This window comes from Brachyhypopomus gauderio, chromosome 3 (assembly GCF_052324685.1).
Source record: "Brachyhypopomus gauderio isolate BG-103 chromosome 3, BGAUD_0.2, whole genome shotgun sequence".
In the NCBI taxonomy this organism is placed as follows: domain Eukaryota; kingdom Metazoa; phylum Chordata; class Actinopteri; order Gymnotiformes; family Hypopomidae; genus Brachyhypopomus; species Brachyhypopomus gauderio.
Genome location: NC_135213.1, coordinates 22,362,887 through 22,505,558, shown reverse-complemented (window position 1 = coordinate 22,505,558; position 142,672 = coordinate 22,362,887). Strand labels below are relative to the sequence as shown.

General features: G+C 41.9%; 11 protein-coding genes and 1 long non-coding RNA gene across 17 annotated transcripts; 2 read left to right on the top strand and 10 right to left on the bottom strand.

Moving 5' to 3' along the window:
* Window positions 1-16,304: 16,304 nt before the first annotated feature.
* Window positions 16,305-21,197, bottom strand: sost (sclerostin). Its single transcript, XM_077000469.1, has 2 exons — window positions 20,855-21,197; window positions 16,305-18,809 (listed from the first exon to the last, which is right to left on the bottom strand). Exons 1-2 carry the CDS (start codon window positions 21,084-21,086, stop codon window positions 18,391-18,393), a joined length of 651 nt encoding a protein of 216 aa, XP_076856584.1. The 5' UTR covers window positions 21,087-21,197; the 3' UTR covers window positions 16,305-18,390.
* A 7,154-nt stretch (window positions 21,198-28,351) lies between these two features.
* dusp3a (dual specificity phosphatase 3a) lies at window positions 28,352-43,073 on the bottom strand. The gene is made up of 3 exons (XM_077000468.1): window positions 42,714-43,073; window positions 34,084-34,316; window positions 28,352-32,631 (listed from the first exon to the last, which is right to left on the bottom strand). The coding sequence occupies exons 1-3, from the start codon at window positions 42,878-42,880 to the stop codon at window positions 32,423-32,425; spliced, it is 609 nt and encodes a 202-aa protein (XP_076856583.1). The 5' UTR covers window positions 42,881-43,073; the 3' UTR covers window positions 28,352-32,422.
* A 15,005-nt stretch (window positions 43,074-58,078) lies between these two features.
* arl4d (ADP-ribosylation factor-like 4D) lies at window positions 58,079-60,539 on the bottom strand. Its single transcript, XM_077000466.1, has 2 exons — window positions 60,328-60,539; window positions 58,079-59,407 (listed from the first exon to the last, which is right to left on the bottom strand). Exon 2 carries the CDS (start codon window positions 59,270-59,272, stop codon window positions 58,670-58,672), a length of 603 nt encoding a protein of 200 aa, XP_076856581.1. The 5' UTR covers window positions 59,273-59,407; window positions 60,328-60,539; the 3' UTR covers window positions 58,079-58,669.
* A 46-nt stretch (window positions 60,540-60,585) lies between these two features.
* On the top strand, window positions 60,586-62,835 carry LOC143510773 (uncharacterized). The gene is made up of 6 exons (XR_013130080.1): window positions 60,586-60,604; window positions 60,812-60,887; window positions 61,342-61,447; window positions 61,619-61,694; window positions 61,810-61,889; window positions 62,094-62,835. It is a non-coding gene; the product is annotated as an uncharacterized LOC143510773 (long non-coding RNA).
* Window positions 62,410-67,644, bottom strand: tmem106a (transmembrane protein 106A). 2 transcript variants are annotated; one of them, XM_077000465.1, is made up of 8 exons: window positions 67,490-67,644; window positions 66,424-66,602; window positions 65,986-66,049; window positions 64,582-64,735; window positions 63,949-64,089; window positions 63,753-63,796; window positions 63,053-63,106; window positions 62,410-62,835 (listed from the first exon to the last, which is right to left on the bottom strand). In XM_077000465.1, the coding sequence occupies exons 2-8, from the start codon at window positions 66,542-66,544 to the stop codon at window positions 62,718-62,720; spliced, it is 696 nt and encodes a 231-aa protein (XP_076856580.1). In that variant the 5' UTR covers window positions 66,545-66,602; window positions 67,490-67,644; the 3' UTR covers window positions 62,410-62,717. The 2 variants fall into 2 exon arrangements, with proteins under 2 accessions (XP_076856580.1, XP_076856579.1); XM_077000464.1 differs by having other exon boundaries at window positions 67,390-67,553.
* Window positions 67,645-68,591: 947 nt separating this feature from the next.
* Window positions 68,592-77,206, bottom strand: nbr1a (NBR1 autophagy cargo receptor a). 2 transcript variants are annotated; one of them, XM_077000463.1, is made up of 21 exons: window positions 76,978-77,206; window positions 76,514-76,576; window positions 76,361-76,379; window positions 76,201-76,223; window positions 75,842-76,024; window positions 75,614-75,691; window positions 75,236-75,450; window positions 75,007-75,126; window positions 74,559-74,810; window positions 74,125-74,284; window positions 73,701-73,949; window positions 73,108-73,233; window positions 72,923-72,998; window positions 72,691-72,795; window positions 72,318-72,494; window positions 72,038-72,166; window positions 71,459-71,894; window positions 70,968-71,050; window positions 70,683-70,749; window positions 69,906-70,008; window positions 68,592-69,509 (listed from the first exon to the last, which is right to left on the bottom strand). In XM_077000463.1, the coding sequence occupies exons 1-21, from the start codon at window positions 77,077-77,079 to the stop codon at window positions 69,333-69,335; spliced, it is 2,943 nt and encodes a 980-aa protein (XP_076856578.1). In that variant the 5' UTR covers window positions 77,080-77,206; the 3' UTR covers window positions 68,592-69,332. The 2 variants fall into 2 exon arrangements, with proteins under 2 accessions (XP_076856578.1, XP_076856577.1); XM_077000462.1 differs by having other exon boundaries at window positions 68,592-69,512; window positions 76,978-77,205.
* Window positions 77,207-77,432: 226 nt separating this feature from the next.
* psme3 (proteasome activator subunit 3) lies at window positions 77,433-82,707 on the top strand. 2 transcript variants are annotated; one of them, XM_077000460.1, is made up of 11 exons: window positions 77,433-77,581; window positions 78,204-78,236; window positions 78,316-78,378; window positions 78,483-78,587; window positions 79,582-79,630; window positions 79,787-79,905; window positions 80,004-80,072; window positions 80,633-80,700; window positions 80,922-80,976; window positions 81,640-81,726; window positions 81,914-82,707. In XM_077000460.1, exons 1-11 carry the CDS (start codon window positions 77,540-77,542, stop codon window positions 81,992-81,994), a joined length of 771 nt encoding a protein of 256 aa, XP_076856575.1. In that variant the 5' UTR covers window positions 77,433-77,539; the 3' UTR covers window positions 81,995-82,707. The 2 variants fall into 2 exon arrangements, with proteins under 2 accessions (XP_076856575.1, XP_076856574.1); XM_077000459.1 differs by having other exon boundaries at window positions 79,528-79,630.
* A 605-nt stretch (window positions 82,708-83,312) lies between these two features.
* On the bottom strand, window positions 83,313-135,809 carry skap1 (src kinase associated phosphoprotein 1). 3 transcript variants are annotated; one of them, XM_077000456.1, is made up of 14 exons: window positions 135,462-135,809; window positions 124,017-124,129; window positions 122,044-122,099; window positions 110,136-110,241; window positions 109,218-109,243; window positions 108,858-108,974; window positions 96,900-96,980; window positions 96,720-96,803; window positions 96,488-96,612; window positions 95,787-95,850; window positions 94,726-94,947; window positions 93,110-93,163; window positions 92,871-92,980; window positions 83,313-83,806 (listed from the first exon to the last, which is right to left on the bottom strand). In XM_077000456.1, the coding sequence occupies exons 2-14, from the start codon at window positions 124,028-124,030 to the stop codon at window positions 83,714-83,716; spliced, it is 1,152 nt and encodes a 383-aa protein (XP_076856571.1). In that variant the 5' UTR covers window positions 124,031-124,129; window positions 135,462-135,809; the 3' UTR covers window positions 83,313-83,713. The 3 variants fall into 3 exon arrangements, with proteins under 3 accessions (XP_076856571.1, XP_076856570.1, XP_076856572.1); XM_077000455.1 differs by having other exon boundaries at window positions 83,314-83,806; window positions 124,017-124,132; XM_077000457.1 differs by lacking the exons at window positions 122,044-122,099; window positions 124,017-124,129; window positions 135,462-135,809 and adding an exon at window positions 111,075-115,607 and having other exon boundaries at window positions 83,314-83,806.
* On the bottom strand, window positions 116,138-119,241 carry hoxb1b (homeobox B1b). The gene is made up of 2 exons (XM_077000458.1): window positions 117,313-119,241; window positions 116,138-117,158 (listed from the first exon to the last, which is right to left on the bottom strand). The coding sequence occupies exons 1-2, from the start codon at window positions 117,899-117,901 to the stop codon at window positions 116,824-116,826; spliced, it is 924 nt and encodes a 307-aa protein (XP_076856573.1). The 5' UTR covers window positions 117,902-119,241; the 3' UTR covers window positions 116,138-116,823.
* hoxb5b (homeobox B5b) lies at window positions 128,241-130,593 on the bottom strand. Its single transcript, XM_077000461.1, has 2 exons — window positions 129,889-130,593; window positions 128,241-129,427 (listed from the first exon to the last, which is right to left on the bottom strand). Exons 1-2 carry the CDS (start codon window positions 130,454-130,456, stop codon window positions 129,180-129,182), a joined length of 816 nt encoding a protein of 271 aa, XP_076856576.1. The 5' UTR covers window positions 130,457-130,593; the 3' UTR covers window positions 128,241-129,179.
* On the bottom strand, window positions 131,294-133,100 carry hoxb6b (homeobox B6b). Its single transcript, XM_076998597.1, has 2 exons — window positions 132,428-133,100; window positions 131,294-132,046 (listed from the first exon to the last, which is right to left on the bottom strand). Exons 1-2 carry the CDS (start codon window positions 132,846-132,848, stop codon window positions 131,793-131,795), a joined length of 675 nt encoding a protein of 224 aa, XP_076854712.1. The 5' UTR covers window positions 132,849-133,100; the 3' UTR covers window positions 131,294-131,792.
* Window positions 135,810-139,369: 3,560 nt separating the features above from the next.
* Window positions 139,370-141,596, bottom strand: hoxb8b (homeobox B8b). The gene is made up of 2 exons (XM_076998596.1): window positions 140,822-141,596; window positions 139,370-140,536 (listed from the first exon to the last, which is right to left on the bottom strand). The coding sequence occupies exons 1-2, from the start codon at window positions 141,243-141,245 to the stop codon at window positions 140,229-140,231; spliced, it is 732 nt and encodes a 243-aa protein (XP_076854711.1). The 5' UTR covers window positions 141,246-141,596; the 3' UTR covers window positions 139,370-140,228.
* Window positions 141,597-142,672: the final 1,076 nt, after the last annotated feature.

The following is a 142,672-nucleotide window of genomic DNA, read 5'->3' as shown; positions in this document are numbered from 1 at the left end:
CTCATTCTTCCCATTCAAAGCTCCACACAAGGTTGCTCATCTGCTTCAGGAATATGTTGTAGGGCTTAAGCTATACATACTGTAAACAATATACTGTTTTCCGCTCTATAGATCTTTGGTAAGACCTTGACAGAAAGGACACAGGACATCTGGACATCTGGGTACGTGATCACATGCCCCCTGTGTGACAGGAACATGAATGTTTGGAAGGAGAGGGCATATCTAAAGGCTTCCCCCTCTGCAGCAGGAAGAGCCGTGATCCCCAGACTTAAAGGACAGCCAGTGGCAGTAAAATTCAGCGGCCGTGTGTCACCCCCCTCATAATGAACCTATAAAACAGATCTGCACAGACAAGCAGCAAACCCAGCTGAGAGAACCGCCTGTTTCTAATCAAGCCAGTCAAATGCTCCGAGTCCACAGAGGGAGGGAACCCGCGGGGAGAGCCGGATAGGGTTAACAGTGAGCACGCTAACAGCGCAGGTGCAGGTGTGCATTCGGGAAGAGGGGTTGCGCACAAGCACACCAACTCACACACAGAATCCTCTGCCCCCCGGCTGCTCGAGGAAGGAAAGTGTGTGGACAGGCTCTGGGAGGTGGTCCAGGTTTGGATGGGTTCTGCATTTGTCATTGAGGAGTAGAAGGAGAGCAGACCTAGTTTGGCCAGCACCCAAAGCCTCCAGTTATGTTGCTTTCCGCTGACCACCGCTTATCATGAAGATAGAGAATGTAGATTTTTATGGGGTTTTTTTCTAAAAGTGAACAGTACAGAAAGTACATGACTCCTCTTAACCAAAGGAAAGGTTAAGTGATTTAATGTTTTGTGAGAGCATCTTGGAAAAACTGAGCTGTCTTTTGGAAAATCTAGCAACAGATGCAGAAGCACTACAAATGTTGGACGGCCAACCTCAGGTTTAATCAAATCATTCTCTTGATGGAGTTTTGTATTTGTTTTGTTTTTACATTTTTCTCTCTCTTTTATCCTGATCTTTCTCTTGGCTGCAGATGAAGCATTTGATGAAGAGGAACAACCTGCTTTTGACTTTCATCTTAATTTATGCGCCATCTGTCTGCTCAGTCAGCACCACTGGGACACAGATCTATATTTTTGTTAGATGCACCTCCAGTCAATGGATATTACAGGACTTCACAATTACATACAAGCATATCTAATAAAGAGCAGACCTATAATAGGAGGGGGGGGGGGGGGGGTGTATTGATGAGCTGAAACTGCATGTTGACCGAGAGGCATGACTTCGTACCTAGAATTAACATGGCTGGAATAACACGGCTGAGTGCAAACAGGCCTCCTGACACACTGAGCAGATTATGACGCTTTGTAAATTGAGACGTGTCTCTGCTAATCCACATCATAATGGCATTCCGTAATTTTTTGTTCAGGGAACAAATACTGTGACCTGTTGACCATGTCTTGCACAACTAAGTGTTATTATGAAATCCTTCCTGTAACTTATGAGGTGTTAAATAATGACATATTTTGACAAAAGCAAAACTGAATTATTATACTCAGAGCAACCTTTCTTATTTCAGATTCAGGAAGAACAGTCTCTTTAAACAAACACGCATGGTTATCAAAATGCATCGTGCCATGTTCAGTAACAGAGTGGGTGGAATTCAGAATAATTTCACAAGAGAGTTCTAAGGAGAGAATTAAGTTCGACAGGATGTACAATTGAAGCAAATTGTATGGCACTGTTGTGTATTTAGAGAACAAGATGTTTTTTTTCCTGCTGGAGGCAAATACCATTACTTCACTGCAGATGGTGACATTCATTTAGTTGGTAGAGTGTCCAATAATAACTTTATCTGTTGTTTCATTTATTTTTGCATAGGTCTACATGCATGATCAAGAAGGGAAAGTATTTAAAAATGTTTAAAACATCAAAATACGTTAAAGCAAAATATACTTCCTCTTGATAGTATTTGGAAATAAATGTCAGTAAAAAAAAATGTTTCAGGAAGCAACAAAACATTGTCCACCACTTGAAGAACAATGACACGTTTCTACATGAACTACAGCGTCAAAAAGCCTTTACATCCAAAGGATTTGAAGTTTTAGCCAGTCTTCAACAGATGAGACCGATCTGTTTCCCCTGGGTTTCTCAACAAAATCTTTGCTTTTCAGCAGGTGAATAGCAATTAGATATGATCTGTCTGTTTTGACTGGAGGCTGTTCTTCCTCTGACAGGAGTTCAGACACACATGCTCATGCTTTGAGGACCCTGTAGCCTGCCATGGCTTTACTGAAGAACAATGAGCAAGCAGAAAAGGCAAAGTGTTGAACCATAGCACCGGTACTTGAGTTACACTGAATTCAGCTGGATCATTCATTTACTTACCCAACACATTACAATGATCCTACTGTAAAAAAAAGTGCACTAATATTTTGATGTATTTCAACATGAGCAGACTTGGCAAAAGACTCTTGCCAAATGGTTTTTTTTTTATATTATAGTGATAGGAGTCAAAATCTTTACCCTGTAGACTTTTTTGACTTGATTCAAATTACCAGACCTGACAAAGGTAAATCACCTGCTACAACTGCTAGTCCTAATTCCAGTGTTGTACATCACACAAATGTTCTTATTGGCTGAACAGAAATACATTATAAACAAGCTTCTTCAAAGATGACTGATGAAGATGTTTGACTGGACAAGCTGAACCTTTGTCTTATATCTGTTTTTAGCTCTACTCTCCTGCTTGCTGTGAAAGTTGCTGCACTCAAACACCTTTCTCACCCAATCACACGGTCCGTGTTCTGACATACGACATGACATCAGCAGGTCTGGAGCGGGCCGGCCCCCGGGGGGGGCATCATACTAATAGTGTGTGTGCGTGGGGCGGTCAGAATCAGGAGTGGCTGATGGAGGCTGGAGCCAGAGGCACCTGCATGGGGTAATGAAACAGCCGACGGCCAGGGCGGGGGCCGGGGTCTGGGGGCCAGGCAGAGCGACTCCTCATCCCAGACTTATAGCGGCTGTCAGAGCGGCCCCCGTTACCCCCTCACGTGGCCTGATGGGCCCCAGGACGATGCCAGAATGAAGCTGTCCGTCTCCCCTGCGCTCTGGCCTGCCTGAGCCTAACCAGGTTGTGCGTCCATCATTTTTGTGCACTTCACGTGGCGTCAGCAGGACCTTCCCGTTCCGCTCGTCTCTCGCTGCTTCTCAAACGGCCTCGAAGCTCAGTGTGCCCTTGATTTCACTTCTCAATCAGTTCACTCCTTCATTCCTTTGTTCTTGACCCTGTATGGCTTCATGCACTGATGCGACAGTAAGGGCCGCCAGGTAACTGCTGTCCCTTAAGGGTGGTTAACTTGCAGCCCAGCAAGTGGCAAACGTGGCTGGATGACAGATCTAAAGCGTATAGTATAGTTTACTTTGAATCTGTGCAATGCTGTTTATTTTTCGGATATACTCAAGCACTCCCCTGCCAGACGTTAATGCCCTTCCAGTTGTGTGTGGTCAGGAAGAATGTCTGGCATGTGATCAGTGGTTTAGAGGGAGTGTTGTGAGCAGCCACTTCTGCTGCTATGGACAAGTTCCTCACACAGGCTCTCTCGAGGGGCCAACACCTGCTGCACCATTACCGCTTTATCACCATAGCAACTCTGAGTTCACAGCGTTCTTTTTTAATTAATCAGGCGAGATCAAACAGCTCTAATCGTTGATCTGGCTTGGTGGGGGGGGTGGTTCTAGTATTATGGATGCAACACACTGTGTCCATTTATGGGTAAAAAATTGTGGGGAGGATATGTGACCCCAATCAAGGTAAAGTGAGCATATGAAGTCAGGTGTTTAAGCCGAGATTTTAATAAAGTGATATGTGATTATACACGCTGAGGGTCTCTTTGAGATACAACCCTTTTGTTTGTTATTTGGCAAACACTCTGACCGTGAGTGTGCTGTGGGGTGCTGGTGAGTTTATAGTCCAGATGCAGGCACCTTTACAACGCGGGAACCTACTGAATGATAAACAGGTTTCAGCACTTGAGCTCACCCTGAAAAGCCAACTGGCCCGTTGAGAGGAGTGATTGGTGTGGGAAAGACGGAACTTTGCAGCCTTCTCAGTTGACTCCAGCCTTAAACTGACTCCAGCATTTCCAACAGTATTACAATATGCAGCTCACCTTTATATTCAGTTTATGACCATCAGTCTCAGATTACTATAATCATTTCCAATCTGAGATATTCACAGATACTCATTTTTAAGGATAAGAGTGTTTTGCAAAGTCTTATTCCAATACATTTTATTTCAAATAGTTGCATTGCTTTATATCCTAAAAGATGTTAAAATTATAATACATGCTTTATGCCAGAGTGTGATATGTTATTTTAAAACCCTTTCAGAAAATAGCCATTTAAACACACTGGTCCTAAATGGGTAGCTACTCCAGTATGGATCTTTAACAGTGTTTTAATAGAGCTCAACTTTATCAGAACATTTTACGGTGTACAGTAAAATTATCAATGGCACTCCTGTGCAATAAATGCCCATATTGGTGGTATTATCACTATACATGATCTAGAAACAGACTGTATTTAATTCTTTGGTGGACAATCCACTAAAGGAAAGAAACCAAATCCTCCCATGCATCTGGTGGAATTAAAGCCGATTTCTCCAAGGTGTTCAGTAATAAAGGGAACTTCCTACTGGGACTTCCAACAGGGAAAGACACTCCAGGGATCTCCTCCTGTTTCTACAGAGTATTTCTAATGACTGGAGCAGTCCTTAGTCTCCGAGATACAACAAATACAAGAAGAAACCAAGTCAAGTCTATTAAAGTGTGTTCCATTAGGACTAGTAGTCAAAGGAGACTCTTAGCACTGGAGTAAGTGGACCGCCAGATCTGGTCACGTCTGGACTTTGAATTATCTGCATCATCTAGAGGTTGGAAGCATGAATGAATGCTGATGGTCTAATAGTTGCTCTTGCTGGTCTTCTGTAGTTCCCAAGAATGAAGCTCTGAGGTTGGTCTTAGTGTTTTGCCTTTACTGGAGATATGAGTATACTAAATAGTGGTATAATATGGCTGCAGTGGACACAATGGACTGTTACAATGGGTTGCCATGTTTTGGTATTTAAGAAAGTATACAAAGGTATTAAATAGTCACCTTTCTTAAACTCCTAGAGTGTTCTTGATCACTATTAAACAAAACACAGTATTTTTTCCCTTTCTTACCGTCATGTTTTTAATAATTAACAGAAGATCCATAAGTAGTACAACAGTCTAAAAGGCAATCACGCAAATTGTTATGGAAAATACTATGTTGTTTATATTGGATGAGCTTTTGTTGACATTTAAAAGTTGCATGTGAAGTGTACTTCTGGTCATACCCCCACCTCCCACCCTAGACCTCTCTTTGACTTAGGACCAATTCATTTTCCTCTGGGAAGAGTTAATTACACAGTCTTTAGCCTTAATATCAAGTCTCAGCCATTGTTTTTGGAGCTAAATGTGAATTTAAGGAATACGAGAAGTGTCTTGTTGATCTTTCTTTTGTTCTGTATGGGAATACTGAATATTCTCTCTCTGATGGATGGGCTCTGGGCCATCTGTAGAGTTAGCCTGCTGAGGTGCTCCTCCACGGGGGTGTAAAATGGGCCGTTTGCCCTCCTTTCCTTCCTCCCTGCTCAAAAATGTGAATTTGGCAGACTTGGGCAATCCAAAAAAGGGGGGAGAAACGAACACAAAAACTATTCTAGTAAGAGCCCTGTGGACAGAGAGATATTTGGGGCAAAAATAATTTTTTCTACTTTTTTATAAATTTTTTGTTGTACTTTCTGTATTGTCTTTGTTCTATCATTATCTCATATATTCATTTAAATGTGACTACTGAACAAATCAGTAGTTACTGATTAATTTACCTGTGTCAGTCCCTGCGTTCAAGGGAGACACCCACTCTCAGCCACTCCCACTCCCTCATGTATACTCCCTCAACCACTCCCACTCCCTGACACACATGCCCTCAACCACTCCCACTCTCACACACACGCCCCCAGCCACTCCCACTCTCACACACACGCCCTCAGCCACTCCCACTCCCTCACGTATATGCCCTCAACCACTCCCACTTCCTCACACACACGCCCTCAGCCACTCCTACTCCCTCACACACATGCCCTCAGCCACTCCCATTCTCTTACGCACGCGCCCTCAGCCACTCCCACTCCCTCAAGCACACGCCCTCAGCCACTCCCATTCATTCACGCACACACCCTCAGCCACTCTCACTCCCTCACACACATGCCCTCAGTCACTCCCATGCTCCCAGTCACCCTCCTATTGACACTCCCTACACAACTGTACCTCCTACTGTCACTACACACCTGTTCCTCCTACTGACTCTACACACCTGTACCTCCTATTAACACTACACAACTGTACCTCCTATGGACACTACACAACTGTACCTCCTATGAACACTACACACCTGTACCTCATACTGACACTACACACCTGTACCTCCTACTGACACTACACACCTGTACCTCCTATTAACACTACACACCTGTACCTCATACTGACTCTACACACCTGTACCTCTTATTAACACTACACACCTGTTCCTCATACTGACACTACACACCTGTACCTCCTACTGACACTACACACCTGTACCTCCTACTGACACTACACACTTGTACTTCCCATTGACACTACACACCTGTGCCTCCTACTGACACTACACACCTGTACCTCCTACTGACACTATACACCAATACCTCCTATTAACACTACACACCTGTACCTCCTACTGACACTACACACCTGTACCTCCTACTGACACTACACACCTGTACCTCCTACTGACACTACACACTTGTACCTCCTACTGACACTACACACCTGTACCTCCTACTGTCACTACACACCTGTACCTCCTACTGAGACTACACACCTGTACCTCGTACTGACACTACACACCTGTACCTCCTATTAACACTACACACCTGTACCTCTTACCGACACTACCCACCTGTACCTCCTACTGACACTACACACCTGTACTTCCTATTGACACTACACACCTGTACCTCCTACTGAGACTACACACCTGTATCTCCTATTAACACTACACACCTGTACCTCCTACTGACACTACACACCTGTACCTCCTACTGGCACGACACACCTGTACCTCCTACTGACACTAGACACCTGTACCTCCTACTGAGACTACACACCTGTACCTCCTACTGACACTACACACTTGTACCTCCTACTGACACTACACACCTGTACTTCCTATTGACACTACACACCTGTACCTCCTACTGACACTATAAACATGTACCTCCTACTGAGACTACACACCTGTACCTCCTACTGACACTACACACTTGTACCTCCTACTGACACTACACACCTGTACCTCCTACTGACACTACACACCTGTATCTCCTATTAACACTACACACCTGTACCTCCTACTGACACTACACACTTATACCTCCTACTGTCACTACACACCTGTACCTCCTACTGACACTATACACCTGTACCTCCTACTGTCACTACACACCTGTACCTCCTACTGACACTACACACCTGTACCTCCTACTGACACTGCACACCTGTACCTCCTACTGTCACTACACATCTGTACCTCCTATTAACACTACACACCTGTACCTCCTACTGACACTGCACACCTGTACCTCCTCATGTCACTGCACACCTGTACCTCCTACTGTCACTACACACCTGTACCTCCTCCTGACACTATACACCTGTACCTCCTACTGACACTATACACCTGTACCTCCTACTGACACTACACACTTGTACCTCCTACTGAGACTACACACCTGTACCTCCTACTGAGACTACACACCTGTACCTCCTACTGTCACTACACACCTGTACCTCGTACTGACACTGCACACCTGTACCTCCTCATGTCACTGCACACCTGTACCTCCTACTGACACTATACACCTGTACCTCCTACTGTCACTACACACCTGTACCTCCTACTGAGACTACACACCTGTACCTCCTACTGACACTACACACCTGTACCTCCTCATGTCACTACACACCTGTACCTCCTACTGTCACTACACACCTGTACCTCCTACTGACACTGCACACCTGTACCTCCTACTGACACTACACACCTGTACCTCCTACTGTCACTACACACCTGTACCTCCTACTGTCACTGCACACCTGTACCTCCTACTGTCACTACACACCTGTACCTCCTACTGAGACTACACACCTGTACCTCCTACTGACACTACACACCTGTACCTCCTACTGACACTACACACCTGTACCTCCTACTGACACTACACATTTGTACTTCCCATTGACACTACACACCTGTACCTCCTACTGACACTACACACCTATCTCTCATTCCTTTCACTAGTCACTGTTAGCAATTAAACCCACAGGTCCAGCACCTCCAGTGTTGCACATTGAGCCACTGTGAGTGAAGAACTGTTGTCACGGACTCCTAGGTTGACGCTACAGCAAGTAAGAAAAAGAATTTAGTGCTCAACCTGCACTGCTTCACTTTACTTTGAGCACTTTGAGTTGTGATATTGTTTCACAATAAGAAACTGCTATTTAGGGTTCGTGTCTATTTGCATCTGTCTTCACTATGGAAATAAAGACACTCCAGTGGCACCCTCATCTGCTGCTTCTTCTTATATACAACCTGAACTGGAAAACTAGATCTAAAACTCAAAAATATAAGCAAGCAGTCAACATATTTATGCATCATCAGAAAATATACATTTTACAGTTTGGTAAATATACTGTATTTACATAGTAAGTACTTTGTACATGTTAAAAATAGCAAATATAAAAACTCATGTGTTAATAACCTGAAACTTGTATGGAAGGCCAACAAAACAGCATATACAAACATGTTAAATTAGTGTGTAAGTGAAAGACTAACTAATACAGTAATTAAGAACAAGCAGCCTTTGATTATACTCACACTATAATTACATGCACTGCCCATCGGGGTCACGCTACCAACAAGTTCAAATGTAAAATATGTACTTTTACATGAAGTACATGTTCTGGCTTGATATTTACTGGGTACTGTTGTACCATAATTAATGATCATTATTTACACAGTTTATTTTAATTATTTCATCATTATCTGTAAATTAAAGGTAATTGCCATGCTGTGTTAGCTTTTATAAGTGCATGTAATTGCTTTTCAAATCTGTATTCATGCTTGGTATATGTATCACAATAAGTGCTACTAGAAAACATTTAAAACTTTTTTCCTTAGAATGTGTTATATGTCCTAGAATGTAAATGGCATCATATTGGAGTGAATGATCATTCAAGTGACATTCACTGAATATATATAATATATATTTTATGCAAGCAAATTACTATGCATGCGATGTCCCAGAGGGTGTGCGCTATCTGATCATTCTAGAAAGCCAAACTGATCACGAGTTTTAAACTCTTCTGAGTTTCAGAGATCTTTGAGATATCAGCTAAGCCATTCCTGGGCCATAAACCAAGCCACACGGCTCGGAAGCAATTTCCCCTGCATTTTTACTGATTACTTTTGGTTGTTTAAAAAGAGTCACAGCAGACTGCCTGATTAATCAGAGTAACCAACATACCCTGAATCAAAACAGCTTCCATCTGGTAGATAGCTGATCTGGGCAAAATTGATATTCAGGTTTAGAGAAAGTGAAGTCTTCAAATGGGGGGGGGCTCAATGGGGGGTAGGGGGTGCTTATGGGGGGGGGGGGGGTGATCATTGGATTGCTCACAAACAGCCTGGTGGCAAGGACAGTGTTTAGCAAATGATCTTGAACCGTTGTGGTAATTACATGTGTAATGAATCTTTAATTAACGAGTATAAGTACTTAGAAATTAGGCCATTATGACATGGTAACCAATTCTGAACCATTGTATTATCTACATGTTCATTTATTGCATACACTGTCCTTGCATTGACATTAATTAGATATTAATTACCCATACATCTATTACTTTGGCTGGTCTGTATAACTACAACCTCTTCATCCCCACCAAAAATAAATAGAATAGAAGTCATGTCCTCTAGGCAATGCATGTTAATTTAGAACAAGGTCACAGCATGGAAATGACAGATTGCTTGATCAGTATCTCATGTGTGACAACATTGAAACTGTCTCTTTGGGAATCTGTTTTCAATTACTCTCTCACTAGACACCATTTAAAAATCAGTGCTGCAACAATGAAGATAAACCAATCCAGATATTGCAATTAGGGGGGAGGGGAGAACTAATACAAGATGAACATGCATCAAATTTACAATTCCCGAGAGAACAAAATAGACCTAAGTGTCCCTGCTCTGTTAATCTTCCCAAGGTACAACATCCAGAACAACAGAAGAGTGCTTAGCCCTGTTGTGCTGCTTTAAATCAGCCTTTCATTTACAAACCCACCACAATCTCAGTGATTAAATCACTCTGTTTCACTCCTAATGAAAGTTTATGTTGAGTATATACACGATGACTGTAGTTTCTGTAATTCCAAGACCTGATTACATCACGGGCAATATGCAGGACAAAGGGAGGAAGCGAACATGTGTCTCTAACTGGAGAGTTTTATGAAACGAATGAACACCAAACCAAACCTGAAAGTGCACTACTCAGAACTAAAGAAGCCAACATAACAGCAATATCAATGAATACCAGTAAAAGGCTTCAGCATAACAACACAATAACACAGGGGGCGTGGCAAATCTGTCACAGCACACACACACACACACACACACACACACACACACACACACACACACACACACACACACACACACACACACACACACACACACCACCATAGCAACCATAGCAACACCCCGGAGCAAGGTGGCCACCTTCTTCCTCCGTGAAGCCCTCTCTTATGGACTTGGTGCAGAGCTATTGCCCTCTTGCTTCCACACGACCTTTTCACCAGACAGGAAGTGAAGATATCCCCCTTTGTGTCAACGCTCCCTCTCATTGACTGTGCGCATAGCTGGCACCCTCTTAAGTCAACGGGGCCCATTCACCAGAGAAGGGCATCACCCCTCTGCACTGACGCAAATGCCTCTCATCTCAGCTCTCAACACCTCCCGCATCAGAAGGGCTCCTTAGTTGACTGCCGTCATGCTTGTGTCTGCAAAACACTCAAAGTGGAACACTGAGCCTCTGGCTGGGCCTCCTGACCAACCGGCCTGCCCACAGAGAGGTCAGCCAGCCCAGGGAGTACCACCGTCCCTGGAACCAAGAACTTGGTCTTCAGGGGTGGGCTCAGGAAAGTTTAGGCAGTGGCTCTTCTCCCTCATGCAGAACCTGGGTGTCGGCCTCCTCGCTGAGCATAACAACACGTTAAGGTGGAGCGGCAACTGAGGAACACCACCCACCACCTATTGTTTAATTCCTTACACAAAAAACACATATTAATTAAGGATACATATATGATTAAATATGATTAACTACCACAATGGTTAAGAGTAGTTACAAAATTATACTTTTATTCTACAGCATTTGAAAGCATTGCAGCTTACTTCACTGAGGCGTAATTAAGGAGTAATTTTGAGAAGAAGAGTAATTTTGTAATGTTCCTTGTGGGTTGGGAATCATCTGGTTTACAGTGAACTCAGATCAGTGAGGAACATTTGGTGAGATGGGCACTGTTTACAGTCATTGAGTCAGTAGTGAAGGAGTTTATGTAGGTGTGATTATTACCACGCGGCTGGTTAGGTCTGGAGCTAGCAGACTGCCACTTTGCCGTGTGCAGAGCAGTGAGGTAATGCTTAAGAGACTTATTAAAACTGCACAGAGAAGCTTGTCGTCATACATGTGCATGATCCAGAGCATTCTGTCATGATCAAAATCAGCTGTGGTGCCCATCTGGGTGCTGAGCAGAGGGACTGCTATGTCCCGGCCCCAAACGCACTACCCATCTCTGGCTGAAAACCTGTCAACAACTTCAGGGGTAAAGAAGAAGAACCAATTGCAATCATGTCACATTAAAATCAAATAAACTTGTTTTGAAGAAAAAATGCTGTTGCTATGATATTTTTTTTTTTTTTTTGTTTCAGACTAACCACAATGAGCCATGTAAAAGCCAGAAACCCCTGATTCAAAGAGCCTCATAAGGTTTTGTACGCTAACATGCTCAGAGTGTTTCAAATTAGGCGAGCATTAAACAATGATTTGTTCACTTTTCTGATATGAACACTCCAGCTCAGTCGCTGACCAGATCCTGATTGTGATGTACAACTGAGCAGATTCCTGCCATTGTTCCATAAGTAAAAACAGTCCTCAGTAAGCTTCCATCTGCACATGACACCACTGCTGATAGGAAGGAACGAATGACACAGGGAGACAAGGCATTTTTCAACCATGAGCTTGCAGGGAGAGATGGCAGCCATTTAGAGCCTCCCTTTTGCCGTCATACGGCAGGAACAAGGCACACTCAACAAGACACGCGAAACCAAGAAGAAACGCTGATGTTCCTTGCTGCTTTTATTAAATGGTATGAATGCTTTCATGTGAGCTGACGTGCAATTGCATTGCTGCCTCCATGGGTGACCGTTTCCTTTAGTATTACTTACGACCTGTGCCTGAGCGTGTGCTCCACCAGCCCCTGTGTGAACCAGGCTCCCAGTGGCCTGACACTGTGACGTTTTTGTGGTTGCAGTGAAGGTGACAACACGCGTGTGGTGCCCTTCAACCGGCCTGTGTCCCTCTCGGATACAGGAATGTTCAGCACATGCTCTCACACCATTCGCCATGTGTTTATTGTCAGAACAGGGTAAATGTTCAAGGTGTCTGTTTGACTTGGCCCAATTGTAATCTTTTAAACAAACAAACTGTGGTTCAGGGCCAAAACTCAATACCCTGCTGGTAAGTCTCATGGAGAGCCACGCAATGAATGTTATCTCTCTTCCCACACAAACCAGTCACATGGAGCCCCAGGGTCTCAACCATTATATTTATTTGCACAAGAGCCTGCATATTAAAATTTTCCTCTAGCATGTTTTGTCATATTGACTCCAAATAGTGACAATCTAAGGGAGACCAGCTCCTCAAGATTCCTCCACTCCTCTTTTGTTTGTGGTTAGTGCTGTTCTGAGATGTTTACTGCCTGTTCGTTCCTCCTCTCCCCCCGAGTTCCTCCACGCACGTGCTCCGCCCTCGCCCAATGCCTGCACTCTTGCTTCGGGTCGTTCTGGCTCGCCTGTCTCCACTGACCCGTGGCGCTACCGTGTCCGTCCCCGAGCACATCCGCTCCTCAGGCACTTCCTACATCTCCGGGCTGCACAGGCCATTGGCCGGTAACCTGCCAAAGCGTGGGCCCCTCTAACACACTTTTCCCCCGGAACTCCGCAAATCAAGCCATCCGCAGATACCGGGGGGACCCGTGTGTGTTGAGTCTAATGCTGGGGGACGGGCTGAGCGGATCCAGTCTCTCGGAGGTGCTGACCCAAACGTCTTCCTTCTCCCCTCCTGCACCCCACCCTCTGTTCTCTGTAACACTGCGCCTACAGCACGCTCCACCACTGAGGACTGCAAATTGTTTCAACTTCTGCTTCTCGTGTCCTTTGGTCTGAGCCAAGCGCTGCTCTGCTTTCGATTTGCTAATAGCCATTAGCAAACGTGACCCAATATGGGAGTGGCCAGCACGCGGCAAACATCCGCTGGCGGAAATGAGATCCCTGTTTCCTGCAGCGCCTTGACTCACATGTTTAGGTGCATCAGCTGGGACGCAAGGGTGTCTCAAGGACACGTAATCCCTGATAAAGGTGCAGAAAGCATGTGTAGCGGAAGCATGTGCAACGTGAAGAGTGCGCCGTGTTTGGGGAATCAGAGCGGTTAAGCTGACGTGTAAGGGACATGGGTGGAAACATTTCAAGGCTCGCGCGGCCTTTGCCAATTCGAACAAGAACATAAGCATGCACTAAACGTCTGCTTGAATTTTATTGCTACTTATTGATTGATGATCATCAAAAAAATGTTCTTTGTTTACACAGTACAGAGCACGATTTGACAAATACGTTTCCTCAGATCAAATGAGGAGGTAGCCCGTAAACATATATTTGAATGTGCTGTCCGTGTCTGCTCTGGTTCATTTGTATGTGGTGTCTGATATTTGACAGCTTGACATTTCCACCAGGCCAAGCAGAAGAGAGAGTCAGAGTAACGTGCACAGACTAAGAAGTGGAAGCTGAGATTTGCATGGAAGAACTGGACTGTGGGAATATGTTATCATATGAGAGAAGTTAAGGTGATGACTACGTAATTCCAGAGTAAATGAGATATGTTTCCTGATAAGACAATTTCATTCATCAGTGAAGTTATTTCACTTTCTTATAAATCCATTAGTAATTGACCTGCTGCAACATTTCAAACCAACCAGTAAAACCATGTTACATTAGTTATATTGTATCATAATAAATGTTATTCATATTTACACCAATCCATCTGATATTCAGATTTCCTCCATTCAACACATGAAACACAAACTTGAACCACAAACCTGAACCACAGAAGCATGTACAGAACTTTTATTCTGTACCTTTGGAGTACTCCTGCCCACCTGAAAAAACTTTTATTCTTTTATTCTCATCTGAAAGTGAGCTCAGCACAAAGCAGCTGAATTTCAAACAACGAGAAATGTATTGTATTGCATATGAAGGAAAAAAAATCTTTTCATTTAATTTGCTGACATTCTATTAAAAATTATTTGATTTCATTAAACGGAACCTCTACCACTACCTTGTCTTTAAAGGCGCTCTCTAAATAAAGATGATACATCTACTGCTTTGAAATTTACTTAAATTAGCTCACACTATCTTAGCACTAAAAAGTGTGTGAGAATGCCTAATATTTTGCAGTATGTAGTAGCTAAGGTCAAAAGTGCATGTTCAAAAGTTCAACAAAAAATTAATTGTTATTTATAAATAAATCTTTTTTAAATTGTATTTATATTTCAAAACTAGATTTTAAGATTTATACATTACACCTTTTATTTGTAAATTTAGTAACTGAAAATTTAAAAAAATAATTGCCTTTTTGCCATATTCTCTCTACTGTTTAAATCACTGTTCACACAAAATTAGTGCAGGACTTCTTTTTGTCTTATGTTCCCCTCAAATGTCCTTTGACTCATCTGCCATGCTGCATGTAAGATCACCATCTGAAGAAACATAGATGAGAAATCAGAGCACTGTAACAGTGGGAAATTGTAGTATGTAATTACACACTTGTATTTATATTTTCTTTTACATTCCCTGCACTGTAGTTATAATGGCATACTTATTAACTGCTCTGGTGAACTGGTCACCCTGTACACACCATGTACCACTCTGTGTTCGTTATGTCTGGAGGTTCAAGCATGTTCATATTCTACCATGAAGGTGTTACTCCCACCTGGCGGTCCCTCACCCCAGCCTTCCCTGTGGTGCTGTGAGCCCCTGTCTGGTCCCTGTTGAACCATGCCCCTCTACTAGTACCCTAACTCAGGGCAGATGCTTTGTCAGCATCAATTTCTTTAGGTACTGCTCACGCAATACTCTCCAACATCCGACACTTGTTCCTGAATTACATGGTAATTCCTGGATTACTTGGTTCATGCCTGCCAGCCGTTTCTTAGTAAGACACAGCATGTCGAGGGACTTTGGCTAAGTCTCGATCGGGATATTGAAAATGGCTGTAATAGATGATCCCAGGAGATTAGATCACTGCGGTCGAATATTGACGCAAGGAAACCATTTAGTCTAGAGGTCATATTTTTCCACGGTTGTTCCTCTTCTGCGTTTGATTAGCTTTACTTTCCACGGAGGCCTGCCTTGAATTATGGGTAAGTTTAGAAAATGTTCATTTGTATGATTTACGGCATAAACACCTCATTGAGTTTTGAGCGCAGCGCAGGTTGGACCTGGTTAGCTGTGTGATGGGTGTTCCTGTTCCGGGCAGCGGCATGCGGCACTTCTGCCTGTGATGGACATGACAAACACACGGGCCCTTAAGATGAAGTGGACTGTGGAAAGCTTTGCCAGCCTACGGCTCCTTTGCGGTTACTGGTCCTCAGGTTTGAAGTAATACCAATAGCTGAGTCACCGTATCCGAACGAGGCAGTGCTGTTTTGACTGACTCTTGCACGTCTTTTGCGTGCCATGACTGCTAGACATTCCAAAGTGAAACAAAAGATGAAGTTCCCAATGGCAGTGCATTCTTGGCTGAGACCGCACTGAGAGACAGCCAGGCAGGAGAAAGAGCAGATCACAGCACTCTGGGAAGGACGAAAACACACACACACTGCCTTTCACATACACTTTGCTTTACACTTTATTCACGTTCTCTTTTTTTTGTTAGGAAATTCACTATTATTTTATATAGTACAATAAGGGCTATTATTTTCTACAAAAAATGTTTGCATAAATAATTTAAATGTAGAAATTAAAAAAATAAATACACAGTCCGTTCCTTGTGGGAGTGCCCTCGCTGTTAGAGAGGGTGAGGATCCCCTCCCCCAGGTCAGCACTGAAGGGTGTTGCTTCATGAGACCACACAGGTGCAGTATGTACAGTCTGACTATACATGACACTTCTACTTACATGTTAAAAAAATAAAAAAACATCCATTCCAGATTCTATTTCAAACATACAATTGAAAAAGAAGCAAACTCTGGCAGCACTGTTTACAAAACAGCAATGGGAACGGCATTAGGGAGAAAACACTGCAGTCGAACAATGTGCGAAAATGAGTGGAATTTTCTTCATTCGATATATTGGAGGCAAGACTCAAGCAAGTTTCCACAACTCTGTTATTGTACTGCATAATATCACGATGTATTCAAGTTCAGTTTAATTTAATCTCATTTCATAGCTTAACCTTTAACAGGGCTGTTAGCTCCCATCAGGATGTTGTGGAAATAGTTTTCTTGGGAGCGTTTGAGGTGACAGATCCAGTGGCAACTGGCATGCTGTTTTCACATTTAACATTTCATTCTAATAAGTGATAATGACATTCTATCAGTCTCTGTTTCCATAATTCAGTCTCATATTTTTTCACAACAGCTGTATGCTTAAATGTAACAGTATTACTAAAATGTTTGACACTGTGTAGGCTGAGTGACATAAACTTTACATACATGTAGAGTATTTACATGTACATCAAGGACCTCGTTGGTTGTTTGGTGCACTTGCTTTTAGCCTCACTAGCATTTCATTAGATAGTCATTAATACTACCTAGTTACTGCAAACTGGCCTAGAAACTCCAGATGGTTCCCAGGCAAGTGGGGGATGCAAAAAGACTTTATTCCCAAAGATAAAAACAAGCACAAATGTTGCATATTCCTACACACATATGGGCCTTGATTTTCTCCTTTTCAAACAAACAGGAACTGGCCACACATAGAGGAAATGGCATTTTTGACTCAAATCTTAAACACAGGAACGCAACTATTTAGTAACTAGGACAAGTCAGAGGAACACAGCTTGCTGTTCTTGGCCCAAAGGGACGGAGGTCCTAGAATGCTGACACAACCGTTCCCACTCTCCGTCACACACGGCAGGCCCGGTTCCAGCTGACGGCTCTGATGAAGACTCTCGTGAAAAGGTGAAGCTGGGGGAATTGTGGCAGCTGGAGCAACTCTCGCAGCTTGTCACCGGAGCCTCAGACCTGGGGTAGTGACCAGGGTTAAGAACACCAGGTCCCAGAAACGTGTCATCATCCAGCACGCCTCATGGGTTCGGCGCCCCCGGGCTGCTGGATCCGGAGCTGCGCCACTTCCCAAAAGCAATGACTTCATTTCAGCTACACAAACATTCACCTCAGCCACACGTTCACAGCACTGCTGGTGGTGGATCTGGTCACATGCAAGATGATTGACTCTGCTGGCTACACATTTAATGAAATGCAGTTCGATTTGCTGAGTTTGCCTGAACTGGAGCACAGAGGCTCTCCACAGGAATACTATGAACACGTTAACCATTGGCTTCTCTACTCTAATCTCCCACAACAGCGTACCTCCTTTCAAGCAAGAGTCCAGTAAAGTTCTCTGGAATTGTGTAATCAAGCATTTGTGATGCTGTTGTTTTTCAGACTCACTAGGCCATGCAACCGATGAGACGTCTGAAACGAAACAGAGGCTTGCTGATTGGACGACAGCTTCAGCGAATGGTGAAGAGGATGCGCAACAGTTCAGTTCATAAAGCGTATTCCTTTTGATAAATCTCTTTAGTCTTCTTTCTCTCACTTGAGGACTGGCATTTAGGCAGTACGCGATTATGTGTGTTAGTGTTTGTATATACGTGTGTGTGTGTGTGTGTGGGTGTGTTGTGTACGCGTGTGCGTGTGTTAATGGAGTCTCTGTACAAGCTCACATGCGGCGAGAAGACTCGCGCTCAGTACGAGTTGCTGCTGAGAGCGGGCGCTCTGCCCCGGCCCTGTGTCTGCTGGGAACGCGGTGGCTTCTTGTTGCGACGTGTCTTTTGGGCCGGCACCTCCTTGGCCACAGACTGGTTGTGGTTGCGGCTGTAGCGCTTGCATCTGCAGGAGGTGACGGCGCGGATCTTGTAGGTGCGGCTGCTCCCGTTGGGGCAGTGCAGCTGCACGCGCTGGGTGCGGGAGTGGGCCGGCACGCAGCGGTAGTCGGACCCGCTGCTGCGCCACCACTTGCTCCGCAGGATGGAGTTGGGCATGAGGTGGCCGGGCAGGCACTGGCCCGAACACACCAGCTCCTTCACGGGCTTGGCACTGCGGCAGGAGCCGTCCGTGATGTAGCGGGTGGAGCGGAGTTCCCGGCAGCTCAGCTCGGAGGCTTCTGCACACACACACACACACACACACACACACACAAGAAAGAGATTTTAATGAGCTCAGGCACAATTACTATGCAAAGGCCTTTGTGCAGCCTATACTGGCATGCATCTGCTGTAAATGAATGAGCTAGTTAAATCTATACTTTGCTCCTACACATGCTTTAAATAATTAATTCTTTACTTCGTATCATCAAACACTAAATCAGTAGTGCAAGTAAACACCACTGATTGTATCTAGACAAAAAAAAATCTTGATACAGAGAGTCTAGACAGAGTACACTGCGGGAAGTGCAAATTGATTTTGATTTATTTTTTAAGAATGTTTTTTTTTCTTCTTTCTTAAACATAACACTCAGCTGAGTTCAGGCGTCGTGACAGGGCGTGAGGCCCAGCTCCACAAGCTGTTAGACATTTCTCAGTGGCTCCTCTCTGAATTACAGCACAAAGCGTTGGAAGGGTCAGCTAAAGAAGCGGTACTGGGGAGCGATCTGTCTCCTCGCAAGGTTCTCCTCAGAGAGTGCAACAAAAAGTGCACGTGTGAGAGTGCGCCGAGTTCAGGTTTTCCCTCCCCTGCTTCCCAGAGAACCTGGTGTGTTTTATGAAGGCCCAGTGATAGCGCTCCCTCACTGCGCGAGAAGGGAGGGGCTGCAGAGAAGCCAGAGATGGGTCAGCACATGCAGCGTGACCCCGTGCTGTCCTCTAGGGGCCGCTCATGTTCCCCTCAGGGATGGCCATGGAGCATGTGACGGTTCAGTTTGTTCATTTTAGCTTATACATGTTTGGATCCACTCCATACCATTTCTTTTTTGTTCATTTCTAAACAAAATCAGCTATGTATCACAAAGCCAAGTCACAAAGCCACCCCCCCACCCCCCCACACACACACACACACACACACACACAGTCCTGTTTCTCGCTGTTTGGAAAAATGCTTACTGGCACCTCATATGAATATTCCACCTTAACTCCCCAACTGAGGAGAAGTAAGAAGTTAAAAGGGTGCTGACAACAGTGACAGCCACAATTCAGGTGAAAACTCGGCTAACGCGGGGCTGAATTTACCTCACTGTTTGGTTACCCCAGGTGGGAATCATTCACTAAAGCGGCATTATAATTTTAAAATACCCTCAAGAAATTCCCCCACAGACTCTGACATTCTATTCTGCCTGGAAACATGCTGATGCAATTAGATAGTTATGTAGACCTTGACTAATTGTATAAAAGGGCGGAAATGGCACAAAACACCGAGTTATCAGTGCATCACCTGCAACACACAAGCTCAAATTCCTCGTGTTCACCACTTACAAATCCTGTAGGAGGATTAAGAAACGTAATCGGGGTGGAGGGGGGTCCAGTAGGTACATAATCTCTAAAATGCGTAGCCAACTTTACAAAATTAATTAGAAAAAGAAAAATGTTCAAAGCAGATCTGAAAAAGGACTACTAACCCGTTCTTGGTTTTAAAATATTAAATGTTCATTCAACTTGACGGAAACGATTACACAAGTTATCTTTCTTAATTTTAATATAAAAGTAAATGCAACGGTTGATTCTTTTTTATTTTTAGATTTTCCCCTGCTACAGAGAACCGACATCTTTATATTTATTACAAGCACATTTGGGATCTTCTGAGTGGCAGAACTAAATCCAAAACACCCAACATGACATTCTCGTGGCGGTACTACATCATCTTACAGGCACGTCTGGCCTAACTGTTAGTGCTAAGTCGCATTAAATAGTTTTACTCAAAAGATTTTGAAGCTTTCAACTCCCTGGTGTGTAAAAGCCCAGACTTGTTAAATTGACAGCAACTGGCTTTAAATTTAAAGCGTTCCTAACTTTCGCGGAAGATATCAAACTAAACTGGACAATTAACCAATTAGTCAAATATCAGCAAAAATGTATAGCTTTTTTATGCAAAACATTTTTATCATGTTTATTTTTTCCCAGTATTATTATATTTTCCTCTTGCCCTGACACAGTCTAACTACCTATTAAGGCCGAAATTCTAACAACAGCTTGAGGTGTATTTTTTGTAAATACTTGCCATATGTAGGAGTGTTAGCTGTTGGCCTCCTTCCTCCGTTTTTTGCTTGGTTCATTGTATTATTGGTAAACGGTGGGTTTTGCTCCTCCGGCTGCAGCGTGTCCACGGTATACTCTGGTATAATTTCTGTAGCATCGTTTTTTAAAACTCTCCATCCTTCCGCAGCGGTAAGACATCCCTGGAGCAATAACAGAACCGCGCTGGAGCACATGAGCGCCAAAGACACCTGCATACTTGCCGATCTAACGGTTTCTGACTGCCTATGAACGTCACCAGGCAAACTTTACTTATCTCTCCCATTCGTGAGTCCTTCGCTCTGTTTAAGTACCTCAGGTTCCGCAAAACCTGACAATTAAGCGGTTACACAAAGTGGGAGGGACCGACGGACCAACTCATTCAGAAAGTGATGGGAAGGAGGGGTCGGAGCAGGAGCGTTTGAAACTGAGATACAAGTGACATTTCCTTGTGGCGCTTAAGAGCACTTTCTGCCAGGAGATGGGACATCCTATGACACCTGCTAAAAGATTTTTAGCTCTGCTAAAAGCATTTTCTCTATTAATTACCACAGCTGCTCTTTAAATACGAGTTGCTTGTAGGTGAGACTACAGAACAGCATCTGTATTTTACCTAATAACGTAGCTGCCTTGAGATTAAAATCTCACATTTTAGCAAAAGTTTGGGCCTCATTTATGTAATCTCTGTAACGCTTAATAAAGGCTTACAATAGATAATTCTAATATATACACTAAATAGCCTATTATATAATAATATACTGTATAATGTATACTCATTTACAATATATATTTACCACCACTCTTAATACCATCATTATTTAATGAAGACGAGGGTTAAAGAACAGTTTATCTAAGAGCCTCTAAACAAAATCAATTTTACCAACAACAGATCGATCGTCTTTTAGCAGATCTATCATGACATAATTATTATACGCGAGAATGACACTGACTCATTTGTACAAATGCTGCCCTCTTGAGGGAATCCAAACAAATATTTCAAAAAGGAAACGTTATTTTACTGTGGAATTACCTTTGCATTCATGTCCTTTTACACGTATTTAAATGTCATTGTTTTATTCCCCTTGGTTGGCACTGTCTTAATTTTCAGGTTTCAGCCAAGCTAATCACTGCATAAATGTATAAGTCAGATGGTCTCAGGACCAGACAGGCCAGAGCAGACAAATGAAAGCGGAGGTGAAATCCCACGTCTACGTCCACATCCTGATGCACTGCATTCTCTGATCACTTTACGAGATTGAAGCCACTGACGCACTGAGTCAATGAAAGGGAAAGAGAGCGTGTTTGTAACTCCTCATCCGTCACTCCTGTCATCGCAGCAGAAGAGAAGATGTCCGCCGCGGTTCTACGCTGATTGCACCCTGCGCTTGCTCTCTGTCATTCACAGACTCTTTTTATACCTCCTCTGGTATTGTGCTGAAACCAGGCACCAGGCATGTTTGATCATGATAACAGCTTAAGGATAAATAACACACAGATGTGGTCCAGATTTGCCTAGGCAGAAAGTAAAGGATATTTTCATAGAAAAGAGGTAACACAGTAGTGGAGTGCGGCGTAAACAAGGTATTTAACTCTCCTGGACAAACAGCAAGAGACCCTCAGATGAAAGAAGCATTGTGATAAGATGAAACTGGGTCAGGTTCTGACAGATATGTAATGCTTGCAGATAGGGGTTTCGGCTCTGCTGTGACTCTTGTCTCTGTGGTGGAGATATGCATTTGGTTCAATAATACAAGGTTATAGTTTTGCAGAATAATGCTTACAGAACAGTAGTTTCTCTCTGCAGACATTTTTTAGCCTGCTATTTATAGGATGACAGCTTTGCTGGGGAATCTGTTTAAAAAATCTGGATGGTGTTAGCCAGTGTTCAAGAGAAAGAAAAATACTGCAGTCTTTTTTTAAACTGCTGATTAGACATAGCTGTGCAGGCAGTACATTAAAAAACACATTTTTATATATTAGTTTACAATAAATAAATATCAATGCTGAATGCAAAAGTGTACATTAATGTTCATTAATTTTTATTAGTGAATGGAACTGTGATCTCTAAGTGACACAGATAAAAGTCTAAGTGATACACTCTAGGAAGGCTATTTGCATTTCATATTAATATACTGTTAAAAATGCCCACATTCTTAAGGACCAAAGGCCTCTTTTTAAAAAAGTAAGAGTATAAGTACTGTCAGGACTGAACTCTGCACTGCAGCAGTGCTCATTGTGGCCTGGGATGTTTGATTTCATGTTATTTTACATTCCAAAAGTTTCTAGACTGCATTTCCAACTATGTGTGTAAAACCCACAAACCTCATTTCACACTTTACATCTGCAGGTCCTTTATAAAAGATTATGAAATGTGTTATATTTTATAGAGGTTATGCTGGTTTAGAGCAGGTTCATCCATGTGCTCTCGTTGATTTGTAACTGTTAAACTCTCTGATTTCCAAATTGAAAGTGACACGTCTGGACTTCCCATATAGCCATTAAGTCATATTCTTTGTGCTTATCCTTCTGCAATGGCAAACTGAAAAATCTTAAGCCAGTATAATGTCAGAAGAAAGATCGTCCGCTAGCCATCTTGCATTGCTTCTGCCCCTTGTTTACAGCAGTGCGTTTGAGTTTAGAAACATTGAGGACCTCAGCTCTGGTTTCTCTGAGAGCTTCAGCAAATCTCACAGACCGCTGGGTCTATGTGCTAACCACCGCGGATCCTCTACCAGCTCAGATAGATGTTCCTGCCACAGGTGCTATTCTTAGCAGCTCTGTTAATTACTCAGCAAATTATCCTCTCCAAATGTGCAGGTCTGCCAACATATATAGAGGCAAAGGCTATTTGAGTGCCTATAGCTTGCTTGTGCCTTTTGGGATATGGGGGGAAAAGACCTATAGTGGTCTTGAGAAAATAAAATGTGGTAAGAGTTGCAATGTTTTTTGATTCCATCAGTATCTTTGATTTCTTTTAGACTTTGTTAGAGTCCAGATCACATTTTTGGTACCAGTTCAAGTCAATGATTTCCAATGCCTTGAAATTATTCCCGAAATTATATTAAAATTGTTGATCCTTTGCCACAAATGTCAATGTTTACAGTTGGATGTAGTATTATCACACATACAGGCTGTAAATTATGTATTTTGTAGGTGGAAGAGAGAGGAGACACTTGTGCATATGAGCTGTCAGTGCAGTAATGGCCATATGGTTAGTACATGTTCTCGGTGCACTGCATTTGGTCTATTAACTTCAATATGAGAGTGAGATTCAGAATACCATGTGTATCAGTGGTGTCTGATTATGACACTCAACTACGAGTTAGACTTCAGATCTACAGAGTTGTACTGACTGTTCAACTTGATCAACAAAGCTTTCAACAGAAAACCAGAGTGCAGTTCTGAGGATATCTACCGCAGTGACTGATCTGTGGAGTACAGTGCTAAAGACCTAACATCGTCTCTGAGGACAAAACTTTCATTAGTTGCATTTAGAACTGAAGTCTGTGGTCACATGGCTCTTTGAAGATGAATGACATATTTGCACAATATGCATTCTGTGGGTATGATTTTTGTAGCGAATGTGTTTTCTAGCCCGGCAACTCGAGTTTGCTGGCCTGACGACATGCACTTAATCTTTTACAGACTACTTTTCATAAGATCAGTGAGCTCAGATGAAGACTCAGTGAGCACACGCTGATGTGTGTTCTTGATGATGGAAGGCGAGGCACAAACAGCATACTTGTACAGAATGTCCCAATTTCCCAGAATCCTAGAGGAAGGTGTGTTGATTAACCATGAAAGTGTTAACAGCTTCAGCTGGTGAGCATACGGAATGTACGTGGCTTCTTCAAGAAAGCCAAAAACAAAACTGTTTCAAGAACAGATTAGAAAAAGCTTCAGAAGTTTGGTTTTACTGGATTAATAAAACTACATAGCAAGCATATAAACATAATAATTGTCCCTGGAATCTAATCCTATATGGGATAATTATAAACATGGCTAATAACCAGGATTATGTAAATGTCACGTGAAGGTAGTTGATAATGGAATCAGAGGAAAGATATTCTACTTGCCATGCACACTGAAGCTTACAGAAGCCAATAGGTGGACAGAACCAGAGGCCATGCACCTTGCTGCAGAGGGACAAGCTTGCTTTAGTCTCATTTTTAATCATTTGGGTGGTGTCAATGTATTTCCTAGTTTCTTTAGCTTTCAAAGTCAGTTTGTTCATTCAGCTGTGGTTCCTATTCACGACAGTATATGTCCACAGCTAGCTTGAGGCATTCTGTACTGTAACGATGCAGGATAGACCCAGTTGTAGATATGATCAGATTTATTAATAAAGGAGTGATCCAGAACGAAAGGCGGATAACATGCCATGACCATGAGCTAGAGGACAGTAGATAAAACCTATGTGGCAGACACAAGAGTGAACAGGAGAACAGTCCAAATTTACAAAGCCAGACCAGTCTGGTTAGAATTACCTTACCAGACAAGGAACGGGCAAAAACCAAAAAGGTCCAGAGAGACAGACCCAGATAAAGCTGAATATACATGTGATAACCAAGGCAAAACTCAGCAGATGACAATAGTTCATAATCAGGAGAGGCAGACCTGATGAGAGGTACTGGGACTGTGTGGCGTGACAGAGGATCTGTTGGTGGGTTTAGGCTGCAGAGTCTGGGCTATAGGGAGCATGACATGTACATCAACCAGCTGAACACATAAATCTGTTTTCAATGCATGTCGATTGCCCTAATCTGATGGCAAATTATTTTTACTGTAAAATTTTAATAGTAAATTGCAGTACCATTCCAAGATTGGTTGAGCATACAAGGGTCATGGTGTAGGTCCTGTCCATAATGAACCCAAGTGTATTTTGTTGTCTCTTCTGACTGTATGGGCCACGGTCATACAGCACTGTCCTGTTTCATGTGGTTGTAGGATCTGTGGGCAATTTGAGGTCATTATGTTGATTCTGCCACAATAATCCAGCTGTACTTTAGACACATTCATAATGCCGTCGCAGTAATCCAACTAACTTAACATTTTGCAGTATGTATAAATCACAATACAAATCAAATGAAACATTTTTAAAGAATCATAAGGCTTCCAACCAGGCCAGGGGCCGTTCAGAGTTAAGACCTTACAAAAACAACAAACAAACAAACCAAATGCCAGCGCTCTGAGCAGTATCCGCAGCACCCCCGGGCCCGGAGGAGCCACAGAGCCATATTCAGCTGTCCCTGACATGACAGTTGCTTAATAAATAGCAGGCATACTTGGCAGGGTCCCACAGGACCAGCACAGTGCAGTAAAACAACAGAGTGCAGCGAGATGAAACGCACAACACCATCGAGGGCACAGGCTCTTGGACGAGGATCTGAAGGCCATCCGTTCCGAGCCTATTCTCTCCCATGTTTCCCAATAATTAGTGCTGCTCCGCAGATGTTCCCTGCTCTTTTTCCCCCCGGCACTTACGTTTTCACAACGGGAGTGTGGCGCGGAGCGGGACGAAGGAGTCGGTGAGGTTCGACTAATCGTGTGCTCCTCATTTGAATGGAGCCGTGTGACGTTGATGAGCAGTGGTGGAATAATCGATTTGAGTCGATTCGTTCTTAATCTGTTTCCTCTTTTGTTAAGTATTCCAAGCCGTTGGTCTGAATTACCCATTTGATATGTTGGACAGCAGACCAAACATAATCACATCAGAAGCAGATTTTTCAGTTTAAAATTATGACAAGGGTATGTATAATGATATTCATTATACTTTTCCACTTCCGCATTGAGTGGGCGTGTGAGCGCGTGCGTGCGCGTGGGTGAGCGCGTGTGTGAGCGCGTGGGTGAGCGCGTGTGTGAGCGCGTGCGTGCGCGTGGGTGAGCGCGTGTGTGAGCGCGTGCGTGCGCGTGGGTGAGCGCGTGTGTGAGCGCGTGCGTGCGCGTGGGTGGGTCTGCCTCCTGGGGTAATAGAGAGGGACTACGGCCAATTATTAAGCCCCCTCCCGTGCTGCTGCCAGCGTGTGCTCCACTTACACTGAGCCCTGCTGAGCGGCGGCCCAGACGGTTCCTCTGAGTCAACATCACTGCCACAGGCCGCTGTCATTGTGCAATGACAAAAGCTAAGTGTTCACTGGCCAAATTCATCTTAATTATATTTCACAGAAAAAGGCATAAGGAAGAGATCCTCACCCGTTGTGTTGTACGCACTGCACTTCTCCTCGCCCCCCTCTCAAACGTCTGCAGTCATTTATTTCTCCTGCAGATCTGGGTCTGCTGTCCAGTATGTCTTGTGACTGTGACAGGAAGGAGGCCCCAGGATAGTTCTCTCCCAGGATCCCGCAGCTGGGTTCGGGTAATTGCGGCTTGCGCGGGGCCACAGAGAGAGATCGGCCATAGTGTCAAGTCAATTGAATCGAGCATTTTCAATGATCCTGGTGGACGCTTGAGGCCGGGGGCCAGTCCATCCCAGGCGCCAGGTGGGCCATGCGAACGATGCAGGACCTCTAAGGCCATTTGTATCAAATCATCAGAACTGTCCTCAGCGAACGGTGACAGGAGGGTTTAAGTGTGTGCTGAATGTGAGTCTGCGATAGAGACGCGGGGTGGATGTAGACTTCACGGAACACAGTGCAGAGCAAATGCGCCAGAGCGAATCAGACTTACTGAAGCTTTTGTCGCCATCTGCTGGTTGGGACGGACATTATAATAATTTGTGTAAAATTTGTAATATTTTCAAGAGTACATATAGCATTTTAACAGGATCCTTTGCATAGCTCATTTAAAATGGCAACATTGCTTCTTTTAAGCTCTAATGAGATGACCTAAAAAGCTTTTTTGATGTTTACAAGGATACTCTTGTGGCGAGTTCATTCATTGACATTTGAGTCACATGTCAATATGAAGTTAAATCTGACTATTTAAAGATATTAAATTGAATGGGTTTAACTTAACGTGTCCCCTATGATTCCAGAGATAATTATAGGCTACTGTGAACACTAGCTCATCCATTCCAGTCTAATCAAGGACCCACAGAATGGGCTGTTCTTGTCATACGAGGAATGGCGGGCTGTACCACACAAGGAAACGTAATGCTTTAGTAACAGAGTAATGCTTTAGTAATAGAGTAATGCTTTAGTAATAGAGTAATGCTTTAGTAATAGTGTATTGTCATGCAATGCCTCTTGCACATGAGTCCTTCTCTCGTCTGCTTAACTGAAACCAAAGTGGCATTTTTCTAAGATGGATGCTGTTAGGACAGTTATTATAATGGACAAATTAAAAGCACATATTGCCATGAGGTTAAGCAACTACAGACAGTAAGCTCACTACTAATGATGCCAGTGTTTACACATGTGCTGTTTTTGAGTCTCAAACAAAACAAAGATGCAAACCTGTAAGAACTTCACATAAAGGCATAAGGGGTCTTTAGTCAAGGCCACATTAGTCAAGATTAATGCACTCAGAAAATATGCTGGACAGATTGTATTTTAGCCATTTATTTAACATTAGAACAAACAAAAAAATCCTCAAGGTAAGAAAAATAACATTGCCATTTGGAATCAAGTGCACTTCAAACAGTGTCATTAAGGAGCTGTACTCTTCACATTGTGGTGAGATTCCATAAATGAAAAGTATATAATCAGTGTTCAGAGTAAGGCTTTGTGGTGGGATGACAGGACTGCTCCTCCTTCTCTCCTACAGTGTGTTGTTTCTATTCATGAAGGGTCAGTTGATGCTTTTAGTAGTTTGTGGTCTGTGATTGAGTTAAGCACAGATCGCAGTGTGCCTCACGCTGAACTCATCAACAATCTGGCAGTGTGGAACAGTGTGCCAAACCCACCCAAAGAACTGACCAGGTGTCAGCTAGCTGGAACCTCAGGATTGAGTTGCATTACAACATACTGTTGGGGGGTTTTCATTGGATACATTAAAATCATATTACAAGCATTCTGGTGCAACAAACAGCACATGGAAAACAAATCTGTGATCTGTGATCTGTGTGTGTGTGTGTGTCCATATAAGTACTTGGGACAACACCGTTTCTAAAAAGATGCAAAAGCACAGACAAAATACTCAGAATACTTCACATTTGTGCTGATCAAATATGTATATGTATCAAACATGTATCATATCAGCCAAGATCAGAGTAGACCACAAATCAGACGATCAAGTAAATCAAGTAAGCTCTATAGCCATAGCATAACATTGCAACTTAGCAGTTTGGTTCATACACATCATCATAGGAGGTGAGTTCATGGCATCCTTAAACACTACAACATTTTCATAATGGGACAAAGATACAAAATGATCAAGCAGCATTACAATCACTGTTATAGTGCTATTGACATCATTAAGCCATACAGCAGACCATTACCAGCTTCACACATTTTAAAATACAGTTTATATTAATAATAATTACTATGCTAGCAGGGCATTTTGTACAAACCAAAGTGGTTTACCAACAGCAGGTGGCAGTGTTTCTTTCTTTGATATCTAATTTTCTAAAAGATTCCCATGTGCAGACAGGAGCTCAAAAGCATCAAGGAGCACATTTTTACAATTAGTTTCCAATGAAGAGTGGCAATTATTCTACAAAATTTATGAAATAAATGCTCATTTTAGACATTTCTTCCTTATTGTCTTCTTTTTTCTTTAAAAATGATAAGGTTTCAAGTTGTGTCTTAAAAGAGACAATCAGGATTTGCTATATTTTCAAAGTACATCAAAGTGGGAAATTTGAAGGTGAAATATTTTCATAACTGATTAGTCAGCATGGCACACAGAGGTCTCATCAGTTCAATGTATGGGCACACAGGTTTCAGTGACTACAGTAGGTTAGGTTTTATAAAGCCTAGGTCTCCAGATTACAATATAGGAATGTTTACAGTTTGAATGATTTTGATAAATATTATCTTTTTCCAAGATAGATGCTGTTAGGACAGATATTATTATGGACAAATTAAAAGCACAGAGCAGCCAAGAGTGGTGTTGTGAGGTAGCCTGTGACACTGGTAGCTGGGAAGACAGACATTGGCCCTCAAACACAATGATATACGTGCATAAAATGGAAACATTTTTAAATAAATAAAAAGCAAAGAATACATTTTATGAAAAATATAGCTCTTAAATACTAGAAGGTCTCGATGATCTGTATATAACTGCAATAACTGCAAAATAATTTAATTACATGAAATGCTTGATAATATGATGTGAATCTTGGCTACAAGTTAGAGATATTTGTTAATAAATACTGTACTTACAATACCTATACGGTTTATAATACATTCATATATGTCAACACCTAAATATGCATATACATGTACATATATTTCGGTAAGCATATAAATATATAAACTGGGAGTAACTGGAATAAATATTGTTCTATGGTTTAATGTGGTCTAGTTTTATCTTGGTATATTGGTAATATTTGAGTACCTTCAACCAAAGACAAACAGGGAAAGTGTTAGGCCTCTAGTGAGGAGTTCAGATGTGAACAGTGAGATGAGGAAACTAACCATGCTCAGATCTTATGTGCACTCTGTCAAACCAGAATCATGTAGAGAGAGTAATCCAAGCTCTTCTACAGTTTGCACTAGTGCTAATAACCTGAAGAAAGCCCATTTTAGCTCCTCCTCTTACATGCCAGGGCAGTTAACCAGTAATGAGGCCAGCATGATGTAATTCTCTAATATATCTACACGAGTCATGTCAATGGACCATACAGCCTGTTCCTCATCTCCTACCCAGAATGCTGTACGGTCAGACACATGTCAAGGATGGCTGGACATTATTCTAATTCTGCAGCAATTGCCAGAAATGGGTCATTACTTATTTAAGCAAAACACATTCATGCACACACACACGCACGCGCATGCACGCACGCACACACACACACACACACACACACACACACACACACACACACACACACACACACAGGAAGGCAGTTGTGATGACTCATACTGTTTTACTTATGGTATGGATTACACTGCGGCTTGACCATGATCATGAGTATAAAACCTTCAGGTATTACATGAGAATGAGACTGAGACTGGCAGTGAGTAACTGACATGCCAAAGCAGTGTGATTCTAGAAAAAAAACAGGACTGAGAAGTCTTACAGGGCATAGAAGTAGGTCACTGCTGCATAAAACCAACCTGGTCCTTTCTAGAGATGCTGAATGACTAATGCCTTCTCAAGCAGAGATATATGAGTGTAGCTGAAATGATGCTTCAGTAAATTGGTGGCTAGTTGTTAGCATATAGTTAAAATGACAGCGCTACTCTGAATAGCACAGAATGCCGTCCTACCCTTTTATGCCACCCTTATTAAATTAAGATTTTTTTTCTTTGCTGAAATAGCATGTTTTGTACGAATGTACGGTTTTTAATACCTTAAAATACAAGGAAAATGCGAAACAGGAAATCCTTTCAATAGTCAAAACTGCAACAATCCTTGATTACTAAAGAAAATACAAACTTTTAGAGTTTCCATATGGGTAGTGTCGTGTCTGTATTTGGCATTCTAAAAACAAGATCATTGATCCAATAGAATAAAAGTGTCATTTTTGGTGCTTTTTTCAGAGGTCAGTGTGCACTGAATGTGTGTCTAAACATTAAATTCCATACAAATTGGAATGGGATCGATAATTGTGGAATTCCCGGCAGTGGGAGACTGTGGAATGAATGTAATCTAGTCTCCACTCTCTTGACTGGGCTGAAGAGCTCCGAAACATGGAAATGCAAGTCATACAAAAGGTGACATTAGGAATGCTTCAGGTCGAGTACTGTAACAGGTCAAAAAAGTGACACTCATTACTGGGGGAGATGGTGATGACACTGAAAAAGAGAAAAAGTGAGTGGTTATGAATGACATTAACGAACACCTTTCCGTCTTGAACCCGTCCCCATGACAGCAGGTCATTCAGAATAGTGAGAGCAAGATTCATAAGTTGCTAAAAGAATACATGCACTCTTTGCATGTGTGTCAGTGAATGTGTTTTTCCTTTTCACACACCCTTGACTATAAGTGTGTGTGTGTGTGTGTGTGTGTGTGTGTGTGTGTGTGTGTGTGTGTGTGTGTGTGTGTGTGTGTGGGTGTGTGTGATAGGGTGCTGGCCTGGTAAGAATGTTGCCCCAGCCAAGACTCTGGAGTCTCATGAGGGAGGAGGTTGAGAGGAGGTTGAGAGGAGGATGTGAGGAGTTTTTAAGGAGGATGTGAGAAGGTTGAGAGGAGGTTATGAGGAGGTTGAGAGGAGGTTGTGAGGAGGTTATGAGGAGGTTGAGAGGAGGATGTGAGAAGGTTGAGAGGAGGTTATGAGGAGGTTGAGAGGAGGTTGTGAGGAGGTTATGAGGAGGTTGAGAGGAGGTTGTGAGGAGGTTATGAGGAGGTTGAGAGGAGGATGTGAGAAGGTTGAGAGGAGGTTATGAGGAGGTTGAGAGGAGGATGTGAGAAGGTTGAGAGGAGGTTATGAGGAGGTTGAGAGGAGGTTGTGAGGAGGTTATGAGGAGGTTGAGAGGAGGATGTGAGAAGGTTGAGAGGAGGTTGGCTCTCATTTGGTCTTCAGCTTGCCCTCCTTGGCCAGCTTCTCATTAAGCTGGCACAGCTGGCGTAGGAACCCGTCATTGGGGCCAATTTCTCTCTTGTGCCTGACTGTGGCCGTGGCCACCCGTACATCCATCTTGTGGCGGAGCATGAGGTAAGCGATGACCATGGTTGGGGAGCGGCTGTAGCCTTCTCGGCAGTGAACGTACACCTTCCCTACAACAGAGATGAGGAGGTGGCTGAGTCTGCAGCCCTGAGATGGTGCACATCGGCAAATAGCAAGACGGCTGTGAAAGGGTAGCAAGTCAGGCGTGGGCCGTGCAGACGTGGGCTGTCCAGACGTAGGCCGTGTCGGATCCTACCTACCCCAGCACCAGTCGCCCCAGCCCAGAGAACGCAAGAGTGCTTCTGACCTCCACAGCTGGATGTGCAATGTCAGCCAGCACTACGGCATGCCACCAGCCATGCCTGGGTCTTCTTCCCAAAACTACACGCCCAAACCCGTAAACAAAGTTATGCAACACGCATATATATACGCTGTCACTATCGAGTGATCCGTACCTTCTGAGGAATTCACCTTGCCAACTTCTGCTGCGTTTATTTTGCAGATTCTGTAGCGCATCAGAAATCTGATCTCCCCACCGTCATCCACTCCTCCCTCATCCTCTCCTTTTCTCTTATGTATGTATGCTGCATACACGACTCAGAGGTCCCCCCTTTTATCATTTCCAATAACACTTCTAGCCTACAGTTCAGTGTAAGGCAGAAAAGATCCTGACACTACACTAATTGAGATTCAATGAATTTAATGCGTGGTCATAACCAGCGTCAGAGCTCACACAGTTTGGGCTCCAAAGCCAAATCACTGGTGTTTTTGTTGTTCAGCTCAAGTTCTCACTGATGGATTTGTGTCCTCTCTCAGGCCAGGCCTATCAGCTGCTGTGCTGCCCAACAGTTTCTGCTGCCAAACTGGTCAAGAATTAGGGTGCTTTATATTGCTCTTCAAGTCTGTCAACGATGGCATAAAATCCATGTCATAAAACAGGAGGTAGAGGGCTCCAATTAAAAGCAAGAGCTATTTGGGAATAAATTTGCAGGATTTCAAGACGTCCCTTGGGACACATTATGGTGTTGGAATTAGATCCCTTGTCAATTATGCAATTAATCTAGAGGAGTGGGCCAACTGATCTTAACCATCATGATTTAATCTAGAGGAGTGGGCCAACTGATCTTAACCATCATGATTTAATCTAGAGGAGTGGGCCAACTGATCTTAACCATCATGATTTTTGTTTGTTTGTTCATTTATACACATTCAGCATTTACTGTGAAACACACAAAACACAAGTATATGAACTTTAATTGACAAAAGAAGTCAAGGAAATTTGCTATAACTGCTGTAAAAAGAGTACACTATGGATATATACTATTGTTAAGATTTCTGGGCTTAAGATTTTAAGAAATTTCAGGAATCCATAGTGCTTTAAATGCTAAAATACATTTTTCTGGAATAACTAGGAAAACAACTTAATGATCTCAAGGGACTTGAGATAATGTGTATGCAGTTAAGGTGTCAAGAATCACTTACAAAAGCATCCACTCTTACTGAGTAATATAGACAGAGTTGTACCACATAAACAAGTATAGGACACATGATCTTCAACATACCTTTTCCATTTGCATGTGCCAGACCCTTATCAATGAAGTCGGCACCCTCCTCAAAGAAGGCACTGAGGTTAAACTGTTCGGTGTCATTGGCCTTTATGCCATGGTATGTAATCCCGGTTCCGGCGTAGAACTCAGCATTGGTGTTGACGTGCATGAAGGAGTTCCCTTCGGCTGTGTTTAGTATGTGTGTCACGCCGAGCCGCTGCAGACGCATCACGTTCTGGGCCACAAAGCTGCGGAGCAGAAACAGAGCGCGCGTGAGCCTTACCTGGGTGAACACTGCCCACAGGAAATCTCACGCAGCTGACAGAATCAGTTCACAGTTTGTTAGCCTTCTCATTTGAAAAATATGAATTTCAAAGAAAGTGTTCCAGGGTCCTATGTGGCATGACTGTCTAAGGTGGACAAAGCTGTTGACAGCAAAGAACCACGTGTCCAGAAGATATTTGGCCCAGATCTTTGAGTGGGGAGGATGATGCTTACAGTGAAATTAGCCATTTGTGGGCTTATATTAGGGCATATATAAAGAACTGAGTGGTTAGTATTGTCCTCCAAGTATGACATTTCATGGGAGGCATGTGGAAAGATGTGGTGGCTGGTTTTATGTGTCTCAAAGGAAGTACACGTTAGTCTTCATTCCCCCAGGTTGTAAGTATAATGCAACAGGGCAGACCAAGCTAAAAGCTGGGTACAGGCCTGGAGTTAGTGAACCTTTCCCTGTCTCACTTAAGATCACATACACATGCACATAAACCATTCATAAACATGTGTGTAATGTAATAATGTGGCTGTTAGCATTTGTGTCAGACCACAAATGTAAACTATGCACAGGTTAAAATCTTTCCTCTGTGTAGTTGCTCTGCTATGCCTAGCTGGAGGCTGATGAAAATAAACTACAGAGCCCCTTTTAGACGGCAGGGATGTCAGTCTGTGTTAGTGGAGCTCATGGGGCAGCAGTGCTCTAACCCAGTACAGATGCACCAACCAGATCTTGGCTGCTACCCAGAGGCATACAAAGAGCCACAGGCACCCAACACAGTGCCCAAAATAGGGATGTGAGTGAGTGAGGGAGAGAGACAGAGAGAGAGAGACAGAGAGAGAGAGAGAGAGAGAGAGAGAGAGAGAGAGAGAGCGAGCAAGAGAAGAGTCCGGAGGGTTCTGTGATCGTGCAGTTCAGTCACATCAGTCCTGCTCCGGCACCTGCGATACTCTCATCTTCATAAACCCTTAGTCAGGGGTTTGTAAAGTTCTGTTTTTGTTTTGTTTCTTTCTGCAGGCTTTTACTCCTGATGTATGTGGTGTTGTATAGGTAGCAGAGGTGGAAAGAGTACTGAAAAATTGTAATTGAGTAAAAGTATCTTTACTTTGCCAAAATTCTACTCAGAGTAAAAGTAAAATTACCCATCTCAAAATTTACTCGAGTAAAAGTACAAAATTACTTAATTTTAAATGTAATTTGAGTAAAAGTTACTTAGTTACTTTCAGTTATTTAATGCAAAAAAGGATGTCATGAATCAAATTCAGCATAAGTTGTTTTAAGCGATTTCAAAGCGTATTTAAGTGCACATCCACACTTGCAAAAGATCAGCTGGGCTCAGGAACATACTTCCTCACAGCACAAGGACAATCACAACACTATGATAAGAATAAAGAAATTAAAATTACAAATTATTCAAAAAACAAAATGCACACAAAATTAAATGCCCACAAGATACCACAAATCAAACTAAAATGACACAGGATTCCACTACCCACAATAAAATGCCATAGGATCCCACATCTCAAAATAAAACAAAATGCGCACAGGATTTCACTATTTAAAACACTCACAGGATCCAACTATTCAAAATACAGTGCCCACATGATTCCACTTTTCACAATAAAATGTCCACAGGATCCCACAGAACCTGATAGATAGAAGATTTTAAGATAGAACATTCTCATCCTTTTAGAAAAAAGTGCACCAGATTACGACCTGATTATGAGACAATGGAAAGGGCGCGCGCAAGGCAAGGCAAGGCCACGCATGTAAGTACACACCTCGTCAAAACCAAGAGAGTAGTAGACCCAAGTGCTGACAAAACGCAAAGAGCAAAATGTGTGCATGCGTCCACACCCCCCCCCCCCCCCCCCCCCCCACACACACACACACACACAAACAGCAAAACCAATCACACAAGACGCAGAATAAACTCAACGCAAAACACACGGGAGAGAAATACAACAGAAAAGACGCGAGAAAACGAAACTTAGGACGCCAGGGGAACTAACTGACAGCAGGCAGATGCCGCGACGAAACAAAAACCCTTCCCAAAATAAACGAAGAACGGATAGGAAGAGATAAACCAGGGGGAAAACTTGAGGTAGGCTAGTAAGCAGCGCAGGAGATAGTTACTCAAATAAGTAGTAGAAAAGCAAGAGAGATAAGAGAGAGCATAAGGTGGCGAGACACCTAAACACAAGAAACGCAACCAGAGATCACAGAGAAAGGGCTGAGGATGTGAAGGCAAGCCAAAACGATTCAGCAGTGATCCGTTTCACTATGCTTCCTTAAGGAGCCATAGCTAAAACGAGATCACTGCTGAAGGAGCTAAAATGGATCACTGCTGATTGCCCCTGGAGAGACTAGGACTGACTCGGGTGCCTCTAGTGTTGTTAGGAGGAGCTGCAGCCGAGCCAGCCCTGACAACGCAATTGACTTTCAGTTCCGGGATTGAGAAGTTTACATTTCTGCCCGCATTTAATTTTTCACCATCAATATTTTTTACTCAGTAACGTGAGGGGGTTCAAGTGTAGTGAAGTAAAACTACTTAGGTCAAAATTTACTCGAGTTAAAGTAAAAATTACATATTTCAAAAACTACTCAGAAAATTACAAATTACTCATAAAAAAGTACTCAATTACAGTAATGTGAGTAAATGTAATTTGTTACTTTCCACCCCTGATAGGTAGACATACTAAATGGATGGATGAAAGACTATACAAATGAATGTTTTTACAATTTACCACAAAATTAAAAAAATATATTACTAATGGTTTTACGGATTGCATTTACTGGTTGAATTTTTAATTAAGAAAAAGGCAACTTGTGCATCAGGTTTTGCTATTAAAACAAAGACAAAATGTACTTTATTAATCCAAGCAAGGGATCGGTTAAATAGGTTAAAAATGACTCCACTATGGCCCAAAGCAATTACACCACCTCCATTCCAGTGACTAACTGGGTGTCAGCCCATGTGTCCATGTCTGCATAGACTGGGGCTCCTCACTGCCAATCGTGATGAACTCTGATCACATTTCCAAGACCCATAATTCAAGCCCTTATACACTGCTTGACCATCTAACCAGACCCACTAGAGATTGCAGTCATATTTCTCCACCATTATATGTGAAATGTCTCGCTAGGTATGTGTGTGTGTGTGTGTGTGTGTGTGTGTGTGTGTGTGTGTGTGTGTGTGTGTGTGTGTTTGTGTGTGTGTGTGTGTGCAGGCTTGAAGTCTGCTCCCCTGGCCTGCCATGCTCCTTCACTACAGCTTACTGCAGTCTCTACACATGCATTATTAATAGAACCCTCACAAAGGGCTAAAGCACCAAGCAGCCCTCACTGATATGAAGCAGCCATCATTGTAAAGGGCATCCTTTACATATGTGTACACTACAAAGTGTTTTTGTTACAACTTTCAAGTTAAAGGTGATTACTGTCCTACATAACAGGAAACAAGACTTTTTTTCCAAAAGCATGGGCTGAAAAACAGCAAAGCTGTCCTTTGGGAATATGTACCACTCGACTTCCAATAACCAGGCTTAACGTGCACATGTACAATACCATCAGCCAGATGAGGTAACATCACTGTGATGTATGTGGAGGGGAGGGGAGGGGAGGGGGGGGGGGGGGGGGGGAGCGGAGCGGAGGGGAGCGGAGGGGAGCGGAGGGGAGGGGAGGGGAGCGGAGGGGAGGGGAGCGGAGGGGAGGGGAGGGGAGGGGAGGGGAGCGGAGGGGAGCGGAGGGGAGGGGAGGGGAGCGGAGGGGAGGGGAGCGGAGGGGAGCGGAGGGGAGCGGAGGGGAGGGGAGGGGAGCGGAGGGGAGGGGAGCGGAGGGGAGCGGAGGGGAGCGGAGGGGAGCGGAGGGGAGGGGAGGTGTCATTGAAACATGTGGCTGCTGCTTCCGAGGGTAGTCCCACACTGATGGCATTAAATAGCTGGCAGAAGCTTAAAAATGTCATAGTACAGGCTTTAAAAAGTAGATCTTATAGCTTTCAGCTGGTGACCAAAGTTTGCTTGGTGGTATGATTTAATCAACCTAAGAGCACCACTTGATTTTTATGTGTTTCTAAATAAACCCCTGGGCCATCTATTATTAAAAGTGTGCTTTAATTATCTATTATTTGGGAATTGTATTCACATTTTTTATTTTGTATTCATAAGAGTTTTTAGGATTTCCTTTTTATTTATATATTTTTATACATGATTCAAAGATATAGACTATTCCAACATTATATGACTCATTTGTAAAGTTCATTTGTAGTATAATATGCTGAATTAGCCGTTCATTAGTCTATATTTACATACTTTCTGAAGAAAAATCAGAAATCAGGTGCTTGACGGTTAGGTAGCTGTTGTTCACATTTTATAATCGGTAATATGTACAGACTACAGATCCTGTGCTGCTTTAACAATTTGTCAGCCACCCTCTAGTATATTGATCACTAGTCAATTTCTGACCACAGGCTCCTTCCTGTTATTTTGATGAACTATTTTTAGCCAAGCACAGACACTGACTGGATGTTATTATCATGACAGTGATGTTTGTTCTGCTATAGGTATAGAACACATAGCAGTGTTAAATTTAAAAAGTATGGGTTACAGTGTCTAAAACTACAAGGTGTTTCTAATAGATCAATGTTTGCAATGAAGTGGCTGGTGAAAAGAAATGCAAAAGAAAAACAGCATCATACACCAGTAAACTGAATGTGCCTTACTTCATCTGGTCAGCCACTGCTTTTCTAGCATGTGCAGACATTTCAGGAAGCGTATGGATTGCAGATGAATTCCATCCCATTTTATTATCACAATTGCCTTTCATTAATATGTTCAAATTTTGTTTTGAACTGCCATATGGTTTCCCTGAACATGAAAAAGTGAAACCAGATGCCAGCAAGCCAGCTCTCTCACTTTTTTCAGATCTACACTGTAGAATTATTTTAAATCTCTTCTTTTAGAAATACGTTATAGCGTTGGTGCAGAAAACGAACTGCAGCATGTTTTACTCTTTCACTGCGTTCTACCTGTTCCGTATCTGCTTCCACTCTCTGGGTTCTTCTCACTCCAGACCTTCTCACTTTTGACCGCTCTTCTGAGTTTATTGTGCAACAACTAACATTTCAGACATAAAACTACATTATGTGATCTTGATCACGTGATTTTATTTTTGCGTTATCAGTTTATGCTAGCTACATTAAAATTATCATTTTAAATGGTTATATTTCACATATAACCTATAACTGGTCTATTTATACACCAGTGCCCCCTTTGGCTAACATAACCAGTGTCTTTCCTAACTAAAGTAGCTCATTTTTAATTTCACATGAGCTAATGTGTTTTTGGTGTGATAAATACAAGTGGCTAGCCTTAAAATATATGCATTATCTTCCTCTGCATCAGTTTCCACTGCTTGCTTCTTATAGTGAACAGAAAGAAACTAAAAGAAACTGGCTCTGACAAAGTGTCAGCCTCTCAAACATTTGGAAAGATATTGGGTCATTTTGGGAAATAGAGCACTTGTAGTGAATTTGTGTGACTGTCTTGTGTAGATCTGCTGAACAATACAAGTTAAAGCATAATGCATTAAGGCATCTGTATTGACTTTATACACATGATTACATTGGAGCCTGAAAATGTTTTACTGGGGCACATACCCCATTAAATAGGGTCTAGCTCCACCTCAAGCCTTCCTACCATTCTTGTGAGCATAAGCGTTGCGTTGAGAAGCAGCTCCTCCAGTGCCCACACAGGGCAGCACCCATGGAGTGATAGCATCCCAACAGTCCACTCATCCTTCTTGCCCAAATCGGTCTCCTTCACACGGCCGATATAGGACAACCGATAGTCCAAGACCCCACTGGGACCTGATACCCTCTCTCACCCTTCTTATGGCACAGGCTGTATATTCACAGCCATATCCCTGGCAAGAGCAGCACTTCCTGCCAACGTGAGTTGTTTGCTCATGTTGGGCAAGTACTGGTGTTGCCCTGGTCATTCCTAGTGCGCTGGTGCATAGCAAACCATTCCTGGGTGTTCCCATTCTGGTGCACATCCTCCTCTGTCCCTGGCAGACAGCCACACACAAGCTCATTATTCAGTTGCAAGGGTTCAGTTGCAAGCTGAGGCATTGATCTGTACCTCGAATGCCAGTTGTAGGTCTCATTGATGACCTCAAAGATACTGAACTATATTACTGGTTGTTGTTGAGATAAACTGGGAACCCATATTGTGCAGGACCACATATGGCCTCAGGCCACTTAGTGAAATAACCACATATGGCCTCAGGCCACTTAGTGAAATAATCCATGGCTACGAGGACACAGTGATTCCTGGCATTGGTCATGGGTGAGGAATCCAGGACACCCATGCTGATCCTTTCCATCAGTGTACCCGAGTTGAGAGAGCAAAGCATGTGACTGCTGTGGTGGTCTCTTATTTGCTGTGCATGGATCGCAGCACATGCAACTGTTTCTGCTACTCCGCTACACCCAGCCCACTGCACAGTGTTGTGCAAACCGTAATTTTTGTCATCAATGTCAGTTGTGTGGACATTGTGTATCTTTGATAACACAACAACGTGTGTCATCAATGCTGATAAGGATGTTGTTCATGAGCACTGCTCATAGCCTTCAGAGGCCCACTGACCAGCACTGACCTTCAGAGGCCCACTGACCAGCACTGACACTGCACGTTCAGCTCCTCCAGCACTGGTGGCTTCACCTGCAAGATTCTGACTCGAGAGTAACACTGCGCCACTCGGGACCCAACCACAGACTCTAACGCTATGTTCAGCTCCTACAGAGCTGATGGTTTCTCCTACAGAAAATCAAAGCTACACTGCCCGGGAGCCTATCCGTTCTGCCTCAGCCCTAGCTTCACATGTCTCCTCCTCAAGCCCAGCACTTCCTTCTTGAGGTCAGGTGTGAGGACTACTCAGGCTCGTGACTAGTGTGGTGTCCTCTCTGCTTAAACAGTGTGTGCTAGCACACCAGTTGCACTTCATCTTGGGGCTGCATGACACACCGTCTCATCCTCAAACTCCACCACTCTGCAGCACTGCGAAGTTAAGCCGCGATACCTTTACGTCAAGACAAACATTGCTGCCTTTCTCTCGCCCACCAGGCTCTGCAGCTAAGCCCCGCCCCGCTGCCTTCATACTCTTCCCATGCCAGCAGCCTCGCCTTTGATGGGCTGGACCTGTCCGGCAGGGACCAGGTGTAATGCTCAGTATCCACTTCCCTTGGGCTATGTCTTCTTCACCACCCACTTTCAAGTTTGTTGATCCATCGAGTGATTTCTTCCAGCTCACCAGCGGCGTTCCATCCTCTGACACCAATGTAGAGAGAGCCAGAGAATGCCATTTCTGCTCAAGAACAGCTCTTTTATTGCAAGTCTTTCAAAGTCACACACAGCAAACAACCGTAAAAATTGAGAGAAATGGGTCCCTAAATAAGAAGCACAATACGAGAAAGGTAAAACATATTCAACACATTAGTTGAAGTAAAAAGAAAGTGACAAATATAAACCAAGACATACAGACAATCCCACTATTCAAGCATGAAGCTTGATTACAAAGAACAAATAATAAATGTAATATATAACTTGATTATCTTAAATAATTAATAAATAATCAAAAAGCAGAAGGGAATCATATGGCAGATTTTTGACTGAATGTCTGTCCTCCCTGCCAACAACGTGGATTCTCAGTATTAATTTCACCATAGTGCCAATTGTATCTTGCCGATTTGCTTCTACTAAACGATCAATTTGCACTGGACAAACGTTTAAACAATGCAACACGTGACAGGGGGGTGGGGCTTAAAGATTTTTTTTTGTGTAATAAGTGATCACACAGAACAGAGATGGCACCGATGGAGGAGTCTCCGGTTGGAAAAAATAAGTTAAACTGACTCTAGAAAGGACACCGGCAGATTAACGATAATAAGAGACCTGTATTTTTGTACACTTACCAACCAATAGTTTTTTTTACAGTATTTTATATGTTAACAATGATTTTTATCTATTTTTATCCCTTATCGTTCGATTTCAACGTCTCGTAATTGAGGAGATCAAAAGAGACTATACTGAAATGTACAGTAAGAACGTGTCATTTAAAATCTCTAGATTTTTTTACTCCGGTACTAGACAATATCTCCTTCATTATATTGATTGGTGACATTTTTCTGAATGGGTTTATTTTTTCAGTTTCTTTCACCGTGGATGTCGGTTTTTAACAGAATTATGATACCGCGATAAACTGAAGGACTCGCCTACCTGTCGGTGTTATCTGCTGCAATAATTTTTAATGGTAAACATGGGTAAAGTACCACTGATAAGTGTAGAATAACAGATTGATATATACAACTTACGCATTTCCGACGTAAATCCTCGGAAACACCTCGTTGAAATGTTGTGCTGGTAAACTGTAGAAGCCGCTGCCGTTTGACAATAGCTCGTTGAGTTGTTGCACAGTAGCTTCGTTATCTGGCACGGTGACTTCCACTGGTACCTTGGCGGGGCTCTGGTGTTTCTTCATGATTCCCAGCAGTTTTGTTTTTCGAGGAGAACAAGTGTCAGATCTGGTTACTGTCGAAGACGTGTCAGTTTTTCATAGTCCTGCATTTTTATCTCCACTAGTGGTGTTGTAGTGTTTGCTGTGTTTTAGGCGTACGCGTCCTCGTGTGCAGACACACCCCGACTCGCCCACCGGCGGTCAGACGCTCCACAGAAATTGGCGGAGAACAGCGACACGCGCGCAAGGGTGGCAACCAAAAGCCGATAAACAAGTCAGCGCCATTAAAGGGGCCGCTTTGTCACGACGTTTAGTCCACAGCAACTATAGCTATCAATTCACGTCGGACTGTGCTACAGTAACGAACTGTGACATTTTTTATAAAACAAAAATGTTGGCGGGGAGACAAAAGGCGCTGTGGCCATGTTAGTAAAAAGGACTAACATCCGGAGCAGCGTCGTAGGCTATGCCTTATTTCACCAGAGGACATACAACGAGAATTTTGTCACTTATAAATATATAGGAGGTAATGTTACAGACTGGAGGGGGGATGTTAGTGGGATGGAGGATTGGGTGTTAATGATGGATGGCAGCATCCTAGTAGTGGGTTAAGCAGGTGTCTGGCTCTAAGTGTATTGCTTAGTGGTCCTTAAATGGCAGCCAACTTCATTTTCCTTGTTATTTGGGACTACCAACCAAGTAACTATACTCACAGTAATTGCATTAATATGGCAAATGTATTATTTTGTCATGTCTTATTATTATTATTTTTAAAGGTATCTTCTTTATGTTTGCCATATCCAACAAGTGGTTTCCTAAATATAACTATCTGCTTAAAGTTTCACCCTTATTTCGTATCAACCTGTGAATTCGCGAATAGATTTTTGAACCAGTAACTTTGAGCCTTAGCTGTCATTTCAGTCAAATTAAAGGTATCATGTCTGAACAGGAAGATTCTTTTCCCATTGTCTATTTTGTTGCTAGTTAATGGTTTTGAAGTTCCTGTACGTTGTTACACTAACAACACATATGGTCTCTGTTTTCTTTTTCGTTATTTCACTTCTTTCTTTTCTTTTCGTTCGTTTTCTTTAGTTTGGGTCCAACTGTTTCGCAAACATGCAATCCCTGATTTCAGCCTTAAGGGGGCGATGCTTTACCATCAAATATTTAATTCATTACTACATTGGATTGGATTATCCATAATTCATATAAATATCAGAAAGTGTTTTTCGGTTGCCCAAACCTTTACTCTTTGTTATTTCAGTTATTCTTACATATGTAGAGTTATGGTCTCTGGTCTCTTGGTGTGGAAAAAAACTATAATCTTATGTGATCCTATTATTATTATTATTTTTTTTTTTTGCGAAACAATAAAAATCAGCAAATAGAAGACAACATGGTCACTTTGTTGTCTATGACTGAGATACATCAGTGCTTAATATGATGGATTTGTTATGTAAGTTAATTATTAAGTCCACTAAAATTCACTAAATTGCTAGTTTACCTTCTCACAGTTTCTTAAACATTCTGTCTCAGTTATGTTCCCCCTACAGTTAATTTGCATCCACAAGCTTCATTGCACTGCATATGCTGATAAGGCACAGCACAGTTAATGAAAGAACACTCTAAATGTCAAGTTTGCACACTCATAAATCACTTCACTAGTCAATGAGATGTACTGTCACCACTTTTGACACATAAAAGTAGGTGCTGGTCATCATTTTCTGTTGCCATAGTGATACTAGAAGATGTCTTATAGCACCATGGCAACCGGACCATCAAGAAGTCACCTATTTCTTTTTCATTTTCTTTTACATCAGCTAGGATCTCTCTCTCCCTCTCACGCTTTCTCTCACTGACAAAGAGTTTAAAAGACATTCTGAAAAGTCAGTTTAATGCAAACTTTTGCAGTTTTGTTTTCTTGAGTAACCATCACTAAGGCTGTTTCTATTATTTTTATTATTTCTGGTATAATTATTAGAAGTAATATGAATAGGAGTACTACTAATAGTATAGAAAATATACCTTATCTATATTTAATCTGAATAAATCTCATTTGTCTTGACATTCTAGAGACGTATTCATGTCTGTGTAATTTTTCTACAGACATGCTTCACCAAATAATTCACTGACCGTGGCTGAACTCTAACAGTGCACTTCATACCACTGATTAGGCCCTTGTGTGTTTGCTCAGACTGCACATGACCTTCTCCGAAGGAGATGTTTTGGTCTAAAGAGAAAGCTATGGTGATCCACAGGAGACATGTCCCTGTAATTTTCATTCTCATTCCCTGAGCAGTACTGCATGCATGAGATCACACAGAATGGCCTGAATTGAATCAACAGGGTTGTGGAAAAAAGTTAATTGCATTCTCTCTAAGTGGGTTGCACTCTGCTGTGCACAGAGCTGAAGGGGAAATTCAAAGGATCTGAGAAGCTTGGAAAAAAATGCAAATTTTCATCAAGAATCATTGGCTTTTGTTGAACAGTAGGGGGCACCCTCACCTCTGTATTGCGTAGTGAATTTATTCAGCACGCTCTGAGGATACACCAGAGAGATGTATGATTTGGGGAGTAATCTACATTTTACTTACATAAGCCACAGTTCAACCACACTATTCACAGTCACTCAATTGCCTGTCCTTGAGTTGTTGGCCACATTTCTATCTTGTCCTCTTTAACTTGAGTCTTCTTTGCATCTCTTTGAGGTAATATTTATCTAATGACCTTCCAAGACAATAAAGCCCCCCTGAGACAGCTCCTCCACAATTGTGACTCATGCATAATATAACCATCTGCTAGCCCTAGCACCTGGAGCTGGCTCAGAGCATTAGCAGGAGGGAGCGAACCTGACTTTGCAGAGAGATATATGGTGTGTGTGTGTGTGTGTGTGTGTGTGTGTGTGTGTGTGTGCATTGTTGCCAGATTTGAAGGGTAGGGCTGAAGAGACACAAGTAAACCGATCTTGACCACTGCTGTTTTGTTGTGGGTGGCCAAAATCCAGCCGCATGAATCCTATAGTGAAGAAATGAGGTCATGACCCACCATGTCTGTCATTGAGATGAGGTCATCTGTCCTAAAGCTGCCCTTTTAGACTCTTTGTTTGCTTTCATAGAAACAGGGCTCACAGTCATAACGTGTATTACCAAACCAAGTGCTGCATAAACATGGTGCTATTTTATTAGTCACGGGCATTTGTAGCATTTGAGCTGCTCCTGTTTCAGAGGAAGCTGCTTATAAAGTTGAAAGGACAGGTACAGAGGCGTGAACAAGCTTTTCTTGTTAAAGAGCCTGTGCTGAACTATTGCAATAGTAATAGTTGTGAAAAAAGGTCAGGGTGTGGTTACACATGAGCCCATAACCTTTTCTCTTTACTATGTGTTGAATAGGTTTCTAAGGACACTTCACAAAAAATGCTACTTTTGTCCCTTTGGTCAGATCTGATATGCTGCTTGTAATGTAAGACTGTGATGTTTTTCTTCCTCCTCTAATACTATCTGCTTTCTCAGACCCTCCTTTCATTACTGGTGCGTAGCACAACAGCAGTTATAACAGAGTCCTCTAGCCACTGCTGAGCAGTGTATCATAGGAAAGCTAGAGCAGTTTTCATTGGATGCTTATTCCAACACATGTGGGGTGCGTTCGCTATAACACACCAAGGAGACTCAGTAGATCTTTATGACTTCATAGCTTTGCCTGTAATCTGAACCTCTTTTTTCCAGACACAAAGCAGTGAACCACAAAAATCAGGACTCATAATGTTACTTTAAGCAAGACTAGCTTGTTCCACCTAATCTGATATGTTAAGCTTACACAGCTTTTTCAGGTTTGTTATGTTGCAATAGATAAATAATTGGGCATTCATTCATATTAATGTTGCTACAATGTCATCTAATAGTTTAATCCAGTGGTTCCCAAACTTTTTCTGCCGTGCCCCCTTTTAGTAGATGAGAATATTTTTGCGCCCCCCTACACCCCCCCCCCCCCCCATATTGACACATGTGCACATGTTTTACTTCCAAGCTCCGCACCCCACCTAGGGGGCATGCCCCCCACTTTGGGAACCACTGGTTTAATCAGATGTGTGTAATTTGGTTGAGTTTGCTAGATTATGAAGTATTTTCTGTATATTCTATACCCCTAAGACTCGACTCACACCTTTCAGAATATTTTTGTGGTTACTCTCTTTTTGGCCCCTATAGGTTAAATCATTAACTTCATACACACAGCAGGAGAAGGCATTCATTACTGAATACCACGGTGGCCTGCAAATAGCATGTTTTTTGACTCTGTACCATTAAGGCAAGCTGGGATTCATCTCGTTTGACAACAAACAGCAAGACACAGCATCTCCCACCCAGGCTAACAAATACCTGCGAAAACCTCCAGCTCAGTGCGTGATAAGAGGCTCCGAGGTCAGTTCATGTCGTGGCTCTGCGATATGGTGCCACTCCCTATACAATCAGTCACATAAATCTCATTACCTTTACATTTGTTTGCACAAGAGATCAACTCACATAGAATTTACCATGGCTGTGTCAATGTAACCTCTCACTGGCCCCAATTTACCACTGATAATAGAGGGGTCTCCCTTTTACAAAAGGCAAGCAGCAGAGTACTGCTACCAACAAGAGTGGGCAGGCAATAAGTATACTCTTGAAAGGTTTTGTTTGAACAGTTACATCAGCCTAAACAATAATATTACATCATCTAAGTACTTTATTCCCATTAATTAAAGTACTGACAAAATACCATTCTACATGAAAGGGGAGCATAAACCTGAAAGATGCAGCTTCGTGTGGACCCCATACAATGGTGGCTGAGGGGGCGGTGCCGTTATACTCCACAGGTTGGCCTTACTGCTTACTGCAGGCCCCATACGCAGAACCACGCTTCCCACGGGTTCACTGACCCTGAGCACTCCGAGAGCTGTTCCTCGCGGCACGGTTATGTCATTTCTGTACGTAAGCATTTCTCGCTAAGGAGAGTGTGAGAGTATGTGTGCCTTTCACCTAGGCAAAACACCAGCGCAAACTTAGAAACTGATTTCCGATGATATTATAGTTCTCGTCATCCACAGTCCTTCAGCATTGCGAACAGAGCCATGCTGTTGTTCATGGGTTTAGTCTGAGGTGAGGTCTATGTTTAGCCCAAGCAGTGAAGTGGACTGTGAAGGCAGATGAGGACGTTGCCCAAAACGGGAGAAAAGTGGACCAGTGTGGAGTTTCTCCTCTACTTGTGGTCTGTGGTTGGGCAGCTTTCAAGCTGCAACTTGGCACTGGTGCTGTAGACACGTCAGTAACCTGAGCAGATGCTGAGAGCTGTGGTGGCCAGTCCACACCAGTACAGTCTTATCTACGCCTGCCACCAGGGTTACCTGGGCTTCTGATTTATTGTCACATACAAAGGTGCATGAAAAGAATAAGATTAAATAAGATGAGTCCCTCCAGTGGGGTCCAGGTGTTACTTTAGGCTATTAAAAACTACAGTGAATCTCATGGAGTTTCACTTTTTTCCACTCCGTGGAGTCAATCTGGAGTTCCCATTATAGTGAAAGAAGAAGCGCTATACTTATGTTTTGTTTTATAAATGAATAAAAAGGTTATGTTTTATAAATGAATCTCCCATTTAATTGAGCAATTTGTACATAAGCAGGCAGACCGAATGCTAATGTGCTTCCCCTGAATGTCTCATCAAGGACTAATACACTTTTATATTATAAATTCCATTTCCCAAACACTCAATATATCAAGCCTCAGGAAACTGACAATTCATCACTGATTGTCCTGTTTTGGATGCCTGATCTGATGTGAATGATTATACTTCTAATGAATAAGGAATCACATGTAGAACTGCTGAGATGATCATGCATACACTGCACACACTGCACACACTGCATACACTGCATACACTGCACACACTGCATACACTGCATACACTGCATACACTGCATGTAATATTGTGTGCATATTCCCATTCTGCCACTGGGAAGCAGAGCTCAATCTCTCCATCAGCGTCTGGTCTTGTGGGCGTGTCCTCATTCTGTCCATTCAGGGGCCTCCCCCGTCTGCACTGTGTGGAGGAGAGAGAGCCCCAGCGCGTGCTCTAACCCTGTGAGAGACCGGCCTTGGCGGGCCTAAGTGCGGGGCTATCTTTAGCTTTCGCTGGAAGTTTTTTCTAGTGGCCGCCTCCTCCTCTGCCATTGCCACGTCTCCCGGCTCTCTGCTCACTCGCCCAGAGCACTCTACTGTTACCGGGCAGATTAGGTGTGAGCCTACTTCTGAGGAACTCGTGTCACATGTTTTTGTGTGAGAGTGAATGACTCGGCACTCAGCTGGCCTTGATTCCAGCCAAAAGGGAGCTGGAGACTGGAGGCGATGTGCAGACGCCTCCTCGCACGGCTCCTGCACGTGCCTCCTTCCTGTCTGTCTGTCTGTCTCTGTGCCTGTGTGTCTGTCTGACTCACACCAGGATGCTGGTCTCACAGTGATACTGACCATCTCTGCAGAGCCGTGATTATTAGTATTATTAACTGCTAAACTTTTTTTTTTCCGTGTGTGTGTGTGTGTGTGTGTGTGTGTGTGTGTGTGTGTGTGTGTGTTTGTGGTTAGTGTATAGTAACAGTATTATGCATTCTTATTGTACATGTATACAATTTTGGAAGCTTCGATGTCTCTCTCTTCATACACAAATGGTAAAAGTCAGCTTGACTGAAGGAAAAAAGATTGATACATTTTGCTGATCATAAGTCAGTTAGCATGGTCTGGTGGGAGTAGCTCTTCCCACACAGGGCAGGCATGGGTTAGCTTAACCTTGCTCTGCATGATCAGATGAGGTTAACCTGCCAGAAAAAGCCCTGAATAGGCGTCTTAAAGGGAATCGCTGGGGTAAGCAACATTCTGGGGAAACCTGATCCCACAGGAGCTCTGGGGGAGCTCACAGGAAAGGTCAGGGTCAGGATACTGCGGTTCTGAGCATCTTCAGGGTCATATTGTAACCTCTGTGTGTGTGTGTGTGTGTGTGTGTGTGTGTGTGTGTGTGTGTGTGTGTGTGTGTGTGTGTGTGTGTGTGTGTGTGTGTGTGAGTGAGTGGGTGGGTGTGTGTGAGTGTGTGTGTGTGTGTATGTTTGAAGGTAAAGATGTTGGACCTCCTTGAGCCTATTTACTTCTATTTACAGATATTAAAAAAACCTTGGTTGAAATTGATTGCGTTTTGGTAATTAAGCCCCAAAGACTGAGAGTGTGAATAATTCAACTGCAGCATCCCCTGACTGATCCAGGGATGCAGGCAGGAGTGTGGAGGGTGTGCTGATTTTCAGAGTGTGTTTCTGGGAGCGTGTGCATGCCTCGTCCCCCTCTGCCCCCACCGCCCCTTTTCACTGCAATGCAGTAAAGTGTGTACGACTGCCAGGGGAGCCCGCGGCTTTAGTGCTGCCTCTCTTCCCCCATTCCGCCGTGCCATCCGGCCCTGTGTGTTACCCCAGTGATATCTCACGCTCCCCGGTGTCCTTTATATCTGCCTCCCTGATGGCGCTCACTCCACTGCAGAGCCTCACGTCACTCTGACACGTGTCACGTGCTCACGTGTCCTCCAACAGTTACGCCACCGCTTACTGACGGCAGCCTAACCCCCCCCCCCCCCCCTTACTTTTGCTAGTGCAGGTGCTGCATACATTACTGCTGACCTACATACTGTATGGGACTCCATGAGCAGAGGTGGTGGGATGAAGGGAGGCAGAGAGATGATCAAAATCCCACCCACACGCAGCTCAAACGTGCTCAGTATTGCCCACGGATTATGCGCCATGTGTAATCCTGAAGGTCACGATCAGAAGACTGACTGCCTTTACTAAAATATATGCAATTCTTCCCCGATAGAGAACCTATCCATGAAAACAATGTGTCATTCTTTGTTATTATCAGCAATTACCTGGAAACAAAGTGTCATATTGTTCATTTGTTAGTGTGACGCACTCTCTGCTGCCTGCAGACTTTCCACAAAGGTTAAATGAGGCTCTAATGAGGGAAGGGTACAGTGCCTCAGGCATAGGGTAGTCTGCACGTATGGGCAGTGAGCCACGGTAAGTAGATCACATCCATGGGCACACACACACACACACACACACACACACACACACACACACACACACAGAGGAGCAGAGTGATATAGTACAGCACATCATCATGGGACCGTTCTCTTTCCTTCTAGGGAACTTCCTAGAACTTCCTCACTGCCATTGTGGATTTGGAGTAAGAACTGACCTGTGCTCCTTGGTCTGACATCATCAAGGACTTCCTGCTAACGCCATGCTTTGTAGTGTTAAGAGGGATTTAAGGAGAGTCAGAGAGTACCACCTCTGTTACAAAGAGATGGGAGGGTCAAATGCCAGGCATACCCTGAATGTTTTACATATTTGTAACAAAGAACAAAATTAAAATGGCTGTGCAAATCATCTCACTGTGACAACACACTCTACCACATAAAATGAAGAAAATTTGGAACCTCCTTTGGAAGCCTTCTACCTGGCTTCTGACAGTTCACACTATTTGAATACTGGACTTGTGTAATCACCAACATTTTAAATGCACGTATATTTTTTCCCTCTTCTGTAAGTTGTATGGTTATCGAGATCACAAATGTAAAATTCAAGCCTATTTTGCACATTGGTAGCTGGTGTAAACTATAAACTTAGATAGGATACCAATTTAGCACCGTAGGGGTGAATCCAAATTAGATCGTGTTTCTATGTTGCATCCTCTTGCAGGGGATTGGAAATTTTTTTTCTTTGCCGTGTACAAAATATTCTCCTTGATGTTTAGGATTTCTTGAATAATACTTGAATAAGTATCTGAACTTTAATGATGTCTGATGCACATCTGTACCAGGCTCAATAAAACTTGAGACATTCTGCCCCACTTAAAAGAAGCCCTGAAGCTGCTCGCACAAATGGAACAATTATGTGAGTCACAGATTCACTTGTGGGATCTTGTTAAAGGAGGTTGAGATTAGTTTACCCCCTAAAATGGCAATTATCAGAGTGACAGAGAATGCACTGGTTCATGTATAATGGAGAGTGACAGAATGTACTGGTTCATGTAAATTGGAGAGTGATAGAGATACTGGTTCATGTATAATGGAGAGCAAGAATGCCAAGTGATGAGAAAATAGAACAGTAATTGCGACTTGGTTGCTTTTTGTGTGTCAATCTTTGGGCAGGACCTGGCCTGATGGAATGACTAATGAATGCATAACAGTTTTACACCTTTAATAATCTGAAATAAATAATATGATTTTCTACTGTTTCTCTACAGTGGAAGTCTTGGCCAACAAGGGACTTGTTCTCAGGTTTTCAGTTCGCAGTTCTCTGAGCGAAAGCAGGAGACTACCTCAGCACATCCTGTTTGGGATACCTCCATGATGCTGGCATAGAACAGGAAGTAAACATTACAATGCCCATGAAAGCGCAGGGCAGGGCAGAGCTGGGATCAACAAAAGGCTCCATGGGCATGTTGGTTTGGGACCTGGGAACAAATGTCAGATTCACTTCACATGGACCCCCCTCACCCCCTGCTGTCAGATGAGGTTCCCTGCCCGGTTCCCGGCCCCACGACTCAGTACAGCCCCACACAGGACATGATTAACACCTGAACATTCACCTAGAGAGCCTGCCAGCTGCTCGCGTGAAAAGGTTACTGCTGCCACACGTGAAGTGAGGATAGTTCTTTGCCATTGTTTATGGGAGGCCTTTGTAAATGATGTGAACTGTGAACTTAGCAAAACAAAAAAAATAGAGCAAAACTGCTCTATTCAGGTCAGAAAAGAATCTAGTTTATAGCCTTTAATTGAAGGTTCTGACTCATTTATTTTACAGAACCATATAGTGGATTTCTTGCAGTTAATATAATCAATGCTTAGATGCCAGTGAAAATAAATTCTGGATGTCCAGGCAAGCCCTGCTTCTGGTGTAAGAACTCCACTAAGATTGTTTGCATGTATTGCGGTAGTGTTAGAATCTGGGATGAGTGTTCCTGAGGGCCATTCTCCTAGTAAAGAAACACACAGGCCCTCTCCATACATGCTGATGGGCAGATATTCCACATGAGCTCCCACTCTCACGTGGGCTCAGCTGGACACGTGCCTTACACTCTCACCCTCTCTCTCTCACATGCACACACCCACACACACAACACGGCTCTTCTCAGCCATCTCCGATAACTGGATGAGCACTACAGGCAGATTTTGCTATGCTGCAGACTCCGCTTGCAGAGCCAGGGTCTCACCGCATGGGTGGATGGGAAGAGCTGCCCGGGCTGCCCCACCCTCCCACGGAGGCACATTCATCAGCCCGGAACGTTCCACCATGAGCAATGCAGGGGAGCGAGAGATCACCCACCCACACTCACACCTTGTTACTATCAGAGCATAACAGCAGCCAGTCAGCATATCAGCAGAGTAAAAAATGAGGCAGATCTCAGAAAAACAAACTCAAGTTCATAGTACCCTTATTTTTCATACTATGCTAAACTGATAATACTGAACATTAACATACTGTGTACTGTTTAAGTGGGCACTCATAAAGCATCTCTGAGGCACACTCCACTTAAGAGAACACTGGGAGTGAGGCTAGTGTAAAAATACACTAAGCTATAATGAGGTCACTTCATTAGGGCTTCTATAGGTCTGCTGAGTCAGAGGATCCTCAGCCAAAATTAAGTTGTCCTCATTACCTTAATGAAACCAATATTGTCCTTTGCAGAACATACACGCCATTGAAATCACACCAGGTCTAGTGAACATGCAGACTACAATGCAAAAGACAACACTTATCTATATACATTAAAACATTCAGAAGAAATGGAAGATATACATTATGCTGCCAGGATACATTCAGAAACGTTTTTGAGGACTGAACATTTTTTTTGTCTTTTAATATCATCTCTGGATACTCCCTCTCCACAACATCCGCAAAATGTTTAAATATAGTGGTGAATCAGTGGGAATCAACCAGCAGGCATTTTCAGAGCCATGCTGGGACTAGGAACAGGGATTGGGAAGCATCTAATATCAACAAGGCTGCATTAATCCCCACAGCACAAGCCCGGAGACGCCTGGGCAGATGAGCGGATGGGTAATCCTGGCATGATGAGACCCTAGAGAGGAAGGACGCACACAAAACCACAACACTCAAAGCCATTTTGCTTGTCTTGTCTTGTCAGAGAGTGGCTCTGGGTGTCCACATGTCCCACACAAACCGGAGCAGAGAAGACCTGAGGAAACCCCCCCCCCCCCCCCAACTACACTGTGAATTCATCAAAACAACTTCACCTCTCAAATGTTTTTCAGGAAGCCTAAAAGCAAGGTCCCAGTGACACAGAGTGAAATTAACATGGGAGTGAGTTTGTACATACGTAAGCAGACATATTTGACGGCCAATGCACTAACCACCCGGCCCTTGGGACTTCCATAAGCCTAGAGATGACACATCAAGGGTATGGTGAAAAAAATAATATTTTTGAATGCACCATAAATGCACACATTTAATGTCAAATTAACCGTTCAAGAGGTGTCCATTACAACATTAATGAGAAAACGCTGGCCCATTCAGATCTCCCGAGTGAATTATGTAGAACCTTTAGCACTGTGGTATTTGCGCTTTTAATCTAAGAGGTAATCGTTCTTGAAAGGCCCTCTGAATATTGAATCAGACTAAGTACAGGACTGTTTTAATAATTTTCATCTTCTTCCCAGCTGAAAGAGATTCCTAATATATTGTTCCACTCATAACTTTCAAAGAGAAACCAAAAACATCTAGCACACTCAAATACTAAAATAAACTTGTAGTGCACAATAATTAAATGGAGAACATTTGGAGCTCCACCCCATCGTTAAAGCCTCCTATTCATAGCTGGGATGTGTCGGCAGTTCGTTGGCTACAGCGGTGCTTCTGGGTGCGGGTGCTGTCCTGGGCCTCCAGGGAGAGTGAAACTGCAGTGCCGTTTGCTCCTCTGCAAAAGCCTTTGAATAAGCACACGGATTTACGACCCACGCTGCCTGGCTCCGAGACTCTCGCTGATTGCCTCTCTCTATTCGTCCCCACTCCACAGGCCAACCCCCCCATTTCAACAACCCTGGCAGCTTTATGGTCGGGAGGACATAATGGGTAGCCAGATCCCTGCCTTGTGCGATAAACACTCTGACATCACCCGCACTGAGAGGCTTTATGACAAGCGTGCACTCGCACAGGCCTGAGCACACCCGCTCGGAGCATCCTTATCTGGGTCCCTCCACATTACCATGCACACACCTTGGTACAAAACCCACACATGGCAATAGTGCTAGCAGCAGTCGGTTTACCTCGGGAGACCTCAGCAGTGCTGATGCATATATGCAGAATTGACTCACACTGCCTGTGTCCTCCTGTGGCCCCTCCGTCACCCCTCATGAAATGCATACAGGACCACAAAGGCAATTAAAAGCTCTTGGAGATCCTGCAGAGGTCACCCCTGGTTACAGGCTGGCAGTTGCTGTGGTGATAAATAAAAGCGTGTGGTCCATTTAAGTAGCCGGTTCTTCTGCAGAGAGGGGCTCTCCCAGTACCGATGCCCCCTTTGTAACATGTGGAATTGTAGCCTGAATGAAGCCTGCACTGCATCTTGGGACAGCAGCCTTTGATGCCTTTGTCCTCTAAATTGAAGGTTATGATAAAGCCCTTAACAGCTGCATATAATTTGTTTTTGTTTTGTGTGTAAATGTTATTTGTAAAAGCATTTTCCATTTAGGCTGCTTATAGTAAGAAATTGGCATTGTGAGAGACATCAATGAAAACAAACAGTTATGATATTCAGAGGCTTTACAGTCAGCAATTGAAGCAGGAATTAAGTGTATTGACGAGGGGATTGGCACGCCAGGAGACTCCCACTCTATCGTGCACGTTTGAAGAATGCACCTGGCAACCCGTGATTCCCCAGTTGTGCCTTAGGCTTTTATTTTATTCCAGTCATCATGACCATAACAGTGATCCACACAATGCTTAAGAAGACATGAAACTCAAGAGGAGATCATAATCTCTGGCATACTGCTCTGATTCTATTTCATGCAATTAAACTCATTTTGTGTGATGGGCAGGACCGTATGCGTCCACGTATTGTTTGCTCTCTGTCTGCACTGTTACCCTGCCTCCCTCTCTCCTTCCATCCAAATGCTGAGATGGAAGTGTGAACACTTCAGGGCCGTTGCAGCTCCCTTCACTAATCCACAACACCCTTACTCTAGGGCAATTAGGCAAAGTTATCAGCCATGCTGTTAAAATTCCATGCCGAATGCGTCTGGGAAGTGTTTACACAGCGTTTCTGATGGCCAGATTCTAGGGTGTTCCATGTTGGATCCTGGTCAGAGTAGGCCAGGTTAAGGGTGTGTGTGTTTGTGTGTGTAAATACCACCCCAGGCTCCGTAATTGTGTGCAAAACACATACTGCTCTACCAGCAGAACCAGTTCATTATCAGGGATCTCGCATCTCATCTCTGGGCTTCACTCAACCGAGGGGACACAAACAATTTAGAGCATTTTAGAAACTTTTTTAATTGACTCTATTGCTTTAATTTGGAAACCTGAGATCAAACTGAAATCAAAGTGTCATGAACCATGTTTTTATGACTCTTTCAGGTCAGTGTTATATCTCTCATGCTGAAAAACTAAATAGCTGCACATTTTCTATGGTAAACAATAAACTCCATCTGCAGAATTAGTGCTCAAGCTTGGCTTCCCAGCAGGTAAAAGGGTTCTTGTTTGTTTTCAGCATTACAACACAGTTCCTCTTCTTCATTAAACAGCCCATCAGGGGGCCTGTTCCTTATCCTGCATTCTTCAGATAGCACTGCAAGAACAGGATGGCTAAAATGGTGAGTCTAGCTCTGCCATTTGGCTTTACATCCCTCAACCGCCTTCTCCTCTCAGATCATATTGACAAATAGTGATTTGTTGCAGTGATTGAGGAGTATCGATGTCAAAGGCTGGATGTAGACCACAGTAATCAATATAATCATTAGTGTTTATCAGCAGACAGTGGTGTCCCTTTCAGTATTGCTGAAGAGTACTAGGAATTGACCCATGTGAGGCAGTGACAGTACAGACTGTGTTCAGCCGTTTACGTTTTTTCCTAAATTAAATTTTTTATGCAGAAAACAGAGAATACCACCACAAACCAATATAAATAAGCCATGTTTACAAGCTTAACTGACAGTAACTTGACCCAAAACCGTTTGTTTTCTTTAGAGTAATTTGTTAATGTGTATGTAATTACCTTTAGATTTTGGGTGGATAAATAAATCCAGCAGGCAAGTTACACGTCATCCACTTACTGGCCCAAGAGGGTCCCTTGACATTACACCAGCAAATGTACAGAAACCCCAGCGGAATAAACCAATCTTGCTTTATTTCCCCACTGCTGTATTCTCAACCCAGAACCAGATCACTGATTAATCTAATCAAGCCAGAAGCAGCTGCCACACCAAGACGTTAAGAGTAAATGGATTTGGTGTCCTGCTGAGGTCTAACAGGTTTTGCCTTGTTTGCTGTAATATTAACGTACAACGAACCAGTACTATTCATGTACTGTTCAAAGTGTCACTTTGAGCGGACAAATATACCATGGCCATGTTTGAAAAATAGGTTTATATATAGTATCATCTATGGTGATAACTGAATTCTAAACAAACTGCATTTAGTATTTAGCAGTGTCAAGTTTCAAAAAGGTCCTCGATGAGACATAAGGTGACACAGAACATTCTTACAGCTGGTCAGAGCTTGGAACAATCTCGCTGGCCAGCAATGACATCATCAAAGCACTGCATCTATAAATAGGCCCAAAGAGGTGTAAGATTTCATCACCCAAGGACACATTTGGGCATTTATATCTAATCTATTAACTTTGTTAAATAGAGCAAAGGTCCTAGCTGAAAGAGATTACTAGCATAGTTTTGATGCATACGATACCAAAGGCCTCTTGATTCTTTGACAGCACATGTAACATGTATGCAAGACATGTACACGTGTAAGAAGGAGGATCAGGTCTCACTGGTCTCTCTAATTACCTCCTAGTAAGAACTCCAATTCATATTTCTAGTGTTAAAAGTGTTTCCCAACATTTGTGGCAATTACTGAAAGACAAAATCACAAGCCATTTCTTATAATGAATATAACGTCTTAAAAAATATTAAGATGTCTGTTCACAAACAATTTGTGGCAAAGTCATCTATAATTTATTAGTTTCTTAGCATTACAAAAAAAAACTATTTACAGTGAATAAAAACAATCAGGTTTGCCAACATAAACTTGTCCTCAGAAGTGAGAACAAGTTCTGCGTCGTGTATCCCACAAATACTTCAGCCTATATGGTCTTTTATTATATTAGCACTGGCATCCCATCCATCAAAATTCAAGGCTTCGTCATGAAGTACCTCAAAGTAAAATCTGTGTTGCCAGCTGCGATCCTCATTTCGGTCTATTCGACTTCTGGAGGACACACGCAGGAACAAAATGAGTAGGTTTAAAATTCTGTTGATACTACAGATCAGATCTATCGCATATTAATTCCTCAGATACAAAGGGCAGCTGCACAGCAAATACTAGGCATGGAAGAAAGCAGTTCAATACTGTGTGACACATAAAGGTCAAATCCATTTTCTCCTGACCCCAGGGCCATCTGGGACAATTCCTTTGTTCAGCAAATCACTGCAAAATCCTACAATGATACAGAAACCATTGCAGGGGTTCACAGCAGACAGAACCGATTCTTAAAGGGTGCCCCGAGTTGCTCATCTCTTTTTCTTGCTGTGCCGCACCATCTTTTTCCGTCTGAGGATCATCTCGTAGAGTTTCTCCAGGCCCTGCTGCAGGCCCTGCCCGTCCACAGCGCTGCATCCTTGCACGTGGTGCAGGGTGTTGGCACTCAGTTCATGAACAGCCATAACCTTCTCCACCTCACTGGCCGCCAGCGCGGCCGGAAGATCCTGTTTGTTGGCCAGCACGAGCACGGGCACGCCCTGGTTCTCCGACGTGCGCGTGATCTTGTGCAGCTCCACCTTGGCCTCTTCCAGGCGCTCTGCCTCCGTGGAGTCCACCACGAAGACCATGCCGTCGGTGCGGCGCGTGTACGACTTCCACAGGGGCCTCAGCTTGTCGTTCCCACCCACATCCCACACCTGGAACGTGATGGCGCGGCCGTTGCCCACCGGCACTTTGATCTTCTCCGTGTTAAAGCCTTTTGTCGGAATGGTCTTGACAAATTCCTTCAGTTTGAGTCTGTAAAGGAGGGAGGTTTTGCCAGAAGAGTCCAGCCCAATAACGACCACGTGAAGAGACTGGAAGTTAGGAAGGAACGGTGTGTTGGGAGCCATGTCTGTCAGTTGGTTTCCCATGACAATTTGATTTTCTCTCTCTCCTGTGAGAGGTAGCAGAACTGTCGATGTGGCTTTAAGTGTTTGGCATTTGCACCTACTTCAAAGGAACTTGTGGCAGACAGAAGGGCAGTGAGACCACAGACACCCTTAGACCTAATCAAAGCAAACACAACAGCTGGTTACTATCAAATATGCCTGAAAGAGCTTTCCAACAGTCCTCTAAAAGAGGTGGTTGCCACTTTAATTACAATCCTCTGGTATACGAGTTTAAAGAAAGAGGAATCAGAGTATCAATGTAAAAACAAAAACAGACTCGATTCCTATTTTTTCATTTTAAAGTCCTACCTGCTCCTAGCACAAGGTTCTGTGGTAGGTTACAGTTATCAAAATGACAACCCGTGGTACCTGGAATAACTACCACGAAACTATATAGGCTACTGCACCACTCTATATTTTTCTTCGTTGGAAAAAAAGGTCACTGGTCGTGTACTTAAGATCATTTGCGGTGTACGACGGTAGTTCTCCGTGCGTATTTGCTGTGCCTAATCCTCCCAAGTCTGTTAGACTGCTAAGATGGATTTCTTACGGCAGCATACGTCTCAACTAATATATTTCCATTTAATATATTAAGTAAGCCTGGGTCCATGTTGTAAGACTTACTTTCAATATAAAACAACCTGACATTGTTTCCCCAAAGGAATAAAATCAACTGAAGCAGAACGCTAAATGTCTACTAGATGTCTAGAAATCGAAAAATTTTAGGAAAATCTTTGAATCGGTTATTTTACCAGTAACGTAGGTAAGCTATTATAAAATAGACTGCCCCATAGACTGGGCTGATGAAGTCAAGTTGAAGTTTTTTATTTGCTCATCATTACCGTATATTCCATGTAACCGTTTACACATTTAAGCTTTATGTTGCCATATATCACTCTCAAGCTGAAAAACATTCGTTTGGTAAATACAGATATAGAATCGAAATCAGAGAAAACCGCAGCGCTTGTATACGCTATAAGACGCTATAATATTTGGCGGCGACGCATTATAAATCAAAGCAGTACAAAACTACTTACCCAGAGGACTTTTATCTCAACAACGGCAAACCTGCATTGTAACCTACATAAATGTTACAATCCAGTGTACTCTTCGATTCCAAACAGTCATCATTTTATTTCTAGAGTGACTATGTTACCGCTCTGCCCAACAAGAAGCAGCAGAGACCAGCGCGCAGCTCTGGAGCTATTTGCGTGTGACGTCACCGCCATGCTTGACTTCTCCCGCCGCAGCGCCATCTAGCGGTCACTGCGTTGTGTTGCGTGGTGGTTTACTGTGTTCCGTGGTGGCGCCATCGTGAGTTTATTAGGTGCTCGTGCATCAGATCCGATTAAACTGTTTATCAGCATGGAAGTTTGTGTTATCTAGGAATTAAATATTGCTGTGTTTCTTTACGATAGAGAGAGAGAGGGAGGGAGAGAGAGAAAGATAGAGAGAGAGAGATAATGCATGACGTCACGATTTGTTTTCATTTGCTTAAGCGTCTTTTTGTTGTACGGAAAGTTGCTAGGGAACGCACGAGCGCGAGCTGTCTCCAGTGCAGACGGATGTGTGTGTAGACTGCACAGGGCTTATGTTGGTAAGTCCATAGCAGATGTAAAAATCCGTTGTTACAAGTGATTGTTGTTGTTAATGTTTTGAATTTTTGCTTGCATTTCAGTGTGATTATTTTTTTAAGTCAAGCCGACAAATTCTTACTGTCATTTTTAATAATTTTAGCTCTTCTAGAAGGTTTTATTAGTAGCCTACATCCCGCTGAGGTTGTTTTTTCCACTCTGAAATGCGTTCCTTGAAACAAATGAATACTTCAGCCAGCGTCATGTTTTAAGTGTACTTTTGCACTGTAGGCTATACCTACATTAAATGTCGATGGCTTTGTGTTTTTTTTTCTTCTTTTTCCTCTTCTTATTCTTCTATGAATGACAGTGGACACTTCTCAGCATCTGAGCTTGAATTACATTAATCAGGAAATTGAGACTCTCAAATTACTTTCCGCTGAACAGTCACATAAATCCAACCCCCCCCCCTCGTAGGCCTTTCACTGAGCGGTGTAGGATGTCCGCGATGCACTGGGAGGCCCGGCGCCGACAGAACGCATTAGACCGTAGACTGGCAACCAAAACCAGGCCAGGTGCTTCAGTAAGTATCGGTCCCTCATTCAAAGCAGCGTCGATCACTGCAGCCATCGCCCCCTTGCTTGGTGGATGGCGTGTGTTGGATACGATTAGGACTTGCTGCATGCTTGGTGTTGAGTCATTTCAGAAATGCTACACAACATGTGTTTGTTATATGACCCTGGCACTGCCATAGGATGGCCAAAAGCAAAGCACCCTGAAAGAGGGTCAAAGTGACCCTGCGGCGCAGACAGGATCCAGTGAACCTCTGGGTATGCTATGCATGCAAGCATGCAAGAATTGATGTTCGCTATTTAATTTATACAGTTACAAAATGAATCTCAGTCTGTCTGTTGACCTTGCAAATGCCATCTTTTTTAACCCCAGTGGTTGAGGAACAAATTCTCTGCCGTTGTCAGCATGTAAAAAAAGACCAATATAGTGCTAAGACTGAGAACAGATACACGGTAAGTCTTCCAGGTTTCTGTTATGTTTTCAGAACGTTTTTAGAAATACTGGAATTCTCTGTCAAGTGTTATTCAAAAGACTAAGCCATGAGATGCACATAGCAGCTAAAGCAAATGTGGTTACATAGTCATAGCAAGATTTTCAGCAGTTAACAGTTTGAAGGCCAGATCATCATCTTCAGTCTGCATGCTTTGCTTGTTCAGGCTACACAGTACTCCCAGCAGTGGTGAGGAGGCAGAGTACAGACGTCACTGCAGCCCCAGAGTTTCAGTGTAACAGGAAACATCTGATCCCTTCCTTGTTCCTTATCCTATCCCAAAGTAACACTCATGTAAACAATGTTAAAAAAAAAAAAATTAATCAAACTATTTTTGAGTTTACTTTAACAATATAAATAACACCAATGAGGACTCCGCACAGATGAAGTCTGATTGTCATTACTGCGCCATCACATTGCCAAGTGTGTTTATTTTTCACTTTCCTCAGCAGGCTAAAAAAAAGAACTAAATGAGCAGAAAATGTTTCTTAGCTAGTACTTTATTTTAAAGTGCAAATCAAAGTATGCAGCAGAATGCAGAAGTCAGAATGCATCCTATGTATGTATGCATACAGTTCACTCAGCAAATGACTACATGTTGAGAATCATGATGTGTTATAGTTCATTTCAGTTAAGGCAGAGAATACTACCATCACCTCTTAAAATTTGCTGACCATGCTACTGATAAACTCAACAGAGAAATGTGTATAGATAAGAGAATATAAGCCAAGATAATCTGAGTGAAAAGTCCCTTCTTTGGTTAGTTCTAATTTGTCTGTAACTTGGTATGTCAGTGAAGCTGTTCAAAAGCATGGGGACCTGTAGAGTTTGTTCCACAGTCAATATACTCATAGGTATCCATAGACAGCTGTTCCCCATGAGACAGGTAAGACACTCTTATAGTCATTCTGTAGAGAACAGAAGATTATATCAATTACTGCTCTATATATTACTAGCCTATTCTGTGAACTATTCCAGGTTACACCATATGACACCAAGATGAACTTTCAGAATTTATAGTGTTCATATATAAAATGGCATTGGAAAATCATCAACTGGCACCAGGATATGATTGAGCCTGTTAATTAAGTGAACTTTGACTAGGTGAACAAAAAGCATACTTACTGCAAATGCAAAAACAAAGTGTGGATCTGGATGGAACTCGACTTGCAGTAGGCACTGTAGGGATGTTCACAGTTTTAATAAACAAATAGGAATGCATCTTTTTTCAATTATTCTTCTTCACAGTATTAAAGCCATTATACTGACTCCTAGTGGTATGGTTGTTTCAGAAATTCAGTACTAAATCCATTTTAAATCGTGCATGCCTCCATGAGGGAAACCACTATGTAGCATAAGATGGTTTATTTGAGTACTACATAGCAATCCAATTCTGCATATCATGTGAGCAGCACTTTATAGCAGAAATGATAATCACTTTAATAAATATTGTTTGCTTCTTTATGGTTATAATTACTGCTCATTTCATTTCCTAGAACGTGAGATAAAAACTACCAATAGTCTGTGCTTTAGAAGACAGTTTGCTATTTCCGTGGCTGTCCCATGAACTTTAGGCAGTCAACCACAACACTACAGTTCAGCTGCAGAGTGTTTAGTGACCTTCTCCAAGCACATGGAGGCACTTGTGGGTGGAGCTGCCCTTCGCCCTCCCTAACACACTTCCTTAGTTAGTAGATATGGTTACATTTCACTCATACAGAACCACTTTCAAAAGATCTTATGTGTGTGTGGCTAAAGAAAATGAGGAGGAATAAGTGAGATATTGGATCATCAACAAAGGAAATCAGTCATAAATGGTACATACTTTAGGCCAGGATCTTCAATGGTCATGTTGGTCACAACGGTGAACTGCAGAAGGAAAGACATTTGTTCAGCAAATGCAGAATTCATTCAAGTTATTATGAAATACATCTTTATTATTCTAGTTGCCCTGATCCCAATTTTGCAAATGTAAATATATTTTTACACAAGCTCCATAATGTCTTTTAGAGAGAACTTACCACTTTCTTTGAGCGTGGGAGAAGTGTAGTTACATTCGGCATTTTAGTCTTTCCAACCACAGAGTCGTAAATCAGAACTTGCAGATCCAGGTCATGAACTTGGACAGTGACAAAGTTTTGATTGCTGAGGTTTAATTTATTCTATAGGTTGGACACAAATCACAAATCAAGTCAGCAGCAAAGATTAATAGTTTAGACATAAAGGATAAAGGAAAGGAGTGAAATGACAGCAAACAATTTTAAGAAGTCTGTTTCTAGCAGCTTCCAGATATTTCTATGAACTATGTTGTACATTTCAGAAATAAGGGTTTTATGATCATGAAGAACTCAGGATGTAACCATGATGTAATCAGATTAGATGCAGTGATGTAGACCTGCATATTACTAAGAGAATTCTGCAGCTGACACTCACAGATGAGTCACTGAGGTAATAATTTAATGTGCTGGTTTAGTGTCCCACACCCTCAGTTTTTAGAGCCACTGTGAATTGGGGCATGGTACCAAACTCTAAACCACGTTTCTTATATGGCCAGATTTAAGGGTTAGGGTGCTTTCAGTTTCCTGACAGTGATGTTGCAATACGAAAATGCTTGTATAGTGTCAAGTTGCCCGGATTGGGAAGTATGTGCTTACTGTGACCATCATCTGAACGTCACTGGCTGTGAAATAGATGAGTGAAGACTGGAGGGTGATGGCGGACACCTCGATGCTCCGAGGGAACAGGAAAAACAGGATCAGGGAACACAGGAGAAGGCACAGCAAAACAGACAGGCACACATACAGCTTCCTGTAACAACAAAAAGCACATAGAAAAGAAATACATTGACATTTTGATGACCTATAATAAATATTTTTTCTTGTTAATCTACAAACATGCACATGTCCATCCACAAAGTGAAAAAAGCATCCTCACTTCTGAAGCCCTCCCAAAATAATGTCATGACAAATCTGTGTAAAGGTACATGTCATGTGAGTGATGTACAAAGATTTACAAAGCTTTGAAGATACCCTGGAGCACTGTTAAGTCTATCATTAAGAAGAGGAAAGTGCAAGATATCACCCAAAGGCTGTCAAAATCTGGACGTCCATCAAAACTAGATGACCAGACAGAAGACACTTGGTCATGTAGGCCACCAGGAACCAATGGGAACCTTGAAAGACCTAAAGGATTTTATGGCCAGCAAAGGAAAACATGTGCCTAACAAAATATCAAAGATATAGCATACATCTGGCCTGTGCAGCAGAGGGGCATAAAGAAAGCCATTTCTCAAAAAGGCTCATCTGGAGACCCGTTTAAAGTTTCTACAAAGACACCTGAAGGATGCTGTAACAGCCTGTAAGGTCTTGTGGTCGGATAAAACTAAAGGAAAATTCTCTGGCATGAACGCCAAATGTTGCATTTAGTGGAAATTTAACATGGCTCGTTGTCAAAACACAATCATCCAGACCGTGAAGAACAGTACTGGATTTTTGTGGGCATGTTTCTCATCTGCAGAGACCAATGAACATGTCAAGACTTAGGGAAGGTAGCATGGAGATGTGTGTGGTGATTCTGCAGAAGACCTTGATAAAATATACAAAAATACCTTAATATGGGCCCAAAATTCTGATTCCAGCAGAACAATGACCCAAAGCATAAGGTCAAAGGTACATTGAAGTGGCTTGCTTGGAAAAAGACATTCTGAAATTACCTAGTCAAAGCCCTGACCTAAATCCAATATAAAATATATTGAATAACTTTAAGGTTGTTGTCAATCAGTGAAAACTAGTCAGCCAACTAACTTAAAATGGCTGAAAATGAAATCGAATTTGACATATCAGAGTTTAAACTGAAATGATCTGTTTATATAAATCAAGTGAAATTTCAAATGATTTTAGATGTTTTGGAAGACATACTTTATTTTCACCCTATAAAAGAATCACAGATGCTAAACAAAACTATATGTTTGTCTTACTGCTGTTGCCCAATGGTTATTCTACAGCTCCACGATTCAGGGTAATTAAGGTCTGTATAAGTGAGCACCACATGACACTCACGTATGGCGAGGCTTTAGCCTTTGGTCACTACATGGAATGACTGCCACCAGTTGGGCCTCCTGACCTGAACAGACAGCAAAACGTTTTTAGGACCTAAACTTTAAATCCTTAACAAAGGGAAGAAGAGCAATACATTTAACATCACATTTAACATAATGTGAGTTTCTGTAACACATATTTAAATACTTCCTATGTAGAAAACTACAGTGACCTTTAACAAAACAAAATTTTACTCACACTTCCATTATCAACTTGTGAAAAACCAAAGATTGTTAGTATTTCATACACAGCACATAAAATAAGAACGATACAATTTTGAACTTATGTTTTGAAGTTACACAGCAAATGAGGTAAACAAGGGCCTGGTGAGATTTACATATTCTACTAATAAAAACACAAAAATTATTTAAAAATAGCTTTACTGTAGGTAAAACCCACCTCTAGGTATTCGTCCTGTCCCCTGGCAAGTAGGGCATGGGTCCCACTGTCCTTCCCCATTGACGCTGCCATAGTCCAGCCATTTGGACAACCTCCGATTCTCTTTGTTGTTGATGGTCATGATGGCTGCTTTATTCAGTGAACTGGTCTAACCCCATCATAACTCAAAACGCTCCGATCTACAGAAAGGGAGAAATAACTACACTAAGAACAAATAACCTCCTGAGGTAAAATAAGTGGAACTCTGTTTTCAACGCCTATTTTCCTGAAAACATACATTTCAGGACAGGACATGTGGAATCAGAGGGTGGTAAGGGTAAAACAAAATAGCGCTACAGCCCTCAAACCCAAACTCCAAGCAGCTTTGTTGGGGTAGCCGTTAAATGTGTAGCACAGTGCAATTCATACAAGATATTCACTGTTTTGTTGTTTGTTTTTCAAGACATTGTGTTACTTAGATGCCTAAAGCCAAGTTTAATTTGTTGAACTAAAATAGGTTTTTGGCCACTTGGTGTAAACTTCTTGGAGTATAGGTATTACTATAGGCACTTTTATATACTGTAGGCTATTTTAGACCACTGAAGGTTTCAATTCTCAACAAATCAAGAAATGGAAACCAAGTTCCGGAAAGACGTTTAGCGTACTAAACTAAAATCACACAGGACCTATTTGAGTAAAATAAACAATATCATGGGAAACTATTACTGACTGGTATTTTGCACGACTTAAACAAATGTTCTCGCAGGTTCTGAGTCTCTGTCGTAGTTTAGATATTGAGTAACTCCGTTAATAATTCACAGAAGAATGCAAACAAATTATTTTTAAAGAATTAAACAAATTCTTTTTAATAGTTATTGTCGGGACAATGTTTTTGATCAGTCATTGTTTTCGCTTTACATTTCCATACCAGAAACAAAGTTCAAAATCATTTCCAACCTGCCGAACGTTTATTAATGTTCAACCTACCGTCACATCATAGGGATCCAATTACATATCTTTGATTAGCAGCAGTCACATATGTAACCTAAGTCTAATGTTACTTTGTATAAATAATAAATATCCTTGCCTTCCAAGATCGTGGATAAATCCGAGCGTGCAACCACTTCCTTCTTTTTCAGTACTTAACAGCTAGCGTGTACTGGCGCCGCCTAGCGGTCACATACAATATTACCCTCAGTCAACCCGCCATACGGACCAACAGGCCTCGGGCCCTCCGTATCTGTAATGAACTGTGAAATGCCCGTGTGTCAAAGCTCACAAAATATGTATATCTCCCTGATGTACTCATTCAAAGGTTTTTGTAACGCAAACAGAATAATTTTTGACAAGCGTAAAAACTAAATGATAAACTTGGACATCACCTTTTGCCACAGGCTGTTTAAAGCAACAAAAGCAGTTACAAACGAATCGGCTCAGTTCAGTGGGTCATAAAAAAAGCTTTTACTGTCATTTCTTGCACTCTTGCCTCATATCTGCTGCTCGCTTAAAGATATATGGTGTTCGGAATAGCCTCCCATATACTGTATATTGCATAATGTGGTCAGCTTTTATTCAGTACTCAGTACGTGGCAAACGCGAAGCACACTACGGGGTCACACGAACGTATTCCGCCCACTTATGAAAGATTTTCCGCCAACGTTCCGATACACCATGAAAACTGCTTTGGTCGCGTAATGAAATGTAGTACATCTGTCGGCTACTCGAAAATTCATGATGGTGGCAAACTGCATACGGCATTTGAAACGCAAGTAGATGCTATTTCTAATACAGAATAGAACACCTCTGTGAATCGTTCTGGACAAGGCTGTCTGGGTAAAGGTGTAAACAAATCAACAGCATATCAGAGTAACGTTGCGTGTTAAACACCGTCTACTCGAGTTTTAATTGACTACACCTTTAAATGTTTTGAATTATAAACAGCATAAGTTTCCACTTCCTGTCTTCCAAAAAGGGGAAGTGTCCAGATGGTGTTTTAAAGGGTGATGCACACAACTTTTATGTTTCTCAATAAAATACTATACATAGCCTATAATTAATTTGAGGATATGTCATGAAAACATAAAAATAGAATCACCTTTGATTTGAATCTCTAATAATTAATTAACTGATCAAAACATGTCACCTATAAATAAAAACAATGTAGCTTAAAAAAAGAATGATTCTAACAATTGATATGGAATGTTTTATTTGGACACCAAGAGCCACATAAACTCAAGCCATTAGCTCAACGATCACACTGCTAGTACACATAGGACATCCAACAACTGGTGCCTAGCAAAACCTCGACCAATCACTGGCTATGTTAAGCATGACTCAAAAGCTCATAGCACATTCCAATGGATTTGGGAAAAACCTTGTGGGACATGGTTCAACATTACAGCGATTAGTGTGATTCAGAATAAGAGATTATAGAGGTCACTGTGACAGAGAGCAGTTGACATACTGAAGGTGTTCTTACATATCCTACATCTGACTTGCAATTGTGATATTTTTCTAAAAGCAGCCTCACCTACCAAGTGATCCCCTCAAATCATTATCTATCATTAGTGCATCATTCCATCATTGCTGAGCATATTCACGCCTGGGTTGGTAAAACACTACTAAGCTTAGAGAAAAATAGATCAGATAAATAAACCCATTACTTAGCTTTGCTCTTCATAATATCCTAAAAACATATAGAATTTATACAATCGAGTAATCACTCTGCTGATTCTATGTTCAGTTGAATGTGGCCACCCTGCTCTTTAAGAGTCCGCTTTGTGCCTTCAGCACACCACAAGCCCTTGACATCACACTTGAGTCTAGTCGCCAGAGAACAACATCCCAATTAGAAAACATTACGAACGCTTCCTATGTCAGTGTTGCCGAGGTTACTGTCGTTATGGAGAAGGCTGCCGCGGTGCTCTTCTTCAGTGCCTTGTCATGTACCACTCATTGTCGGTCATCTGTACCAGCTCATTAACCACATCCAGCAGATTGTACTGGTGCTTCCTCAGCAGCCTCTGGTTCAGCAGCTTGTCGCTGAAGCCCATCTCCTGGAGCACAGCTATCAGAGAAGCTTCTTCACACGCTGGCTCCACACTGGACTGCTGTGGGTGGATTGGGGGGGAGGGGGTGTGGAATTTAGGAAAATGTGTCAAAGGTCACTCTCAAGTACGATTCGGTGTCTATGCACAACAAGTGCTGGCAAAACCACACGCTCAGGCAAAACAGGTAAACATCAGGCAAAGCTGGGTGTTTCATGACCCACTAAATGCTACATCAAGACTTTTTGGAAACGTTTTTGTCTGTTGGACCAGGCTAATGCTGCTTGTGATCAGTATTTTTCTTCAGCTTGCTTTGGTATAGAGTAGGAGGACGATGGCTTTCACATATTTGGCAGTTGGCTCTGTCTATTTCTGGACACGTGGGGGTGGTGGGAAAGATAAGGATAAAGTGAAAACCATAGCAGAAGCGTGTTGTGCTCCTGGGAGAGAAAGTACCTGTGTAGAGCTGCTCTGGCCTGTAAACAGAGCTTTGTAAGCAGAGGCTGCCACGGAGAGGGCCCCCTTCACCAGGCCTTCAGTTAGGCCACCATGACGGAGCCTGCAAACAATAAACCAATACGGTCTGTCAGCTGTATTATTACTGAACTTAGAATCTCTCTCATGACTGCTGTGTTCCTCTAATGTTATGGTTGAGATAAAAAAAGAGCTGTCCAAAGCTTTTATCAAGATTTTGGTCAACCACAGCAAGAGCTACTTCCTCTCTACATCCTCTCCACGTCGGTGCTTTTAAACAACAGTGATACCCACATAGGCAGTCAGATGTTTGTGCCTTTATGGCCTATTAAATATAATATACTATTATATTTACAGATTTTTATATTTAAAATAATATATATTGCATTCAATATGATTTTGGTTTCATCAGAGAAAAAAAAAATTATACTCAGTTTTTGGAAAGCCATGTGATCAACAGTATTATGAATATATTATTAATTAATTAAGTTATTAATAAGAACTGAATCATTAAAAAGTAAATTTTTTTTATTATACTCAGTTTTTGGAAAGCCATGTGATCAACAGTATTATGAATATATTATTAATTAATTAAGTTATTAATAAGAACTGAATCATTAAAAAGTACATTTTAGATTAAAGTAAATCTAAACTTTATAGTTCCCCATGGTATTCCCACATAAAGTGGTTTGCACCTGTGGGAAGACAGGCAGGAGCAGGCCATGCGTGCATTACTGAGGGAGAGCTGAAGGGCTTTACCTGGGATCCTGAGAGCCACAGGTCTCAAAGGCACTGACTGGGGCCTCCACATGTGTTGAACTCATCCCTGAGACACCACACACACACACATGCACGCACACATTTCTAATACTTGAAGCAGATATGGACATGGTCCACTTTTGTACTTTTTTGATGAAAATGTCATAACAGAAATTAAATGTTGACTAGAAATGTTGCAACTTCACATCAAATTACGGTCCAAATCCACACAGGCATCATTCCATAACCTGCAGCAGGTTTCCCTTGTTCTGCCCAGCAACTCACCATCTGCACCATCCTCCGGTGGGCATGACCTGCTCTCCTCCGCTCCCTGGGGTCTAATCAAAGTCTCACACGCTTTTAGAGACCTGAGAAAGAAAATCGTTTACACAGACATCAACCCACGCTCGTGCATTTCATTACATTGATGGCAACAGGCAAAATAAAGTTAGGACATGTAGTGTACAGAGTAATCTGGGGTTAATAAAGTTAGGACATGTAGTGTACAGAGTAATCTGGGGTTAATAAAGTTAGGACATGTAGTGTACAGAGTAATCTGGGGTTAATAAAGTTAGGACATATAGTGTACAGAGTAATCTGGGGTTAATAAAGTTAGGACATGTAGTGTACAGAGTAATCTGGGGTTAATAAAGTTAGGACATATAGTGTACAGAGTAATCTGGGGTTAGTAGATTCAGCAAGGAGAAATATGAAAAAAAAATGCAATGCAGTCCTGGTGTCTAGAACGTACAATACAATTTTTTTAAGGCCCTGACCTGTGTGTTCGCAGGGTTGGGGGCGGCGTCAAAGACACAGGTGCAGGAACCACTTCAGGAATCAGAGGAGGAGTGTTGAGGATTTGAGAAGTGCTCAGCAACCTATTCACGCTGTTTTGAGCGGAGGCCGCTGGTTCGGCCATCTCCCCCCGTGCAGTGGTACGGTCCAGCGCCTCTTGGGGTTCTGTGGTGCAGACGGTCCCCGGCTGGGACATGGCGGAGCTGTACATGGAGTCCGCCAGGGGTCTGGAAGTGTCAAAGCAGTCGGGCAGGACGACGATGTAGTCGTCAGAGGATGCCGAGGAGGCCTGGCTGCTCACCTCGTCCCACTCTCCTGCTTCTTCATCCTTCTCCTGCTCTTCCCTTTTCCCTTCCTCTTCCTCCAGTGCAGCAGGGTCAGTGTACAGGTTTTCATTAGAGCCAATGACTGCAAAGGCTGCACAAAGAACAGTAGGATTTGTGGTGTGGACTGTGCAAGGGCCGAAATGAGGACTATGAATGAGGAACTGTGTGCGTTTGCAGGTGGCAGCACGATATAAAACACCATTTTGAAGTTTATGGAATGAAAGAGGTTTTCACCTGGGACAACAAGCTCTTCCACTATAAGTGATGGCTGGACGGGGAGTGGTGCTTCTGGCCTCTTCACAATTTGCAGTCTGTCAATCCTCTCCATCAAAGACCTCTCGTTAAAGGGGCTAGGGTCAGGGACTGTAAGGGAGTCAGATAATCAGATATACGCATTCTGTTCTGCCTACTGTGCAGATGGATGCTAGCTGTGGTCATGAAACGTAACTACAAAGATGATAAAGTTGATAAAGACCTGCTCGCAATGCGTGAGGGTTTTAAAAAAGCCACTCACCTTCAGACCGGGTGTGGCTGGCTCGAGCTCGCCGTCTGGGTTTATGTTCGGGCTCCTCCTCCAGAGTCAGGGACCTGATCACAGTCTCACATACAAACTGCGTCCCACTGATGTCATCATCACCCTCCTCGTGGGCCTGAGTGTCCACACTGTCCACGTGCCTCTGGGGCTGAACCCCTAACACAAACACCCAACACACACCTACGCTAAGAATGTGTCCACCCACAGCACCATTTTAGGTCAGGCAGAAAGAGAAAACCACCTTGCTAAGAGTAACATATGTTCTTTACTTTATAATACAGCTAAAAAGTAAACCAGTCAGCCAGTAAAGGCATTTCAATAGGAACCTCTTAAGCACAAACTGCATGCTTACCTTTTTTTGTGACTGTGTGATCAGTGTCATCTTTGACTAGACTGGCTCCATGCTTTCCAATTACAGGTCCGTATTGAGGGACAGGGGACATGCATGGGGTCATATCTGGGCAGTTTGGAAGAAAAAAAAAAAACACAAAACAATTGTATGTGGTCACAATGAGCTAAACCAAAAGTCTTAATTCTACAGAGACCAGGAACCCAAAAATGAGAGGACGGCTTCAAAAACTTACCAACTGGTGTGTTGGCTGGAACTTTCTCCAACTCTTGGACTATATTTATATCCAGCAACTCAAAGGAAAGCAGATCCTTAAAAATAAAAAAAGAGAAGAGAAGGTTTTAAAAAAAACTGCTTATTACAGCCAGTTTCCACATAGCAGCTGCAGCAGTGCGAGGCTGTGTGCTTCTAAAGGCCCACCTGGGCAGTGAGCAGGTCTACAGAGGGAATGTAGTACTCTCTCTGACAGCTGGAGGACACCTGAGTCTCACACGCTCTGGAGCCAGAACAGCACATGCCCTCCACCCCCAGCACACTGGCTTTACTCTGCACAACAAAGCACAAGTAAAACACACTTAACAATATGAACCAAAGAAGAAAGATGAGCCTGGTACATACGGTACATACACACAAATATACATGAGTTCACTGAGCTCTCTGAAACATGACACAAAATACCAATTAAGGATCCCCAGGATGTCGATTGAGTAAAACGTATGTGATGTTTCATGTGAGAGGAGACAATTCTCTCTCCTTCCCACATCACCATTCAAATGTAACTCGAAATAACTGCATAACCTAGTGAAGCCCGAACGGGATTCTCATAATAAGAGAAATTATTCTCCAATCTACATGTAATAACATAGCAGACTTAGTGTACTTAGCGATGCTATATTACGTGTAGTTAGAAAAGATGCTAAGGAGTAGGACTGCTTGTCCTCTGGGGAGAAGAACAGAATCTGCTTCCAGAGCCAAAACAGAACGATGAGGAACAACCTACTTCATCAACTCACCAAGGCTTTGCTGCAGTGAGGGCTGGGTTTCTGGCCCGAGCCAGGCACCACTACGATGCTGCACCACACACGGGGGCCAAACTGCACCCCGCAGTGTGCCAGGCGCCAGTGGGAGGTGTACGTGCCCTCCAGAATGGGCGCCACAAACGCCACACTCACCACCCCAACCTGGCCTGGCTTCAAGAAGGGCACCGCCACCTCCTTCTGCTCCCTTGACTCCAGCGCCAGGTTCCCCCACATGAACTTGAGCTACAGAGACAAATACACATGGCCCACATGCAAATGGAGGCGGCAAGAGGTGGGGAAGGAAGAAAAAAATAAACCTCACCATTATGTGTAGAAGCGTAGAAAGCACTTCCTGCGTCATACCATGAAACATGACTGCTCACAGTACTAATGTATGTGCCCCTTTGCTATATAATACCTTGGTCTCAGAGGTCCAGCTGATGTTGCCAGTATTCCTCATCTTCCAGTACTTGATGAACTTGGTGCCAGGCTCCAGACATGTGCCGTCTGGTAGATTCTCATCCAGAAACAAGGCAGTCATTGTGGGCACCAAGGTGGAGCAGAAGACCTTGGGACCCCTGGTTTGAGTGCACAGAGCATTGTGAGTACAGCTTTGATTCAGCTTCTGTCTCTTTCTTGAAGCTCATAGCAAAAAAGGTTTTTTCTCTCTTTTCTCTTTTTCTTAAAAAAAGGACGTAATACAATAAAGGCAGCGGGTGCATTTGAGGTAGTTCCATCCACTTGCCAGCGATAAACGCAACTATAACAGACAATAAGACAATCTTGATAATGACTGTTCTGGGCTGGGTAGGTAGGTCACCCAGCCCTGACCCCTCTCACTACGGCCCTTACTCTGGACTGGAGGACTGAGGGTCTGGGCCCAGGGCTGGAGCTGGTCCAGGGGTAGGAGCAGGGGCGGGGCCAGGGGCGGGGCCAAGGCCTCCGCTGCAAGCGCCATTGGCTGCTCCGCTCCACAGCAGGCCTCTCTTCTCCAGCCGCAGCTTCTTCTTGATCTCCTTGACTTCCGCCTTCAGCTGCCTGCGCTCCGCTTTCAGACGCTGCCTCTCGGCCTTGCGTACAGTTCGGTCTCCACGCCGCAAGAACCTGAAAGAGTGCCAAAGCAAAAGGACACTCAGTAAAACCCGTGTAAATGTCTGAATCTTAAAATGTCAATACTAAAGTTAAAAATCAGTGCTTTTTTTAATGATCGTGTTTTATGACTAAGTTAACTGTGACCATGTCAGATATTATGAGTGGCTTTATGAGCCGTTCTAGAGCTAGGCAGCTGAACAGGAATGACCTGGGTTCTGGAGTTACTCCACGCTCCGGAACAGACAAAGGGGTCCTTGTTCTTTTCAAGTGATGGCTTGGGTCGTGTTTGTGACTGCATGGCTCACACAAGATGCAAGAGGGACACACGCTGGGCAGATAAAAACAAAGACCACTTACACTGTTTTCTATTCATAGTAGAAAATACTTTATAGGACATTATTAATTCAAATCATAAGACACCTCGAAACACGCCCTACCTGCAGTGATAGCCACCCCCTGTGGCAGGGCCCTTGCAACTGCTGCACATGGGTGTTGAGCTCGAGGTTCTTGGTGTTGTGGAACTGACTGTGGCCATCTGAGTCCCAGAAGTGCTGGGCTCCTCTGAAGTGTGGTCCACTCGATGTGTGCAGCATTGGCCAGAGAACTCACTGCACATCTTGTCCACCACCTCCCTCACTACCTGGTCTTTGAACTGGGAAAATAACAAGATACGTTTTATTGAACAAATATAAAATGTGCTGCAAAATGAAAATCGCATAACTCACATATAATAAACAATTAGGACAACACTGATTTAACAGATTCTACATTATGTAAACACACACACAGTGAGATTTTATACAGGGCATACATACTCTGTCCATATAAGATTTAAACCATGCTGGAACAGCCTCCTCTTCAACTTTGGTCACTTTGTTTTCCTTCACAACCACCTAGAAATAAAAAAAACCCAGCAGGATCACTGAAATGTAGTTCTTGATGGAAGGAATATGAATTGACAGGCTTTAGTTAAGTTTTAGTTAAGTGTTATACTGAACACCTACAACTATGTAGAATATTTAAGAAAAAGAGAAAGACCTTACCGAGTCCCGCTCGGGGGTCACCTGTGTCTCCTTGTCTGCCATCTTCACTCTGGCCCGATATGGTGGTGCTGGTCTAGGATCAATTCGAAGTTCTTTAACTTCAGGCTTCACTGCACCACCCTCAGCCTGACCCTTCATCTTATACACATTCATGTGAAGTTGGTTGGCTTGCTTAAATGCACTCTGAAGGGGACATGAATATACACCAATTATGTTTCAGATATTGTAACTACAAAATGTTATTAGATAATGTAATTATTAATGTAATTAATAAATTCTACAAGTCCTTGTGCTTTACAAAAAGGACCAAACTTATACTAAAAGAGCATTAGCATTAAAGAAGATGGAATATGCTCTACCTTCAAAGCCTCCATATACTCATCTAATGGGAAATTTTAAAAAGGTTGTAATGTGTTAGCATGAAAATATTTAGAAATTATTTGGTAATTATTTAAAGCAATGCCATTTAATGCCTAGTTACACACATGGACACAAAGTGGCACTGTGCGTGTCACATACCTTGACTGTTTATAGATACCTGTGAAATTCAGAAAACAAAAACGTCAACAGCCGCTTTATTGTATTGTGGCAGTAACTATTATTTTCCCAAAGAAGTTACATTTTGAGACGCTGTTTAGTGTATTGTGCCGCCATAGCTGTGATAATGCTCACCTCTTCGTTGTCCTCGTCAAAATATTTAACTTGAAAATGACATAACCCGAATGTCGTTTTAATCTAAGGACAATAAGAGATTGACGGGATTGATAAGTAGGAGTAAAAGATCACATTAAAAGTATAACACAGAAAAGTAACCGACAACTTTAAAACATCGCTGAGAACAATCTTAGCTCAGGTAGCTCACTATGGTTCTTTCTTAAGTGTGTCATCAGCCAAGTGCGACTGTGTCCAGGTCACACAAAATACATTCGCGTTTGATTTTCTCCTCTTTTTTTCTCTCGAACATTTAAGATTCAATATTTGACATCTAACAAATAGGGTATTTTGATAACAAGTTAGTTGCCGAACAGCCTCTGTGTGTTATTGTTTATGTAGGCCTCGGCTCGGCCTTCTGGGACTAAGACGTGTGAACGCAGCTCGCAGCAGCAACACAAGCGCCGCGCAGCCAGGCTGCTTACCCAGGCCTCCACCGTCTCCCACTGTGCCTTCTCTGGATCCAGGACGGGAAACTTCTTCACGTTCCCTCTGAAATTCACTTTGACAGTGACTGGATGGTTCATGTTTATTAGCCAGGCTCACGTAAAATATATCATTTAAAGCAACGATGTTTTCTTCGAGGGCGATGAAGAAGCAAACATTATCTGTCCTGCCTTCGCGTTCTTGTTTACATCGTTTAACTTGCACACGCCCCCGTTAACCACGTAACAGGAAGTGTCTCGTTCCTTACGTTTCTGTTCTGTTTCTTTTGCAAGCTTCTAAGCAATTTGGGAAATTGTTCTTACATTAAAGCCATTTTTATATCTTATTTACAACTGCGTCTGGGATTTAAATCTTAGAAATATATATATATATAGAAAACATAGACGGGTTTGTTTGCGCATGCGCTTCGCGTACCGTTTCGTTTCCACGTCATCTTCACGCGCGCTCTAAGGTCCCTTGTGGCTGACAGTGATAAGCCACACGGTCAGTTAATGCTGCTCAGACAATCTCTATCTTTCCCAGTTATTGAATAAAAAAAAGATGTCTTCGCTCTTAAAGGTGGATAGTGAAATTAAGTCAAAGGTACATTCATTTTACTATATTTCTATTCATTTTAAAGGGGGCGTTAGGCCAAATATTAGCGAACGTTAGCCAGTGAGCTAGTAGTAGCATGCTAGCTTCACAGGCTAGCCGGTGCCGGGCTAGCCTCGTTTAGCTCACAGGCTAAGCTAACTAGCTAACTTTCCCGCGCGCACAGCCGCGGAACGCTCGTCAGTTCAGACTGATATTAGTTGTTTCTGTAGACCGTCGGCTGGTCGTGTTGCAGACGTTGTCCGCTTATACGGGTTTAATGGTGTTGACGGTGTCGTTCAGCGCCGTTTCTGCCCATGACTTGAGCTGGTGTCACTAACGTTCAGCTAAAGACACCAAACGGTTTTGGCCAACGAGGCCTGTGTGTTAATAAACTGGGTATTAGAAAAGCTAGAAAATGTTTATTAAGTTTCGCCAAACTCGGAGTAACGCTGGAATATGTTCTGAACTATTCGGTTGGACATTTAGATGGATAACAGGGTGGCGAGCTGTCCTACCTAAACACCGCACCGTTTGGCTAAATGAAACCAGTGCATTACACCAGCTGTCACTTGAACTGCTCAGATTTGAGTCTTGGCCCGCGGTAATAAAGCGTTATTTCCCCCCGTTACAGGTCGATGTTTTCAGGGAGCGAATCACGGGAGAGGTGAGTTTCTCTATTACAATGAGCCAGATAGGTTAGCCATCACATTGACCATCTAATGGTCCTGTCTTTGTACATGTAGGCAGAAGATCTGGTTGCAAATTTTTTCCCCAAGAAATTGCTAGAATTGGATCAGTTTCTCAAGGTGATGTATAATAACAATTGAAACTATTACTTATTTTAATGTTTCATTTTATTTGAACCCTAATTATATATAACTGTATATTGAAGAGAGATTTGAATTTGCAGGATCCTATCTTAAATATCCGTGAACTGAAGGAAATCCATTCAGAGATAAACCTGGCAGTCCCAGATCCAATTTTGCTTACAGACATCCATGACGGACTTGAAGGGGTAAGATGTTTGTGCATCACATTACTTTAGACCAAACTATCTTCAACTAAGTCACTGTGTAATACTAGCTGAAATAATCATTCTTGAGTACTAACGTTGGTTTTCTGGACAAATGTCCATAAAGTAATTTTGTCATAAGACCTACGTGTTGTTTATGACTGATCTACATCAGATAAGAAATCTTAATATAAACTAAAGAAATGTGAGTGATTACTTGATTTACAGTTTGGCATGACAGCAAATTTCCACATGTGATATGTAACTTTTGCTGGTCACAATTACAAAACTTTATTGCTGCTTGAAATATTAATGTAACATTATCTTGGGATATTATGACCCAGGACACTTGGACTTGATAAAAACAATTATTCCACATTCCTTCATTTTTCAATAAAAATCGTTCCTGGATTTTAACATACAATATACATGTAGTGGAAAATACTCTTATCTAGTAGAAGCCTGCGTGTTCTGAGAAGACCGTTGGAAAGTCTTAAGCACTTCCATGCTTGAAAAAAAGTGTGACTGCTTTACAACAGGATATGATGGAATATTTAATGACATGGATATTTACACAGGATTAAAGTTGCCAGGGGATTTTTTTACTGGTTGTTTTTAAAGTGGATAAAAGGAGCTTGAATCTTCACTGATGCAGACATGCAGAGTCCATATAAATAACGAACGTGACAAACAAGGCTTTAGGTATAACTACAAGCCTAAGTGAGTGATGGGAGATCAATGTTAATGTTAGTACTTCACTGTTAAGCACAGTGTGTACTATTAACTTGACTAGATATTTTGCTTGCTTATGCACAGATGCGCTTAGGGTACTCTGGCCTGCTCATTTTATCAATGGGACTCAGCCAGTGAGTGTGAATTCCTCTTGTATGCTGTCCGCCAAATTGGTCAGCCTGAGGAGAATGACTCGGTTACTTCTACTTAGGTGTACTCTGGGGCAGAGTATAGAGCAACTAACCACGACTCCATCCCTCCACAGCAAAATGCCAAAAAGAGAAAAATCGAGGACGGAGCGGGAGAGGACAAAGGTGAATTTTGCAGTCTGAAGTGTGTGTGTGCTTTTGTGTGTGTGTACATGCGTGTGTGTGTGTGTGTGTGTGTGTGTGTGTGTGTGTGTCTGTGTGGCTTTGGTTGGATATGTGTGTCTCGGAAGCTACACTGTAATTTCCCCACATGTCCTGTAGTTAGCGGGACCAAGGTCTTCATTATGCCTGGTGGGATGATGAAGAGTAACGTCAAGCTGGTGGACCTGATTGAGAAAGTTAAGCCAGAGATCAGAACCCTCATAGAGAAATGCAACACCGTACGTCCACGTTCAGTCTAAGCAAATATTGCTTCACTGTCCTGAAGAACATTGCACATTTTGTTGTGTGTTATTTACATTATCTTTGTGTTGTGAAGGTCAAGATGTGGGTGCAGTTGTTAATTCCGAGAATAGAAGACGGCAACAATTTTGGAGTCTCGATCCAGGTACAACTGCTTGGTCTTATTGGTCTGTTTTATGCAGTGCCTGAAGTTCACAAGACAGCAAATCTCAAAGTATCTTAGTACATTAACAGGTCAGGTCTAGTTTAGTTAACAAGTAATGAACCTGTCAGAAAAACGTGTAATTGCAGCCAGGTACTGTCGCTTTTATTAAATCCCCAGAATTTTCATGCATGAGCAGAGTGGCCAATTTTTAACATCCACTTCCTGGTGTCATAAGGCACCAGGTATACCTAGCCAGTGGCTCTGGTCACCACTCCTAAAATATACGCAGTGCCAGATATAGCGAGCACATCGGACATGCATTTTAGCTTAGCCTTTCAAACCTTTGTGCACAGCTGTCTGCACTGCCTCCAGTATATCCTGGGATTCATGGCAAGGTCTGGCTCCACAGGTCGATCGTTACTTCTGGCACTTTGGTTTCATGCTTTAGTGCCAGCTACTTCATTTACCAGGCAGCAGCTTTGTAGGTGTGAACTCTGCTCTGCACGTTGTGCTGTTGAATATGTTGGGGGTTCTCACTGATGGATCGCCGTGACTTACAGGAGGAGACCGTGGCTGAGCTCAGAACAGTGGAAGGGGAAGCAGCTTCTTATCTAGACCAGATATCCAGGTACTGCCATCGTGAGCCAGTTCATGATCTAATATGGAAGTGCACGTTGTATGTTGATAATAGAAAAGTAACAACAATGTTCGTATGTAACAAATCAAAATAATGTTTCTAGTTCATTTGGAAGTTCGTGGAATGTATAACAGCCAGTCAGATTTATTGTAACAGCTTCATTCAAAATTGGTCAGGTTGTTGAATCTAGTTCTACTGTCTCTTGCATACAGATACTACATCACAAGAGCAAAGCTGGTTTCAAAAATAGCCAAATATCCACATGTGGTAAGTGAGATGTTAATATACTAATATTTTAGTATAAACTGTGCAGGCTGTAGAAAATAAGGCTGCTCTTGGAAAGCAGGTCATTTTGAAGCTGAAAAGTCATAAGAAGTCCATCACAGACATGACCAATGCACTGGGTGTGTCAACGTGGTCGCATTACATATAGAGATGTAGATTGTTTTGAACCTTACTGTCCTGTAAAACCTTGTGGACTTATGAAACATGGATGTACATGAACCAGAGTGATGAAAAATGTAAGGGATGTAACAATTTAAGGGGTGTTTGAAACAGTGGTGCCATTATGGATAATGTCACTGCCGACAGTTGCTGTAGATTAATTCTAAAGTGTACAAAATAATATTTACTGCTTTGATCCATGCAAATGCTTCAAAATGCCCAAAACGGAGTAGAAGGAGCTTTTATGGTCTCTAAGTGGAATATTGACCTGTCCTAAACCTCATTCAGTGTGCATTTCACTGTGGACAAAACTGAAGGCAACTCTTGTGGTTATGGTCATTCTAACACTTTATTCCATTAAATCGTTAATTGCTCAATATAGTCTCAAAACAGACAAAATGTTGACTGTCCATTTATAAATGTTCTACACCATATATATTTAGAGTATACACAGGTCTTTTCCAAAAGTTTGTTTTTGCCTAACAGGAGGACTACCGGCGCACAGTTACAGAGATTGACGAGAAAGAGTACATCAGTCTCAAGATCATCGTGTCGGAACTGAGAAATCAATATGTAAGTTTTCAAAAATGTCCCCATAGATCCACATAATCATTTATGGAAGTAACAACACTCTGCACCAGAGTCCTGGTAGTTTTGTACTGTAAGTGACTGTGGACATGGAAGACTTGCAGTATGACAGGAGAGGACTGGTTTGATGCAGTAGTAGGGCCAGTGACCTTTAACCTGGCTCGTTTCACAGGTAACCTTACATGACATGATCCTGAAGAACATTGAGAAGATAAAGAGACCACGGAGCAGCAACACGGATGCTCTCTACTAAAAACGGTCACAATCTCACCTGGAGCCCCTCCCTTTTTGTCCACGCAGCTAGCCAGAACCTTGGGCTGGTTCTAACGCTTTTATGAAACCATTAAAACCAGACCAAGACACGGCAGCGGTAGCAAGCGTGGTCCAACATGCCGCTCGTGACGGAACTGTAATATATGGTCACTGTTTAAAACCCTTTAAAGAATCCGTATCGATTTCCTAGTGGACATTTGATGTATGGAGACTCGATCTGAATGTGCAGCTTGAAGTTATCTAAGTTGTTTTGTGGTATTTAATTAAAGAAATATCTTAACAGTGGGATTTCTTTAAATTTCACAAAAGCCAAATGCAGCGTAGTGCATTTCTAAGGCATTGTCCATGTTTTAGACTCAAATTGGTGACCGATGTGGAAGTAAGACATACAGAGACTCTTAATGAGGCGGAGGTTCTCTAGCTGAGAAGCTCTGAAGCTCGTATTGATGCTGTATTTTACTTAATCACTTGATTGTCCATCTAATGTATGTAGTCTAAGATGAAAAAGCTGTACTTGTGCATTATTTTATGTTCATTTAGTTAGTTTATTTCATGAAATTGGAATACTTACATATTTTACTTTTATTTTCATCTTAATTGGAAAAGGCTCCAAATCCCTAAAGCTTCACATGGCTTTTTTGTCCCGTTTGTTTTAAGGGTGATGAATTTTGCTGAATAAAATGTTTTTTTCAATACGGTGATGTAATGAATTCACAATTCACTGCTTTCATGCAGTCCTTTGGTTAATTTATTTTAAATTCATTGTTTTGAAAATGTACTTGTTTGAAGATAAACTAAAGTCTGTCATGGTGAGATCCATTAGAGTGTGAAAGTTACTTCAGCTTTGTGAGTATTTACGTTTCTTTATTAAAGTAATTGAATACAAATATAGCAAATAATTGTTAAATACAAATTTACACCACTTGAAACATTAAAATGTATTCCCGTTCTACATAGAAGTTCAGACTGACGCAACCATTCCCTATAATTGGGCATATGCTGGTGCACTTCCACTGCTCACCAGCAGATGGCTCACTTATCAACAGGCTACCACAAGCGGAGTAACTACAAAATTAGATTCAGGCTTTTTTCTGGTGTATAACTTGAGCACTTTCTGAAATTCTTTTTTTTTTTTGTTTTTTTTTTTAGAAACAAGTGCAGTTCATCTATAGTTCAGTAAATGCATAATAAGAAAAAAATAAGGTTTTATATGTGAATCTACAAAGCAAGTTTAGTCCAAGTTCACATTGGACTATTGGGAATCCCAGATTAACCACTATAAATAAATAACATTAAATTAGGTTTATTTTTAAATGTGCTTTATTTATATAAATGAAAACAGAATAAATATAATACATTAGTCATTGTACTTGTAATTTAGCCAGCAGATGTGATTATTGGGAGGATTTTGTTACTATGTATAACCTTTTCGTTACAAACCAGCACAGCAAACATACAATGTCTTCAGTTTACTACTAGATATACAAGTAGCATTAAGCATTATGTTAAATAGCCTGCAATAAAATTTTCATGTAACGGATAACATACTGTATATCAGGAAACAATATTCATCTTCAGGAAATAATTATTCATCTTTGTCATGAATTAGATGTAAAGATGCCGAAGGATTGTCATGTGTCCGTCTCTGGATTCGGGAGGCTAAATAACTATAAAGTCTGCATCATATACTTTTAACAGCTCAAACAATATATGCAGGGTGTAAGAACTCTTTGGGAACGATGCCAACTGCACCATCCAGCTCTCCAACCCACCAGCCAAAGATGTTATACTCCTACGGCAGAAAAAGAGAATTAGAGGTTATGAAAGGCAAATTTAAAAACTAAACAAAATTAAAACATGGAAAAGAATACCACAGATGATATTGTGGTTTGAAATATTTTTATGTTGTGTGTGCTCATTTTATCTCAGGCAATAAGTACTGGGAAAGTACTAAGCTTACTAAAGCAATTACAGTGGCATAAGAGTTGTCCTTTGCTTATATTTTATGCTCAATAGCCAACATCTGTCATTCACTGTCATCCTTAATCTACTGCACTGGGCACTTAAATACCAGAAAAAGGTGTGGAGAACTATGAAAGAAAAGCCAGCAAGCCATCTTCCAAACATCAGAGTGTATCATGGCTTTCCTCTTATTTGCATATTGAAACACTGGTTTTGGGTATTCAACAGAAATATTGACTCTGCCAGACCTTCAGAAAGCAGGTACCAATCAGAAAAGAAAAACAATAAAAAAAAACGGAATATTTATCAAATAAAATTACCTATTAAATTTCCGTAATGAAGCAGAAAGTTGCTTGGTTAGATTTTTAAGTTCGTGAATTAATTCGTGTTTGGGGAATTCCAACTGCAATTATACACACAGCTGTTGTTCCTTACAACAATTCATCAGCAACTTCTCCAGATTATTATGGTGAGAAGAAGAACAGCATCATGTTATCGTGAACATGTTATCATGTTCTACACACTGTGTGTTGTCTGCTCATGGTACTGCACCCCTACACACAGTATATTGCCCACTGATACTGCTCTCCCCCTACACACAGTATATTGCCCACTGATACTGCTCTCCCCCTACACACAGTATATTGCCCACTGATAATGCAGCTGTCCAGCACACAGTACACACCTGCTGATGCTGTCCCCCAATATGCATAATCTGACTTGCAAAATGTGGTAAATGTATAGCAGGCATATCTGAGACAGGCATTATATCAGAGAACATGTAGACAGGAACAGGCAACACATGTACGAGGCTAAGGACGCACACTGTGATATTTCCTTTCTCTAGAAAAACAAATTACTGAAGGCTTAAAAAAACAGGTAAAAAAATTCCCCAGCAGAAAAAAACCTACTCATGAACCGTTCTTGATAAGTTCTTGATAATATATATGTACTTAGTTGTCAGTGCCTTAATGCAAGAAGAAAAGTAGGAAAAGACAGGTGCGGAGATGTTAAGATGGAGTCTTAAATACTTCAGTTGGTCGGCCATGACACCTCCTCCGGGAAGGTTCTGATCAAAGCAGCCCTATCTCCTAAATTAGTTTTGGCTCAAAACGCGTCATTACTCTAGCAAGGCAATTTCTCTGTTCAGTTATTAATCAGAAGCCAGCCAGCCAGCCAATGGTCGTGGCACTTACGAGCAACTAGTGGAGAGCGCTCCAGACCTGGCCTGTGACAAATAGACCCAGGCCACGGCAGCGTTATCAATGAGACACCCGCGGAACACTGAGACGGAGCAGAAGCGAGTGACCACAGACTTCAAAGTGCTTTAGTATTCCACGAGCACGCGGAGCACATTTAGATGCGACGGGGCTGTCATCCATCCAGCGGCTGCAGTAGCGAGTGGGAACTAATTACCACACACCCAGCACTGCGAGCCTAATGTGGTCCTCAGCCCTTGCACACGCGCTGCTCTAATGATGTCATGAGGAATGAATTCTGAGCCAGGGAAGAATGTAATGGGGCTGCAAGCATCCGCATCGCCATTACACGTGAACTTGAGGGTTTTGTATCAGAGACTCCATCCAGTGTTGATTTAGTGCGCGTGAGAGGCAGAAAGGCGTGGAAAGAAGGGCGAAAACACGACGGATGATCTCCCACTTGATATGAAAGTAATGTCACCTTTTCCATTAACAAATGCGCTTCTTAAAGGTTTGGTTATCGATTTTGCCATTTCATTGCAGTTCTAAATGACATCTGCCGTGAGAAACGCATATGCAAAGCAAAGCATGCCTCCCCTACACCAGCCTCTGATTAAGGAGAAACCGCGGGGGCCATCTGCGTTCCCAACACGCAGCGCACACGCCACAGTGAGGCTAAGAGTAACTGCTTTGTGTCGCATGACTCTTCACAATCACTTCACTCCTCTTTTCTTTTTAATTGCTATCTTTCCCTCAACTCCAGCTCACACTACCAGAGACTCAGTGAAGACCGTCACTAAATGACTCGGTCAGGGAACGCACAGGTGTGTTCCACCACCACCACTTTGCTCACAGCCGCTGGTACGGGCTGTAAAACCACTGCGCGTGCCACACAGGGCGGACCGCGCATCTAAACCCGCGCGGCGCCTCCTCTGACCTCCGCGTGACTCCTCTTTCCGAGACGGGTGGGGTTGGCACGGTGGACTGCCGAGAGTGGGTGTTGCCATGACAACACCTGCAGTCTGCAGCGTGCCACTGATATCATTTATTTCTCACCCGGGGTGGAGGGGAGGTGTAGCCCGACGCTGGTATTCAAATGGCTCCATCACTCTCAGGCAGCTGGGGGACATGCTGGCAGCTAATGATGCCTTCAAGAGACGCGGCTTAACTGGAGAATGTCATATGGGCTGTGACAGGGTGAGGGCTGCCTCATGTCTATTAAAATAGACACTAGTGGTGATGCCATGCAACCAAATACTGACATTGCCAGCCCCCCCCCCCCCCCCCCCCCATGTTCTAAAGCGACCATCTTCATGGTTTAATCATTTACCTTACTCGCCAGCTCCCTCTTTAGCCTCTCACCTATTCTTTCTTCTCCGCGCCCACACGCCCACACGCGCGCACGCACACACTGGCGCACGCCCACGTCCTCTGCGGAGGCAGCAGAGATGCTAATAAGAATGAGACATGAGCCCTGTGCCGTGGGCCACCAGCTGACTGAGGTAGGCCTTGGGAGTGATGAAGCGCAGGAAGTCTCTCATTGCCCTGCCGCTGAACCCACCGCTCAGGTCTCCTCCTCCCCCACTCCAGCCGCACCGCCGCCCCTCTCCTCCATCCCTCCTTCCCCCATCCCTCCCTCTCCCCCCATCCCTCCCTCTCCTCCATCCCTCCCTCCCTCCATCCCTCCCTCTCCCCCCATCCCTCCCTCTCCTCCATCCCTCCCTCCCTCCATCCCTCCCTCTCCCCCATCCCTCCCTCCCCCATCCCTCCCTCTCCTCCATCCCTCCCTCCCCCATCCCTCCCTCTCCCTCATCCCTCCCTCTCCCCATCCCTCCCTCCCCCCATCCCTCCATCCCTCCCTCTCCTTCTCCTTTCACCATCACTGCACTGGAGTGTATCAGCAATACGCGCACGAACGCAGCCACGCGCGCACATACACGTGTGTGTGCGCACACGGTGCTGTAGAGCATTTCTGGTTGATAATAATAAGGAGAATGAAGGCACTACCTGGTCGTTAATGAATAGAGGAGAACGGGAGAGGAAGGTGCTGTGCTGGCAGCCTTGTGTCTACACACATCCATCACGCAATTACACCCTGATCAATGCATCAGTAATCAATACTGCTCATTTATGCTCGGTTTTAATTACGGAAAGACAAGCACTTCAGCGTAGGCGTTTCGGAGGTGTGGATGGCATTTACACCCACCGCTAGGAAACGACTGAAGGAAAGAAGCATCTTTAGGGTAAAACCCTTGATCTTGAGAGTCCATCACTGGACTGGGTCAGTGGCTGCAGAACGTGTGAGATGATGACCAAAACTGTGGAAGGGCAAATAAACTAGCTGCCGCAGGAAAAGTACGCCAGGGATTACTGATGGCTCTTTAACTTAATAGGCATTTAAAGTGGATTGTGTATGCTGCTGAGTGCCTGTAATGATGGCTGTTTACGTGGCCTCTCATTTATAATAATTAGGCAGAGCAGGAGGGGGCAGCCACCATGCACTTCTGGACTATTGGCTTAGTCTGAATAATGACCTACTGTAGTTGACCGGGAGTTGACCGTTGCCTCCTGAGTGACCCCAGAACCCCAGACTCACCCCCACTGAATCCACTGGTAAACAGAATACCCAATGTGTCTGTGTAGCGCCTCGGTGTCTATTGCCGTGATGGAGGCAGGTTTTTTAGAGATGTGGGTGTGTGTGCGGGGAGAGTTGGATGGAGAGGGAGTGTGTGTGTGTGTGTGTGTGTGTGTGTGGAGGGGGGGGGGGGCTCTCTGTCTTTTGCCTTTAGCTTCCCTTCCCTTTTATTGCTCTCTTTGCTTCTGCTTCGGGCATTTTATCAGAGTGACCTGCCGCGTACAATGGCAGCTGGAGCGTTCGTTTGTCTGAACCTTGTGAGGATGTGATACGCATGTGAGGGAACTGTCTCACACACAGCCAACGTAGGGGAACTGTCTCACACACAGCCAACGTAGGGGAACTGTCTCACACACAGCCAACGTGGGGGAACTGTCTCACACACAGCCAATGTGAGGGAACTGTCTAACGTGCAGCCAACGTGGGGGAACTGTCTCACACACAGCCAACGTGGGGGAACTGTCTCACACACAGCCAACGTGGGGGAACTGTCTCACACACAGCCAATGTGGGGGAACTGTCTCACACGCAGCCAATGTGGGGGAACTGTCTCACACACAGCCAATGTGGGGGAACTGTCTAACGTGCAGCCAACGTAGGGGAACTGTCTCACACACAGCCAACGTGGGGGAACTGTCTCACACACAGCCAATGTGGGGGAACTGTCTCACACGCAGCCAATGTGGGGGAACTGTCTCACACACAGCCAATGTGAGGGAACTGTCTAACGTGCAGCCAACGTGGGGGAACTGTCTCACACACAGCCAACGTAGGGGAACTGTCTCACACGCAGCCAACGTGGGGGAACTGTCTCACACACAGCCAACGTGGGGGAACTGTCTCACACGCAGCCAACGTGGGGAAACTGTCTCACACACAGCCAACGTGGGGGAACTGTCTCACACACAGCCAACGTGGGGGAACTGTCTCACACACAGCCAATGTGGGGGAACTGTCTAACGTGCAGCCAACGTGGGGGAACTGTCTCACACACAGCCAACGTGGGGGAACTGTCTCACACACAGCCAATGTGGGGGAACTGTCTTACGTGCAGCCAACGTGGGGGAACTGTCTCACACACGGCCAATGAGAACAGTCTGCACCAGTGCCTCGTACATGTGTTGCCTGTGTCTGTAAACTCTGTGCAGTGAGACTCTGGAGCGTATTTCGTCAGCTTGCGTGTGTTAACCAGTGGCCAGAAAACTGTGCGGGTTTCTCTGATTTGTATCTCTTTTAAGTGAAATAACATTAACCACAAATTTCAATGGGAAAAAGAAACGGCATGTCTTGCCCTTTTATTCATTATAAATGAGCCTCCATTTATTTAAAAAAAAGTAGAAGAAATTTATCCCACGAGTCTCTTGAAAAAATGTACAACGCTTAGCCAGAAGGTGTCAGCAGTGTCCACAGCCTTGCCGAATGAGTTGGTGTGGTTTGGGCAGCTGATTGCTTACGGCCGTTTGGTAACTGTCTAGACCAACGTCCCAGCCTGCTTTACGACTCCTTCGGGGGGGGGCCCGTTTGTGTGTGTGTGAGGAGGGGGGGGAGACTTGTGAGTACAGCGCATGCGCAAAAAAGGCCCGTGAAGACCAAGCGTGAGAGCAGTTACTGGACTTGCATGTTAAAAGGCTCCTGGAGAAGTTGTGACCAGATCTTCGGAGCCGTAAATCTCTTTACTTTGCATTGCAGGGTTTTTTTTTGTAACGGGTATTCAACTGGGAATTCAGGCATGTGTTGGGTCTGACCTCTAGTGTCATGTACTTTGAAACTGGGGACATAAATTAGAATCCAGGAATGCCGCTTACAAAAAGAACACGGTTGGAAGGCAGCGACGGTGGGGCCATCCTCACTTTGTAACTTAGTTCTCGTTCAAATACACAAAGAATAAAAAAAAATACATTTTAAAAATCATGAAAGAATGTCATAAAGAAAATCATTGGTGTGATGATATGATGCAAGAATGAATATATATTTTATCAGGAATCAAACTACCATTAAGTTTCATAATCAACACTAGGACAAATAAACAAATATAGCGTGAGTGGATTACAAAGGGGGCGAGATGTGATTAGTGTGGGGAGCATAACAGCCCCGAACATCTTGCTCTCTTGCAATCACTCGCTCCCCAGCTACAAGGATAGAGGGCGAGTGCGTAACGCTGCCAGATGGATGTTAGTATTAGGCGCTATTTCATGTTGGAGCGTAGCGAGCAGCGAGGCGGCGCCGCCGAGCAGGGGCCGAGATGGGAGGAGAGGGAGCCGCTAGTGGGAGACCTCCAGGCCCCTTACTGCCGGGCTGCTGCAAGCAAAGCACAGAGGCTGCGCAAAATTAACTCCGCTGAATTAATCAGGTCAAGACGGAACATGAAACTAGGCTGCAGATGAGCGAGCAAAAGCTTCGCAGCTCGGCGCGTTTATTTATTTTTGCCACCACCGGCGTTCGGCGCTCGTATTCTTTACGACACCGGAGTGCTGCGACACAGGCCCTGCGTTTAAGCAGCCCCTGATAACGCCAAGCGTTCCGCTACTAAACATGCGTGCGCGTACACACACACACACACACACACACACACACAAACACACGCACAAACACACACACATACACACTCTCACTCTCTCTCACACACACACACACACAATCTCTCTCTCTCTCTCTCTCACACACACACACACACACACTCTCTCACTCACTCTCTCTCTCTCTCTCTCTCTCACACACACACACACACACACACACACACACAAAGTAGGCACGTGGCCTATGCCGTAGAGAAGCATTTGTAGGCTACTGTAAGCTATGGATCGGTAAGTGCTGATGAGAAACCTTTTTCAAAATCTGCATGGTCTTCTCGGATGCGAGCCTGGGGACTCCGCTACCGTGACGGTCCTGTCTGTCTCTTTGATTTGCTACTTGTCGGCATTCACTCATAGCGCTGCTTTAAAAACCTGTTGGTTAGCACCATTGATTTAGCACTTCGCACGTCTTTATCACCTTGTAATTATGCTCAGTGTTGACACAAATACACTCGGCCTCCCCTGCACGCCGCTGGCCAGCAGAATTTATGTCCTCTTATTTTATGACCACTGCTTTATGAGTGAGACTGTTAGAGGAAGGGTTGAGTTCTAGCCAGTGGCTCATATTTTATTTGATGAGGTCAATGGTCCAGGGAAGCACCCGTACAATAAACGCAGAAGCGCTGCTTTGTCTAAAATGATGTAGAGGAGCAAACATCCATGAGGTTAACGAATGGCGCAATAATCAAAATATTGACTCCAGTCATTCGGTTCTTTATAATATCGCCATCAATAATCAATTATTTCAGTTTTCCCATGATTGGAATGAAATGCAAAATGGGATAAATCTACATAAATTAACACATTTTCAAAGGTAGAATAAACGGGAGCATATTTCAACAGTGTAGGACGCTGACAGCTTAAGTTGACTATAAATAAAATAAATTATATGTAGGGGCTGACAATTAATTAAAATGGATGACAGGCGGGTTACTTATGTTCTGCCTCTATTTTATAACAATACCAGTCAAGCCTCAGATATCAAATGAAATGTAACATTTTCTTTTCAGTAATGTAAAGCCATAAAGTATAATTGTATTACTAACTGCTTTATTAACCAATAAATCTATTGCTTATAATTACTTTACACACAATTTAAAGGTAGGGACAGAGATGAGAGGAGCTCCTATATACAATAAATTAATTATATACAATAAGTTCACATTTCAGTCTTTTAAAAAGTATTTTAAAATGCACTGTATGCATTTGTAGATTATACTGATTTGGTTTGGAGTCAGAGGTTGAATGAAAGCACATTGATTTTTGGCTGAACCTCTGTGAGAGACAGCTAGCTTGTGTTAATGCCGGAGAGACTTTCTGCTTGTAAGACACAGGAGGTATAGATTTAAAGAAGAGCACGAGATGGTGAACAGGCGGGCTGCAGGAGGCACTAAATAAGGGGGCATGCATGACTGAGCACTCGATTCCCCATGATACAACCCCATAATGAATTAACAGCCCATTACTGAGGATCCTGCCCCTGAGCAGTGTCCTCCAGCGCCTACACAGACCCAGGACGGCTCGTCACTGTATTGTATCGATATACGGCCAGAGTGGGACAGGACGTGTGCGACGCTCTGGATCCATGGGAACAGTGGTCTAGAATTCTGTGTATTGAAATGCACCGGCCAGCTTTCATTATAGCTTCCTTTTCTGGTTTATGTTGCAGCTACTATTGCATGCTTGAGAATTAAAATAAATCATGTTAGACAAGAAATAAGTCTGACCATCACATGGATTTTTTGACCATGGATCATTACATCTTTGTGTATTTTATATCTAAATTTGTTCCGTTTGAAAATACATGTGTACACTGATTAAAAGCAAAATCTACTACAAAATTATGCCTTTGTTTTGTAATAACCACTAAATACATTTCAGCATTTCAGTCATGTAATGACTTTTAATCCATAATTTAATTTATTTAATGTCGATTAAATAATTGTTAATTCCGTTTTCTTTAAAGTGTCAAATATATGTACAAATTGTTAAAACCAGACATAAAAACCATTGTTAAAGGACAAAACCATTTCTCAAAAGCAATGTTGTGAATTTGAAAAACAAGTCACTTAAAAATAAATCCAATGCTAAATACATACTGCTTTTCTTTCATGAACTATGAAGAAGAATTTATTTATATGATATCTGGACACAGGTTTCCTCAAATATAAGACATGAACTGCAAGACAAAGGAAGAGTGTGACGGGGTATAGACGATCTACCATACGACTCCTGGTATTTTATTTACTATGTGTGGACGGATTAAGATAAAGAAAACCAAATTAAAGGAATGTGCTTCAAATCGTTCAACAAAGCAGTCATCGACAAATCAGTTGAGCACGTGCCTGAAAAGTTAAAGTCTCTGAGTTATCGGAGACACGGAGAGAGCAAGACATACAGTCAGCGCGAGAGTAAAGAGGGGAGGGAGAACACACACACTCACACACACTCACTCAAGTGTGAGCTTGCATGTATGCGTCTACTGACTTTGCTCAGAATGTAGATGAGGTCTCCTCTACGAAAGCTGAGTTCATCGGGCCCGTCCGCCTCACAGTCCCACAGGCCTTGGTAGTAGTTGGCGTAGTCCGACGATGGGGCTGACAAGAAAACACACAGACGCTAGCCCACTTTAGCGTACACGTAGGAGCCTCTGTCATACCTTGACCGAGGAGGTTTCCGCATGCACCCTCGCAGCTCCAGCAAGAGAGGGAAACCGCAACACCCACCTGGTCTTGGGCTCCTCTCACCGGCCTCCTCCGAGTGGTCTGAGAATTCGTCCTCTAAAGGAGCCCAGGAGTTGAGAGGAGGCAAATGAGAGAAGAGCATGAGAATCGCATTTAAGGACAAAATGGCCCCCGGGCCCCGCTTAAATGTAACACTGCGAATCCTTCATCTCTTCAGTCTATTAAGTCAATTACATTTCTTGAACAGCCCCAGTGCATTTATGCCAACTGCGTATGAGCCTCCGCAGTCTAAAATATGGGTATTATATAACACGAGTGGAATTAGCTGGAAAGCTAACTTTTTATGGATATGGGAGATGCCATTTTGGATGTGTTGGTTGGTGTGTCAGGGCAGACATGGCATTGATTTGGGGTGTGGCACCTCCCGGTCTGTGAGGTGACAGTGATAGCCTTGCTCTTTGGCTCCCACATCCATCCTCACCCTGTCAGCCTGCCGATAAAACCGCCACACAGCAACCCTATACTTCCCACGGCACAGGCCAGCCCGCCACTTCCAGGAACCGTGGAAAAAAAAAAACTAAAGTAAATACCTACTGTAAAATCTGCCTGGAGGGTCCTGCCTATTCAGAAAAATGCTTCACAGCTAAACATCCAACGCATGCTTGTTTCCCACAGCCAGATCAAGTTTTTTTATTGTAAAATAAGTTTAAAATCTGTAGTGTTTGGGATACTTTCATACAGCTAGGAAGACATGACATGTTTAATGGCCTGTATAATGGTCTGTGAAATGCAATAAAAATCCAGTTATACTATCTTATCACCGAAACAGCAACATTTGGCATGAGTTTATCATGAGACCTTATTGGGAGATGCAGCCACTGACATGAAGTGATGGAGATAGATTCTGTATCAATTAGATGTTTTCCACTCAATAAAGTAAACTAATATAGCTAAGATAAGCACATGATAATTTACTGGTGTTCTGTACTTTCTGAAAATACTGTCCTCTTTCCTATGCTTAGTTCCTACTACATATGCATGTATATAAGACACATCTTGTAATCTCAATCAAGGCAAAATGTAAAAAATAAACACATTTTAGTTCTGAAGCTCTCTCAGCTCTCAAGCACTCCAGCACATTTCCCCTTTTAAAGGATATGCTCTTAAAGCAAAATGTGCTCAGCTCTTTTCTAACTCTAAAGAACGCAGAAGAACAGGAGGAGGATGAGTGAGATGGATCGAGGGTGGGAGAGTGAGAAAGATGGTCATCTGACCCACCATCTGTGGCCAGCTCAGCTCCGTCACACGCATGGCTGGGAAAGGTGAAAATGACAGCAGTCAAGACTGATGTGTTTCTGCTAAGTGCTCTCAGGCCGTTGCTCTCATCTTGGGGCCCCAGATCTTGATGTATCCATCCGGCTTCATCACATGACACTGGCTGTGACACTGGGAGAGCCTTTCAGCTCCCACCCTATCTTCCCTACTCAAATAAAGGTGTATGCAGACCTTACTGGTGGGGTTTTGAGCTTTATCTTGCACTGTCAGTGCTCCTTTAAGCCACAGCATTACTGAAGCTGTTTTGTCCATTCCTAGTTAATTCAGCTCATTTGTGGAGATGGAAGGATTAATACATTTATAGTGTGGATTTTCTACTGTACCTGGCAGAACTTCGTAGATGTCCTCTTCCTCCCCCTCCTCTTCCTCTTCTTCCTCTGTGGCAGCCACTGTTTTGTTTTTCTTCTTTTCTTGGCCACCGGGGACAGATGCCAGGCCAGAGTGCGGGGGTGGAGTGGCTGCTCTCTCTATGTCGTCGTACGTCTCCTCTTCCTCTTCCTCCTCTTCCTCGTCATCATCAAAGGGAATGAAGTTGGAGCTCAGGTCTACATTTGGGAAGAGGAACCAGATGCAAAGCATGCACTTCTCATAGTGGAATGCAGGACAAATGCTATGACAATTCTACAGGCAGAGAAAGAGTTTAAGAACCATTAGCAGATCTACACAGTCAATTACTAATTTATTGATTAAAAGAAAGGACCAACTTCACCTGCCATGACAGCTACAACTATGGACCATGCTAAAGATGATCTGATTTCATGAAAATGTATTATTTTCTAAATTCTGATTAAAACCCTAGATTATTATTTTATGGTGCCATGGGGTGGTCACAGAAAAGTGTAAACAATCTCAAGGGTGTTCATTACTTCCCGCAACTCATAGTGTGCCCGTTTTAGAGCATGGGCCTTGCTCCAAGACTGGCTCAGATGGAGTTGCGTCCTGATTGCAGGTGACTGAGCTCTGTAACACGGGCTATCGCATCCTCGCTGCCTGGATGCCAAGCAGGGCCAGATCAATGCCCATGAAGAATGGCCGGAGCGCATCCCAATCAATTTCCCGTAAAGAGGCCCGCGCTACGCGGAAGAGGAGACCGAGCGAGGCGCGCGCCACTCGCCAGCTGCGTGACGTGCCGCATGAGGAGGTCTATCCTGCGCCTGATTGGTTGAGCCCAAAAAAAAAGGGTATTTATACGAATGCGTAGAAAGTCCAAGGCATTTCCCGTTGTCCGCTGCCGACTGTGTGAAAGCCACTCAGAAAGCCACAGCTGTCGGGGGTTCTTAAGTGAAGTTGTTCAGTACACGGATGTGCTTCATACTGTGTATCAAAAATACTATTTGCCTGTCATGTGGAGAGCTGATTTCTGAATGCACGGCATGTAACATACCCTTTAAGACAAAATTGATCTGGTCCACCCACTCCCGGGCCTCACGAGGGCTGCTGGCGGTGAACTGCAGAGAAATGCCATCAGCTCTGAGATGGGCGCTATGCTCAGTGAAAACAGGCATTCTTCATTATAATGATACAAACACTGTTCGGAGCAACCACAGCAATGAGTCAAAGAGCAACATGAAACGTGTGTGTGTGCACATGCGTGCATATGTGTTTGTGTGCATGTGTGAGCAGGTGTGTAGATCAGTTTTTGTTTATGTAAATTTTCATGTCACAAATGTCTAAGAAATGAAAGGGCAAAGAGTATTTTTATTTTTTTTCTACTGAGGTTAGGCTTAGGTTTAGGGATTGGCTATTAAAAAGGTTTACTATATATTGGCATGCATCATCCTATTCAGATACATATAATCATATAGCATATGTCCTGTTTGTGTGTGTGTGTGTGTGTGTGTGTGTGTGTGTGTGTGTGTGTGTGTGTGTGTGTGTGTGTGTGTGTGTGTGTGTGTGTGTGATGTTTGTGCAGAGGAACCAGATGCAAAGCATGCACTTCTCATAGTGGAATGCAGGACAAATGCTATGACAATTCTACAGGCAGAGAAAGAGTTTAAGAATGTTAAAACCATTAGCAGATCTACACAGTCACAGTGTGTGTGTGTGTGATGTTTGTGCATGCATGCATGTTTTTTTTCAAAGGACCTGGAACGAACGTCTTCCAGGAGCAGTTATCTCAAAGCAACAGTGCTTCTTGGAGTCCTTGCGCAGGTTGGACACCAGCTCTGCACTGTAGCCATTGATATAAAAAGAGCCTTTCTGCTGCTTATCTGGAATTAGATTGATGCAAAATCATCACATCACTGGATATTACAGCAAGAGACCTGCAGCAATTCAACTGACGTTGGTCCCTTGTCTCATGTCTGAATGGACAAACCTTTTTCACTTCCAAAGTAGTAGAATATAGTATTGTTTAGGACACACCATCTCTTCTGCCACTCCATACTAAAGAAACTGTGATCTTGTAAAAGAATGAAAATGACAAATTAAAATTAAGCAGATTCCACGCATGCTTAAAATAAGTCCAAGATGTGAGGTGATGTTCTGATGCTCCCACCACGCTTTTTCTTCTCCAGACAGCCTTGCTTAAGTATGTTGCTCAGGTCTTGTACGGCCACTTTGGGAATTTCTCCGAAATCTAGTTGGGTAAAAAAAAGACAAGTGTAAAACTTGGAATGCTATTCTTACTTAATAAGAGTTGTGTGGTAGCAATTCACTATTCAACTATGGACTATTCATCGAGTCATGCATAACTTCCTAACGTTGGAAGGCACTGTGTCAGATTTCTAATCACAGTTATCGCCCAGTTGAAGCCCAGTAGAAGACTGCTAAGCAGAAGTCAGGCCACATAAATACACCCCATAAACACATCAGACATTTTACTACAGCTCTGAGAAAAACACAGAGCAACACAGTTCCTGTAGTGCAGGCTACTACTGGCATGATCAATGCCTCGTTACATCAGATCTGAGCAGCAGTTGAGCCACACATCTGATATTTTGATAATATTCCTAATATCTGGAGCTCAGTCCATATATTCCAGTTTAAGACGTTCTGTTTTGCTTGCAATGGTGGACTGATATTTATCTTCACCCTGAGACGTATTTGTGGAGTAAGTGGAGCAGGGCACTAGGACACAGCAACCACGCCACTCTGTGAACGGGGCCCAAACAAGACTGAACTTCCCCATCATCAGCTTCCATCAGCCACGAGCCCCACGGGCCGCAGAGTTATGTCAGACAGGTGGGCCCCTAAGCCGGGCTCCAGACTGATTTAAAGCCCATTTATACATGTTCGGATGCCACTTAGTCCACTGATGACAGTAGATATGACTTTTTGAACTGAGATTGTTATCTGAGCAACTGCTCAGCAAAGACTATACAGACGTTCCATCACCATGATTAACACTCGTGGCATCTTGACTGGAGTCCAGGACCTTGCGAGGCAGAAGGAGTTGTGCTGTCAAAGTTACTCATAGGTGGTATTGAAGTCTTCATAACATCACTGTGGCAGATCCCTGGCTATGTGAGCATTACATCAACGCCGTCACCATGTGGTGATGTTCACCTGCTTCCATAAATAAACTTCAACTCATTTAGGTCATCAAATCAAGTGCTGACGCAACAGGCGAAGAAGCCACCCTGGTTTGACGTCGCCACATGAAGAACCTCCTGCTTGCTGTGTTTTTAAGACGGATGAGAGCGCGGTCACCTGACTCTCCACACGCTCACACACTGCCCAGCCCTACACACACAGCAACATCGATGTCGTCATAAATACAACTGTAGTACAGTCTGTTGTGTCATGGCCTGCTTGATGTATCAACTCCAGAATGAGCCCTCAGTTCACCAAATGATCCATCCGGCAGTCTGTTCATTTTTTTTCCTCTTGCTCCTTCGTTCCAACACCTTTTAATCCCCTCATCCATCTCCACTCCCTTCCCTTCATTTATCTAAGAGGTCAAGCCCCGTTAATAGTTCGGAGGAAGTAGAATAAACAGAAGTAAGGTGAGAATGTCTAAAAATGAGCTGTCACCGAGGACTCTCTCATCTTCACACACCTTCTGACTCACAAAGGCGTTCAGTGTGACCTGTGTGTACAGTGGCACCCTGGTTCATGAGCGCCAGCTGAATGGACTGAAGAGGAGGCCTACAACCATTATATGTTAGTCGCCTTTCGAAATCTATACAGGCAAGAGGTGACTGTGGAGGGCTACCACGTTCCATTATTCTTCCACAGGGTAGCAGTGTAACATAAAATTTCACCTTCAGAAAAAAAAAACACAGGACAAAAAACCCACAATGTTCTATTCCTGATCCCACCCCTTCATAGAAGATTCTGATTGGTTAAACACAGTATTCAACTTCAGCCACCTCTTCCTAACAAACCAATAGGAGCTGAGATTTTTGTGAATATCTGACAACAAAGAACTGACAGTGCAGATCACTGGAAAAGAAGGAATGCCAGTGACTCGTTCTTGCTACTTTCTTTTTACTGCTTCTTGGTTTTCTAAATGCTACAAAAATACAAATACCAGCTATCCCAAAAACCCCCTCTTGAAAAGATGCATAAACCATGATCTCCCTCTGCAGAGTTAAGTAATAAGACTTCATAAAAAATGCAAATTAAATTCATCGTGGTGACTCATATTTTCATTTTAGCTATAAATTGCATTTTTAATTATTCAGAACAGTGTGGTTTTGTAATTTTCTTCACTAGCATTCCTCTCTTTAATTAGCATTGTGCTTATCATTTCCACTTATATGTGCTAAGGGTGTCTATGAATATTTCAGCATCTTACATCACCGCCCTGAACAGCCCTGCATGGCACCAAGGCAACAATGTTTTCGCAATTCAATTATTTGAAAATAAATCCACATCACAATACATTAGAGTAATTTTAGAAATGACCGTCAGTGGCCCCTTTAAGTACATGCATCAAACTCTTAAAATTGATAACACACGTCTTACTTAACCTCAGATTAAATTACGCTTGGTACAAAGACACCAAAAAAAAAATTCCAATACTGTCCTAAAGACTAAAATGAGCGTAGAAATAATAATAAAAAACTACTGAGGGTTTATTCAAGAATTCAGCTTCTGTCAAGAAGCACGAGGTCCAGTTCTGAGGTTTGAAGTGTTTGTTTGTTTATTTGTTTCTTCGTGGCCTCATAAACAGAGCCCTGCGCCGAGGAGGGGAGCAGGGAGATGGGAGAGGGAGCCACACCAAGCTAATGACTTTCCCCGGGGCTGCTGCTGGCAGAGACGGCAGGGTGATCCATGGCACCGGCACTGCTCCGTGGCAGCCAAGATTGGTGGGGGCCGAGGCAGCGAGCAGGCTGCGCATGGCGGCGTTCGTCAGTGCCACTGTAACGGTGGAGTCAGGAGGCAGGGGGCAGGACGGGGAGGGGGGGGGGGGTGTTGGTCTGGGCCACGAGAGTAGCCCGGCGGGGCCCTCGAGAGCTACGCCATGGCCTGTCACTCGGAGACGCACACGGAGCTCCTGGCCACATCGCCACCGGCACTCCATTATCTGACATCCACCTTGATCTACAGAAACTCATTCTGCACATCTGCTCATAGAAGGCAGAGGTCAGGAAACAGTCAGCAACGAAGCCAAACGTGATGAGCAACAAAGAAGAACATGCATTTGTGAAATCCAATCATTCTTGGGTGCATTACAATATGCCAACAGATAAAAAAGGGTCATTTAGTACAGCTGTAAAGAACCCGAACTGAGTGGATCTAAGCTGTAAATTTGACAGCACTCCCTCATCTACCTGTCACTACACTTTCAGCAGTGTGTTATGGACTTAGTGGTTGATCCTGCTATAAAAATGTGATTGATGCTACTGTGACCTGAGGGACTCTCTGCCATTATCTTCTACTTTAGTTTGGCTACAGGTCAATCAGGAGGGTGGATCAGTGAGCTTGAATGCATCCGATCACGTGCTACATGTGGTAAGGATTACACTATAATACTATTCAAAGATTTCCTAGTTAAAAGAGGCAAGGACTGCTTCACGGTGATCGAACACACAATAACATGACAGCGGGAAAAAGAAAACAGAGCATATTTGCAGGAGCAAGTTAATAAAGACAACAGAGAGGTGAGTCTCTACAGGTTTCACGGGGCGGTGAAACATTACAGGTTGTATCGCTGTACAGGCTGTGCAGGCTGCAATACTGTCCGATTACTAGAGCCCTCAGCAGGTGGTTACTCAGTAAAAACCACCATGAGATGTGCAAGCCAGTGCAAATGTCTGAGCGAGGGGCAAGCAACAGCCCTGGGAGACTCCTGGGTGGTCCAGGCCATATACAGTACACGTCTTTTTCAACCTTGCCCATCAACTTGAAAAATCGTTAACTCATGTTTAAAAAAAACAGCACATTCTGGTCGCAGGTGCACTATTATTTTCATTTAAAAATACCAGGCACAATCACTTCAATCTATAAAACAGACTTGCTCTGTGAGAGGCGTAGAATAAATCAGGACCCCCCTATGAGATGAGCCAGGCAGGTATATGATTAGATCCACATGGAGAATGTAACCTTTATAAATCCCACACTACGAGCCGGCTCTCGGGGAGGTGAGATAGCCCTACCAGGCTGCCGGCCTTTCTGTGTGTCATCCAACTGCGCACAAGCAAGCAAGCGGGCCCAGAGGCTGACCTCAGGTTGAACCCTCCCGATGAGGTGAAACAGAAGGCACTGGGGTCCCTAGGGGCCATCAGAGAGGCTGGAGAGGAATGCTGATCGGGGAGAGAGTTGAGTGGAATTGCCACACTCTCCTGCACTGCACTTGATTAGGAAAAAGGATCCACTCAGGGTAGGCTTAAATAGCCCCTCCCCCCAAGCCAATCCTCAAGCTGCATACAGCAAAGAGCAAATTGACACATTTTTCCTCATTAAAGGCAAGGCAGTGGTCTCTCCACAGCACACATCAGCAGTGGAACCATAGAGGGAGGGAGAGAGAGGCAGGGAGAGGGGGAGAGGGAGAGGAGAGAGAGAGAGAGAGAGAGATAAAGAAATGCAGAGATCAATGACTGGGCGAAAGCCACTTTCCTCAGCTTTCCACACCAACTAGGGTTGGCTGACGTCTTTTAATTGCAAGAAGTTCATTGTTTCCATAATGTGATTGTGCATGATGCAGCCTGAACAGAAGTGCTGTTTTCAACCGTATGGAGTCCAGAGCTCAACAAGAGCGTGAACCTCTGTGCTGGCCCCGCTACGAGGGAAACGCTATTGGGAGACAGAATCACTGCTATATTTCCCCCACTGCGTTTCCCCCACAACCAAATAAGCGTAGACTTTGTCGCACTGCTTTAGAGGGGCAATAGAGAAGGTGTCTATGTGAAGAGCACAGGCTGTGTAAATTTCACTGCTATGCTTTCTGACAACGTTTAACTGCACCTACTGTAACCTCATGGTGACAGATAGAGGCTCACAAAGAATACACACTCTGCAGCACCCCAGAGAAAAAGAGTGACATGACACTGAAAACAGCACTATGGTGTATTATTAAATATTACACAGGATTGTTTGTTTCTGAGGATTTATCCGTAACAGCCACCGTTTCAATCATTTTTGAGCCTTTCTTTTTAAAGTATAATTAAAGTTTGCAGCATTTTACACATCTAATGTGAAATTTGAACGGTTACTATAAAGTGATGTAACTGTAAAGTTAGTTTTATAACAGAGCAAAACTATTAATATAAACTTAAAGAAGCTTAAAAAAACTGTTCAAAGATGATTCCAAGTCACAATATGGAAAAACATAATTACTATTATATGATAAAATATATGCATCCCTTTTAATTTTTATAATGTGCTTCTTATTAATCAGATCCCGAGGAAAGGCCTCTTACTGTTTTATTTATGATCGTGTTACGGTAAAGTCGGTATTAGCAATTAATAGGAAATCACCATTTCTAGAACGGTAATTTGTTAAATAATGTTATGAACGTTGTTAAACAATGCCATAAAGCAAAAATAAATAAAGACATAAACAATATTACCGTACTTTAAACTAACTGTAGTTACTGAATGTCAGTGGCTTGTTTTGAAAAAAAATTTATTCTTAGATGCGTGTAAAAAGCTTTATTTAATAAACTTGAATAACAATGTGTAAGTGCGTTTTGAGTTTTCCATGTATGTTTTGATTAATATTTATAAAATAGACTACGCTTACAGACACGTGTCGGTTGTCCGAACAAGGTAAATAAAGACGCGTGATAATCAGCATAAATCAGAAAAGGAATGTGACAGGGGTTGTAAAGTTTGACGTGCTAGTTAACATTCCGCGTTTGAACGTTCCAGAGACATATTTATGACTACAGACTGGGTCTATGGAGCGTTTTTACCACGGGCCTGTTCACGACGGAAAGCAACCGGCTTTTATATAAATGGCATAATAATAATAATAATAATAATAATAATAATAATAATAATAATAATAATAATAATAGTAGTAGTAGTAATAGTAATAGTAGTAGTAGTAATGGCAGAAGTAGTAGTAGTATGAGGACAAACACAAATATGTCATACTTTAAATAATAAAGATGGCAAGCAAGTCAGTATTTAATTTAAAAATTAATATTTATCATATTTATGGAAGCCATTAAAAATATTTATTAAGCTATACAAACTATCTTGTCATAACGTAAAATTGAATATTGCACGTGTCCTCCGTCAACACAAAGAAAGCGAACAAGCTAGTATAAACGTGAATTACAACTGACAGTCTATAGCCTAGAGGTACTGGAGAAACTCAAATACAAAGATAAATAGGTTCAACAAAAAGACGAAAAAAGCTCAATAATAGTCATTAATAGTCTTTTCATGCACTCACACCATATCTTAAGCGTTAATCTTTAAACAGAATAATACGTAGGCAAATGTTTTAAATATAGCTTTTAACGCTGCTTTAAGTATCAGTAGTCAACAACAGCGTAGGAGATTATATCTTATAGCCTACTGAAACTCGTTTTTTAGTTGTTTTACATTTTATGTCTTTAAAAGTGACAGAATCTATCGATTATGTTTTATGATTTAGACATTTTGCTTAAATGTCCGAGAAGATGCTTGTGGCCCCGTGTAGTTATTCGTATAACTTTGAAATAGTGTTTTTTCTGACGTGCTTTCAGAACTTCTAGAAGAGAAGTTACTATAAAACCACTCCGTAACGGGCCAAACTCGTCTGGGAGACAAAGTCTGCCGTCGTCAGCCGTTATCCAAAGTCTGCTGTCCTAAAGAGAAAAACTGAATGAAAGGCTATAGTCAGGACAGTAGTATAATTTAAGACTTGGGTTCTGTTCGGTACACAATGCAACTCTAAAAAACATGAATTTAAAGAACTGGACTGCAGTTACCAATAAATTGTTTTAATTGGATTAAATTTTTTTCAAGTTCAAAGATAAATGTGAATTTTCCACTGGTGCTGTGCTGCTAAAATGAAGGAAGACAGGGGAAGTTCCACTGAAGTGTTTGTATTGGCGGTACTTGGCTATGGCTGGACAGGGGCCAGACACTCTCTCCCTATAAAGAATGGCTCTTCGGTAAAGGCGCACGCCGTGATATTGATACTGTGATCACTTTTCTTGGCCGCTTTCAGTGTCTTTGTTCCTCTCAATCGCAGTGCTAAACCACGTGATGCGGTAGTTACTATCGTATTTTGTTCAAACGGTTCTCAATCAGATTAAACAGCTCACCAAGTCAAATCAAAATAGTTATAGCCTAGACCTTCGGATGATTTAACCTGTAAAAATGTGTTACTGTGTGTAACATTATTACCAGTCTAAAAGTCAGGGATACACAGATAATATATACCTGCCAAATGAATTTTTCCAGAAGAATTCATGCATTTGTAACTAAATTCAAAAATTTTTTTGTGTTTTGTATGTTTCTTCTTTAAATAATTAGTAAATCATTTAAATACATTCATCATAATACTCAACCCATTACATTATATTCTTACAGTATGTACTTGATTTAATGCATAAAAGAGCTCAAAAAGGTTTGAAAAAACTCACAGTTAATCTCCACTGCAAAACCATAATGGACCAGCTCAGCGGTATAGTGAGTGCCAAAATGACATTGAGCTAAAACTCAAACCAGACCCTGAGAGAGCACGGGAACAGAAGGCCTTTCTGGTGCGCACAGACTCACACACCTCCATGGTCTTCATTTATTTCCCTAAGAAAGCATCAGGCCACCTGGGCCTTACAACCAAACTTCATCAATCTTGAGAAATGGAATCCAGTGGAGAGAAAAATCAAATTCTCATTTGCAAGATGGGGAATGGGGGTGGGCACGTCAGTACAGTTGACAGTTTACATTTGTTTACATCCGAAAGCTTACCTTGTGTACAATAGACCCCAATAAGATAGAAAAAAATGATACAAATTGATGAAAAATACAGTAAAATGCATTTTCAGATTTGTACAGTGAGATGGTAGAAATACTACCACTGTAGCTACCCTAAACATCCCTGTGCTGGTAAGTGTGTGGGAAGAAAAAGCAGTAAGACAGGTCAGAAATTGTTGTTAAGAGTGTACTGTTGGTATGTGATAGTGTGTTTGTTTGTTTGTTTGTGAGTGAGTGAGTGAGTGAGTGAGTGAGTGAGTGAGTGAGTGAGTGAATGAGTGAGTGAATGAGTGAGATAGAGTGGAGTGTGTTTTTCAGAGAAAGAGAGAAAGAGGTTGAGTGAAAGAAAGAGAATGAAAGAAAGTGAGAGCAAGAGAGAGAGAGAGAGAGCAAGGCAAAGAAAGACAGAGAGAAAAGGAGAGTGACAGAGAGAAAAAGAAAGAGAGAAATGTCCATATTTCCAGCAGCACAGAAGGCTTCTGGGAGTGGACTGAACTTTTGAACCTGTGTGGCAGTGGCAGTGATGCACTTAGACTGCTTGAGTCTTCAAAAGTGCTTCACTGTTCATTCATGTGAAGGGCAAGACAGGATGGGAAGTGAAGAACAGTGTGACGGAGGAGCAGCCACACTGGAGTCCACACTGGAGTCCACACTGGAGTCCACACTGGAGTACACACTGGAGTCCACACTGCAGACGCCCATCACCCAGCACACCACACACACACACACACACACACACACACACACACACACACACACACACACACACACACACACACACAAGACTCTGCCATATTGCTCAACATGCACATCAGAACAATGGAAGAATAACCATGGCTTGGCAGAGTCAATGGAATAATGGCAAAATGAATAGATGGATGAAAGCAGACATGGAAACTTCAATAGTGAAAATTTCCTGTCAAGCCAATGATCCTTTCCTAAGGAAACTTCATTTGACCTGTGCTGTTGCCATAGGAGTGTAGGTCAATAATGCCATCACAGACAGAGTTCAGACAGGTCACAAAGTGACCAGCTCAACACCCAGAGGTTAAAAGTTCACAGGAGGGAGGAAGCTCCACTCGAGGTCTAGGTATACACTAGACTGGCTTCGACCTTATGGTTGAGCGGTCTGAAAGGGTGTGCCCCTGCAGATCAAAACTCCTAGCCAACCTGCAGCCCACGGTGTAGAGACAACACACAGTGGGGTCATTTGAAGAGCCAACAATCCTTTAAAGCAGGTTCATGACATGCAATAGAATTTACATGTTTGGAATCACAGAAGCAGGGTGGAAACAGGAAGTAGTAGAAAAAAGAAAACAATGCACACACTGACACACTCACACACACATATACACTAACCGTTCACTTTAGCCTTACAGATAAACAGTTGATTGGTAAGCTAAGAACATCACTGATGAAACCCCTTTTCAACTCTCCTGGGATTAATTACAATAATCAATTCACTAACCAACACACCCATTAATTTGGGCCCTGTAATCCTCTGACAAAATCAAATTTACATCTTGATCTAATTTACGGTAAAGATTCCACAGAGCTGCGAGTCCTTTCCTACACTCTGATTGGTCTCCTTGGCTGTGCTGTAGGACCACTGTGCACTGAGATAACAGCGATGGAAGCAGCTTTTGTTTCACAGCATAAATCAGTCAGTTGAGTACAAAGGGAAGCGAGCCATGGTCGTGGCTGATACCGCCCAGGCCCCTCGGCACACGCACACACCACAACCTGCCTCGCTGGACACAGAGCGTCCTTCCTCAGAGAAGGCAGCAGAACCCACGAGGCATCGTCCTCAGAGAACAGAATTTAAAAAATACCTAGATTTAAAATAGGTTTTAAAATTTTTTTTACCCTTTCAATTTTGGTTTAGATTGTTTAGATTTATCACTACATACTTCCACTCATGATTAAGAGATAAAAATCCAATATTCTGAAGATGTGCCAATTTTTTTTTTATTTTTTTCGTCTTAAACTTGGCCTGGCTGAAAATCTACTGCGTCACACTGCTGTGCGGCATCCTGCAGGACTGCTGTCACCCAGACAGGGCAGTGGAGCGGCTGCAGGCGAGGCCGGGTCAACCGCACGGTCTGCGGGTGAAACGCAGTTCACATTACCATACAGACAGGGGCCCTGACAATGGAGCACCCATCTGTTCCTGTCAACCATAACAAATCTGGTGTCAGGCTCCTCTCTGGAGATGAGGAGGCGGTCCTCGCTAAATGAAATAACACTGACTCCGCCCTCAAGCCATCCAAGCATTCTGTTTCCTCCTCAAACAAACATCCCAGTGACATCACTGAAGAGGCTGAAGGAGGAAGAGCCCAATGCGTGAACACATTGCAGTCTTTTCATGTCTTAATCAAAACGAGATAAAGGAAATAAAGAAATAAGGTTTTTTTTCAGTTTTGAGCATAACATTTCCTTATTGAGCGTGAGGGAATGCGGCGTATGAGGGAGTCTAAATACTGAAAACACAACAGAGACTTACGTTTAAGTGAATGAACACAATTTCCATAACTGTATTAATTTCCGTTATTTAATTTTCTAATGTTCATGTGTGTTTCCCACTGCTCTTGTGATAGTCCCTGTTGGTGAACTAAACATGAACTCTGAACTGCCCTTGCCCCCTCTGGTCATTACCTTTATTAAAAGAGTGACATGATATGAATCCACCCCAGCGACTCCCCTTTGACTTACATTGCTTTTTTTCTGCATTCACATCAAAAGAACACACACAGTCTTGACCCTTTTGTTCCTAAATTATAAAGATGCCAAATAAATGTGGTTGTTGAATAAAAAAGTGCTAGTGATGGTGAGTTGTTCACAGTTTCATTCTAAGGCAAAAAAAGCAATATTTTTACGCAGAGATTAATGTGACCTTTCAGGCCTGTCACTGATTTCTTTTGAGGGACATGGAGACCACCGTCATACTTTCTCATATCCTTTCTTTGCTGAAATTAAAAGCTGTTTAAAAATGGTATTTTGACATTTCTAGACAAGTGTGAACACAAAATTAGCTTAAAATGATCTGTTTAACAGACAACATATTTTATACTGGCTAAGCAAATGGAACTGTAATGTCCTCCTTCCTCTGTGGAATAGAGCCTGTGGTGGCGGATGAGTGATCAGGGGAGAAGGGGACCAGACACTGGCCCTCAGGTAGAGGGTTGTGTTTCAGACCCAGCTGGGAAGAGAGAGGCTAGGGAGGATGATTAGTCACGGCTTTAGCCTGCAGCAACAGCCACTTCAGCTTCTGTGTAAACTGGGTTCTGGCTGCAAGGAGATACATGACCATTTCTAGTCTCACTTCCATCATTTCTCCAGGTGTCACTCGCTAGAACCTTCCCCTGTTGCACCTTACATTTTCTTTAAGTGATTTTTTTTTTTTTTTGTGAAAAAAACAATCTCTTCTCAGTCATAAGCATGCCCACAGGTGAGCAACAAAGGCATATAACTGGGAAGCCCCATTAGCACTCAGACATACACAGCCAAACGCAAAAGTTCAATGACAGCAAGTCAGTTATCTCATCACTAGAGGGCGCTCTTCATCCCTTTTCTGCTAAAGCCATCCCAGCCAGCAGTGATGAACCCCACCCCCTCCCCCAGCCCCACATCTCCTTCTCCATATCCTACTGGCATTCAGCACAGGCGTGGGAATCCACTAGAGGGTGATCTGTTACCAAACACCTCCACCACACTATACTTAATCATTACTCTGCCCAATAAACCCCCAACATCCTTCAAAGATAGTGTTCCCCAATGTGCTAAAGAGGCTAGCTACATCTTGCACACATACTCTATGGGCTGATTTGATATACAGGGTATCCACATACATCTATGTCAAATGTCTACCATATGCATATTAGACAGAAAGTTTAAAGTTATTTCATAACCTTTAACTTGACCTGTTTACTAGGACGTGCAGGGTACATTAAGTTTAAGTATCTCCTACTGTTCTGGGTCTATATGTAAGCATTACAGAAGCTGAGATAATTGAGGTGGACACTTTAACCTTGAGATACAGATATAAACACTAGGGAAGATGGTGTTGGGATAATCACTGGGCCTCCATGCAGGGACAGGGACCAGCTGCAACATCATCCCCAGATGCAAACACACAAACATGGGAACTCACATTCAGGCGCAGTATCCTCCTGGCCATCCGAAGCACCAGACAGGTCATCCGAAGGGGCAGAACGCCCCAAGCTGGAGCTGTGGTTGTCGTCTGAGCCGTCCTCGTTCCTAAACTCAGCTGAGGGGTGAACAGAAGCACAGGAGCAGTGGCCATTTGGAGCGTGGACATGACACATATGGAGATTAATGACGGAAGTTTAAAAAAAATGTGCATGAACAAGGGACTACTCAGATCAGGAAGACCTTCTGATGGTAATGAGTGACTATGCCAGGACTGGCATGTAATCAGGGTGAATTTTACATCTATAGCCACTAGAACAAAATGCTATAATACCAAGTAACTTGTCAAGTGCTAACTTACATCGGTAGGGAAATTCCTGTGGATTTCTGAAAAACAAGATAATATTCAGTTGAATTAGAATAAGTAGAAGAGATTAGAAGAAGATAAAATCAACAAATCATCATGGGCTTTGTTACAAAATATTACATTACTAAATGTTACATTTCTGACACTACTTCTTAGGTAGACTGGATTGGAAAGGTGGGTGTGATAGCATTTGCAAACACCTCTGCAATTACACACAGTGAGCTTTGTGTTATTCGCTCACTCTTGTAAATGCTAAGATGGTGCTGGTTTGATTTCTTCCTATAATGCTGATCTGTTCATTCGCAGATGGAGACATGAGCTTTTCCGTCTGCCTTAAGCTGTCTGTCTACCATAAGATGTTGTTCTGTGATAAAAAAAAAAATTGAATAGTTGCGTAGGCTGCAGAGTTCTGCATCAGACTATGCTGGAAAGAGAACAATGCCTCTGCTGCAGGAACGATCAAACTTTGGCACCACAAAACCACAATGGTTAGCGCACCGGTAAGCAACGGCATGCTCTCGATTACTGCGCAGGAAGAAGAACAAGCAAGCAATGAACTTCCTGTGTTATAATCTAACATGTTTCTTTGTACTATATGTGAGAACAGTGACATTTCTTGAAATTCTCCATTTCTGCAAAATTTAGGGTTAGGATTAGGGTTAACCCTATCTGGAAATTTTATTTTATTTTCCATGAATATGGAATTTTTTTTTATATATATAAATTTTATTTTATTTTTATTATTGATTATTAGTCTTATTCATAAGAAAACAAAACATCAGATATTATGGATTAGATATGTCTTTTTTACCTTTATTCACCTTATTAGTTATAAAACACACTATAAAACACATTATAAAAATGTGTGTTTTAACTGTATGATTATATGATTAATGCATCAGAAGCACCTACTTATTGTGGACAACTCGAAAGTTGTTGAGAAGAATGTCTCTTGTTTCACTAGCATGTCTACTCAGGTTCTCATCCTCAAGAATGCTTGAGACAAACAGTTCACAATCTGAAAAAGATTATTCACACACACACTGACTTGTTATCTACAGTCTATTTTACGATCTTACTGTTTTATCACAGAGAGAGAGAGAGAGTATGATAAAGGGAGAGGACACAAACTAAACAAATTAGATAATGGAAATATATGTGAGTAGAAACAGCTTGAGTGTCACAGTGAAATACTGTCCCCACTAATTGATGTCCTTGAAATATGCAAAAGCTCTCCAAAAGATCAAGTTGTGAGCATCAGTTAATGCAAATGTTACAAATGTCAGTGTGTGCGACTAACAGAGGATTTCATTGTGTCTGAATGAATAAGATCCCTCATGGAAGATCACACTGTACAAAACGTTTTGATCTGGTCTAGTCATTAAACAGTAATAGCAACATCAGAATAGTAGATACTGCTCTACGCATGATTACAGTAGCAGTCTGAATGCTTTCTCAAAGCACCTGTCAGTGAAGGTTTGAACAGTAAATGGCTACACTGCAGCTAATGAGCACTAGCTAAAGGTGAAGGTAAGCATCAGAATCAGAAGACACCTTCTAAGTTTTAAAAATTGGGTCCTAGAGACCTATCTTGTGTTTTTCTCAAAAGACGGCCATGTTTTCAAACATCAGTTCTTTGTTCATTAACGATTTATTAACAAGTAATGATTAGATCATTAAGGTTTAAATAATAGCTCTAGTTGAACCAGTCCTGATAGTAAATAATACTACTGGTACTACTAATAATAATGATACTCGAATACTAGCAATACTAATACTCTAACACTGCTGTGTAGGTTAATATCTTCCTCTCAAAAACACATTCTAGAAGAATGTGTCTTGAACTAGTACCTTCTAGAAGTCTTCTGATGTCTTCAGAAATCGTGCCCATCACTAAAAATAAGACTCCACTGAAAAAGTCCTTTTTGAACTGGTTTGGTTTTAAAGTCCTAAGAGTGAAACTATTGTCTACAAAATGTACCACCTTGCTGAAACTTGCAGAGAGGCACTCTTAAACCGCGTGGACTCATCTACAGGGCATGAGAGGAAGAGCACAGCTCTTTGTCTGGATTATGAAACTGAAACTATTTTGGCTAAACAAATATAGAGAAAGGCAGGGGAAGGTAGGGCCTACTGTAGAACAGGACCAGGTAGGATAGCAAACGTACCTGGCTGGCTACTCCATTCTTACGAGTTCTTACGCTTTTAAATTCAAATGAGTTCATGGTCCAAAGGCAATGTGCTACAGTGAAGAGAGCTTTCATAAATTCCATGTTTTACAAAATAATCTTTAAAAGCTTCTATTTTTATTTATTTTTTATTCATTCATCTTTTAGTTTAGTGTATGATTTGTATTTTATTTTGCCTATTATCACTGTTCATTTTACTACTCTGTCTCAGTAGTTTATGGACTTTAGGGCCACATGGATTAATCCAATAATACCTTCACAAGTACATTATTTATCTACATAAATGTTTTTATTGCTTATTTTGGCTATAAAATGTATAAAAGGCTAATGCACATAGCCTATACCTTGCAATTAAAAACAGGTTAAAATGACAGATATGTATTAAAATCTACAAATGCATCATCATTATGATTATATTGAAGAGCATTTTATTCTTCTAGATAAAACAATCCCTGATTTTTTTTTTAATGTACTGTTGCTGTGAGGTGTCCAAGACAGGTGCATTGTGGGATATAGGGCGGATTGGACAGTAATGGGAGAAGAACAAATCTGAATAGAATAGAGGGGGTAGCATTCCAAGGCGAGGACATGACCGTTTGACCCCTTCCTCTCTGTCCCTGTAGCTACAGTCCCTGGTGAAGGGAAGATGGAGGGAAGTGCAAGGCCTCCTTGCTCTCCATGACCACTGCCTCCTGCCTGCTGGGCATTGGCCATATGAAAGGAAGAAGCCTTTGTAATCCACCCAGGATTACACCGCCCAACAATACACAGCTGAAAGAGCGACAAAGACCCAGTATCAAACACTGTCCCGGGCTGATGAGGAGAACCTGCTATGATCTCCCACCACCAACACTGCCATCAGCACCTCTCATCTCCCCATGAGAGCTCTTTTGCCATTCGCCTGCTCTTTTCTTCTCTTCGCTTATCTGGAGACGCAGGCTTTTTCATCTTGGCATTCCTTTTCATTTGCGTTTCACTCGGGGGAGGGGCGCAGCTCTCTCATCTGAGTATATCACCCTCCTCCACAAAACAACCACACTGTAACACAGCGGTGCACCCCTCCACAGAGCTGACCTCGGTCCGAAGGCGCCGGAACAGCACCGGTTTAAGGTTAGCACCTTCCAGTGAGGGAACTCACGACCAACAAATTCGTTCTCAATTCCTGCTTAATCTCGATAAAGTACTAGATACATATCACTGAACTGAATGGCATTCAAACCCCAAGGCTCATTCCTGCTACTGGCTTGACCTTTTGAACCTAGATCTGCTGTTCCTGCTAATTAAGCTCCTGTCCCACACTTTAAGATAAATCTGCAGACCTCACTAAGATGATGTTTGAGGTGGTGTTTAAGAGTGGTAAATATCTCCTAAAGGGGAAACGGCATGATAGTTTGTTCAGGGGATTTCTAAGGTATCAGTTCATGTCACCGCCCAATCCTCAAACAAGGCGAGCTGAGGAACAGAGGAACTCTTCAGAAGGACACTGGCACACAGACTCTGCTTCTGAGCAGCCAGCCTTACACTGAAGTGGATCCAGATCATTTGAAAGGATTTAACCATCATGGATCCATGTTGAAAACATACGTGTGCTTGAGATTGCTTCCCCAATGTCTTATGTCTCTTATTTGAATATGAACATGCACAGTAAAATACCTAATGGTAGAAAAAAAAAAAAAAAAACCAAAACTGCTTCAGCAAAGGAAGCAGTAATTCAGCTAAGATTTATATATATTTATATAACCTTTGACAATCACGCTCCTTTGTAAATGTTTTGTCTTTTATAGAGATTGATAGCAGTTGTTGTCAGTGTACATCAAACGTGATTGAGAAGCTTTAGCAGTCCTACAGTGGGCAGTGCTGTAGTCTTTATCCTGCTGGAGGGAGAGATGATAGCCTAACACAGAAGGACCTGTTTGGACACACACTTACACTTCACTGCCTGGTGGACGAAACTGGGGAGGCAACCAGCGAGACAGAGAAACAGATGGTCTGTCACTGATAAAATGAGCCGTCTACCTTCATCTGTCTCCCTCTATCCCACATACTTCTGGCTTCTTTAAATCAAGTTATTGATAGAGCAGTGGCTGCACTATGCTTCTCTCAAAAAGAAACTCTGAATAAACCAGTACATGGACAGATGCATCATTTAGCAGCTGCAAACCACCTTTGTCATGGTCCGGTAGCATTTCATCTCCACGCCTACATGTTACAGTGTGGCAGCAAGCAAGCGTTTTATCTTGCATAGCTGTTTTTACAAACGTATACTTAACATGTCCATTTCTCAAAGGCCGTTGTCTGGTTTCTGCAGTAAAAAAAGCCATGTAGTTGTTCCCTAATGAAGCAGTGCATTGGTGGCATGCTATAAGAACATGATGGTGAGGATGATTGTGCTCCAGAGGAAGAGGAGTGGAGAGAGTGGAGATGGAGGTTTAACTGGTATTTTCCCATCAAGAGGTGGAGTCTATTCACATGAAGTCTCTATGCTTACCATTCGCAGAGTGCCAAAAACAAAAAGACAGACAAAATGGCCCCATGACCCTGTCTTTAAAGAACAGGGTGAATAGTGTATACGGTTCTCTCCTTTGGAGCTCAGGTTCCCCTGCGGAGTGACACGCTTCAGAAGGACTTGAACAAGACTCAGGAAGTCAAGCCAGGCATTTGATTTGTAAAAGCCCTTGTGACAACCATGCCCAGCATGTGAAAGAGAGGGTGAGAGAGGGAGAGAGAAGGGGAGAGAGAGGAAGAAAGAAGGAAAGAGAAGGACAGAGAGGTCTTTGGTCTGCCTTAACATTACAGATACTGCACCTGTCAGTACGTTGTGCACAAAAGCTAACGATTATCCTTCTTTCTGTTCTGTGGCCTCTCTAGCATAACTCTTGCCCTCCCTGGTGTCTCACAGGCCCCAGACAGTGCTCTGTCTCTGTCTGTGCTGCTAATGAATGATAGCTCAGTGGTGTAGAGGACACAGAGCTCTGATGCTTTGCTCACCTGGTGAGCTCCAACAGTGGGGGGGGGGGGGGACCAGGCAGGACTGTTGCCTCTGACTTTATGCTCCCAGCTGCTGGTTTGTGTGAGGCAGCAAAAAAGGAGCTGTTCTATGCAGTAGTATGGCTTTAGATCACATGACTTCACAGCCACTGGCCCATTGCTGCTCACTTCTGTCCCCCCTACTTCAACCTCAGCGAAGCTCATCTCCGTCTTTGCTTCTCCTCAGTGTCACACCACCCCTGGCACCCCACCTCCCCAAGTGTGTCCCTGCATGCTGACAGGAGGATGAAAAGCATTCTGCTCTTGCAGGCGGGCGGAGCGTCTGTCTGTATAGGACTGCAGCCCCGGGCCTGACGCCTGCAGATGGAGACCCAGTGGGAGCCCCAACCGAAGCATCCAAAAGGGCAGTGAAAACACCCTAATGACCAGATTCACTCCAACAGCAAAAAAAGAAAAAGAAAATTGCCAATTACCCTTACAGCGGTTGTAAAAGTGAAGCACGTAGCCCATTACCTGCATATGTTTTGTAACTGGCTGGCCAACAGATGAATTTACATCTGCGTAATTTCTCCCATTATCTGACAAAAGGGGATGAATGCAGCTCAAACAATGACGTTTTATATGAGCGGAGATTAAAGCTGATCTTAACAGAAGACAAGGTTTTGACTCTTTTGACTCTTTTGATTGTGTCTCGGAGTGTTGAAGAACACAATTAAAGCACAATGTCTTTGAGAATGATTTGATTTTTTGTCTTTATGTACTGAAGCATTCAACATTGCATAATCAGTCAACACATCCTAGTGCTAAATAATATTCTCTGAATATCCTGTCATGAAGAATGCATAAATGTTCAATATATTTGCAACTGATAAAACATTCTAGTTTCTATTAAAAGCATGGCTTACTGCTTTTAATTGTTGTAAACTTAATATGAGGCACTACAAGAGGGGTCAATATCATTGTACAATAAAGACTTCCAAGACACTCTTGTCTTGTTGCTGGACAGGCCCAAGGCCTTAGTGAATTAATTTGGGCGTGAACTCTGGATGAACCTGGTCAGTGGAGAGGGTGCTGACAGTGCACTGCTGCAGGGGCAAGAACTGTGCAAACCCAACACCCTGAGTAAATATTGGAGCAGTCCATCAGTTGATCAGGGGAATGAAACAGGGCTGCCCAGAATCCACAGATTTCTAAGTGGAGGTGAGGTTGATGGAGGCTACAGATCTATCTAGGCAATATTTTTAGTTTTTTTTTCTTCTTGCATATTTGCTGCTGCTGGTAGTTTTTTTTTTAGATTTTCTTTTAAAAATATCATATTTTAATGCTTAGTATTGTGATTATTAAATGTTTTGAGTGCATGTTGTCATATTATGCAATTTCTTTTTGTATAAGTGACTGCAGATTGTAATGTTTTTATAAAACTACATCCCCGAGTGAAACAGGAACAGGAAACTATTATTTCCGTTCTTCTCGAGCAAGGACAACCATTCCAGAATTTACTTGGTGAACGTTTCTTTACTGGGCACCATTACCAAGCTATCTCCTCTGGGCTTTGAAATGTTATAACGAAGATAATTTAGTCAGTATTCAAGTAAAAAACCCTGGCCCAATGTACATTACATACTATGTTTTTATAGTATATATATAATTTATAGTATGTAATATATAATATTATATATATATATATATATATATATATATATATATAACATAGTACAATGGCAAGTGTGAGTAAAATTGCAAAATGAGGCAAGAGGAGTGTTTACATGTTTAGAAAGCCTGAAGGCAATGGGAGGTGAAAAGGTCATAGGAAGCCACCCGGTGTGTACTGCAACATTCCTCTTGTCAAACTATACATACTGGGGTTAACACTAATTTAAATTAGCCCTATTGTGAGGTAATATCCCTTAATGTCCCGTCACAAAGAACATGCTCCTACAAACATACAGAAGCTTCTAATTAAAAGACTATCAACACATTGACAAAATCGCTTGTTCTCGTTTGATTAATGGAAACTCATTTCAGAAAAATAAAACACTTTTATTCAGTTATCATTACTTACATACTTAACAAGCCAAATGACTACTGTATAAGTATGAATACACGATCCTTTCTCCCAGAAGTATACATTTCTAGTGCAAATTAGACTGCCCATTCCGTGGCAGACGACAGTAATGTATATTTAAATGCATTACATCATATTTATATAGATCTACATGCTCAGGCATTTAAAAAACATTTACTTCTAAAGCAGCGACGTGCATAAAGTTGGAAAAACATTTTCCAAAATCCATAAGCTATTAGGTAACAGGTTGGTAAAACTGGAAGATGTAAAAAAAATTGGTCTAAATCAAAACGTCCTCAGCAACATAATATAATTGTAAATTCGTTTGCTACAAAGGCATAAAACACTGTAACTGTCCTTAGTTTGTGACTGAAGTGTCTGAGATTGGAGACGGAGCTGGGGACGAGATAGTTGGGTTGTTTGTGCTTTGTCCAGAAGTGCAGTCAGCAGCTCGATGTATGTTCGGGACAGTTCCTTCTTTCTCGCGTTTTTTCTGTTTCATTCGGCGATTTTGAAACCATATTTTAACCTGAGTCTCGTTCAGTTCAAGCGTAGCGGCCACTTCGACTCGTCGTGCCCTGGTAAGGTACTTGTTAAAATGGAACTCCTTTTCAAGTTCGGTGAGCTGCTTCGTGGTGAAATTGGTGCGAATAATGTTTTGTTGACCTTGGATTCCATATTCAGTGACTTTGACTGTAAAGAAGAAAATTATTATTTATTATGAATAAATACGAAAACCATGCTGTAAATCAACACGACTCACAAATTCACATAGGTTATTCGACGTGCAGGCCTCCCTGACACCTGGGACCTTCTTGTACACTAGAATAAAGAGGGCTTCACTGACCTGTTTTAGGCGGATTCCTCTTTACTTTCATCCAGTCGAAAGTTTGTGCTTGGTTATTGTTCCTCTTAGAATCAGTGTCATTATATGTCAGGCCGGAATATTTACTGTACGCGCTATAACTGTGCTGTTGGTCTTTCTCTCCATAGTGATATGATGGATATTGACTAACTGTGACCGGTCCTGGTCTGCGGTTAGATTCCCCCAGTGTCCCCGTGTTGGGTCCGACGTTTGCAACAGAAAAACCAGGAGACTGGTGATACATAAAGTCTTCTCCTTGACTGAGAACGTTCTGATGGCCATAGTCCAAATGAGCGCGGCCCTGCTTCCCGTAGTTTGCCTGTCCTGTTGTAACAAGATCCAAATTAATGTGGTATGGCTGGGACGGTTGATGCGCATAGTTCATGCCTTGAGTTTCATGTAACGCCGGTGTAAACGAGTTCCCTCCAACTGGCCGCCCCTCAGCAATGCAACTGTTAGTGCTTGCACAAGCATTTTGCATGTATTCCTGGTCCAAAGAAAAGCATCCAACCTTTGTATTTATTGGGTTAGTTCCACGGTTATAAACTGTGTAATCTAAGTATGAATTCATTTTGATTGACCACCCGTAATTAAATGGGGTCAGGAAACGCCAACGTGTTGTCCCAATGCCCTACAACCTCTTAGCAGTATGTCAAACCTCTGAAGTTCTATCCGGCTACATATCAACCAAGTGACAGATCATGTGACCAAAAGTGCACCAATAGAATGAGACCTACAGCAGCAACTAGGGCGTAGCGAGTGTCCATCAAACAACTCGCATTTACATGATAAACACATCAATGGCATCCACCTATCAGTCAGATAAACGCACAAGTTAACAGGCTATGCCTGAAGAAAATTGTTCTTATCACAGAAATAAGAACATTTTAAAGACTTAACAACTCTTTTTTTCGGGGGGGGCGGGGCGACTGAGTCAACAGAAGACTTCTAGAACGATTATTCTCAAGTTCTAAAATGTTCTTACTTCACTTTCGCTCAGGTAGTACAGAAAACAGCACGAGCCATTTGTAGCCTTTTGCCCTCGCTGTGCTATTCCAGCATTTTAAAGTACATCACACTACTTGCGTATGTAAGGGGCTAACATTACACTGCTGACTCGGCTATAGCACAAAAGTAATAATTTGGCCTATTTTCTCTTAGGCCAGGTTATCGCTCTGGATAACATTTAGAAATGTTTCGAATAGAAAATCCTGTATGATTGATGGATGGATGGATGGATGGATGGATGGATGGATGGATGGATGGATAGATAGATAGATAGATAGATAGATAGATAGATAGATAGATAGATAGATAGATAGATAGATAGATTCAAAATTTTAAACGTGCAAAAATGTGTTTTAGTATATCTTCTGCTTTTCTTGTTTAAGAAACTGCTGGGAGATGAATCAGCGACGTGACTGAGTAACATGTCAATGAATGACTTTAAAGCAGCCGCAAGCTATGTTCGCTCCTTCATAAATAATAGCTTATTATACGACTGTATTAAACAGTGAAACAGTAATTGTGCAATTAAGGAGCTGAATCGAAAACAGACTCCGTTTAAGACATCTAAGAGGGGAAAGGGGGAAATGAAACATTAGTTTTATTGCAAACAGGTCGCAAATCATAAGTATCGGTCCAAAATGGGCCTCCTATTTTATATATGAAATCAGGTCAGTTGAGCTTATAATGACGAGGAAATAATTAATTTCAAATAAGAACTCCCTACATCACTCCCAAGTAAATGTTTTACAATACAGCATTTGTAGTCTATTTTTACCCAAAACCTTGTTTGTGTATTTTTGAATTTGAAAATGTAAGGAATGTCTTAAAGAAAATCAAATTAGTTAATAATCTATCTTGCACGGACAAAGTGTCATTTTAGGTGTACATAAGTGAAGATGTGGCGGGCTTACTGTTGACTGGGATGAGTGATGGACCAAGGGCTGAGATGTAGACTGGCGTTCTGCTGATCAGTGATATTGTGAGACATGGGATGTGGAGAGTGGCTAAATCCCTGCATTTGAGGCATGATAGAGGTCATAAAAGCCCCGTAGTTATCTTCAGCATAATATGAACAGTGGCCACTGAAGGTGAGAACATTGGCATTATTTAAAAATGGACAGAATTGATCATTTGTGGGTTTACAATTCTGTGCATAAGACGGCGAATCTGCGGAGTTTCTGAAAACCTCGTAAGCATAATTTTGAGGACTGATAACAGATTGAGAATCAATGTTAGTATCAGTGGGTGATTTAAGTGAGTCACGAACGATCATTCGTGGGGACAGCGGCTGGCTAGCCCCAGTAGACGGGACCATTTTTTTCAGCTTGTCGTCTTTTTTATATTTCATCCGTCGGTTCTGGAACCAAATCTTGATCTGTCTCTCACTGAGGTTGAGGAGATTGGCCATCTCAAGGCGCCGCGACCTGCACAAGTAACGGTTGAAGTGAAATTCTTTTTCTAGTTCCACCAGCTGAGCACGTGTGTACGCTGTGCGCATCCTTTTAGAAACTCCTGACTCCAGATGTCGTTCAGCGGTCAGGCTTTCTTCTGCTGAGAAATATACACGTCATTAAATACCAAGATCAGTAAATTAAACCAATAGCATATACTGTCTGTTTAGACATATTTTGGAATTTACCAGCAGTAACCTGGGGTTTGGTGCTTATCTTTGTAAAAGTTAAAAAGGCTAAGGCTTGGTAAGTGTCGTTTATTGTGAACTGGATCACCATATGATAATTCAAACCGATAGTACCCACCATCATAAAAGCTGTGACTTTTCTGTTTTAATTTTTTCTTTGACATCCAAGGGAAGACCTGATTTCTGTCAAAAGTAAAGTCGTTGGTTTTTAAAGCAGTACTCATATCGTCGGACTGCACAGAATTGATGCGAGATTTCGGAGCGGAGACTTGGAGTGACGGTGCTGTAAAGTTGTGATAGCGTTCAATGGGAAAACTGAGCCTAGCACCGTCCTTGGTTTTCTGATTATTTTGGATATCGTTTCCAAGGTAAATGTGAAAGCAAACATTCCGCTGTTGACCGTTTTTTTCCTGGGAAGCCATGTAGAGTGAAACGTGTCTTGCCACTGCATCCAAATATGTTGTCACCCTCAACCGAGTCACTGCAGGATAATGAGGAGCCGATGTTGTATGTCTCGATCTGCATTGCCTGGATTGGTTTTATTTGCTAGCTCGAGTCTGTTTGGGCCCCTGGCAAAGCGGTGGCATCTTAAGTCACGTGACAGTTTCGTTCAACAGGCCACTTGGTAGGCGACCTAAAAGGTCAAAGTAACACAGGGCATGAATGAGGCGACATAAATCCATTACAGCTGAAAGAACACTTGTCATGGATTGACTGTTTCTTGCAAAAAAAAAGATATAGACTGAAATTTTAATAGAAAATCTCACTAACAAAACAAAGGCCTTGTTTATATATTTGATACCAGTAATGGATCTGCTAATGCTCTGCGCGATGACATAACCATCACAGTTCTTTGTCAAGTTAATATTAGTCGTGCTTTAGAAGTCGACACTGAATTCTGAACTTTCATTAAATATCTTATTGTACAGCGAATGGTGAAATTCTAAATTTTCTATCTAAGTCTTCTGTTGCAAGCTCATTGGTTATCATTGAACGCAAAATTATATATTGATTAAAAATGTATTAATTAATTATCAGAACTAAATTCAGAGTTTTTGGAAAGTATGTTTAGTTTATTTGTCAGCCCTCAGCCAGCTCTCGTGGTTAAAATCGCTCAAGTATTAATGAAGCTTACATTCAAGCTGACAAAAAGGCAGATAACCTGTCTTGTACTGTAACTCAATGCAAAATAATTTAAAAATTAGCAAGACCTTCACGTCATGTGTTCACAGTAAATAGCTTTTAAAATAGTCAAATTACAACGAATAAGCAAAGAGAAGAGATTTAAAAAGAAGCAGAATAAAACTGCTTTTATAAATGTTATTTGACTAACATGTTAAAAGGTCGCCCTACAGGCTCATTTTCAATTGGGCTCTTGTTGATAAAAGTAGTGGAGGGTTAGCGATACAGATAAAGAGACAAATAGAAAATAATGTATAGAAAAAGAAACGAGAGTGACGACACTAAAGAACAAAGGCTCGTGAACTCGTCGTGAACCCTAGCTGAAGTAATATGGTGATAAATCATGTAGACATATCCGCCGTTCACAAACCGAGCCTATTTCAATACAGCTTGCCTGTCACGTAGGGCTGTAGAGGTTTTGTCTTGAATCCACAAATAAGTAAGGTCTCGGAAATATTTATTTTCAATTTCTTTACGTGTCCCTGAAAACTACTGAACAATGACGCATTTAATTTCACTAATTTAAGTCAGCTATGGGTTTGTGCTTGGCCAATATAAAATTACTTGATGAATCAGCGAATGCCAGTAAATACACGGCCAAACAACTAAGAATTTTCACCAAGACTGCTGTCATCGTAAAACCTCAATAAATTTAATTGGTAAGAATGCTCTACTTTATTGTCTCCTGAATCTCTCACTACATAGTAACGCAAAGTTTAATTTGACACACGTTTAGCTGCTTACCACTCCGGTGCTCAAGGAGAGGTAGTGTGTTCCTCTTTCATCTGGGAAACTCTCATGAAATAACTTTAAATCGCACAACAAATGCAGCCTAGATTTTACAGTTAAATAATTGTAATATGGGAATGTCTGTGCTCACTCACCAGTAAAATAATCCGCTGGAGACTTCCTGCAGGGAATTTTCAAACATGGAAAATACCTGAAGGGAAAATATCCGTTGATAAAGATTGCCCACGAATAATTACCACAACCAAAATAATGAATGAAAATAAACAATGCAAAAAACTGCACAAATACGTCTGTCCAAACATTTGGCCTAGGATAGTACATACAACCCAAATAAAACTTGTATGGAGGCGTACAGGTAGGCAGACGTTTACCACGGCCCCTGTAGAGGCTTCTTTTTAACTACACACCACTATAACCATGGGGTGAACGTAGACCGTTAGATGGTCAGAATACTGGGAGAGCAGGAGAAGACTTCAAAAGCTGATCAAGGCAAATACTGCTGTGTCTGGGAGTAAGCAATCGATATCAATTGAACTGCGAATCAAACAAAAATTAAGCAAGATCAGGATGTCGTCTAAAGTAGTATTGACGTTCTGGGCAAAATAACGGAGCGATCAAGCGTCTGCTTTAAATAACCCAAGCAAACACTCTGACAAGGAAGGGTAGTCATTCTAAGCTGTATATTAGGAGAACTACTGCCAACGAGAACTGTGTCCAGAATCCATGTTGTCTAACATTAGCCTATACATCTTTAAACATGTACTCATTTAGTAGGCATGTTATTCAAAAGATAAACTTTCTACTTTTCGTGTTTGGCATTTGATTTAATTTATGCTGATTTGCGTTTTATAAACATGACACCTGTGAGGCCTGTTTAAATTGCTCTGTTATTTCTGTGATCACATTTTGATAATAATCACATAATAATCACAATGCACTAGCTCACTTGTTTTTCAGCAAACCGTAGATTAGCAAACAATTTTCCTCTTGAAAAACAATATGTAATTTTATCAGAACATGAAAATGGTTTGTATGGTTTTGAATATATATATCTGGTATTCTCTTGCGCCTGGTAGTCCATTGTAATTAATGAAGACGAGGATGAGACACTGCCCATGTCTAATGATGGTCTTCGGATCAATTTCCTATTGGTCCAGAAGCCTTTGATCTCTCAAGTTGATCTCCAGGGTTCTGTTCTCTTGCTCACGTGCTCTTTGCAGACAGGGGTTAATATCTAACTTGGACAACCAGCCTTTGGCAGAGACCCACAGGTAGACTAAGACCTCCTATAAACCTAATAATCTATATTTGTTCTAAGACAGCAGATTGCTCAATTGCTCAATTGCTCACTTGTATAAAAAATGAGATAAAAATGTAAGTCGCTCTGGATAAGGGCGTCTGCCAAATGCCATAAATGTAAATGTAAAATGTAAAAAAAAAGACAGCAGAAAAATCTCATAATCCTAAGTGTATGTGGATATTTCTAAAGTCAGACATGCAATTTCAAGTTGTAACCTTTAAATTTGACAGAAATTCAACACTGCATAGAATTCAGCAATGAGATACAGATTTTCCTTTCATCTCCACCAATATCAGTTTATTGGTTAAATCTAAGTTAAAAGTTCTTCATAATGACATTCCATATCCCGTGACACATAGATCAGACTTAATTTGTACTCATCAACTGCGTGTTGTCAGACACCCCACCCTAATGAACAGACAACAGCTGTCTTGTACCCTCCTGGATCAAGTGACATGTCAAACAAGTGATATATTTTACCTACATTTCAATGTCCTTTCTACTGCACTTCTGATAGGTTAAAAATATACACACATCTGTGCTCCATTTCTTTAAAAAAAACTTTGCATATCACTTAAAGATATTCAGTGAACTGTCTTTTCATAGGCTATTTGGGAACGCCCCCATACCCCGTACCTCCCCCACGTTCTAAAATGGATAACTAGAAGGATAATTTATTCTTCTGTAGATAAGAAATAAAACAGATAAGGAAATGTAGTTGTACATAAGAAGGAATACCGTTAAAATCAAATCTTTACTGATTGGCTTTTTTGTAAGGAATGTTCTGTCGGCTGTCCACCCGAATACCTGGACTGTCTCATATTTGTCCTCTCCTTTGTTTTCAGAATGTCGTGACGCTTGACAAATTACACACTGGAATCCGCGGCGTCTGCCCCGTCACTGGATCTGTGGAAGACGTGCTACTGCACGAACACAAAAACAAGCAGCATACAGTAAAGATGATTTTGACATAAACCCAGTTTACAAAAAAAACTTTTAACTTTTCTTATTATTTAACTATTTAACTTATTAATGCATGCTTTCTGAAGATTTGAACAGTGGTGTAATTTGAGTCAACTGAGATATTTTGACTAAAAGAAGTAAAGCATGACTCCGGTAAAAGTTTCGTAAATAGGCAAGAGAGTGAAAACAATATTGCTGGAAATAGATTTTTGTATAAAAATCGCACACAGCAAGAAAGTGTGTGTTATTGGAGTGTGTCTGCTTTATCTAAATAAAAAAGGGCGGCGCCAACCAGCGCACGAGATACTGGAGAGTGTTCTCAGTTCAGAACAGGCCACGCAGCAGCTCTGCAGTGGGGCCTGTTCTCCCATATGGATCATCATTAGAAATTCATAACTTTAATATGTCATGTTGTTGAAATAAAATCAGTCATTTCTTTTAGAAAAATAGACAATTGCATCACCACGTTCAGTCTTAATACAGTATGAACTGAGGTAGGCTATTGGTTGAAGTAAACATGAAAAAAGACATTTTAAAATTTTTCGTGTTTTTGACTTGTGTTTACATTTTACTGGAACTCAATGGTTTCTTCAGTTACTACCCACAAGGCTAACCACTTAAAATGGCTCGACTGATTTTGTCTTGGTAAAAAGAACAGAACCAAACGAAGAAACGACATTACACATTCAGTTTCCCAGATCGACGCTGCGTTTACATCAACTACATATTCCCCAAGACACGAACTTGCGAATAAATATCCTTTCACACAAATTCGGATCTACAGGGTATATATAGATGACAGATATGCCCAGCCATTTGACTGATATGAACTGATGAAAAAGACCATTAGTTTTGATTTTAAAAAATGTCAACTTTTGACAGGGGTAAATTGACAAAAGGCCAAGTGTTGTGTTACAGTGCAAATGAGAGCACCTAGACCTGTATGACAAAAGATAATTATTCTCTTAAAACAGGCTAACAGATGGCCTTAGCCAAAATATAGCTATACAACGTTTCAACACAGTACGTGTTGTTTATCGCCGCTCTTTGCTGGTTTGATCAATACACATGGACCCAGTCATTACCAACTTAACGGCTGGTTTTATTGTCGATGAGCGCCAATTGTAGTATTAGTAATGTATTAGCTTATTACACCGTAATAAGAACCAAAGTAAACTTACTTTGTTCTTTTCACTGTTTCTACGCAATTTCCTTGTTTGTACGCGATCCGTTCCATTTATGTATCATCCATATCATCTTTGGCCATGCCACTGTCCAAACTGTAAATCCGTTTGTAAAATGTAAAGTCTTATAGGGTGTGATTTCTTCCTCGGTGCGCCGTTTCGTGTTCACCTCAACAGGGACACAAAAAGAGCTCCTTCTGAGATACCAGAGAAGCTTTTGGACGCATAACAATCGATTGAGAATGAAAAATTAAAGATAACCCTAAGCGCGACATCATTGATCATAGACATCCTGCTGTTGCACCCCTTGGTGTGTTTCTTTTTTGTTAAAGCTCCACACCAGTAAAATATAAAGTAGTATCTTGATCTTGTTCTATTTGACAATCAAGTTTACATAAAGTTAGACACAAATGAAGTAGGCTACTGTTTGTTTTGTATCGTAGTTGTTTGAATCTTTAAATTGTATATACATAGTCTAAAATTATATATATATATAAATATATGATTTATCATGATGATTGTGTAAGGGATTTCATTTTCCATGCTCAAAAACTTAATATTAAAGCATAACAGTTCATAGGTGTGCAAAATGTTTCCGCTTGCCCCGAATGTCTTCCAAAATGTCGTAAGACAGCATAAGGATCTCTGGTCTGCCATAAAATGAGAATCATTCTGTCGTTCGGTGACCTCAAGATGAACTCAAGTCCCATTTACATGTGCTGAGCGATATGGGTAAGGCTAAATCATTAGTTTAAAGACATTTTAAAGACAACTATACAACAGCCTAGTTCCATTTGGTGCACTTGTATGTTCATATGGGTTTGAGTGTTTGCTTCTTTAATATAAATTAAAGCGCGGGAACATAGTTTATGCCATTGTTCATTCTCGCAGCGATACCTTCACGAATCGGTCATGAGCAAGTTGGAGTTTATGAGCTTGTAAAGTTTTGTAGGTGTGAGTATTTGCACCTGATAGGAGCATATTGGGAATTCATTAACAGGACTTCGATTGCAATAGAAGAGAGGCAAAAGAACTTAAATTGGGCGCGTCAACGGTAAACCGATTAGGAGCTCGGACGAAGGCGTGCTCTGCTGGTGACGGACGAGCGTTACATCGGATAGATCTACTGCCTAACAGAAAACGCTGGTTTACACGGTTTTACATTCGAGATTATACGGGCTGTAATATATGTACCATTTCAAAGAACAAACGTTAAATTATTTCTGGAGATTAATCATTATTTTTTCTTAGACTTTGCATTTTACAATTCTTACAAATGTAGCCTATATGTCGATCTATACCACACACATCTATATATATGCACATCTATATATACTAGGCCTACACACACACACACACACACACACACACACACACACACACACACATACACACAAACACACACACACACACACACACACACACACACACACAATAGTACATCACAAGGAGTCAGATGTCTATTATAATATTTGAACTATATATTTTGTAGGCTTCATTTGTGACGCGGCGTGGCAGTGTGGCACGGGGCTTGTGCCTCTGTAGTAAGGCATGTGTTCAGCACCAGTCTCCTGACCTCGCAGTGATCCCTTCCCAATGAATAATTGATGAGAACAGCGCACAGATTACCCCTATCAATATGCAAAACACATTACTGTAGTAGAACGAAAGTTTAATAGTTATGAATAGTGAAACCGTGTGTATGTCAAGAATTTAGAACAATTATCATGTTTTCTGTGCATTTAATTTTGTGTGCTTTTGGAAAAAATACAGATAAGAGGATTTCTTTCTTTTTCCACAGTCACGAAAAGTCTAAACTCATTAGCAAAGTCTTAATAAGCACAAGTTCTCTCAGTGCCTTATTTTTCATTCCTTTTCAAGCGCGTCATAGTTACCGAGCGACTTTATCTGTATTTGACTGTGAGCAAACAAAGCTACATTGACTGAGAACAAATGTCCACAGGTAATATCATTGTTATGGTATTTTTATATTGAAATACTATAATATAATTTAAATGTATTATATGCCTATATAAAATAGTATTTACAAAGAGAAGATAAGAATATTTAACGAGAACACAGACAGCACATCTTCATCAATCAGTCCCAATATGCATTGTTCTAGTATTAGAAATTTGTAGGGTGTCCAGTGTACGTGCTGCAACATCAAATCAACGTATACGAACGTTATGACGGAGCCTGACTGAAAATATTCCGGCCTAATTGTTTCGGAACCCTGTGGAACAGAACAGCTGATCTATCTGAAACTGCAAGTTGTTCGATAATAGTCTAGTCATTTTCAAAATAATCATGAATTATATGCACGTAGAGACAAAAGGAAAACTTACTCAGAGATGTCAGTCTGTCTCTTTGCCTTGCTCAAATCCAAGAGAAAAATGACATTAAACAACCAACTCAGTGTAGGATATTATGACTGCCCAAGGTAGCTGGCTAAGAACACGCCACATGCCGTCCACAACCTTTAGAATCCCGCTGAAGCAGTCAAACTGTCACTTTCATTCAAGAATGTGAATTATGTCGCACATTGTCAACCCCCAAAACCATAAAACTAACTTTATGGACCTCACGTGACTTTTTAGTGCTACAGAAAACTACAAGTCTATGTTATATACTGGACTTCGCAGAGAAATCGGTGAGGGTAGTGTAGTCCGATTTCTGATGCAAGACTATAGGCCTACATATGTTATTATAAACTCGCAGTTCCTCCGATTTGACCATTACGAGGTAAGTTAATGGATACAAACGCCGCAAAAAAGGTTATTGTTCATGTCAGGTTTAATATCCCTTTTTGATAATAAAAACAATCTATTAGGTGTAAACAAAAAAATGAAATGAAATGAAGAAATTATGCAATCCTGTTTCCATGGTAAAGTTAAGAAATTGAATGAGTCAAGTATATGTTCGTGTTTAGTAGAACTGCACCCCATAAGCTGTAATATGCAAAAACGCGGAGTTTACCTAGTCACGATCATCACAAAGCGAACGAGTTTCACGGTTTTAAACTTGACACAAGATTTCTGGTCCTACCTGCGCAAAAGGAAAAAACATCCTTGAGACTGAAAGAAACTTTTATTTTTCTAATTAGATTAACCAACCGTTTTGCGTTTTTTAGTCGAGACATAAATAGAAAAAAAGGCAGCTGGCAAAATTCCCAGTATATCAATGTTAAAACATCTTCAGCTTTTAACACGGAACGTTCACCACTCACATTGTACAAATAAAATACTGATCACAATTGTACATCAAACATATTTCATCCTTCATGAAACATTTTACGAGTCTCAAAATGCTTATATGAACATAAAGTACACAGATGTAGCCTAAGTGCGAATATAGATTATTTTTCCCACGATGTAGCCTAACTATCCTATGCAAAAAATGAATAAACTCAGCACAAGCATACATGTTCTGCAAAATCGAAAACAGTCTACACTGACGTTCTTATACAAGTTTATAAGAGTACTACAAAGTTATTGACTATCGCTTCTGATATAGGTAGTGCGAGTTGTTACTGTACAATATTCCTGTTACAGGTCTTAAGTTGCACACAAAGAGCTTACATGGAACATGCTTTCTTCCACGAAAGTATAAACTTGATACGTAGCATTTACATTTATTTTATGGCAACTGCAACTAGGCTACCAGTAGCCTATAGCATATGTGAAAACAATATTCAACGGTTGACAATTCGTGTTACACCAGTTACACAAAAATTGGACGCCTGATAATGACAAGCAGAAAGGTGCAGTGCTATACCAGCAGTCGAAGGTTTTCAACGACCTTTTATACTTCTATAACACGGTCAGTTTTGAAAAGCGCTCCCTGCTGTAGCGAGACTCATACTTTTCAGTTTATTGTCCTTCTTCCATTTCATCCTCCGGTTCTGGAACCAAATTTTAATTTGCCTCTCCGTGAGGCACAGCGCGTGTGCTATTTCTATTCTCCGTCTCCTGGTCAGATACCTATTGAAATGAAATTCTTTCTCCAGCTCTAGCGTTTGATAGCGAGTGTAGGCAGTTCGAGCACGTTTCCCATCAGGTCCAGTCATATCTATGGCATAGACAAGAGTAAAAACATAAGAAAATTCATGTAAATCATAATACGAACCAAGATAATGTACCGCAAATAATAGTATCACACCTACAGTAGCATCCAAAGAATTACGTCCACAAAATCCTGCAGCCCTTAGTTTAAACTGTAGTCTACCTCATCTTTTCAACTCTTCACAGGTTGTCTCGTACTAGTACACTATACTCTATAAATCATTTAGACATTTAAAAATGTAAATACCTTTGTCTTATCCTCTACAAACTATGCATTCGTTTTAAAGCTTAAAATAACCCTATTGTACTACAGCTTTATCGTATAATTTCCTAATGAATATCTTAAGCAAATGTCATCATTTTAATTATTATTTTTGACCTTCATTTTAAGAATACTGCAACCGAGTCCAGGTTTATCCCGCGCCATTTAACCAGGCAAATACATCAAAGCCATAAAAATGTTTATACCGTGACTAATGTGAAGTTTCCGCATCCATGGAAATATTTGCGGCGTTTGGCCGTCGCTTGATGCTGTAGTCGAAGTCGCCACAGATTCTTGTTTCTGCGTCCGAGGAGTGGGGTTGTTTGACTGCACACCTTCCTCGGTCTCAGAAGAGACGTTAGTCTCGTCCGTTTCTACAAAGTGTGTGCTGTTACTGCTGGCGAGTCTGCTGTTGCCCCCGGTTGTGCTCTGGTCAGAAGAGGGAGAGGAGCCTTTCAGGTTGAGAGTCTCGCTGTTCGCACAAGGCAGGGGATCTGGAGACGCAAGCGAGCAGCTTGTTTGCCTATACCGGGTGTCCGTGCCCGGGGTTTGGAAAGCGCGGGCGTTATCTCCAACAGCACCGAAATGGGCATTGTTGTTAGACCGATTTACGCTAAGGTCTATTCCATTGTAGGTGTAACCGAAAGACCCGGAATGCATGTTCGTGTCCCTGTAAGAACCGTTCATAGCGTTGTTAGTCCCATAATTTAGTAACTGATAGTCGGACCCATTTGGATAGCGCCCTGAGAAGGAGTTTAGAAAATAAGAGCTCATTTGGATATTTTAAAGGTCTTGATGAGCAGATCTTGGTTGTTAAAATCCCGCGCAGCACAATTTATGATGTAAAAATGAATTATAGCAATGCACTGTACTTCGTTTTTGCCATGTATGCGGCCAAATATGGGAGCGCGTTAGGGCATCACGTGCCTTTGTTGACCAGTCGTAAATTCTCTCTGATGACTTCAAGAGGTAATTCATGCTCTATGGTTACAAATGATGACGAAATGATGATCGTTAGATTCGACTCAACGGTGCCTCCCCATTGCGCGCTGCATCCCATGTTAGCAGAGGGCGTCACCTACTGGGAGAACTGCAAAATGCCCAAACACCTGCACTTCTTGGGCTTTTCTGTCTTATACCACTATGTAATTATATGAAATTGTATATTTTTAAATGCATTCCTAAAACAGTCTATTCTATTCTAACAGTCGTCTATTTATCTTATTATTAAGAAACTGAATTTAGTAATGTGTGTGTAATTTTATCTACGCTATAAAACATAAGCAAAACATGACGAACGTAGCAATGGCTTCTTTAAAATAAAATAAAATGAAATAAAACAAAATAACGTGTACAAGTCATAGATTTAAATATCGTTTGTACTATAGATGGTGTAAAAGTAAAAAGAAGCCATAGGCCTATCCTCCATCTCAGATTGTTACAAGTTATCCAAACTGATATTAGGCGAGTGTACATTTTGAGAAATTGAAAGTTAATAATCGCAATTCTCTATTTCTTTCCACACACCATTACCGGACATAAATACACACATTTAAGCGGATAACCATGGTTAAATATTTTTATTGACAAAATGGCATTACTAACAAAGTTCACTAATGCATTTTAGTGCATCCACATACACAAACGTGACGAACAAAATAAATTAAGCTTTTTAAAGCATTTAAAACACTTTTTTTCAAATAGCCTATGTCCAGCAATAAGACCTGTCACACTTTTCCTTCACCAGCCTACCCGTTCGCGCTAGGTCACTGCAGGCTCGAGGCTAGAATGTGAGCAACAGTGCTGAAAATTTAGCTAATAATTTCGGGGCAGGTAATTAAAGGTGTCTAATGAAAATACACAATGGTGTTCAATGCACAAATTCCCCGTTCTCTGTACCACCGTTACCTTTACTGATAAGGATGCTTGGTTTTAAGCCACAAAGGCGTCAGTAGGTCTCTGTTTTCACCTGTCGCGTGTCAACAGTGCCTTAAATAGGTAGCTCTTTTCTGTTGTATAAATTTGAACATCTATATGAGCTTACTATATGTTGTGGATAAAAAAATTGAGTTTCTTTTCATGTAGCCTAGTGCAGTGCATATTTAAACATTTATCCCGCCTTGCTCTCCTCCTCCTCCTCGCTGGCCTTTGTAGAGTTCATCATTTTATTCTCCTTCTTCCATTTCATTCTACGATTCTGGAACCAGATTTTTATCTGCCGCTCTGTTAAACACAGCGCGTGCGAGATTTCGATTCTGCGTCTTCGGGTCAGGTATCTGTTAAAATGGAACTCCTTTTCCAACTCAAGAGTCTGAAATCGAGTGTAAGTCTGACGACCCCTGCGGCCAGCGCTGCCGGGTATGCCTGTCAAAAAAGTGAAAGAAAGGCATGTAAATATACAGAAACAGACATAAGGCACATGCATGCGAAAAATATATTAGCTGTAGTATTATTACCAAGAACGTCTGGAGCAAATCAAAATGTAATGGTGTATCGTTAATGATTTGACGTTGAATGCGTCTTGACGGCAAAATGAAAAGCACTCAGTATATATATTGGTTTTTGATTCATTTTATATGTAAATCTCAAGATACATAATTGCACATTCGACAATTTCTGATTTAAACAGTTTGAAAATGACACAGTAAAGTCTGCACTTTCTAAGAATGAGATGTTTACATTTGGTCTACATTATACTAAGTGTAAAACTATTCAACATATTAGTGAAAACGATGCTTAACCTACCGTTACACGTGTTCATCCTCTGCATCCAGGGATAAACTGGAGTACACGGCTTGTCTTCACTGTAAGAATATCTGTCTGAAGTCTGCTCAGAGCAGTCCGTCTTGCACTGGTCTTGGGTTAATACCAGCGAGTCTTCCAAACCTCCGAGCGTGCATGAACGGTCAGCGTCTCTATACATGTTTGACCCAGCATAGTCGCAAGTAGTGGTGGATCCGGTTCTCCCGAAGACACCAGAAGCTTGCTGGTAGTACGAGGGGGTGTATACCTTGTCCTGTACATTGGTCGCTCCGAATGTAGCGCTCGGGTAATGTCTTAAAGTGTCTGTATATCCAGAGGAATATATCGGTATCTGACCCAAAAAAGACTCTTGTCCCCCGGGTAGAGACACTGGAAAAGCTGAGTTGACGAAGTAGGAACTCATTGGGTGGCCCTTGTTATTGTCCGAGTGTTATGATTTGTTGTGTTTTATAGTCCAAGTGTGTTTTGCCATTACTTTATCTGTGGTTTGGTTTTAGCCGAAGGGGGGTGGCGAAGTGCCAATGTGAGACCGCCGGGAAATGCACCAGCTGATCAGTGCCTGACCAATCCCGACCACCTCCGTCAATACAATCGCTTTTAGGGAGGGGGGACTCTTGTTGCACAGGACGGAATCCTCAAAGCATATAAAACCTTTCAGCTACAAGAGTTTTTTTTAACTAACACAGACACAATCAAGACAGAATAGGTTACTGGAACTGGAACAAACGTAGGTTTATAGAACCCATGTTCCACTTAGATCACCCAACGAATGACCGAGCAGTTTCCACACTAGATCAGTCGATTTAAAATGTAGCAGAAATGCAATAGTAATAAATAACGCAAAAAGAGGGGGAAAGGAAAAACTGAATATTCAAAGAACTACAAAGAACTACTGATACAGGCTTACTTTTGTATTAATTTATTCACGCGCGCTGCATGTTGCAGTCAGGGAGATAATACACGTGCAGATATTTAGTCCACAGTTAGAGGAAAAACATTTGTTTAGACGCGTATAAGACAAGTGAAGATTCTATTTTCGTTACAAAGTTCATTGCATGTCAAAGTAGGCTAAATATAGTTTTCTTAAAGGGTTTTGAAATAAATAGCATATCGTACAGGCTATATGCGTATACATGCTTATGGGAATATACCTTATCTGAAGGGGAAATCCCGATTATTATAAGATTATCTTTAATTAGTAAACTGACAACAGTACCGTCGCGCATAGGCACAAGAATTCGATAACCTATCCCATTTTTGAAACATTAAGAGTAATTTATACTTCAAGTTAAATCTGCTTTTCGATCATTTTTAATCTAATACAATAGTCTTCCATTCACGTAAGTACATCTAACAATGTGCCTTCTAAAACAATTTCCATAACATTAAGCGACGTAAAAAAATAATTAATTAAAAAAATCAAAGTGACGGTCAGGGCCGATCTGACGTAACCCCTCCGCCGTCAGATATGGCGTATTCAGCATAGTCTACTTTTTCACACGTGTAGGCCTATGTGTTTTAAGAGGCTATGTAAGACATGTACATAAATTCCTCATTCCTGCTGTCTGTTCTGTACCTTCCCCATATTTTATTAATAGCATACCCTTAAGGCCTTGGTATCAGTACTTTAATCACGGCACCTTTTTCTTTTCTTTGCAAAGCTCTGTAATGCAAAAAAAAAAAAACCTTCACAGTAAGACGACCGGTCGCATAGTTTAATTTGACATCCATGACCTAAACGCACAGACATATCAATGCCAAATAAAACCTTTGCATATATGCATATAATACCTTGAGGGTGTAATTTCCTTGTGCCCAGACATTTGAAGGAAGACTGCACAGCGTAAGGCTAACACATCCAAAAATATTACATTTACAGTTGCGCCGCATTCAACTAAACCCTACCACCTATAGTTCTAACGAATAAAAACTGCTTGTATTGAGAAAGAAGCAATTGTAATAGTATCTGCATCATCTAACACATGGGGCCTAGACTACAGTCGGACAGCTCAGAACACCGAATCTTTCGTTATCGCAAGAGTCACTAGATGGCATCGCAGAGCAAGAAAAGAGATAAACTGCGCATTAAAGGAATAATAACATATTTTAGTTGTTTGGGATGTGGATTAACACAAACCAATCGAACACATAGCATGCTCATCAGTAGACTTTTACAATTAACCAACAATTAGTTAGCCAAAGCTTCAGAATCAGTTAAATGTTTCTTACAGTCAATTATGCTAATTCATTTAGTTGGGTCTCTTCTAAAATTCCTTCGAAGCAGCACCTAACATTACAATCGAATAACCTCAGAAGCTAACCAAATATTGAGACGCTAAATGTTGTATTTGTTGTATTGGTTGTATTTTAAGATGTACGTAGCCACTAGGGTATGTCTACTTGAGGACAAACCGTAAGAATTGAAACAGATTCCATTGTGCAGAATGAAAAAAACAGCTAGTTGGGCCACAATTCCAAAATATTCATGGAAAATCCAACAGCACACAACAGAGATGAACATCCCTCAAACCTAATCTGAGATCACAACTATTATTTAACATAGCTTTACTTTGATTCAATTAATCAGTAGTGATCAGACGTGGGAAATCGATAATGGTCCAGTAGCTTGTTCTTTCCAGAAATACTCAATAATAAACCTGAATTAGGCGAATTCTTACTATTTCACTACATATAAATAATACTTTTCCCGTCATAACCAGAAATGGTAAATTAAGAATACTTTGGGTAGTTTTTAATAAACGCTTCAAAGCACAAGTAACCAATGTAATGTGCCACCAATTGCCATTTAACTCAAAACTGCACCCATCTGTCTCCGCTTAACGTGTATATCCCCGTATTAGTTAACTACAAGTTTGTTTTCATTAGCGTCCAATTAAATATGACAAGGACTTACAACAGGCATGCCTGCCCGAGATACGGGGCCTGTCATCCCGTGGGTTAAATAAAACACACATGCACTGCTTAACATCACAAGAAGCATTGAAGTAGGTCCTACCTTTTCCCTTTATTATCGTCATGAAGGACTTTCCAAGTTAATCAATTTTTTTCTTCGATTCTTCATCTCCGCTTGTAGTAATCAAATGATCCAGTAAGAATGTCAAAAATATGAAATGAACGAAAAATAAAACATAAGTTGGTGAGTTTTGATCCATTCAATCTTCACTGTTAGGAACATCTCCAATACAGCGCCCGTACATGCAATGCGTTGGACATGGTAGCTTCCAGCCATCTTAAGATGCAGTTCGACAGTGTAGGTTAAAATTCTGGATATATAGTCTAATATTAACAACTGGTAAAATCGTAAACAGCAAGACAGAGGTGTTACTGACTGCACCCTGACCAAAAGAGCCCTGCATTATAACCACTTGGGAAATCATAAAAAGTTCATGTTCACAGAGAGCTGTTCACGTGACCGCGCCTAGCCAATCCTAGAGCAGAGTCACACATAAAGTTCTATCACAAAGTTGTAAATTTTCATAAACAACTGGGAGTTTATTGCTTTGCTTCAGCAGTAGCTTCGTAGCCGCCATCTTTTTTTCGTTAAAAAGGAAAGATAATGCACTACTAGCTTAAACAGAAAACCTTTTCTTCCCACGTTTTCCTCTTTTTTACAAGAAAATATTCACAATCTGTAAGGTGGCACCAAATAAATGTATAGGATTAGAGCCACGTGCAACGGTGTATGCAGTTCATTTTACGTAACATGGATAGTTTTCTGTGAGATGTCTGGACTATTTTTGTTCGTTATCAAACTACAAATGATTTTAGAATTTAAAAAGTCACTAGCAAAATAGACTTAATAGCTTAATTTACCCTTTTCAAAAATCCTTTTCAGTGTTCTGTGCTAGACGAGCAATAGTGATCAATAGGAACAGACAAACGGATAGTGTAAAACTTTTTATTGCACTAAACATGCTTGGCGGAAAGAATGACTTCCTGTAAGAATAAACACTTATTTCCGACATTTATTGGGGCAATAAAACCGAATAACCCAAAAGCGACCTGTGGGTTATCTAGGAGTCTCCCAAAATCGAGCAATATCGTCCCAGTTCAAAAGAGCAGGGTCGCCTGTGGGTGCGGTAGACTACAACTAAAACATTGTAATATGACTTTCACAAAGTGTGTTTTTATATTGGCAGTCGCTGTAATGATTATTTTTGATCGGCAGTTAAAATATGTTAAATTAATCTATGTTTCCTTTTTAAAAGATTAGCCTAGAGAAAATGCAATGAAATGTAACGCGATCTAGTTTTAGCAAGTGCCACACACTCCTAAATCTTTATTGGGTTGTTGCTACTTTCTAAACGAGAGGTTTTCCAGAACGCACAAGTAGTCTATACATATGTTCACAGAGCACTTAAACTATGTAAAACAGAAATATATGTATATCAAATTGTTTTCATAGTGCCTTCAGAGAAATAGGCCTGTAACCTAGGCCTGTCGTGGGCTGTTTTTCATATTTTTTCATGGATGGCATTTGAACCTTATAGTGTTCCCCTGATAATTTTAGAAACCAAAAAGACGTAATCCAAAAGAATAAAAAAAATACATCCACTGAAACCAAGTTTGAATTTAGTGTATGTTGTGGACTTCCACGAAACCTGATAAATAATTTGAACTCTTGAACATTTTGTTTGAATTGTAACCTTTTGTAATTAATTAAAATTAATTGTTTTTTGATATTGTTATTACTGCTAGACCATGTAACACAATGTAATTAAATGGTTTGGTGTTACATACGCATTTTGGCAAATATTTTAAGACAAAGGATATTCAGTAAGAAACAAAATTTTCAAACAGAATTATACCTTAGCTCTTCAGAAGAGTGTGAGGAGTCGCGCGCGATACCATCGGCCTATCTTATCGGCCTATGGATATACTAAATATCTGGATTTATTTTGCTTTTGCCTTGTTCTTTGGAACAAATATTACAACACATTGTTCTGTTTGTGGTATCGTCTATTCTTTCAAGACTGTAAAAAGGGAAGCAGTATAGTTTTTGGCTATTTGAATTGGATGTTAAGCACGATAGCCTGCCCGTGATCATTTTAGTCAACCGTCACATTATTTTGTGTTGCTGCAACGCCCAACATAAGAACTACATTTAATAAAAGGCACAGGCGGTTGCTCGAAGCCTGTGTTTATGCGTAAGGGTAGGCCATAAACATTTTAAAGCAAAATATTGCAGCTGCCATGGTCTTTTGTGAGGGACGCTTACTGCACTGGCATGAAGGCCTACAACATGATGCCTTTGCATTGTTTTTAAGTTAGTAGCAAAACTGGACAGTGATTTGTTCTGTTATAAATACAAATGGAAGATTAATACAAAGTGTCATCATCTAGACTTTTCCACATTTTAATATTTGCCAGAATCCATTATTGCTGTATTTCAAGTGGTCAAACAGTGACCTCTGAGTTCATATCAAATTCTGGTTCATTGATGGATTATAGATCTACCTGCGGATGAACATAGGCTCTGGAGACATCAAACTGTAGAGCTGTGACACAATCTACATTAGATCTACACATGCTCTCTGCGAATTAACATCCCAATTTTTATCTAGACTTAATTCCATTATTAGAAGTCAGTAATCCAACCTCATTCCAAATCGAATATTTGTAAGGTAAAAAAATCAACAAATTATTTTTATATGGCTATTCAAAGAAAGTTTGAATAGTTTGAATGTTTCATTGACACAAAACAAATAATAATATCAATTCAATAAGACCGCGATTTGACTTTATAAAGTAAATAATTTGTTACTTCATATAATTACACAGCATACGTATTTAGACCAAATAATTTTATCACTCATAATTTAATCTAATACAGGCCTTTTTTAACATCTTTATATAGTCCCTCCATATACTACTGAAGTTTAAGTTAAGGACCACTTTAAATGTAATGCACAGGTCCAATTAAGAATTTCGGTTTTAGATGTTAGCCTTACAAAAAAATAATATAAAAACAAATATCAAATAGTACAATGTTAACAAAATGCATAATATTATTCTGAATTGAGATTACCTAATGATATGTTTAATATTAAAAAAATTATCCCATCAACAGATTTGTTTAAACCCAGTGATACAACTGGACTCTTCGTTTGTCAATTAGTATTATAATGTTAATATAAATATTAAGATTTACCACGCGATATATGTTTCATTTTCAGATTGTTTTTAATCTACAGTTGAAGATTAAATTGAGAAGAATGTCAATATTTAGTTTACGTCAAATCTTGAACTGCAGCAAGAAGTTCACGTGTGTCCTCTCCGCTGTTCTCGTTTAAATACTAATTTAATATACGTATATCAAACTAATCAAGACTTCCTCTTGAACAAAACTAATATTTGATTTAAATCACCACTTTCTGTGCATATCAAGAGATACTGACCGTTCAGATGGCCAAGGTTATAAAAGCAGAAGCAAATATTGTGAAAATATAGATTGCTTGCGGAAATAAATATTTAAGTCTCTAAAACTCATCACAAGAAGCCTCGATGTAAAAGTCGCTGACAGTTTCTTTCTATTTGGTATAAGAACAAACTATAACTAGAATAACCCTGTGATTGAGTTATTACGGTAATTAAAACTCACCATTAACACTTTCTCTGTCATTGTCTTGAGATGCAACATGTTAAAAGCATATATTCCCGGTTTTACATTACGGATAGACTTACATGCTGAGCTAAAAAGCTGAACTGTAACTGAAAATGAGCTACGAGACTAAGCGAGACTGTGGTTGCAAAGTGTGATGCACCCGCCGGTGTGTAACTGTTGGTGCTCTCTGTTCTGAAGACAAACCCCTTGTTACAACCGGAAAGAGACCTGGGATTTGGAAGGGTGGGGGAAAAAAGAAAAACAATGAACACAAAAGGATCTTTATTGTACCCTTTTCACATACACTTCCAACTAGAGACAATAAAAAAAGACAACTAGACAACAATCAAGTGCTTCCACAGATATCCAACAAATAATAACAATATTTACAGTAGGTTACGCACACTGACTGCACGTGCCTTGGACTGATTCACTGAATTGACTAATTTACACATAGGTAGTTATTTAATAAAGGCGGAAGCCTAATTAAATGTTATTCTCATCAAGTAGTCAGTAATCACAAAAGTGCATTATAGTTACAACACTACACTCACTGAGTCCCTGATTTCAATCTTTATTTCCCATACACTACAGCGACAACTGCTTAATTTGCGGTGTTTACTTGAGTCAGTCTGGTGGTGATTTTGCTTTTACTGCTCAAATAAGTACGGAGTGGTCTGTGGATAAGGAGCAGGTTTAAATGTAGTTATTCAGTATTCTCTCCCATAGGCGGACGTAATGTGGGACCGGCGTGGATGCTGCATCAGCACTGGCCTTACAACACCCCTCAGTCCAACTCTAATCGCTCGCGCATGCGCGCGCGCGCGCACACACACACAAACACACTTGGTACTTTTGAGGTAAAAAAAACATAATGAATTCATTTTAATTAATACGCCACAACCATATTGCGTTTTTCGTAGTATTCATATTCATATTATTAATGTTGTTCTGGGTGTTGTTGCTATACTACTAGCTGGCTATTGGCAAAGAGAAAAAAATACCTCGTTATGTTTCATAGGGCGTAATAACAGAACAAGTGTTTAACCCACGTCATGACCACAGGTATTCAGCCTACTCCAAATATGTCACGAAGCTAATCTGAAAGCGTTGTAGCTTTATCTGTTACTATAACTAGGCTACTTGTTCTTCGCAGAATTACACTTTTTCTGAGTCCCCCTCTACTGTTGCTTGTTTTTCTGAATCCTTCGTGCATTCTTTCCTCTGTCTTTCAATTTCCTCTTGCTCCGCTTTACAGCTGGGGAACTTGTCTTTGTTATTTTCTTTTTTCCACTTCATGCGTCTGTTCTGGAACCAGATCTTCACCTGCCTCTCAGTGAGGGCCAGGGCGTGCGACACCTCGACGCGCCGCTTGCGGGTCAGGTAGGGGTTGAAGAGGAATTCCTTCTCCAGCTCCAGCGTCTGGTAGCGGCTGTACGTTTGTCGCCCCCGCCTTCGTCCGGCAGCTACAGACAAACACAAATGTACTTCAAATGCATAATAAATAATTACATAGGCATTTGAAAAATACAGGATTTGTTTGTCGACAACCTCGGTCTCTATTTCTATAACATTAAAGGAAGAAAATGTGGAAACTTTGAAACTGCAGTGGGAGGTTAAGGCCTAACACCTAATTATGTGTCATGTAATGCTTAATTGGGGATTAATATGTAAATTGTTCTACATATTGTCAAAAAATTGGCAAAAGAGCAATTACAGGAACTAGGAATGTTTCATCTGTGTAGTCTCACCTTGCGGTCGCATCCACGGGAATAGTTGGGTTGGACATGTTTCTGCGCTCTCTAAATCATCACCAATACAGGATGCTTTTAAACTGTAGTCCCCGAGTTGCGCTAAATCCGTATCCTGGTGGCCTCCAAAGGGCTGCCTTTGTAAACCATCCTGTCCAAAGAGGTTTACACTGGGTTCTCCATGGTATGTTACTGGACACTGGCTCTGCTGGTAAGACGCGTGAGAGAACGTTGATGCACCGTGGTGATAAAACTCCGGCAGCTGAGCCGCATGTTGAAAGGTAGATCCTGTATTGTGTCCATACAGCACAGATGGTCTACCTCCAAGCTCCTGTGTATATCCAGAACACTCGTAGTAGTTGGCACGTACGGAGTCGCCTCCTTTGAGTTTAGTGAAAAGAGAATTAACAAAATACGAACTCATTCTCGGTGTCGATAAACTTTCTCAAAATAATCGAACTATTCGAGATTTATAGTTTAAATCAACCCCTGTTTCAGTATATCACAAGTCATGTAGACTAGTCTACTTTTGCCATTCAAAATGAATGAGTGCGCCTAGTTCAGAATTACGCACAAAATGTCGTAAATATTAATGCCAAGCCCGTTCTGAATAAATTGCAATCACGTGGCATTTTAGTGAGTGGTTTCATGGAAAAGGCTTCTCCTTTCGTCTTCCAGAGCTCTGTGGTATTTTGCTGCATTTTCAGGTTATTGACTCCTTATTCATTGGACCCGTCATTCCCAAACAGACAAAGCGCGCGCATGTGATAGGAAGACCATGGTAGAGTGAAAAGGGAGAAATGGAAAAAGGAAAGAGCGAGTTGGCTGTGTGGGGCGCGAGGGGCGGTAGAGGGAGGGGTAAGGGTGTGCTGTTGTTGGTAAACCATTTTAGTGGCGAGGGCTCAAACGGCAGCTACAACATTATATTATGTTCTGTAACAACAGAATTCAGCGTCTAATGCGATTGCTTTCAGTCTTGTTTTACACACATGAAATCATAGCCACGGGGCTAAACCATTTATTTGTAAATATATTAAGATAAATCATTAAAACGGAGAACTGGTTTAAATAAGTACTAATTTCACATTTACTTTAAAGTTTGACTTTTTCAGACTTTAATCTTAAACCTTTTAGATTCTGATCATATCTGACACTTCTAATTCCAAGACTAGACTTCAATTCATAAATGTCCCTTAAAACCGGGGTTATCAAAACAAAAAAATATCTATTATACTAGGTGATATTAAAATGTATGTTATCAAATTGTATATTGTCACAATTACTTATAGCTTTCTTTATTTGGCTGAAGAAAATGCAAATTATGTTTTATTTATAAATAATCGACATTAGATTTATTCCTGTATGTGCAAAGTGCACTGCGGCTATATGAGTATGAGATAATATAAGAGTATCCTTAGTGCAACCATGCCACCGTGTGGTGAAAATGGGTAGTGCATCATATTGGGGGAAAGAAACGCAAAAATCAGACGTACGGATGACGATCATTGTCCTGCTTAAAACGACTATGGAGGTTTTCCAGTTGGTTTACATTTCTGAAAAACCTTTACGAAACATATTTTGTTAGATAAAAAAGAACCAAAATCAGCGAGGCCTCCGATGTGAGTGACCGATGTGTATAAGGCTTCGACAACGTCGAATGAGCACAGGAGGCTGGCAAGGCCAAGACTGCACCAGTCTATCTTTATCTCGAGCTCTTTAACACAGCGTAATTGCCCATCTGTCTTCCTCTGCAAAAGCGTTGCATGCATTTTCTTAATTGGTATACAATCAAAAAGGAAGAAAAAAATGAGGGCTAGAATCTGATGTTTTGCTGGAAATGTAATGAAATAG

Bases quoted from the DNA above. Each gene is read 5' to 3' on its own strand.
- hoxb1b (XM_077000458.1), bottom strand. From the start codon at position 117,901: ATGAATTCATACTTAGATTACACAGTTTATAACCGTGGAACTAACCCA. The intron at 117,159-117,312 runs GTCAGTGAAGCC...TCTTCTTTACAG, and splicing joins GAGGAATCCGCCTAAAACAG to TCAAAGTCACTGAATATGGA.
- sost (XM_077000469.1), bottom strand. From the start codon at position 21,086: ATGCAGGTGTCTTTGGCGCTCATGTGCTCCAGCGCGGTTCTGTTATTG. The intron at 18,810-20,854 runs GCAAGTATTTAC...GTGTGTGTGCAG, and splicing joins AGCTAACACTCCTACATATG to AAGCCTCCGAGCTGAGCTGC.
- dusp3a (XM_077000468.1), bottom strand. From the start codon at position 42,880: ATGAAGAAACACCAGAGCCCCGCCAAGGTACCAGTGGAAGTCACCGTG. The intron at 34,317-42,713 runs GTAAGTTGTATA...TCTGCTCCGCAG, and splicing joins AGGATTTACGTCGGAAATGC to CTTTGTGGCCCAGAACGTGA. The intron at 32,632-34,083 runs GTATGTTGAAGA...TCTCTGTTGTAG, and splicing joins GGCACATGCAAATGGAAAAG to GGAAGGTGTACGTTCACTGC.
- hoxb5b (XM_077000461.1), bottom strand. From the start codon at position 130,456: ATGAGCTCTTATTTTCTAAACTCCTTCTCAGGGCGCTATCCAAATGGG. The intron at 129,428-129,888 runs GTATAAACATTT...TCTATGCCATAG, and splicing joins GAAACTTCACATTAGTCACG to ATATGACTGGACCTGATGGG.
- psme3 (XM_077000459.1), top strand. From the start codon at position 77,540: ATGTCTTCGCTCTTAAAGGTGGATAGTGAAATTAAGTCAAAG. The intron at 78,379-78,482 runs GTGATGTATAAT...TTGAATTTGCAG, and splicing joins AATTGGATCAGTTTCTCAAG to GATCCTATCTTAAATATCCG. The intron at 80,073-80,632 runs GTACAACTGCTT...CGTGACTTACAG, and splicing joins ATTTTGGAGTCTCGATCCAG to GAGGAGACCGTGGCTGAGCT.
- hoxb6b (XM_076998597.1), bottom strand. From the start codon at position 132,848: ATGAGTTCCTACTTCGTCAACTCAGCTTTTCCAGTGTCTCTACCCGGG. The intron at 132,047-132,427 runs GTAGGTTAAGCA...CTTTTTTGACAG, and splicing joins GAGGATGAACACGTGTAACG to GCATACCCGGCAGCGCTGGC.
- tmem106a (XM_077000465.1), bottom strand. From the start codon at position 66,544: ATGACCATCAACAACAAAGAGAATCGGAGGTTGTCCAAATGGCTGGAC. The intron at 64,736-65,985 runs GTGAGTGTCATG...TTGTTGTTACAG, and splicing joins AGGCTAAAGCCTCGCCATAC to GAAGCTGTATGTGTGCCTGT. The intron at 62,836-63,052 runs GTAAGTATGCTT...TGTTCTCTACAG, and splicing joins ACTTTGTTTTTGCATTTGCA to AATGACTATAAGAGTGTCTT.
- nbr1a (XM_077000462.1), bottom strand. From the start codon at position 77,079: ATGAACCATCCAGTCACTGTCAAAGTGAATTTCAGAGGGAACGTGAAG. The intron at 73,234-73,700 runs GTGAGTTGATGA...TTTGTTGTGCAG, and splicing joins CTCACTGCAGCAAAGCCTTG to AGTAAAGCCAGTGTGCTGGG. The intron at 72,167-72,317 runs GTGAGTGGCTTT...ACTCCCTTACAG, and splicing joins CAGCCACACCCGGTCTGAAG to TCCCTGACCCTAGCCCCTTT.
- arl4d (XM_077000466.1), bottom strand. From the start codon at position 59,272: ATGGGAAACCAACTGACAGACATGGCTCCCAACACACCGTTCCTTCCT.
- hoxb8b (XM_076998596.1), bottom strand. From the start codon at position 141,245: ATGAGTTCGTATTTTGTTAATTCTCTTTTCACTAAACTCAAAGGAGGC. The intron at 140,537-140,821 runs GTGAGACTACAC...GTTTGTCTGTAG, and splicing joins CCCGTGGATGCGACCGCAAG to CTGCCGGACGAAGGCGGGGG.
- skap1 (XM_077000456.1), bottom strand. The intron at 110,242-122,043 runs GTGAGTGAGCAC...AATCTTTTTCAG, and splicing joins TCCAGCGGATTATTTTACTG to ATTGTGAACTGTTTGTCTCA. The intron at 83,807-92,870 runs GTCAGTAGACGC...TTTCTGCCGTAG, and splicing joins TCATCTACATTCTGAGCAAA to GAGTATAACATCTTTGGCTG.